Genomic DNA, 144,179 nt, shown 5'->3' with positions numbered 1-144,179 from the left:
AGTGTTCTCACAGGGCACTTACCATGAACGACTCACAAGACCTGTCATATCCAGGCCTTCTGGCCCATTTGCTGAAATGGGATTTCCAGGACATTTTACCAGATCAGCTCAAACTTAGTGAAACATCATGCCATGTCCTAACCTGGAGTTTCCTTCTAGTAGGAAGGATAGTGACTCCAAGCAGTAGAAAACTCAGGGCATTTTATGAAGCAGCCAATGGGAAGGTAGCTTCATAAGCTACATCCCCATTTTAATGGCATTTTAGAAACTACACAAGGAATTGGCTTGATGATTATGTCCCATACTAAAAGACTCCAAATACTGATGTTTGTGGACATCTGTGCTTGTTAAACATGTCATGGTATTCCAATGGTTTGCTGTAACCACTGGCTGTGATGTTGGCCATTCTACTGGCTCAAGAGCAGCCACCATGGAACCTTGGAATTGCATGGCAAAGCATCATGCCCAACAAGTTGTAAAACTTCAAATAAGAATAGCAACAACTCACAATGTCTACAGCATTAGTCACAACCTGGTGAGCAGAGATTTAAAGAACACCCGGCAGAGTCACACATATTCTTGATGTACAGGGTGTCAGTGCCCTCAATACAGGAACTACCCAGAGGTGTAGGTTCTATTATTATTACTCAACTTGAGGGACCTCATCCCAGTAAACCCTCTGCAGGTTGAAAATCTATGAATTGGTAAGATGCACTTTAATTCACCTAGCTTAGATTGCTAACACTAGCCTACAGGTGGGCGAAATCACCTAACACAGGACCTGTGTTATAATAAAGTATCTAGTAGCTCATGTGACTTCACTAAATACTGTCCCAAAAGGAAGAAACAGAATGTTCAGGTGGGTAAGCTTTTGAACCACTTTAAGTCTGAAAACTTCCAAGTCGATTTGCCACTGAAAGCCGTGATACCAGACATTTATTTGTAGGACTAGTGGAGTCAGGTTTGAGTGCTGGCTAACTAATCTTGCCACTGTGTAACTATTAGTCAGCTGAACCTAATGAGGTTATCTATTTTTTAAATTGCTTAAAATATGAAGCCTACTGGATTTTTTCTTTCTTTTTTTTATGGTCTACTTAGGTTATAAATGGTCATGAATGTCCTGGTTCTGACCTCTTCAAACTTTGATTGCCAGTTGGATAAATACATTAATAATCTTTTTCACCAGAGGGTTGAACTAGAAAAACTGGTTTAGCCTTTTCCCAAATAGTATTCGACAAACTGTGTTAATGTGTCACTTAGTTATGGTGCAACTTAGTGTAAAGCAACTCCTGCTTGGACAAACAGAATCTGGTTTTCACTGTGTGCAGCTGTGCTGCCTTCTGTAAATGGCTGGGAGCTTCGGGACGACTCCAAAGCTGTTGAGTTTCTCTTCTACTGGAGCAGGCTCTATGCCAATGTGGCTCTCCTGTGACAGCTGCTTAAGCATCATCTCCTAGAATTTTCTCCAGGTTTACTTCTTAAACCCAGGCTCTCAATATGCAAACAGGTGATTAGTGGGTTTTTCTTCTTAAAAGACATGCTCACTGCTGTCCGTTCGTAGGCAATTAGAACTCCTTTTCAGAGACCTTGCCTGCCCACACTCCCAACACATGTTAGAGGGCTCTAGTTAATCCGTCTTTGCAACCAAGATGCTCCCATTTGCTATACAAGCTGAGCTCAAGAGTTCTGAACCTAAGGACTTCACAAGGTTGTTTAGTTTTAGCAGACTGTGGCAGCTATCTTGAATATTCCAACCAGACTATTCCCAACTCTATTCTAATCTCAGTCTCTCAAGAGACAACTTTAGGGAGAAAGAATAAATCCAAGACCAGCTAGTTCAAGGCCACTTGGGGCCTAGGAGATAACAGCAGTTCTCACAGTTCACAGATCTGTCTCCCATCAGGGTTCACAGTTCACTCTGTCCAGCTGATAGTGCCAGTCTCAGCAGGGCTGGAAGACAGCAAGGGCACTTTCTACAGGGTCTGGGGAAGCTGGAGTCCAGGGTGCATAATTTACAACTAGCCTGTGTTTCCTCTATCTGTGTGGTTTGTAAAGTTCTAGTCACACACCAAGGGTCCTCTTTTTTTTTTTTTTTTTTCCTTGAAACGAAGTCTACAGTACTGAACACAGTGTTGCAAATAACTCAAAAAGGTTCCAGTCAAACAAGGAGGGGAACAATGCTAACCATATCCCTACTGCCACCACTGCTTAGGTAAAAGGAAGCACATTTGCTTATGAAGGACAGATACTTTAATAGTACATTTTAATGAGAAAATATGCTCAAAATAGCATAAATGTAACAGTGAAGGACAAGAAGCAGCTTTTGAAAGTAAAAATTTTTTATTTTGATTGATTTCTCAATGCATTGTTCAATATAATGCCAGTTTTAATGGCAGAAATTTGGTTCCACAGACACTTGGTAATGCTACAGAGAGCTACTACTTTTCCCAGGAAGTTAGGTCAACGGCTGGAAAGAGAAAGCACAACTTTCTAGCAGCATGGCAACTTAAGCCACAGGCCCAAAGCCCCGCAGCTTTTTATGTAAAATGGCACGGACATTTTTTTAGCTGGTGACAGAAGTGAGAAGTGGGAAACAAGACATGGGCACCAAATGGAGCAGTGCATGTGCTGTGACGAGAGCAGACAAACCAAATGTAAGGGCTGTAAGGGAGATTATAGAAAAGGGAACCAATGCTTTACTCAAATGCTTTTTAGAGCCTTTCTGTAGATACAAATATATATATATATATATTTATCCAAAAATATGTCTTATACAGATAAATGTTTCTCAATTAAAGATGGGTCCAAAGCTATAGGATAACATAAAGCATGTCTTCTGTTAAGACTAACCACCTGAATTTTCAATTTCTTTAAAGTTAGTGCATTAGTTTTCCAAATTACCTGACACCCTTTTATAGATATAAATCAAGTAGGCATTACGTTCTAAAAGGGTTTGCACGTTAAACGGCATTTCACTAAGATGCTATGCATATCATACTTACAACAAGCCCCATTAAGAATTATTAAACATACCAAAAAGGGCTATGTAAGTTGGAGATTCCTCTTCACAGTAAACATTTTCTGATTGCCAGTTGATAAATGTTGAAAATGCACAAAAGGACTTCACTTCCTAAGTACTCTTATGTTAATGAGACATCTGCTCCAATATACGGCAATAAATCTTGCAGTAACTATGGGATGTAACACCTATAATCACTACTTAAAAAATAAAGCACACAATTATTTTGGTGATTTTACAAATCTTTTTTCCAGGTGTAAAGGCTACAAAAAACTCCTAAAAATTAGAGAACACTGAAAACATTAAAAGTTCGACATCAGACTTTATAGTATTTCCATTTTACCCTGAAAGACAACTTAAAAAATATGACCTTCTTAGAAAAGGTCACCTTGCTAATATTATAAAAAATCGGTGAGAGCAAGAAATATTTTCACTGGTTATGCGGGGGTTTTTGTAAATGGTCTTTCCCCAAACCATTAGAAAAAATGTTAAAGACAAAAAACAAAATAAAATATGTGGTGGTCCCTAAACTATTCTGAAGGCCGGTAGCTAAGTCTAAGCTACAACATTTTCTCACCCATAGTAATCCTCCTCCCCTCAAATGCCCTTTCAAATGCAGGAACAGTACAACAGCAAAAATCAAAGAGCAGAAACTGTATTTTCAAGAACAGAAAAATTGCTAGTGCTGAAAGACAGAGTAGAAAGCAGATTCTTTGGGGGCCATTAATCCGTCAGTTTCCCATCCACTATGAAGACTTCTCCTTCCTGTTCCGGGGCGAGTCTGCTCCATTTGATGTGACCGCTCCATTCACGCCATTCTCTGAAATGACAGAAGCAAAGGTGAGTAATAACCGCTATGCAGGCGGTACCTGTGGTAAGAAGCTGACCACACAAGGAACCAAGGCAGGGAGCTAACAGAAAGTAACCAACACTAACAAGTGAAACAGGAGGTAGGGTCTGCAACAGTACCCTACGGCAGCCCTGATAGGTCACAGCTGTCCCCCACTGGGTGGCACATACCTTTAAGATACTTCTTGAAAGCAAGCAAGAGTTGTGATTAGGGACTGTCTCTATTATAGTTAAAGGTGGATTGCAGCCTCTTCCTTAAAACTATGATGGTGTGCCAGGTCCCACAGACTTGGGAGGCAGAGGCAGGTGGATTTCTGTGGCTCACACCCCATAAATGCAGATTATACGTCTTTTTTGGGGTGTAAAAGGAGCATGCACTGAACGTGGGGACAGGCTGAAATGTTATCAAAGTCTCCAAAAATTTCAAGGAATGGTCTTTAATTATGGTGAGATTTAGTCAGGCACCAGAAAAACAAGCAGGAAAAAACAAAACATCTAATAAATCAAATAATGGACCCAAATTACAAAACATTTGGAACCGAAAGGTGTTCAAGGCTTGAGGATTCCATCTAACCCAGGGATGAGGGAGAAAGTTCACAATGAATTTTGGGTGATTCCAAAGGAGATGTGAAGACCCCTGACCAGGAGCCATCTCAAGAAGGGGACCCCTACCAGCACAACAGCCAACCAAACCCAAGTCTGGAAGGATGACCAGTAATCGATGACACACAAAAATACAAAAATTTAAAAAAAAAATCAAGAAAGACTTAAGTTTGTGTTGTTGTTTTCAGTACTAGGAATTGTACCCTGGGTTTCATGCATTCAGGGTAGGTGCTCTTCCCCTGAACTCTTAAATGCTACTCTTAACTGACAAGGAAAACATGCACAAATTCCTTGAAAATCACAAGTTGCTGAAAGGGAGAGAGAGATTAAGTAGAGAGAGATTAATAATTTCATTATCTTGAATGTAAATCTACAAAGATGGAGTCACTGTGAAGTCCTCCAGTAACTTACACAACAAACAATATTGAGACTAAACAAAGGAAAAATCTATTTAATACTGTTTTTAAGGCTAGCAGACCTGACAAGGATACTGGAAAAAAAAAGTGCTAATTATAGGCCAATCTTTTATATGAACACAGATGGAAAAATCCTACCAAATAATTAAAACCCAACACAGCAGAGCTACATTATCATCTGTCCCTAACATGGGTGTGTGCCAGGAATGAAAGAGTAATTTTATATCAAGAGAAGGAGGGTTGGGAGATGGATCAGCGGGCAACAGCACGTGCTATACAACCTTGAGACCCTGAGTTCAAATCTCCAGAAGCCACAGGAAAGCTGCTGTGGCCACACATTCAGTGAGTGACTCCAGCACTCCAGAAGGTGGGGCCAGGGGGTTGTTGGACCTGCTGGCCAACATCCTCACTCCAGAGTCAGTAAGAGACCCTGTCTGAAGGGAGAGAGGCAGAGAGCAAGACACCTGACGTCCTTGTCAGACTCTACCCACACACCATGTCCATACCTGATCTCAAATCAGGATAATTTAGCAAGAAAATGCAACATAAAGCGTCTTGATTTGCCACGAAGGTGTACAAACTATTTTCAATTATAGATGACCCAAAAGAACTCATACCTACTAAAACATTTTTAAAGTCAGTTCAGTAAAGTCTCAGGATACAGATTAATTTGCTAACATCAACTGTACTTGTACATATTCACCATGAACAATCCAAATATGAATTAAGGAAAGAATTCTATTTTATAGCAACATTCAACAATATTTAGGAAAAAATTTAATCAAGTACTAGACATTTAGGTTGGTAACTATAAAATTTAATTGGAAAAAATTAAAGAGTAGAATAAGTGAAAAGATATCCATGTTAATGCTCCCTAAGGTAACTTGCAGATTAAAGGAAATTTGAATCAAAACTCCAGGTGCTTTTTGCAGACAAAGAAAGGCAGATCCTAAAATTCACACAGAAATGCTAGACATCTGAAATGACCAAACTGTGAAAAAGAAAACTGGAGAACCTCCATCTCCTTAATGCAAAACTTCCAAAGCCACAGCAAGACAGAAGGCAGTATCTACCCATATGCCACAGCAATGCAGCATCTACCCACATGACACAGCAAGATCGTGTCTACTTGCACAGTGACAGGCACCTAAACACATCTGGTAAAATCCAGATCTCAGATCTGACTAAGTTTTCAAAATTCATCACAAAGAGGTTAGTCTTCCCAGCAAACAGCATAAGAACAACTGTGTATAAACCTGAGACCCAGCTCACTAAAATGCCACTTTGCAATAACAGTCTGGGTGCTCTCCCTAATGACCCAGCAGTTCCATACTTCCATCCATACATACCCAAGAGACAGAAACAGCTTTGCAGACAAAGACATGTATAGGTGTGCTTACATCACCTTATTACTAAAACTACAAACAACCCAAATGTCCATCAACCAGATAAAGTATGGTCTATCCATATAAGACTGAGTAGTGACTATGCCATAACACAGATGAACCTCAAAAACATGATGCTAAAGGCCTGTGTGATGGCTCAGCAGGTGAAGGTGCCTGCTGCCAAGCCACAACCTGAGTTCCATCCCCAGTATCCAGAAGGTGGAAGGACAGGACTGCTAGAGTTGTCCTCTAACCTCCACAGGCATACCATGGCACACATGTACTCACACACCCCATAAATAAAAATATAATTAAAAACATTTTGCTAAGTCAACAAGATGACTCAGCAATTCGAAGTGCTGGCTGTGCAAGTCTGACTGCTGGAGCCCATGTAAGGCGGAAAGAGAACCGCCTCTATAGGGCTAGCCTCTGATCCCCACACATGCACACACACCTACAGTAATATGCAGAAAATTTAAAATATGCCAACTCAAGTGAGTCACAAATGAGCACATACTACATTGCTCTATGTACAGACGATAATTAACAAAGAGCAATCCACTGAGACACAGGACTGAATAGTGGCTGCCAGGGGCTGGGGAAGTGGAAGAAGTTGCTAACAGGCACAGGGGTTTTCTCTGGGATGACTTCCTGTCTGCCTCTGCTTACCAAGTGCTGTGATTAAAGGCATCCACAGCACCACACCTGGCTTTTTCTGGCAAGACTTTATAACATGTCTTGGAATTAGGCAGTAGTTGATATTACTTTGTAAATATTATTGTGCTCCCCCTGCCCCTCACCATGACAGGGTTTCTCGTTGTAGCCCTGGCTGTCTTGGAACTCACTCTGTAGACCGGGGCTGGCCTCGAACTCAAGAGATCCGTCTGCCTTTGCCTCCCCAGTGCTGAGGTTAAAGGCGTGCACCACCACACCTAGCTAGTAAATGTAGTTGAAACACATTTTTATCCCTCAATATGGCTCAGAGGGTGAGAGCACCCACAGTCAAGCATGATGACTCAAGTTTGATTCCTCGGACCCACATGGTGGAAGGAAATGGCCAATACCTACAGGTAGTCATGTGATCACCAAATTATGCCCTGACAAAAATGTGTCTGCACACACACTCTAAATACATAAATGTTCAATTTTGTTTTAAATGGTGATATGTATACTTCAGAGGCCAATCGGATGGTGTGGAAATTATTCCCCAATAAAATCACAGTGGAAAGGTATTACTGAGAATTGGTGAGATAGTTCCCTAGGTTGAAGCACCTGCTACCATCCTGATGACCTGACTCATATGGTAGGAGAGAAGCTGCTGTGACCTCCACGTGTGCTCTGGCACAAATGCACACACAAAGTAAGTGTAAAAAGAACTACAAAGTATCACTGTAATTCAAGATGACCCTGGTGGGTGTGCATGACACTCGTGGATTGAAATTTAATTACCCTTAAGTCAATCTACAGAGGTGATGTAATTTCAGCCAATGTCCAAGCTGTCTGAGGGGAGAGAGATGACTGGCATACACAGGTTCAAGAACTGCTCGGCGAAGCTGAAGAACAAAACCCATAGACCCAGTACTTAGCAGGAACAAGTTCATGTTGATTTTTTTTTTTATGGTGACTACCCCCCATCCGCTGCTTCTGTCCTGAGTACTACAAGCAATGAACATATCTGCAGTGTCAACAAGCTTCCATCAAAAGCCAATTGGAGAAAGCAGTAAGATGCAGGCTTTTCAAAGTTAAAGCACCAAGCATTCAGAAGATGAAAATATTCGTATGTATGTATGTATGTATGTATGTATGTATGTATGATCTTTTTAGAGATGGGAAGGGGCTGGAGAGGTTTTAAAACATGAACAAGATGCTGATAACACACACTGTCACACCCACTTAGCTAGTCACTAATACCGTTGCAACTCGAAGGAAGAAAGCAAGAGAGCCAAGTGTGAGGACAGCTTGCTGGACGGCTCCTGAGGCTGACTGACCCCTCATCAAGGAGCAAGGAATGGGAGAGGGTCACTTTGCCTCTGTTCTGTTAAACAGCTTGATAAAGGAAAGGCAAGCACTCTTGTTGTTGGCTAGGCCACTGTCCTTCAAGTGTACTCCAGAAACATGGTTTTCCTTCTTTTGAAACAAAAGGTAACAGAGTTGTCTTTGTAAGATTTGGAATTTAAACTTCCAGTTGCTATGTTTCTCTATGCTTTCACTTCCTGTGCTTCCACGGTTTAGTCAGTACCTACCTGTTCCTTTTCTGGAAGACCTGCCTTTGGTCATGGCCGGTTTCCTCTTCAGAGGTGGGGCCTGGAAGGCAGAATGCTCCCTCCACCGCCGAAGCTGGAAGTTAATGAACTTCCACATCATGAAGGCTTGCGTGATACAAATGGAGGCCAGAACAGCGATCCTGAAAAGCATGCAAAAAATTACAAAAATTTAAGAGTGTCTGAGGGTAACGCTACAGAGTAAAAGCATTCTGCTGTGATTTGATGGTAATGACTTAATTGACAAGATTATGCCGAGAGTAATCATTTTATTGAGAAATTAATCTTAGCAGTTAAACAAAGGCCCTGTTATTATTATTCAATGTAGAAAGAAAACCACAACAGGCATGAAACCAAATCAAGGGTTCCCCAGGCCTCAAGTGACCCCCTCACTTTTAGATGCTGTGGTAACACAGCCGAGCAGTGGCGTATTTAGTAATATTACAGTAACTGTACCTAACCGCCAGCACGTTGAAGTTTCCAGTACTTAAATCCAACTTCTGATTCTCTGCTCTCGCCAAGCCAAAACCAACAGTAAGGACTGAAAGAATTAAGGTCAGAAGTCTTCCCAAAACAAAAAGAACTGCCCAGAGAGAAAATCTGCAAGAAAAACATGCAAAGTCACAGTAATAAAATCACAAGGAGATGGTTCTACTACAGTTAGGTTCCCCCTGAGTGAATGCATATTTAAACAGTACCTCTTTTGTGTGTCATGAGTCTGCATATGTGTGGCTGAGCCTGTGGAGGCCAAAATCAGCAAGGGTGTTGTCCTCAGCTATTCTCCCCAGTTATTATTTGAGAGAAGACCTCTCACTGAAACTAGAACTGACCAACTGGCAAAAAATTGGCTTGCCCAGCCCCAGTACCTCTTGTTGCCACCCCATACCTGGCTTTTTACATAAGGCTGGGGAATCTGGGGGATCTGAACTCAGGTCCTCATGCTTGCACGGCAAGCACTTTCCCATTACGTCATCATTCTACCTCCTAAAACAGCACTTCTGATTCTGCAGAAAAGGATTTCTGCATCCAGATGCCTGGGAAATTCTAAACATTGTAGCATACTGTCAGAGGCCCGTGGCATTGCTTACCCTATTTAGGTTTTTCAGAACTCTTGTAGACAACTGCTTAATGTTTTTGTTCATTGTTAAGCACCTGCAACGTGTTTCAGAACTTACGCACTGACTGACTGAAGCATGCTGAGTAAAGGCCGAGACAGAGCTGCTGCAAACAATTCCCGTTTCAGAGTTTTACAGATGGCACTCTTTACAAGTTACACCTAATTCTTCTTTTTGATCTGATTTTCCCATTAAAATTTTTTCATATGCTTAAGGATATATCATCCATTCCTTTATTTTCTTTCTTTTTAAAACCCTTTTATTTGTTGTATGAATGCTGTGTGAGGTTTACGGGATTGGTGGGGGTGCATGTATGCCATGGCCCACATGTGGAGACCAGAGAAACTATGTGGATTTGGTTCTTTTTTTTCACACCTTTATGTGGGTTCTGGGACTTGAACTCAGGTCATCAGGACTGGTTGGGAGACACTTTTCTGCTGGGCCATCATACCAGCCCCACCCCTTATTTTCTCCTGAGTCTTTTCTACCACTCCTTTTCTCAAAGGAAAACCATGCCAATACAGGAAGGCCCCCCAAGCCTCACAAACGGTAAGTCCAATACAGTATCTCTCCAGCTAAGAAAGACTCCATTTTAAAAAATAAACTATAAAGCATAAACACTGCTAGGCAGTTCCATTTTCTTTTAGTGTACTAACAAAACTATAGAATTCAAGGACACAGGCTTTGACAATGGACTGATTTCAGACACCTGGGGAACGAGCAGAGGAAAAGATAGTACCTACCCTTTCTGATACTTCTCATCGCTAAAATAAAACAGACGAGAAATGTGGAAAAGAAACTCAACAAAGTAGTGCAGCACCAGGAGAACAAGGCCCAGGTGGTTCAAGCTGTGGAAAGAATACACGAAGGAAGGTTAACTTCCAACTCCGATTGGTTAGCATACTATCCACTTGTCCACTTATACCCAAGCCAAATCCCAACTCACTTCAAAAGGTAAGCCCCAGCGATGTGGAAGAGGTAAAGACCAATGTAGACAAGCTGACGAGGAATATCTTCCTGTAAGCACAAAGGCACCAGACATGAAAAACACAGCCAACACTTTCATTTTTCACAGCACCACCCATACTGCATCTTCCTTCTATCCAGCTGACTTTGTGTCTTAGAACCAACAGGGTCAATAACAACGGCAGGTAAAACACCCTCTCTGCAATCTACCCGCACGACCAAAACTCCCCAGCTAGCTGCTAAAGCAGCACCAACAGCATTCAAAAGGACAATTATCCAGGAACCTTTTCCTGAGTAAAAGTTCCCTTAATTGCATACAAACAAGTGCTTCCATAGCAGTGCCTGTTCACCCAAGGAGTGTGCTGCAGCAAAGGCGTAAAGATGAAGGAAACAAGTTCTGCGCTTCCCATGGCCATGGGCTTGGGCAAGGCAGCTCATCTCTGTACCAGAGGCCTAAAACCTACACCAAGGAAGAAAGCAGAAGCGAGGAGATGTGAGCACACAACCACGGGGAGACACTGGATAACACACAGCCCAGGGAAGAACATAGGACTAACTAAAAATGATAGTGGCTTCAGTGCAGTCCCGGGTCAAACTCCCCCATCATTCTCCGGTCCCCAAGGGAGGAAGACCACGTAACTTGGAGGTCACATGTCTGAATCTGATGATCAGACTGTAGCCTAGCACCCAGGTTCTGGTGCTTACACAGTCCCTGAGGTGTGTGGGAAGGGAGAGAACCAAGGGGGCAGAATACACCAAAATCAGTTTGCTGGGTAGTCGGGGAGCCAGCCAGCTGTCCCAGGATGGGCCCTCACAGAGGTGGAAAATATAGGCTAGATGAAGGCAAACCGGGCAAGACAGAAGATGTGCTGTTTAGTACATTTTCAGGCACAGTCTGTGATTTTGTTATGGGAAGTAACTTTCTCCACTGGAAGCTACATTCAGATTTTGCTTATGACTAACAGACTTGCAACAATGAGTCATTTAATAAAATGTTTCCAAGTCATTTTTACTTTCCAAATAGTTTTCAGAGAAAGTTTTGTGGTGTGATTCTAGGTTGTGCCATCATATCAGGTTACGTACACCCTCAATACTAATGTCCATACAGTTATGAAAGCAAGAAATCATGGAATGCCATAAAATTTGGATTATTTCATTTTTCACGGAAAATCTAATTAGCATGCCTAAATTATAACTTTAAGTAACACTTTTTACTTGTTATTCCAGGATTTAAAAAAAAAAAAGATTTATTTATTATGTATGCACTGTTCTGCCTGCATGCCAAAAGAGGGCACCATATTTCATTACAGATGGCTGTGAGCTGGACTTGAACTCAGGACCTCTTTAAGAGCAGCCAGTGTTCTTAACTGCTGAGCCATCTCTCAGCCCCTCTTCCAGGATCTTTTTATTAAAGAGTTATTCTCTTACAAATTTCTATTTTCATAAGAAAACACATTTCTTGACACTAAAAGTAAGCTTTACTACAAAGGATCACATATATGCCTATAAAAGGCAAAGGTTTCCCCTACAATCCATCTTAAACTGACCTTTTAAAAAAGCTCTCAAATTACAGGGGTCTGTAGCAATTGTTTTGAGTAATAATGTTTGTGAAAGGCACATACCGCTCAAAATACTTCCACCACTGCCACCTGGCAACCCCTTCTCCAGGTCTAAGGACAGACTCTGAAAAAAGCTTCAAGATGATTCAATGGGAAGCCCAGTGCTGAGCAACAGAGATCAGAAACACAGAACTGTGGCTGTCAGGAGGGAGGACTGGGGAACACATCACTTTTATTGTCTAACATCAAAACTAATTTTATTGCCAGCAACAAAACATCTTCCTATCAAGGACACAAAGCTCTCTGCCACCCAACACACCTCTTGGATCGTTAACAGTGTTCCATTCTTATTCATCTGCCTGTGAGACTGGCTCAAAACAATCACTGTACAAGTTTCTTCCAGTAAAGATTTCTTCCAAAAATAAATTTCATAGAGTAAATTTTAAGAAACCGTTTAACACATATGCAGCTGTTACTTTCAAATTATGCTAATTACTTGAAACAGTTACTTTCAACTGTCACGTGTAAGTGTTAAAAATAGATTCAGTTAAGTTCTAAGTTATGCAAATTATTCCATAAAAATTAGACTGCCTTTCTGGAGAAATGCCATCTGGCAGGGACTCATAAGAAAAAAGCTTTAGAAGCTAAAATGAACAACTGCTTTGGAAAGTTCCTTTTTACTTACTAGGGTCAGTGAGCAAGATGCAGACACAGATTAATAATAAAATCTAGAGTTTTCATGCCCATGGGTGTGCAAATTCCTAAAGAAAGCTTATAATAGTTGAGCTGTCCAATAGTAAAGCACCAAGAAACTATGATACTTTCAACAAAGCTTTCCACAATTACACAAATGTTCCCTAAATCAATGTCCAGGCCATAAATGGTGCCACACACCTATCACCTTCCCTCACTCAGGAGAGACTGAGGCAGGAGTTACAATCCAGACTGGGGCCACACAGAACCACCATCCTTAAAATAGTGTGTATGTGGTGGGGGAGGAGGTGTCTATCTAAAATGGCAGTTGTTAGCCACACATGGATAAAGGCACTGAGTAAGGATAGTATGACTAAGAAGCAGACTGTGTTTGCACTTAGTTTCCAGGTAGCTTACGACACCTAAGCCTCACAAGGACGGACAGGGAAGAGCTCCTGGAAACTGTGGGCCTGATAATTCTTAGAATGTACTATATTAAAGACTATCTTATGGAAGGGCATAGATAAATCAGTAAATGGCTGTCATAATTCCACTTAGGAAAACTTGAAGTAAGGGACTTAAAGACAAAACCTTCTGACTGTGGCAAATGTGAATATGCACACAACTGACAAGGAGTAAGATGAAGCCATGTGTAGATGTAACTTAGTCTCAGAGTGATTAACTACTGACGGACATTGTCTCAGTAGATCCCTACCCATTTATCCTTCCCTGACATTATTTCCAAGGAAATCCCACATAGAGGTTTTTCTTTTTTAAAATCTATCTACACAAAAATAAGTAAAGGCACTCGATTAATTTATCTCAGGGAAAAGGAAACCCTGAAAGAGCAACCATCATGTGACAATGATAAAATTGGAGAATATGAATGTAAAGTGTAGGGCATTTGCATAGCGGGAAAGGAGGGAGAAGGTGGAGGGGGCCTCCCAGAGACAGGTAGGCAGTTTCAGCTTAAAGCAGTGAGGAACAGAGTGACAAGAGCTCCATGAAGGAACGTGACTGCGAAGTGCCCTGGAGGCCAGCTTTCAGATAGGGGGCACCGAGAGCTCCAATAGCTTACTCCTTTCTCTAAGCAAATACCTTTCCCCATAGGCTAAAAGGGGACTGCATCACCTCACCCACCTCAGGAAGGGCTGCCCTGGTGAAAATGTAACTGTGGTTTACTTTTTTGTCAATACTGAATTCTTTTGGACTTACAGAACTGTTAACTGTACTGAAACTAGTTATTTGTGAAATAAATTGCTAAACAACAACAACAACAAACCCCCAAACCAGTAAGAGGAAGCTAACACATCCTAAAAACGTGCTTAAGTTTTAATTTAAATTACCACTAATTTAAAAGTGAGCAATCATATGTTAATATAAAAGTCAAGCAAAATTGGAAGTTTCTTAAAAAAAGTGTTTAAGAGTTTTAGCTTTTGAATGAAGGGCAAGGTGGAAGAATGGAAGAAAAATGCTGAGCAATGACAGAGGGGCGTTCAGTTTTACAGATGACAAACCATTTTGTAAGGGAAACCAAACCCAGCTTACTTTTTTGGTTTTCTGGAAGTAGAGTTCAGGGAGTGCATGGAGCCAGTATGCCAACTGGGATATGTAGAAAAACTTCATTTGAAAGCTGTGTGAGAAAGCAAAATTTTCTTTTAAAGTACAGTATTTAAAACAAACAAACAAAAAACGACCAGGTGCAAGAAACCATGACAGACAAGACCATTGATCATGTTGCATATGATGTCTGGCCCATCTTTAGGCGGCTCTCGAGCAGTCAGCTAGCTCAGATTCCCCGCCATTGGCCACTGCCAGCTGGACCTGAGCTTCCTGTCTGTCAGTTATCTAAGGCTGAGGAGTTGGCCATGCAAGCTATGGAAAAACATTAGGGGCATGACTGATCCACAGACCTATAAGGCTTCACCAACAGGGAAAAGGGGCAGAAAGACCATCCGATGTCACAACGAAACCCATTACTTTGTATTAAATACATGCTAGAAGAAGGAGGGGCTGATGTAAAGCAAGGGCTCACAGAGGAAAACGGACCATCTCCAGGTCAAACACCCTGCTGTTCTCCTTAGTGAAATATTATTTCCATCCAGCTACAACATGGAAGAATGCAAGCACATGGAGGTGAGGCAGAACTAAAGACAGGATGGAGGTTCGGTGTGGGAGGTGAGTTGCCAGGAGACGCATAGTCACTCAGCAGTCTCCTCTTTACATTATAAACCTCTGGCCCCTCCAACTGATCAACTTCTCCCTTCTCAACCTCTGTAAGTTAAATGGGAAACACAAAGCCCATCTGAAGATATTCCCAGAAGGTAATACAGCTGCATGTAAGTATGATGTTTACAGCTACAGCTTATAAAAGTTCAACATATTACTATACATTTATTTGGCTCAATCAGAGCATGACTCAGTAAGGGGGATATTACTGTTGGATTTAAGACACATAGTGTGTGGCCATGTGACTCCCTTCCTTCATGAATTTTTTATCTAGTTTTCAGGTTACCTAGTGAGTACTATGTAGGTGGGAAGCACCTACACTTGTTCAAGCAGAGAGAGTGAAGTATACAACATCAGAAAGAGACAGCTTCATTGTGGTAAAGGTGCAGACAGTCTTGGTAGGTATGGACACAAAGCAGGCTTCACATACATGACATGATTAGGGAACAATCTAAATTATATACAGATGCTATGTAAATATAAACTGAACAACATTAGATGCAAGGGACTCCTTGCTGTCAAAGCAGTGAGGAGAAATTCCATGCAGCAGTGAGTGGCACTAGGCAGAACGTTAAAGACAGAGGACAGCTCACTGTCATTAGGACCACTAAGCTCCCAGAAACAACATACAGACCCCAGGGTGCCAGCAAGACAAAAGAGAACCGCAGCCTCAGAAACAGTACAGAGCGGGGAAGAAATGAAGGAATGAAGAGATGGCATGGATAAGGGGAAAAAGAGAGAAATCAAGGAAAGATGCAGCCATGCAGATGGGAAGGACAAGGATGCAGGAAGGGAAAAGAGCACCAGATTAAAACTGTTAAAACCAGGGCCTGGGGAGATAGATGGCTTATCAGCTAAGAGCACTTGATGCTCTTCCAGAGGAGCCAGGCTCAATTCCTAGCACACCCACGTGCTTTACAACCAACCATCCAAAACTCCAGTTCCAGAGACCTGAAGCCTTCTTCTGACTTCCTCTCCATACATACATACAGGCAAAAAGTCATACATATAAAATAATCTTTTTAAAAAACGGTTAAAATAAGTTGTCTCAAGCTGGCAAAGGTAATGAGTACACATAAGCCAGCACACACAGCTTTTTCCTTCTGACAGTGGTGATGCCACTGTCCTTATGCTGCAGGCAACACACCTGCTTCATGTCTTAGCATCGAGCCCAGAAGAGATTAGCAGGAATGGCTTGTTTGTGATATGAGCAGTCTTTAGTAAAAAGGCCCAATAAAAAATAAAATCACTTACGTCATTAGGTTATGGGGATAAGCCCTCCACAGGATAGTTGGATCTGAGATATAGTTTTCCTAAGAGACAGAAAAATTGGTCTATGAATACCACACAGACATTCACAGTTCCCTACATAAGGTTCCAAAGAGCAAGCTAGAATCAAGCGTTTCAGCTCTTCTAGGTGATGGGAATGCTCGTGTTGGTCAAGTGAAATGAGTATGAGAGATAAAGTCAACACAGAAGTTTACTATTTGATGAAAATTACAAGAAACAAAGCAAAAACCCCTCCAAAACCTAACATGATAACTTTAAGACTTCGTGTCCCTGGTGTAACTTTTTTTTTCCCCGAGACAAGGTTTCTCTGTGTAGTCCTGGCTGTCCTGGAAATCACTCTATAGACCAGGCCTCCAACTCACAGAGATCCTCCTGCGTCTGCCTCCCAAGTGCTGGGATTAAGGGTTTGTGACACCACTGCCTGGCCCGGTGTAACTCTTACATTGAAAGCTTCGATAATACAGATTTAAGCTGACATGTCCTATATGTCTATTACATCAGTAAGGTGGGATGTGTACTGGACTGACATTAAGTGCTGGATCTTACTTTGGCTGTTATTAATCTCCACCATGATGACTGATGATTTAAAAGACTCATGTTTAATAATCTTGAAAGTGTGTAAAGCCACATAATGGGATATGAACAGTGTGTGTGTGCGCACACACACACACACACACACACACACACACACACACACACACACACTGTTATTTAACAGTAAAATTGACAATGTCTTCCCTCTCCTTATTAGAGAGAGCTAAAGGTTCTGATTGCTTTACTTGAACACTTATATGCGTAAGTTGTTTGGGAGCCACCCGGACTGTCTCAAGGAAGAACTGACTAACATTTCTGCTTATCTAACCTCAAGCAAGTTCAGGGTAGACACGAGATCCTCTTTGTGAATGGGGAGATCTGCAAGTGACATCAAGATAAAATAACGACATCCCACCACTGAAAACTGTGAGCCGTGCTGAAACAGTCGGCAGCTTAGACTTTCTGCTATCTGAAAACAGAATCTGCCTGGAAATCTTTTGTTTGTTTGTTTGTTTTTTGAAACAGGGTTTCTCTGCGTAGTTGTGTAGACCTGGCTGGTCTTGAACTCACAGAGATCTGCCTGCTGGGATTAGAGGCGTGTGCCGCCACCACCCTTTGCTGGAAACTCTTAATTATGCTCATTCATGAGTAGAGTTCTTACTGTTAAATGAGATTCAAGACCAATACTGAATGGCATACTTACAGAAATGAGAATGAATGTGCCCCAGACACAAGAAAAAAGGTAGAACACACTAAGCTGGCCAGACTCATTAAACTTGCTGTGTTTGGTTTTGGAGAAGTGCATTCTTCTGTTAATTTTCTAAAAACAAAAGCAGGTATTAGTCAGAAATAACAAATCACAAAATACATATAATATATGATGATCACAGTATGGAGAGCTAGTAGTGTTTTACAAAATAGGGATTTCTGAGATTGTATACTTACATCCAACACATACTCCTGAATTATGGCATGAATAATTATCGCCACTAGCATGTAGAAGAAAACTGTAGCCAAATCTTTGAAACCATAGTAATAAAGGGATGCTGATTCAGTAGCTTGTTCCTCTGAAGGCCAAAAAGGACACACACACAAAAATATACGTGAGATTATGAAAACAGCACCCAGTACAACATAGTTATGGAAACAAACAAAAGGAGATTAACCTTGAGTAAAAGTTCTACAGTGATATCATAGACAGTTACTCCTGAGTGTCTTCAGCCATGGATGAATGAAAACTAAAGAGGCTGTCTACCACCCAAAGCTATAGGGATTACTTAAAAAAGACTTGACACATGTTAGTCACGGCCACCAGAAACCAAAAAAACAGGGGAAGGGAGAAGACCTTTACCTTGCTACTCTTTCGTCTTCTTGAGAGCCTCTGCAGGCCCCTGGCTGGACCTGACTGGACCCTCCATTATGATTCTCTACTTCAACTTGTCTGCTTTATTGCTGGTTTCTAAGCACCAAAGAGATGCAGCTACTACTTAAAAGTTATGTTAATTTTTGAATTTGCTTTGATTTTTCAAAACAAATATTAGTATTTATGAGTTGCTGGCACATGTTCTTGGAGTTTTCAGGTTTGTTTAGGGGCATTTAGGTGGCAACATCATTCTGGCATCTCAAATGCCAATCAACGCTACAGTCATTCAACCAAGCATTTATAAAACTACACAGAATAGAATAAACTCATCCTGCCCCCTGGTCTTCCACCAAGGTGGGAAACGCCAGAGAGGGTCCCTGCCAGACACATTCCTATTTCCTGAAGTTGGCATCCATAGTTGACCACAGTCCTCTGCTCTCCAGTAGCCAATTTCCCACAGCAGCTTAATCTCTGCGTAGCATGACTTAGAAATAAAACTTGCTAAAATGAAAGTATAGTTTGGGTACAATTATCTGATAATTCCTAGAGTTCACTAGTATTTTCTCTAGTCAAAATACTTGCTAAAGGCAGAATACAAAAAGAGGAAAAAAGAAAAAGTCTGAAGGGCTTATCCCCAGTCTAAAACTGAACTGGAGGAACACTGCACCTATAGAAATCCTGAATGCACAACAACCTAAACAAGTACATCTTTTCTCAGGGTTTCCTATAGGAAATGATTAGTGGAAGCAATACAAAGAATTCTCTGATGGAATTTCAAGACCATGCACAAAATATATAATTAACAATAAACACATAAAATCAGGTTTCATACACTGTATAGGATAAAATAAAGCCTGGACACCAGAAATTAACATAGACTTTAGTGTCCATGGATACTTCCAAATTTGTTCAATTAATTATCTACATAAGTACCTACCTGTTGCAGGTCGGGTAACATTATACTGGAGAGCAACAAAGACAATGGCTGCTTTTGATGTTATCTAGGGGGAGAAAGAATGAAAAACATCAGTAGAGACTCGGTCCCAAATGAATACATCAAGGGCAAAAAGATTACAAATTCTGCCCCTGGTTCCAAGAAGGAAGGCCCCCTATTCTGTGGCACCTGTAGACACAGTGGGGACTTCTGACCACAAGTAACATCTGGAGTTAGGACAATTCCCCAAAGGATTTTTCTGTAATTCAGAACACATAACTCATGTGTACTGTTGACATTTCAAAAAAACAAAAAAAAAACAAAAAAAACAAAAAAAAAACAAAAAACGGTAGCTTTGGTTGACCCAATAAGCAATGATTTATGAACTATCGATTCCTTATTATACACAATCACCGTGAAGTTCCTATCAAGGAAAACGTGTAAGTTAATAAAAGGAAGCAAAGATGGATCACACGCAGGGTCTGTGAGCTCATCCCTCCCTCCCCCACACACCTGGCTAACCGGTCAGCAGGTATTTCATTAACTTGATTACTGGTCAAAGTAAAGTGGTCAGAACACAAAGATGGGATGTTTACTCAGTACTTAGAAGCACCAAAGCCAGTGCTCCACCAGAAAGGCTCAAATGTCGATGAATGAACTAACCCCATGACAAGAGGCTGGGTTGCATCAGGAGTGGTAAACAGACTGTTACGATACTGCTGGATCTGTGCCAACAGCCTACATTTCAGGTACACAGGTACGGGATAAAGGACCAAGCTCTTTGCTTTTCCTTGGGGTAGGAAATGCTTCTCAGAGGTGTGGTGCAAGAGCTTGTTTGGCATTCCCAAGGTGCACAAAGGGATGAAAACGGCAGCAGAGGGAGAAGTGAGGTAAATTTAAGGTCAGGGCACAGTGTACACACCAGAGGCAGAAAAGCACAGAAACAGTACTGAGTTGCTTCAATGTGGCTGCAAGATTTTAAGGAGTGGTGTTTTTTCCTTTTGTAACCTAAATGGGTCTCATTTCCACTTGATTCTCCACATCCCTGCCACAATCTCTTCTGACCATGTTCCCCACTCTACCTGCAGAGACCCTTTCTTGAACCTATCTTCCTAGCATAGTGTGGCCAGCATGCCTCCCTGTCTCCAAAGGTCTCTGTTTTCTGGCCCCCTTCCACAGTCTTCTCCTGTTAGAGCTTGGTTCCATCACATCTCTCAAGGGCTTCTTCTCTGCCTTCTCAGAGTGGGGCAGCTCCTTTGTCAGACACTCCAAGGGTGCCTTTCTCCCTCAACTCACACATGACAGGACCATGTTCACTTCTATTCTACCCATAGGAAATAAGCACCATCTGAGCTAGGGCATTGTTTACACCATCCTGTCACCGTATGCTCAGAACCTAGTGTGGAGAGGCTGGAGATGGGTTGGCCTGTAAGGGCCCTGTCACCAAGCCTGACAGCCTGAGTTCAATCCCAGCAGCCCACATGGTAGAGGGAGAGAACTGACTCCTGTTACATTGTCTTCTGACCTTCACACAGTGAGATGATGAATGCAATGATAATTTTAACCTAGCATGGGATCTAGAAAATACTAGGCAATTCATCAGTATTACAGAGTAAATAGAAGATGAAACACCACAGAGTAAACATGCAAGCCAAGTGCAAGGCTTTTGCGAGACATCCAATGAAGGATAATGAAGCTGGCACTGGAAAGGTGGCAGTGGGATAGAGGAGGCACTCAGGAGGCCGAGTAAGGCTTGATAAGCAAAAGAAAGGGTCCCATATTACTACTTCCCAGTGTTTACAGCTTGCACAACAAGATGGCAAATGAAAATAAAACTGTGCGGCACAGAACAAGTTTTGAACAGGAGGGAAGAAACTGATCAACTAGTTGAGATTTCTATGGGACACATGGTTGCAAAGAGCTGCAGGAAGCTTACTTACAAATCTAGAACCCGGCAGGCAGAAGTTAGCCTAAAGACTCGGGAATAACTATCCGGACAGAAGTTGACCTGTGGGAGTTTATCTATCATCTACGAAAGTGTATGTTTTCCGTGCACAGAAAAATGCCCAAACTCAAGATCCTGCTACACTTGGGTAAGTGTCTCCTAAAGGCCCATGTGCCAAAGGCTGGACCTCAGCCCACAGAACTCCTAGGACCTTTAATTCATGGAGCCTAGTGGGAGCTTTCCTGGTCACCAGGACTGTGAGACCCTACTGTCGCTCTCTCTCTTGTTTTTTTGTCATAATATGACCAGCTGCTGCTCCAGCCGGTGCGCTCTGCCATTAGGTTTCACTGAGCCACAGACCCAAAGCTGTTGGGTCAACTCAGGCTGGCCTGACTTCCGTTAACTGTAAAATTATGAGCCAGCGGTGTCCTGAACTGAAAAGAAATGTCAGTGACTAAGAGAATGAAGATTCTGACATCTCCAAAGCCAAGAGGAAAATGTTTGAAAAAAAAAAAAAAGAATGGATTTATAAAGTCACGTTTCCAAAAGGTGAGATAAAGAAACTGCAATGAAGTCATCACAGGTCACAGCTTGAGAGAAGTCAACAAAGGATTTAGAGAAGTCAAACTGCAGAGGAATGAAACCCTAAGAGTGACAAGATGGTTCCAGACTCTCTTAGCAGAAAGTCACGATGATGCTGTTTTCAGGAATTGAAAGATAATGAGTTTGTGCCAATGGATAGTTCCCAGGGGAAAAGGAGGAATTAAATACAAAGAGGAAAACATGGGAAAAATGTGTTAGGAAGAGAACTGTAAGCAGAGTTCTCTTGACTGCTTCCTTCTCAACTGTGATGGTAGCTCAGGCTAAGTCTCCCTTATCCACATGCCTGAGATCAATAGCAATTTGGCTTTTTAAAATCTGGAGTATCTGCATGTATACCATGGGATGTTTTGCAGAGAGGACTTGGCTCTAAGCATGAAATTCATTTATGTTTGTTATATGCCATATACACGGTGGACTCCTATGTTTGACTATAATTTGTCATTAGTAGGGATGGAATCAGATACGAGGGAGTGAAGGGAGAATGAATGAGAACAAGGATCTACCCACACCCACCCACCCAATCTGTGTGTATTTGTATTCTCTCTCTCTCTCTCTCTCTCTCTCTCTCTCTCTCTCTCTCTCTCTCTCTCTCCCTCCCTCCTCCCCTCCCTCCCTCCCTCCCTCTCCCTTTTATGGTAGGCTGGCTGGTCTGGTATTTGACATGTAGTTAAGGCTAACCCAGGACTAATATGTTCTTTCCTCAGCCTCCCCAGCCCTAGCATTACAGGGCTGTACTACCACAGCAACTGACATTTGTTAAAACTTGTTTTACCTGCAAGTTGGGGGAGGGGGCAGGAAATGCAGTGTTGCCTGGCCAGGACAAGGACAGCATGATCGCAGATCATGTCTGAAGCAAAACTCTGTGACATCAACATGTGCATGATTTCTTTCTAGAACCCCTCAACACTGAACTAAGATGCATATAAAAGGCAGAAACAGCTGCCTGCAACCCCAGAACTCCAGTGGGCATAGCGGAAGAATCAGGAAGTTGAGGCCAGCCAGCCTGTGTTACACACACACACAAGGAAAAGGGGGTGGAAGAAAACCTAGGAAAAGGCAAGGCAAAGCAAGGAACAGTAGTCTCCCCTTGAGTGTGGTTTTCAGATAATCTGAGGTCAACAGCAGCCTTGAAGACATGAAGACTGATAAGAAGGTGCTGTTTCACTCCACCTAACCCAGGACACCAATCACCTGTGTCTAGTGTATTCATCTTGTAGACACTACTGGCCTGTTAGTAGCCGTTCTGGCTACTGGATGAACTGTTAGGGGCAGTGCTTGTGCCTGGTAACTTTGACACTGTAGCCTCATTTCATCTCATCTCATATCATAAGGGTGAACTCAACATAAGAGGATAATGAGAGGCCGCCTTCACATAACTGCTATTAGAGTTTTATCTTATTACTGTTGCTAATCTTTCATCACACTTGGTTTATTAAACCAGCACAGATATTACGTATAGCAAACTCTTAGAACATACAGTGAAGTAAAATATGTGGCTGCAGGCATCCTTGGGGTTCTAAATACTGTCCCTGTGGATAAGGTGCAGATAGTGTCTTTTAGCTAAGTAAAGTTTATGGGAAGAAAAGTGAAGCAATGAGAGTTAATAGGCGGGAGGAAAGGAAGAGGCAAAGTTACGTCAACAATGTGGACTAGCTGGAGAGTTGGCAGAAGAACAGTGGAGTGGGGAGTGTGGGGGGAGTAAACACTGTGTAGGCTGTGTCTGAACTCTGCTATCCTGGAATTCGTGATCTAGAGATAAATCAGGCCTATGATTAAAACAAAAGGTCTAGAATATGGTCACTAAAGTGAGTTAGTTACTGAACAGGGAGGATGTGAAGACCAGCTGAACAAAAGGGCTAACAAAAATACTGCATTAAAACTTGGTGATGGGCCTGGGAGGTGGCTCAGGTAGGTTTAGCTGGTTGCCAAGCCTGACACTTTAATCTTTGGGATGCCTATGCTAGAAGGGGAAAATTGATTCTTGCAAGTCACCGTGATCCCCGCCCCCCCATATATACATTCTCTCTCTCTCTCTCTCTCTCTCTCTCTCTCTCTCTCTCTCTCTATACAACATTATTTGGTGGGGCCAGCAAGATGGCATGGCGGTTAAAGGCTGACACCTTTGATTCCTTGAACACATATGATCAAAGGAGAGAACAGATTCCTTAAAGTTGTCCTCTGACCCCCATGTGTGTGCTGTGGGTATCTGGGCATGTATGTGTGCATTTGAACACTCTGTCTCTTCTGCTGCCTCCATGTCTCCTGTTTTCAGTTTATAATATGAAGTCATCAATACCACAGCTAGAGAAAACTTTGTTTTCCTTTATACACAGCAAATGTAAATCTTCAAAGATAAATATAGTACCACATTCTAAACACAACAAAAATTAGATTATCCTTTTATGCAAGGCTTCCAAATAAAATTAAGATCCGGCTTCCAGCTGGCTTAGCATGTGACATTAGGCAGGAGGAGAGGAGAAAAAACACAGGTTATACCCACCAAAAAATGTACAGTGGAGATCATGCCTCCTGCCATTTCTCAGCTTCCCAAACTTCTCATCCCATCTAGCACTGTTTCAGCAAGTCAGCAGTGAGGTACAGCCATGTACAACATAAACATGCCACCCGGTGCTAACTGCATTACACAGTAAAAATGGTCATTCTGCACACTTCTACCACTGCCCACTCTCAAGAAAGAAGTTAATTTAATTTAGACCTATCTGACATAAGTTACCACAATCTAATGAGAGATCCAAGTCTAAGCATGCAAAATCATAGAATTTCAGTGGGATTTTTTGAGTGGCTATCATCTGGGGCTTGGTGTCTGTTCATATTATAAAGATGAGAAGTATGGCTGGGCTTTAATCCCAGCACTTGGGAGGCAGAAGCAGGCAGATCTCTGTGAGTTCGAGGCCAGCCTGCTCTACAGAGCAAGGGCCAGGATAGGCTCCAAAGCTACACAGAGAAACTCTGTCTTGAAAAACAAAAACAACAACAAAAAAAAACAACAACAAAAAAACCCAAAACAAAATAAAAAAAAGATGAGAAGTATTCTGTACTGTTAGAGGTAGGCATGATTACTGTATACACTGCATTCCCAAAAGGCATGTGAATTTCTGACTATCAAATTCTACTTCTCCCATCAGTTTATATAAAATTATTGTTTAAAAGACAGGGGGAAATATCATCATGAAAACAAGCTACATTTAAAAATAAAACTTGTCTGGGTGTGGTGGTGCATACATTTAACTCAGCACTAGGAGGCAGAAACAGGCAGATCTCTGAGTTTGAGGTCAGCTTGGTCTACAGAGAGAGTTCCAGGACAGCCAGGGCTACAAGAGAAAACACTGTCTCGGGGGAGGGGGAGTGACAAACAACTAAACTGAAATACATAATTAAATAAAACTTGTGGGATTGTATAGATGGCTTAGTGGTTGATAATATTTGCTGTATTTCCAGCACCCACACAACTCACAAATAACTCCAATTCCTGGGGATCTGACACCCTCTTCTGGTCTCCAAGAGCACCAGGTACACATGTGGTACACAAACATACATGAAGGCAAAACGTTCATAGACATAAAATATTTAAAATGAAAACTAAAACCAAATAGTAATAAATTGTGGGTCAGTGGATAAAGGGACCTGCTGCCATCCTTGATGACCTGAATTTAATCCCTAGAACCTGTATGGGAGACAGAAGGAGAGCCCTAATCCCCATAAAGTTGTCCTCTCATTTCTACACATGCTGTGCTACAAAGATTCAATATCCGAAAACCTATCAGATATAAACAGCCAAACTGCCTACATATCCTTGACCCCCCCCACCCGAACTGCAAGGTCACTCCTTTCAAACTGATTCTGTAAACCCCTTTAGTCTTCCATAGTATCCTTTCTAGGAAGTGTCCAAAGAATCCTTACAGCTTTTTTACTGTTCTATTTTTCCTACTCTAAATATAAAATCTCTAATAGAATTTGCATTCTGTAGATAGATACCGGCTGTAAAAACATAATTTACAAGATTTGTATAAAAGTTTCTATAATCAAACATTTCCCTCAGATTACTTCTTCCTTAATCGAGAGAGAGAGAGAGAGAGAGAGAGAGAGAGAGAGAGAGAGAGAGAACTGTTTTTACTGTCATATGTTTTCCCAACCTGGATGAATTTCCAAAGAATAACCATAGCTAGTTTCTTATAAGTCAAACATTGAGTGAGGCACTATACATATTAGTTAATTTAATTCTGCTTTTCCCCAACTTGAATTAGCTGCAGAATGCAGACTTGTAGAGTATTCCCATGAACTTTTCTGTCTGGCTAGTAACACACCATGTTAGTTCTTCTTGGTTTCACCATAAATCCCCTAATATTTCGTCACTATTCTTCCACAAAAGATGTAACAATTCTGCAAAACAACAGCATCTCTATGTTTCAGCATACACACTGTACTTCTAAGTCAAACAGCAAAAAACCAGCCAGTCAATTTCTCCTGTGCATAAATAAATGTGTCTTCAAAACTTACATCTTTAACATATGGTTAAAGAAAATGAATGACTTGTACAAACTGCTCTGTTCTGTTTACCATTTTAACATTCACTCCTTTTGGGAGTGACTTTAAAAGCTTCTATTTAGCATGAAAACAATCCACTTAGTGTTAAGACTTTTAATCCCAGCACTTGGGAGGCAGAGGCAGGTGTTTTTTTTTTGAGGTCAAGGCCAGCCTGGTCTACAGAGTGAGTTCCAGGACAGCCAGGACTTTTACACAGAAACCTTGTCTCAAAAAGAACAAAAAACAAACAAAAACTATTAACATAATAGTGAATTTCCTTAGAAAATGTGGCAAAAGAATACAAAGCAGAATACAAATGCATAAAAACAGAGGTTGTGGTATTTCTAAGTGTCCAAATTTCCGGTTTATATTTCACTTTACTTAAAGAACTGCAAATAAGCTGTAAGGATTATCATATCCCTAAATTATGCCTCTTAAGTCAGGAACTGTTACCATCAGAAGTTGGAGATGGCCAGTCATAAAAAAACTGTTGTGTATACTGTGCATATAAAATGATTGCATTTTATTTTTATTACTTTACTATTATTTTTAAGACAGGGAGGGAATTGGAATTCACTATGTAGTCCACACTGGATTTGAATTCACAATTCTCCTGCGTTGGACTCTTGATAAGCATCTACCAACTATTTTAATATTTTAGCAGGATAAAAGGTCATAAATTCAGAGATTACAAATATTTAATATTGTGTGTGTTGCTGATAATTGAGCCCAGGACCACGCTTCTGACACATCAGAAACAAGCATGCACTAGAGACCGGGGGTTCAGGCCAAGCACAGAGCTCTTGTCTAACCCTGCACCATTTTACCACAGGGCCACACACCAAACCCTACATTTTAAACACCGCCCAATCATATAATATTGTCAGACTTCTACAAGCCAAATTATCTGATTGACTCTTCAACAACAGCTATGTGGCCTGTGCAAGTGATTTCTATTTCGTTTGTTAAGGGGAGATAAATTAAGTCTCAGATTTGGGTTGCTGAGTAAGCTTTTTGACAAAGTTAGTTCTACTTTCCCTTCACTCTGCCACCTCCTTAGTAGTGGCTACAACTGCATGTGACACTATCAGGAATATGTAGTACCATATGGAGATTCAGAAAAGTCTATTAGAAGAGAGGTAAACATAACATAGAAAGTTATCTATAACATAGCACCCCCCCCCACCATGGGCTAACAAAAAACCAAAACCGTATTCACCTTTCATCACCGGCTGTCTCATTCCATTAGTTTCTTGCTTACACTCAAATCTTTAGAGCTCTATTCTCGACAACAGAAAAAAAAACTAGTAAAAATGTGTAATAAAATATCCTCACTAGGTTACACGCCAAGGGGAGAGGAGACAAAATGGTAATCATCAATACATTTAATGAGAGTCAGAGGCTTACAGATAAAAAAATTAGAAGGGGGGAGGGAGTGGGCGGATGTACTGAGGAGGGTGGAAAAAACCCGTAGGATGTTACAGGTTCACCTTGCAAACTTCATTACCCACATTCAACAGCTGTTAAATAAGTCATCAAAACACTCAGATCTGTGGGAAGAGAATTTACACATTCCTGACAGGCTCATCGCCTCTGCTTCAAGAAACGAAATCGCTCAACTCCTCAACACAGCTGTTGCGAGCCTCGGTCGGGATCAGACCCGATCCTCCGGGAACGGAGAGCCAAGGCACAAAGTTGGGTGACTGGCCATCGGCAGGGCGAGGGGCCACGGGTGAGGACACCCCGTCCCCGCCCTCCACGCAGGCGGCAGCCGCCGGGGTGGGTCGGGGGGTCCCCGCCAGTCACCCGGCCCTGCTGCCCTGGCCCCGGGTCCGCCCACCGCGCAGGGCCAGCGCCACGACCGCGCCCGCCGCCCCCGCCGGCCCCTCGCCGGCTGCCACGTAACCCTTCGCGGGAAGCAGGAACTGCGCGGCGCGGGAGGGGGCGGCGGGCCGAGCCGGGGCCGCAGGGCCGCGGGGGGCTGCGCAGCGCCGGCCGGCTCTTCTGGGGTCGCCTGCCTCGGCCGGGGATCGGGGGGGAGCCGAGAACCGGGACGGAGGAGGGCTCACCTCGAACATGAGCCCCAGCAGGAAGAGCATCGCCAGGCAGGAGACGATGTCCGCGTGATTCTGCAGCACGAATTCATGGCTCAGCAGCGGCGGGTTCTTGTTGCTCTTCTTGCGAATCGCCATGGTGGAGCCTCCGCCGCCTGTGCCTGCAGGTGCTCCCTCCGCCCGGTCCCGCGCTCTGGGCTGCTCACCGCCGCGCTGCCGCTGCCGCCGCCGCCTCCCGCTGGCTGCTCCGCACAGCCCCGCCGCAGCCGCTCGCTGGGGCTTCACTTCCCATCCCACAGCCAGTACGCAGCCGCCGGGCGGCCCCGAAAAAAAAAAAAAAAAAAAAAAAAAAAAAGAGAGAGAGGGGAAAAAAAAAAAAAAAAAAAGAGCCCGCAACCGAGGCGAGCATGCGCACAGGGGAGGGACCGCGCGCTCGCGCCCTGGCCGCGCCTGGCGTCTCACAGCGCCCCCTGTGGGCTGGAGGCCGCAGGACACGGCTGGCGCACCGAGGCTTCGCGCCGGGCCGGGAGTTGGGAGTCGTTTGGGGCGCGAGCTCCCTGGGAATGGTGCCTGTGGTCGCGTGCTTCAGAGTGTGCACGGCTGCCCGGTGCCTTCGCGCCTTCCTGGCCCGTCCTGGCCTTGGTGCTACCGCGTTCTTCCACACTGATGGGCAGTTGTGTAAGCGACAGTCACCGTCCAGAAAATCTGGAAAAAAGAAGTAGCCTGCCTATTTAAAGGGGTTTTCGATAGTTTGAGCATCTGACTTCAAACGTTGCAGCGGCCGAGCCAGGGATTGTGGCTGACTCCAGTAATCCCTTGGTTTGGGAGGCTGAGGCAGAAGTGCTGTGAATTTAATACCATCCAGGGCTACATAGCAACAGATTGTTTCGCAGTTAAAAAAAAAAAAAAAAAAAAAAAAAAAAAAAGGACTGGGTTTAAATTCTTGCTTGCCTCAGTTCTTTTGTAATTTTTCCTCCAGACTCCCCCTCTCCACTGGGATTACTTGTTACATCGTATTATCGCTATTTAGGAAATTGTGAAAGAAGATCCCTTGCCACACCTCTTTCCTACTTGTGCTGAGCCCGGGATCTTTATTTTTCCTGAAAGGTTGCACTACTTGCCCAATCTAGAAGCCCAAATCAGCGTATGTCACATCTTTTTATTATCTTTCGATATCCATTCCAGCACCAAACCAAAGCAATTCAGCCTCCCATCCCCATTGCCACTCTCCTAAATCCCAGAAGGGGACCTACCCGGGAATATTAAATCTCTGGAGTAATCATGGTGGTTTTAAAAGGTGGTTATTGAATAATGCTCAACTTATTATCTGCATTTTTAGACAAGTTACTTCTGTGAGACCCAATTTCCTTATTTATGCATCTCTTTACTCAAAAAGTATGGAATGGGAGTCCCCCCAGTACCAGGAACTCAAGGAAAATTTCAAATTAACCTATTCTTTTGGGTTTTCGTTCTTGTGCAGAGGGAGGATCTTTAAAAAAGAATTTGAAAGTGAAACATGTTAAATGGAGCTGAAGTTCCAGGAGAAAAACAAGGGGACTAGGACATGAGCAAGCTGCATCTCCTCAAGACAGTAGAGGAAGCAAACCAGGTGAGTTTAGTATGTTGGGAGGGTGGTAGTGCTCACATTAGCAATAAAGCAAGGTGCTTAGCAGAGAGGCCATTAGACTTAGTTATTATTATCTTCCTTTCTGGTTAAATCACGAGTTTCACTTCCCTCCAGCCATCCCCACCTTTCAATGTTCCCCTCTAGAATGTTCTCTGAAAAAGCATTATTCTTCACTGTTTTCCCCTTTCCTCATGGAAAGCCAGCCTGACTAAACACCCCTTCATGACTGATGCTGCCTACCCAAACAGGCTGGGTCTTGTCCTTCAGCACCCTCTCACCCCTGTCTCTTTTACCTGCATTGCTGAATACTCATGCTAAGAAGCAATGACACGCTTCCTTTCTGCCCTTGTGTCAGCCTCTGTCTTTGGAACATTTGCATGTCTTTTCTGCTTAGCAGAGTTTGTGGTTCCTTCAAGTCTAGCTGATGAGTGACACTTTTGAAACCTTCATGGATTTCGTGGCTGACCTAACCAACCTTATCTTACGAATCAGCTGTATTCTAAAGGAGCTTGGATATAAAAATTATAGAGGTCACTTATTTGGTGTGTATAATATGGTTGGTTTATAATATATTTACAGAATTGCACAACTGTCACTGCAACTTTATGCAGAAACCTTGTGCTGATTACTAATGTTCTGGTGTTGATGTTAAATGCTCCCCAAAACTATGTGCTAAAAGTTTCCCCCTGAGCTGGTGGGACTATTAGGATCAATACAAACTCTGGGAGGAGAGGCCCAGTTGGAGGAAGTATGTTCCTATTTTTGTGGCTTTTGATCTGTATTTTAGATTGGGTCTCACTCTTTAACTCAAGTTGGCCTCAAAGTCACTGCAGTCTCCCTGCCTCATCCTCCTGAATGCTGATTGTAGGCAGGAACCACCATGCCTGACTGGGAAAAGAGTATGGGGGCTGCCCTTCTTAAGTCCCTGGCTTCCTTTCCCTCCAGGTCTCGGTCACTCCCTGTCCTTTTCTCTCCTGAGACAAGCAGCTTTGCTCCACCCCATCCCCGATGTCCCACATCACCCTGAGGCAGACAAGATAGGGCCAAGCAACCATGGACCGCAACCTCTGAAAATGGAATGGAGATTAAGTTGTCTATGCCAGATATTTGTCACAATGACAGAAAGCTGATTAGGATACCCATTTTATGAAGTGGCATGCTATATTCTGATTAAAAAAATCTGCCCTCCCACCAGGCCGGTGTTGCAAAGGACTGTGGAATCATTTCATTGCATCTTTTAAGGCTTGGCACTATATTGTCACGTGAATTTGCTTTTAGACAGCAACTCAGTTATGCTGTTGTGGGTGCCCAGACATTTGCCTGCTTCTGCCTCCTGAGTGCTGGGATAAAAGGCATGCACACCACACGTGGCCTTCAAGATTTAATGGAAATTTACTGAAACTCAGTTTTTATTAAAAGCAGGCTTTACATGGACTAGAATGAAACTTGAAGACACTTTACCTAAGAGTCAAATATCAGAATGACTTGACGTATATAGTCTACTAACATACTAATCTTAGGCCCCGTGAAAGAAGCACCTTGTGATCATCAGTCAAGTCTTGAGTACCAGTCTGTGAGTAAGACAGACTTAGTCTTCCTTCTTAGAGTTCATACCTGGAATGGAGTTATAATATAAGCAAGTGTGCTGCTCTTCTTGTTATGTCACATAATGCGTGGCCAAGGCAACATGAGGGAAAAGGGCTTGTTCTTGTTCCTGGTGTAGAGGATGCAGTCCATCATGGTGAGGAAGTCATGGGTGGGAATGTGAGGCCACTGGTCACACTGCATTAGCAGCCAGGAGGCAGAGAGATGCTCTCAGTTGATTTGAATGAGAAATGGCCCCCAGAGGCTCAGACATTTGAACACTTAGTCCTCAATTGGAGGTGCTATTTGAATAGGTTTAGGAGATACAGCCTTCCTGGAGGACGGGTACCACTGGCAACAGGCTCTGAGGGTATAGAGAATCACCTACTTTTGGTTCTGTCTCTGTACTTAGGGTAAAGATGTGATCTCTCAACTTCCTGCTCCTGCCACCATGCCTGCTGCCTGCTGCCACATGTCCTGGCAGTGATGGACTCTTACCAATCTGGAACCATAAGCCCAAATAAACTCTTCCTTTATATGTTGCCTTGGTCATAGTGTTTTATGATAGCAACACAAAAGTAACTAAGACAGTTGCCCCCTTGCCTCCTTCATTCATTCTGAGATCCCCTGCCCACAGGACGAGTCTTCCCTTCTTAGTTAAAATCTCTGGAAACTCCCTCAAAAGCAAACTCAAAGATATGTCTCCTGGGTGATTTCAAATGCACTCAAGGCAATAATGAAGATTGACCCTTTGTCAATTAACTGCCCAAACACATTGCCTTTAATTAATAGCCTCCCATTGGTCTTCAAAGGCTCATGGCCATCTCACAGTGCAAAATACATTTAGTTCAACTATAGGGAATCCCCATATCCTTACCATTCCTAGCATTGTGTTAAAGCTCAAAATTCAAAGTCTTTTAAGACTCAAGGCAATTTCTTAAATGTGAGCCCCTATAAAAACATTAGGCACATACTTCAAAGTACAGTGGCATAGGACAAACCTTCCAGTTTCTAAAGGGAGAATAGGGGTGTAGTAAGGAAAGATCAGACCAAAGAAAGACCAAAACTCAGCCGAGTAAATGTGAAATCCTTCAGGTCTCTGTTTGGCATCTGGGGCTGGGTGAAGGCATCATCTATGCTCCAGGGGGCTTGGGTGGTATGCTGTGTAGTTTTGTATCAACTTGATACAAGCTATAGTCACACAAAGGAGCGAACTTCGATTAAGAACATGCTTCTACAAGATCAGGATGTATGTAAGCATATATGACATTTTCTTCATTAGTGATTGATGTGGGAGGATCCAGTCCATTGTGGGTGGTGCCATCCCTGGGCTGGTGGTCCTGGATCCTATAAGAAAGCAGGCCAAGCAAACCATGGGGAGCAAGCCAGTAAGCAGCACCCCTCCATGGCCACTGCACCAGCTCCTGCCTCCAGGATCTTTGGCTTCCTTCATTGATGGGCTATAATGTGAAAATGTAAGCCAAATAAACCCTTTCCTCACTAACTTGTTCTTGGGGTTTCATCTCAGCAATAGAAGCACTAATACATATAGCCACAAACTTCAGCTCTTCTGTCTTTCACACTTGTGACTTCCCTCATAGACCACCTTCCCTCCATGCCTGCAGCTTTCCTCAGGAATCTACAATCCAGATACCTCCTATACCCCAGTGTTTCCATTATACCTTAAGTTTTATCTTCATAGCTTCAGACAATGGCCTCTCAAGGAGTCCTGGCAGGAAATCCAAGCTGGCCACACATTGCCTGTCCTTGGCCACTTGTTGGAACCTTAATGCAAGCCCTTATGACCCTGTAATTCTTGAATTTTGCACAATTGCAAAAGTAGCACCCTGTGACTATGCTGCCAAAGTTCCTTTGCCAGTTAAGCCGTGCTCTACTATAGTATTACTGGACTCCTTACACCTTGGTGACTGAACTTAGAAAACATTTCTCTGTGTGCTTGTTTTCAAGCAGGGACTCCTTTAGCAGTTTTTTTCCCGGTCTCTTTCCTTTCAAATTAATGAGCATTTTTACAGTTTAGAGCTTCCAAGGGTGGTCCTGCTCCAGGGCACATGTCTCACTTGCTTTTTTTTTTTTTTTTTGAGTGTGTGTGTGTGTGTGTGTGTGTGCTGTTGTTGTTGTTGTTGTTGCTATGATAAACTACTCTGACAAAAGCACCTTAAGGAAGGAAGAGTTTTTGTCTTGCAGTTTGAGGTCGCAGTCTGTCTTGATGGGGAAATCACAGTAGCAGGAGCTTGAAGCTGCTTACAAACATCCAGTCACTGGGTGATGGTGGTACACACCTTTAGTCCAGCACTTGGGAGGCAGAAGCAGGTGGATCTCTGTGAGTTTGAGGGCAGCCTGGTTCACATAGTGAGTTCCAGACAGCCAGTACAGCCAGGACCATTACACAGAGAAACCCTGTCTCAAAAAAGCAAAATCAAGCCGGGCGTTGGTGCCTTTAATCCCAGCACTTGGATCTCTGTGAGTTCAAGGCCAACCTGGTCTCCAGAGTGAGTGCCAGGATAGGCTCCAAAGCTACACAGAGGAACCCTGTCTCGAAAAACAAAACAAAACAAAACAAAAGAGCAAAATCAAACACACACACACACACAAAAAAAAAAAAAAAAAAAAAAAAAAAAAAAAAAAAAAAAAAAAAAAAAAAAAATATCCATAGTCAAGAAGCAGAGAAAGTTTAATGCCTGTGTTCAACTCACTTTTCTTTTTTTTCACACAGTTCAGGATCCTGACCCAGGGAATGGTGCTACCCACAGTGGGTGGGTCTTCCCACAATTAACCTAATCAAGATAACTCCCACCAAGGCATGCTCAGTCTCTCAGGTGAGCCCAGATCTCATCAAATAGACAACTGAGATTATTAGTCCCAGCAGCATCCTAGCCATTATAGCTCCTTTCCTGGCACCTACCTGTGTGTAACTTGGAACTTGTTGCTTCTCCTTGTGGTGGATTAATACTTGGTCCCCATTTGTTGGAACTGTTTTGGAAGGGTTAGAGGTATGGCCTTGTTGGAGGAGATATGTCACAGTGGACAGGGTTGGGGTTTCAGAAGACATGTGCCATCATTCCCAGTGATTCATTCTCTGTCTCCTACTTCTGATCAAGATCTAAGATTTCAGCTGTCGCAGCCTCCAGGCCATGGTGGACTCTAACCCTTTGAAAGTATAAACTTAGATTAAACACATTCTTTTAAAAGTTGTCTTGGTCATGGTGTTTAATCAGGACAATAGAAAAGTAACCAAGATACTCCTCCTTTTCTTGCCAGATTGTACTCCACTATTCCCCCCCCCACCTGCCACTTCTGGGTCTACTTGCTGCTCTCTCTTATAGAAAATGCGAATAAAAGCAGTGAAATGGGCTGGAGAAATGGCTGAGACCACCTACCATCACCCACAGCAGGCAGCTTCTAGCCACCTCTAACTTTGCCTTTTGCCTTGTTAGGCACCTTTGTTCAAATGCATATACTGGCATATACACCCTACCGCAATACATATAATTAAAAATATTTTTTTAAAGCAGCAGGCCACAACCATATCATAGCCTGAGTTCTATGCTGTCTTGGAATTTCTTCTGCCAAACAAATTAGTTCATTACCTTTTTAATAATTTTTAAAAAAATTATATCACTTAATTTCCTCTATTCTCTTTCCTCCCTCCAAGATCTCCTATGTATTCTTTTGCTCTGTCTCTTAAATTCATGGCCTCTTTTTCCTTTGCTGTTACATGTATACATGTACATATTCCTAAATACATAAATGTAACTTGCTTGATCTGTATAATGTTAGCTGCGTGTATACAGTCTCAGAGCTGACCACTTGAATTCAGTCTCATTTGAGTCCTCAGGACACAGGCAGGATGCAGTCATATTCCTTGCCAGAATGCCAAGAATAGCCTCTAGTCCAGTTTCCAATAAAGTCCTTGTTACTTCCTGAAGCCTTATGAGCCAGAATTGCACTGCTTAAATTTTCTATTGGCATTCTGACCTACTCTCCCACACTCCCATCAACATACCCATTCAACTTTGCTTATAACACTCTAGCAGTGGTTCTCAACCTTCCTAGAGCTGTGATCCTTTAATGTATTCCTCATGCCGTGTGACCCCCAACCATAAAATTATTTTCATCGTTACTTCTTAACTGTAATTTTGCTACTGTTATGAATTGCTATGTAAGCATCTTATATGCAGGATATCTGATATGTGAGCCCCATGAAAGTGTCATTTGACCCCCAAGGGGTTTGAGAACCATAGGTCCATATTCTTATTTATAATTACTTCTCACAAACCAGTCAAAAATACTTACAAACCATATAGTCAAGCAGTCACAGACACAGCCTTACTTCTGGGCAGGTTTTCTGTAGCTTTTGAGTTTTATTATTGCTGTGGTAAAATACTTGAGAAAAGCAAGTGAAGGGAAGGAATTATTTTGGCACACAGTTTGAGAAGACAGAGTCCATCATAGCAAGGAAGGTATGGCTGTGGTGGTCATATCATATCTGCAAGCAATCAGCAGAGAGAGATGAATGCTGGTACTCCCCTGGCTTCCTTCTTACCCCTATTATTTCGTTTGGGATCCCAGCCCCATGGAATGGTGCCTCCCACATTCAAGGTAGGTCTTCCCTCAGTTAAACTTCTCTGAAAACTCCCTCAAAGATATACTTGGAGATGTGTCTCCTTGATGATCCCTAGTCTCTTAAAGATGACAGTGATTGTCTGTCTGTCTGTCTGTCTGTCTGTCTGTCTGCCTGTCTGTCTGTATTATCCTGTATGGTTTCCTTTCATCTTACACGCACACGCACACGCACACGCACACCACACACTGTACTGACTGATTTTGTGTGTCAACTTGACACAAGCTAGAGCCATCGGAGAGGAAGGAGCCTCAGTTTAGGAAATGCCTCCCTGACATCCAGCTGTAAGGCATTTTCTCAATTAGTGGCCAATGGGGCCTCCCCCAGCCCATGGTGGGTTGTGCCATCTCTGGGCTGGTGTTTCTGGGTTCTATAGGAAAGCAGACAGCAAGCCATGAGAAACAAGCCCTGTTTGAGTTCCTGACCTGACTTCCTTCAATAATAACAGCAATATGGAAGCAAAAGCCAAATAAACCCTTTCCTCCCCAACTTGCTTTTTGATCATGGTGTTTGGTCACAGCATTTGAAACTCTAACTAAGAAGTTGGTACCAGTGACTGGGGTATGCTGTGATAGGCCTGACCTTTTTTTTTTTTTTTTTTTTTCAGGAATCAGGACTTTGGTACTCTGGGTTAGGAAAGCAGTAAGATGCTTTAAGTGCTACTTAATAAGGCCATAGTAATAGGAGTATAGAAGACAGTGGCACTAAGCGTTATTTGAATGTTGGATGCTGACTCAAGAGGTTTCAGAGAAGGAGAATTTTAGAATGTGGCCGAGAGATTGTTTTTGTGATAATTTGGTGAAGAATGTGGCTGGTTTTTGCCCTTGTCCAAAGAGTCTGCCTGAGGCTAAAGTGAAGAGTTTTGGATTAATTCCATTGGCAGAGGAAGTCTCAAAATAGCCTAGTATAGTTATCAGTGGTATGGTTATCAGTGGTCACTGTAATGAAGATTTATAATGAAATGGAGCAAGCTGAGCAGGGTAAATTACAAACTGTAAAATTTGAGGAGGAAAGGAGCACTAGGAAGTGGAATGGAGCTAAAGCCTGTGTTCAAAGAGATAAACAGATTAAGAAATGGAATAAAAAATGGGCAGTGGTGGTGCATGCCTTTAATCCCAGCACTCCCAGGGCAGAGGCTGGTGGATCTCTGAGTTTTGAGGCCAGGCTGTTCTACAGAGCAAGTTCCAGGACAGTCAACCTTAGGCAATGAAGGAAACCATGAAAAACAGAAATCTGGTGAAGATGTAATTGAATAAGGTGGCCATGTTCCAGTCCTTGGCAGCTTTGTTCACGTGGTTCTGGCTTTAGAATTAAGTCTAGAAGAAAGGGGTTATACAATTTGCCTCTATGACTAAAGAAAGCCACCAAGGCCAGGCATGTGCCAGGGGTGTCCCTGAATGAAGAACTAGAGAGACCATTTTGTGAAGCTGTGAAGTTGAATTGCCTTGGAGACCCCAAGATATTGGAGAAGCTAAAGCCATGGGATACTGTCAAGGAAAGCTGCTAAAAGGGAGTGGAACTAACCCAAGAGAAAGAGTGTGTTGCAGTCAACAAAGCTGAAAGGAGTTGGCTATCTGAAGAGCATTTTTACATCAGCCATGGGGATGCAGAGTTTGGAGTTTGCCCTGCTGGTTTTCAGTTTTGCTTTGGTTCAGTGTTTCCTCACTATGTTCCCTTCCCTATGTTTTGGAATGGTAATGTGCATCTTATGCCATTATATGTTTGAAACATGTGGTCTGTGTTTTTCATTTTTGTTTTAGAGAGAATTACAGTTAAGAGACTAGACAAAGCTCAGAAGAGACTTTGAACTTTAGACATTTAAGTTTGAGACTGTTATAGAACGTGGGGACTTTTGAAATTCAACAGAGTGCATTTTGCATTATGATATGGCCTCTAGTCCTTGGGGGTCAGGGAGAAGGATGTGGTGGTTTGGAAGAAGATGGCCCCCAAGGGGATTGGTAATATTAGGGGGTGTGGTCTTGTTGGTGGAAGTGTGTCACTGTGGAGGTGGGCTTTGAGGTTTCATATATGCCAAAGCCATGCCCAGAAAGATAGTCCACTTCCTGTTGCTTGCTGATCAAGATGTAGGACTCTCAGCTCCAGCACCATGTCTGCCTGCACACTGCCGTGTCCACATGATGATAATGGATTAAAACCTCAGCAACTGTAAGCATTAAATGTTAACCCTATAACAGTTTCCATAGTCATAGTGTCTCTTCACAGCAATAGAAACCCAAACTAAAACGTACACACACACACACACACACACACACACACACACACACACAGAGAGAGAGAGAGAGAGAGAGAGAGAGAGAGAGAGAGAGAGTGAGTTTCCTGAATAAAACCTCTTATCTTCCTCTCTTCTATTGTTTGTAAAGAGCACCTATGCTCTCCTTACCTGTTCTGGTAATCCTCTCTCTGCCCTTTCTGTCTTGGCTGTGCTTGCTTTGGCTTCCCATTCACTAATATAGGAACTCACTATACTCAGTTATACAAACATGAAATGTCTTTATTTTTCACTCTTTTATTTTTGAGAAAATAATCCATGCTGCTTTGACTTCAGTTGCTTAAACATACCACATCTGGTTAGCCATAAGACTTTAAGCGGCTTTTGTGTTTGGTAAGATGGAGTGTCAGTTTAGGCCATCTGGGACACTGGTTATAGAGTTGGAGATCTAACTTATTGGTGGTAACATTTATGACATCAGTAGTGGGCAGAGTCAGCAGGGAAAGCTTTCTGACTATGATACAGGTCAGACAACTGGGAAAGGCAGGAGGCTAGGGCAAGAAGGTGATCAGGCTGAGATGTGGCTGAGGGATTTGTAACCATCCTTGGGAGAGTGGCTGGAGGAGTCCCACACTGCAAGAGATGGTCAGTCACTGGGCTTCTCTTGACCTCAGTTAAACACTGAAGATTCCAGCGATGTGGCCAGCCATCTGCCTCCAGGCTTGCTTCTGTCAGGAGATTCTCTGGCATTTCTTCCTCTGTCCCTTCTGCACATGTCTGTAGTCTCAGACCTTGCATTATCCCATATGGCTTCCTTTCTCCTTGCCCATACCTTTTATGAAAATTTGCCCAAATCATCAATTTGAATGTACAACTTGTTCCTGTTAGCAAGCTAACAGATAACAAGATAATGGTTTTCTCTGGAATAGTAGAACACGTGGCTGGCTAGAGTGGGGTCAGAGAGAATGGAAGTGACAGAAACACAAGTTTAAGAACTCAAGAGGTGTTTTTTTTGGGGGGAGGGAGGTGAACAAGAAGCTCAAGAGGGCCTAAGAAAGGTTTTGCTTTTCTTTTTGTTTATAATGTAGTATGACATTCTGGATCCAAATGGAATGGCCTACAAGATGGCATTCTTCTGAAGTGACTGCAAGGAAAAAAGGCCTTGAGTAGGTCAAAGGTAATGACATGCAGCCACTCACCTATGGCGATGAGGATGAGCTGGCCCCATACCTTAGAGGGTTACCATAATGTCAAGATGTAGTTATCTTCCCTTGGTTGTTTCTGTTTTCTCAGGGAAAGCATTAAGACCAGAGGCAATGTGATGATGGTATTTGGGAAGAGAACTGGAAAACTCATGGGAGAGTGAGTGGATTAGAGCAACATAATCAGACAGCTGGGCCCTCTCCAGATTTTTTTGATATGAAATTAAAGTGAACTCAAAGCAGATTTCCATAATTTTTCTGTAGCCACACTTTCCTGCCTGAATACAGGTGGAGAGGAAGTAGGAGTGTTTTTGTCAGGCTGGTATGAGAGTGGGCAAGGATACTAAATATGTATGCATATGCGGACAGGGATGATGAAGCAAGGGCCAAGGAGGAATGGCCATAATTTTAAACGCCAACTCCTATTTCCATGACATCATACTTCCTTCACTGTGGTGAAAGACAAATATCTGCAGACTACATTACTGGGACTCCCTGGCTCTTGGCCTCCAGCTGGATAACACTGGAAGTTAAATGGAAGACACTGGCTAAAAGTCAGAGAGTGGGGTATGTACTTTCCTTCCATGTGCGCTTCTCTTACCATGCTTCCAGTATGATTCTCTTGTCACATTCTCCTCTTATTCAGTTCAGTGACCTCTTTCTCTCCACTTCAGGCTGTTGGTAGCAATGGCTGACCACATGCCTTATTTCTGAACACTCCATTATCTCTTCTGAGTCTCTTGGTGTACTGGCTACTTTGGACAGAAGTTTCTGTCCTGCCTGGTCCCACAGCTGTTTAGTCCCAAATAAATACCCAGAAGCTTATATTAGTTATAAACTATTTGACCAATGACTCAGGCTTCTTATTGGCTAGCTCTCTCTCTCTCTCTTAATTATTAACCCATTTGTCTTTTAATCTGTGTTTCTCTACATGGTCTTAGCTTACCGGTGATGCCAAGGTCTCTTGCTTCCTTGGCAGCTACATGGCGTCTTCCTGATTCTGCCAACTACGTTTCTCTATTTTCTCTGTTTGTATTTCCCGCCTGGCTAAATCCTGTCTGTCCATTGGCTGAAACGGGCTTTACTCATCAACCAATAAGAGAAACATTCACAGCATAAAGAAGGACATCCCCCATCAGGCTACTGTGTGAATAAGCCCTCCATGAAACTCTCTCCACTCAAGTCATTTCATAGTGGGTTGCCTTTTCCATGTCATTTCTTTGACAAGAGTCAGGGGATAGAGAAACAGTGCTAGGGACTTTCAATTGGAGGCCCCTTTGAGGTTGAAGAGTTGTTGGGAGGGCGTGCCAGAGATAGGGATGATAGACATGATTGCAGACATTATTTCCTGACCCTGAGATTGACTGGGTAGAATTATAAGAGGTGGTTGCTGAGGTGGGTTGAGGAGGAGAAAGCAATGGAAGTGAGGAGAGTAGGCTATAGGAGACTAATGACTTGCCATGCATTTTAGGTGGCCACTAAGCCACAAAAAATGACTAAAAGTGCAAGATGGCAAGGGAGGCAGCTCGTGAGCCAGACACTAATGTCTGCTGTGAACCAGGAACAGGAGGATGGCAGATGACTGCCTCAGGGAGTGAGTGGGTGGTAGAATTTGAGGGTGTGGGTTTTCAGAAGAACTGGGGGTTTTCAGCTGGAGAAAGAAGAATTGCCTGCCAGCAGCTATGAGAGCCATGAAAGACACAGGCTCTGCCCCTGGGCTCTGTGGTATGTGGGCCGTGGGGTGGGGGTGGGGGAACAGGCACTTCTTGAGAGAGAATGCTCTAGGGAAAACAGGTTTCAGTCTCCAGTCAGGGCTGTAGCGTAACTTCTAAGAAAGGCAAAGAAGAAAACGTCCAGAAAGAGGCTGGGATTGTGGGTTCCAAAGGATTTTTCAGGTGGCACACCTAGGTTTGGAGACATGAAGGGACTTTCAGCTGAAGTCAAAGGGATGGACAGAACCATAGGAGAGAATGTGGTGCTATTGGGTGATACAAAAGGTTTGACCATGGCACGAGGAAGGTATATCAACCCTACATATGTGGGGGAGAGACTGACTTCCATTGCATAGCATTTATGTGGGAATAGCAGGGGACTGAAATCCTGGATACACAGCTCTGGTGGAGCAGACACATCTGAGGGGACAAAAGACAAAAAAAAAAAAAAAAAAAAAAAGTTCACCTAAGCTACTTTAAGGCAAATGCCATTGGTCCCAAGGGTCTGTGCAGGAGCTAGCATTAGCAGACAGTCAATGTTAGTCAATATTCCTGTGCTAGCCACCTGGACTAGTGTGGCTCTGAGGAGTTCTTTACATAGTTTCCACCATAGGCACATATGTAAGAGAGAGGGTCCTTTTCATGGTCTCTCAGTGCCATCTTGATAGGGGTCAACATGGCTGGCTTTATTTGATACTGAAAACTTTTACAGGTAGGAAGGGTTCTGAAGCATGGTGAGATTATCTGTGGCCTTGCTGGGAAGTGGTGAATGACTTCTAATTTCAACTTCCTTTTTAGGAGCATCTTCTTAAGAAATACATAGGGAAAGTTGGCTGTGTTAGTTAGCTTTCCATCACTGTAACAAAATACCTGGTACAGAGAAGGTAGGTCTACCTGGCTATATGTGATGCTGCTTTAGTTTACTGTCCTTGCCACTGTGATGGAATGCCCAAGAGAAACAGCTTAGGGGAGACTTGCTTTTAGCCTATGGTTTGAGAGGACAGTCCATCATGATGGAGAAGGCATGAAGGGATTCATGGTGGCTTCCTGTTTCAGCAGTGAGGAATGTGAGGTGTGGCTCACTCATATCTCTGTGGACCAAAGAGCAGGAGAGAGCTGGTGAAAAGCCAGCTTAAACTATACTCCTACAATTTAGCTACCAGCGAACCACTTCCTCCAGCTAGGTCCTACCCACTCAAAGCTCCACAGTCTCCTACGGTAGCACTAGAACCAATGCTGGGGATGAGGTATTCAAACACCTGAGCTTGTGGGCCAGCATTACGTATGCAAGCCGTTAAGAGACAAGCAGAAGAGCAGAAAAATAATTCCGAGATGATGTGAAAGTGAGTGCAAAAAAAAAAAAAAAGTGCTCATAAAAATAACTAAGAACAGGAGGTTGGAGAGATAGCTCAGTAAATGCTTGCCTGCTCTTCCAGGTGAGTGAGCTTAGTTTCCAGCCCCCACATGCAGGGCTCACAACCACCTGTAACTCCATCCAGCTCCAGGGGATCCTAGTCCTTCTCGCCTCTCTGGGCACATGCACACACTTGTGGCAAACACACACTCAGACACTCACACAGACAACATTTTCAAAAGTTTTTAAAATGGGGGAAACTGAGGCTCAGAAAGACACTTGCCCAAGATAATAGGGCTAGAAATATGTTTGTCTATCCAGCTTTTTCCCTCCTGAGATAGGATTTCTCTGTGTAGTCTTGGCTGTTCTGGAACTTGCTCTGCAGACCAGGCTAGTCTCCAGCTCACTCACAGTGATCCTCCTGCCTCTGCCTCCTCAGTGCTGGGGATAAAGGTGTGCACCTCCATTGCCTGGCTTCAAACTCATTTTTAATCGCTGCAAATAAATAGTCCTCCATGTTTCAGTTGCTAGGATGGCTGTGAACAGTTATTCCTAATCTTATTTCATGCCTAACCCATTCAGGAAATTGTTTTGGGTTTTTTGGAAGCAAGTTATGTATCTATTCACACGTTATCATTGTATACTTACTGAAAGTGTAAAATTAAACTCATAGAAATTGTTTCACCAAGGCAGCATACCCACTTGACTGCCCTTTGAAATTACACATTTTCCTTGATATACTATAATTTATGACATAGTATTGAGACTAGCAAATCAGACTGGCAGGGATGACACGTACTTGAAAGTGGACCTGACAATTGAATAAGCCCATTGGCTGGTTATGATCATGAAAATCATGTGACACCCTCACCTGACCACTCCTCTGAGGTTGTCTGAGACCCAGAAGCATCTTATGAACTCAAAGTGTATGAAGCGCATCAAAGCTCGAGTTAAGGTTTCTCTGATGAAAGATCATTTTTAGAAAGAGATGAATAATGGAAAGGAAAACAGGAAGTATAGACAGTACTTTTAAGAAGTTTATCTTTGGGCAGGCAAGATGGCTCAGTCTGTCAAGGAACTTGCCACACAAACCTGGAGTTCTAAAGTTCAATTCCCAGAGCCCACCTAAAGGTACATGGGGACAGCTGACTGTCTTCCTGCTCTGCTCATCCACACCGTGGCAGTGTACAGTCCCTAGCCTAAGGTTAGCTTAGGCTAACCTTTTTTTAAGTGGCTAAGCTTACATTGCATTTTACTGTTGACTAAGTTGAGTTCATGGTTTGTTTTCATAGGACCTTCAGGTACTGAAGCCATCCCTGCTTAATGCCTCCCAAGAGTTATTTTGGTAGAGTGAAAAAGAGAGTGGTAGTAAGAAGGGGGAAAGGAAGATGGCTGGAAGGGCAGGAATGGTTCAGTACTGAGATCAGAGAATGGTTTGGAGCCATACCCCAGATAGTAAGACCTCAAGATAAGGAGAAGTGTTCATTTAACCTGGATAAAGGAGTCTGATGGCTTGACTGGAGGTCCAGGACACAGAAGAAACAGCTTGTTGGAAGTGAGTTTTGGTGCACAGTTGGAGGATGTAGAGGAACCAGTTTTCTTCTTTTAATGGCCTAGATTATTTTCATTGTAATCCTTTTAGTTGTAAGTGACTACAAAGCTTCAGGAGCCAGGATGCGTTGTGGATCTTAAGAATTAGAACTCTGTATTTAAACCCACAGTGCTCTCTCTTCCTTGCCCTCTTCCCCTCTCTTCTTCTGTGTCTCTCTTTCCTACTTGGCTTCATTTTTCTCTGTTGTGAATAGATTTTATTTACATAACAGAATATCTGATCACTTTCAAGCACTATCAAACATTAAAAGATGGGACCTGTGCTTGGTTGGCCTGGGCTGTGGTTGACTGGAACAACCATCTAGTTGATTTACTCACTTTTTGCCTTGGCTTCACAGAAGCTAGTCTTAAAGCATGTTTTTTCTTAGGATTAAGTCCTTTAATATAATTATTTTCCTTTTATTCTTCCTATTTACTACTTGACTTACTCAATATGTTTTTAATACATTTCAGATTCACAGGATATAACTTTTGTTAACACTGTTGTTTGAACCAACACAATAGCATATGAGCCCAGAATAAATCAGCTGTTAGGATTCTAGCATGAAAGACTATTATGAGCTCTAAAAAATTTCATCATCCAGACTTTTGGAGATTTGTAAGACTCTTATTGTTTGAAAATAATTGTTATTAAAGTGCCATCCACATAATTAAGCACCTGATTCCCCCATCAGCCCCAATGACATGGATGCATAGACTTTGCTGCTCTTTTTTTTTTCTTTTACTCAACACTTCAGAGAGCTGCTGCTTTTCATTTTTAGTGGTATTGACTGTTACTGCTGGGCTGAGCCATTTCCACATGTGTGCTGATCTGGATTTCTCTGAGCCTGGGTTCTTGGTTGAGACATCAGTAACAGTCTATGGCTATACCAGCCTGAACAAATCCCACCTCGTCGGAAACACGGATAACATTAGGTTACTGGGTCAAGTACTGTGGTCCATCCTGGTCATGTGCTTTGCCCAACAAGTTAAACGTACAGGAAGGTGTTTTGACATGAACAAGAACCACTCCAGGTATCTCAGAGAACATGATGAAGGGTTCTAGAGATAAAGGGACAGTGAAACATGAGATAAAAAGTTGCTATAACATGAACATGAGTAAGCAAAACAAAGTATGGAGCAACTTAGATATGAGGAAAATGCACGAGTGTGGCAGGGTGGATCTAGCAGACAATGGGCCACCAGAGAGACCCTAGTTGGATTTGATTTGCTGGTTCTCCTGAATAGAGAGAACAGGAAATGGTGCAACTGCTTTCTGGGAAGGCTGGCACATGCTGGAGGCAGCAGCAGCTTCTGGGGATGCTTCACTTACTTCAGGGAGGCTACCTAGAGGGTCACTGTCTTCCTAATCAGCATGAAGTGCATCGTTCTCTGTGGTGCATCCCTAAACTGCCTCCACAGAGAGAAGGAACTATGCCTCTGGAATTTATGAGTGATGGAATAAAGCAGATATTTTGTAATCTTCAAAAATGGTATATGGCTCAGTGCCTAGTAGAACCAAGGTCTTGGCAGTATGGCCAAAGATTATTGGAACTTTTCCCTTGTTTGCATCAGCCTGTGGGCTCTAGGACAAAGCACATTCATTTCCTTGAAGCACATTTCGTACACATAATTAGTTTTAACCTTATTATCAATATAGAATGTGTTATGCCCATTCCAAGTGAGGAGACAGGCTAAGGAAAATCACTCGTTTAAGGTCTAAAATGTATTAAGTTTTCAAAGCCGGGCATTGGTGGCACACACTTTTAATCCAAGCACTCAGGAGGCAGAGGCAGGCGGATCTCTGTGAGTTCGAGGCCAGCCTGGTCTCCAGAGCAACTGCCAGGATAGGCTCCATAGCTACACAGAGAAACCCTGTCTCGAAAAAAAAAAAGTTTTCAATATGCCAAATGTAAATTGTATTTCATAAAATGTGGATAAAATTTCACTGGAGACTAAATCTGTCACATTTTGACACTTAGATCCAACTCAAATGGAAAGAATCATAAATGGCACATGTGATTATAAAACTACTAAGAATGACAACAAAATGCAAGCAGCTAAGAACTGTTAGGCACCAACCTCCTGTGCTGAACACAGTGAATCACTCCATATTGACAAGCTGTCGAAGGAGGCACTGCCATTGTTTTGTACAGGTGAGGAGTTGACTGGACAGAAGGATTGTCACTACCACAATGAGTAGAAACACAAAAAGGCTACAAAAGCAAATACTGATTAGTAGTTTATTTTAGTTGGGAATGGAGCATTAGTAGCCTAGGGAAGGAGAGCGAGAGGAAATACAATTTAAAAAAAAATGTATTTTGTTAGTGGCACCATTTCACAGACGGGGAGAGTGTCTTTGCTAGGGTTTCTATTGTGACAAAACACCATGACCGAAAGTCAAGCTGGGGAGGACAGGGTTTATTACTCTTTCGCATCATAGTCCATCATTGAAGGAAGCCAGGACAGGAACTCACACAGGCCAGGAAGTAGGAGCTCATTCAGAGGCTATGGAGGGGTGCTGCTTACCGGCTTGCTCAGTCTGCTTTCTTATAGAACCCAAGGCCACCTTCCTGGGGTGACCCGAGCCACAATAGGCTGGGCCCTCCTCAATCAATCACTAATTAAGAAAATGCCCTACAGGTTTGCTGACAGCCTGATCTTATAGAGGCATTTTCTCAATTGACATTGCTTCCTTGCTGATGGCTCACTCCAGCTTGTGTCAAGTTTGCACAAAACTGGCCAGTTCAGAGAGATACAAAGAAAAGATGTTTATTTGGCTCACAGTTCTAGAGGTACAGATCTAGGGGCTGCACATGGTGATGGCCTTTTTGCTAGCAGAGTTTAAAGCCAGGAGAGGACATTGCATGACAAGGTGCTATAAGTCTCTGCATCTCTTTCTTCTGGTCTCTCTCTTACTATAAATCCTTCATAATTTAATCATGCGGGTTCTACCCTAAGGAGCCATCTCTCCAGCTCTATACAGCTATTTCTTGGCTGCATTTGCCAGTTTCAGACTTTATACCATCATAGGAGATAATAAAGAACTCTGAAACCCCACTTCCTTAATCTTGTTATTTTATGATAAAAATTTAGTCATTATTTATACTTGCCCATAAAAATTCAGAGAGAAATTATTTTGTATTCATTTCCTTTCTTGCATAACTTGTTTCTTGGGATCAATAATTACTTCATTTTATGTATCAGTCTAGCTTTCTGTGAATTCACCAGTTTCAGATGCTTAGCACAGCTTCTGTTATGACTACCACTGCTTTCCCTTACATGTTCAAAAATGTAATGTATTACTCCACTCCCCTTCCCCTTGGAGCACCCTCTTTGAAATCCCCTTCTTCTTGCATTAATCTGGATCTGCCTTTGGGCATTGCTATGATGGCCTGAGTATGACATTTCCCCAAAGGCTCACCAGCCTATGGTAAGGTGGTGGAACCTTTATGAGTGGGGGTCTACTGGGATGAAGTTAGATCCCTGGAGGTATCCCACTGAAAACTGGGACCCAGTATTTGTCAGAACAGTGGAGATCTGACACACATCTTTGTTTGAGACCTGCCTTCTGTGTGTGTGTGTGTATGTGTGTGTGTGTGTGTGTGTGTGTGTGTGTGTGTGTGTGTGTGTTACTTTTTTCCTATTTCATCCAAGACCTAAAATGGTGGTGCATGGCTGGTAGATTTTTATTTTTTGATTCCTTACATTCACACATGATTAATTAGTTGACTACATATTTTTAGTATGCAAGTAATTCTCCCACTAAGAAAACTAATGTCAACTTTATTTATGGTGTCAATTTTATTCATGCTCCTTTGTGACTCCAAATCTACCACCCAGAATGATTTTCCAAAATCTTACTCATTTTGGTTAGTTTTTTTTTTTCCTAGTGCTAGGAATACAGTCTGTATCTAATTCAGACAATTTATTCATAAAAACATGGTTTAACAGAGATGAATAGAGGAGCTCACAGTTTGAAAATTAAATCACCTGACTGACATATATCCCTCCATAATAAGGAAGAAGGCTATACATACATATCATAGCTACAGGTACATGGTGTCCTGTGACTGGTGAAACATGACAATTAAATCATTTTGGTTAGTTTTACTTCCTTATGATTTTGAGTGGAGCCATTTTATACTATCCTATTCTTGTTTTATGAACACCCCCTTAATCCAAAGATACTAATTAAAATGCTCCTCTGCATTGCCATTGTCCCTTAAAGCTTGTTTTGTGTTTTCATATCTGTTAGTCTTTGGATTTACAATGCTGGCATCATTGTGGGAATGCCTGTCAGTCAGCAGGTGCCACTGTAGAGGGATGGACCCTTCTATCAGAGAAGGCTCACTTTCTCTATGGAGTCTTTTCTGTCTTCAGTCTGGCATTCTTATACTTGCAAGTCAGCACTCTGGGGCTTGATAAAGGAGAATGGAATCCTAGTCTTCATATGTCTTCACTCCCACCTTGCATCGTTAAGAATAAACCATAGGCTTCTGTCTGGGGTGTTGTTTAAAGTGGTATTTGTCTGCCTGCATAGCAGTGATTAGGTGATTTGGGATACACTGCACATATAAGCTTTCAACAAGCCTGCAGATCAGAATCTTCTGCAGGGCTAAGTACCTCCGAGTCCTGATCTCAAGGCATGGGTAGGGTGAACTGTTCTTTGCTATAACAGTATGTCTTGTATAGGTAAGCAGTTTCCTCTCCCATGTGCTCACATGATAATGTACTGCCTTGCCACAGCCACAAAGAAAGCCAAATGACCATGGACTGAAAACTCTAAAACTCAGGCCATTTTCTTCTTTTAATTTGATATACTGTAGGTGTTAGTTACAGTAAATGGAAAACAAACTAACATATAGGCCTAAATGTCTGCTTTTATATCCACCCCGATATACTTACTATTTTTGTTGTTGTTTTGTTCTGTGGTGTTTGGGACTGAACCCAGAGCCCCAGACATGCTTGAATGCTCTGCCCCTGAACTATAGCTAAAGCCCGTATTATTATTTTTTTAAAGGATCTCAGAAAGGAGTAATTATAAACACGTGGCCAATCTATCTTAAATAATCAGTAGCACAAAGTTGAAATTTCCAAGGAAAAATGCTTAGTATGTATTTTCCTTTTTCAGGCACCTGGTACCTTGGTATGGCCCTTCTGCCCCAGTGATGCCTGCTCCTAGTTAGATCACTCTAAATCTACACCAGCTTTTCCTGTCTACATGCACTTACCCATTCCTGTAATTGCAGCCTCAGCATGGACTTCCCACTCCATCTTTGATCCAGACCTCTTTCACGAGCTTCTCAATGACCTGAGGGTGGTAGCTTGTGTTCCATTTTCCCACAGGGGATGTGCTTCCCCACTGTCCTTGGATGGGGATTGTCTCGCTAGATTTACAGAACTGATGTGGACCAGCTTGTAGTAGCTCATACTAGTTTCACTGTGCACCTCCTTCCTCAGCCACTGGAGAACTGGTATTACGGGAAGTAGTCATTCTACCTGGATGGGCTTTTAATTTTGATTAAAATTCTGAAAAGCTCCCAGTGCTATCTCTTTTCTTGTAATCATCTATAAGTTCTTCTGAGATGTAACTAATACTGTTGTTTTCTTTACATTTTGTTTTTTTTTTTTTGTTTGTTTGTTTTGTTTTTCGAGACAGGGATTTCTGTATTGCTTTGGCGCCTGTCCTGGAACTCGCTCTGTAGACCAGTCTGGCTTCCAACTCACAGAGATCCGAGATCCGCCTGCCTCTGCTTCCTGAGTGTTGGGATTAAAGGCGTGTGCCACCAACGCTCAGCCATTTTTGGTATTTTTACCAAGATAGTATTCATATAGAAGTAAATGCATTTGTCATCCATGCATGAGGCCCTGGGTCCCACCCCCAGCACAGCATAAAACTGGTGTGGTACCCCAGACATCTTCTAATACCAGCCCTTGGGGGGTAAAGCAGGATGGTCAGAAGTTCAAAGCCATCCTCAGCTACACAGTGAGTTCCACACTACCTGGGTTACACAAGACCCCATCTTAAGGACAAAACAAAACAAAAAGCAAACACACATATGTACACATCCCTCACCGGGTTCTCATTGTCATTCTGAATCTGTCTACTCAGGAGGCAGGATTCCCCCTGTCTTTGCCTCTCCAATGCTGGGGTTACAGGTATACACTACCATGCCTGGCTTTTTACATGGGTGCTGGGAATCCAAACTCAAGTGGTTCCTTTTACCATAGGGCCATACCCCCAACTCCTCTGGGTGTTATTTCTGCCTTTAAGTAGCACTCATATTTGCTGTCCTCTATTCCTTTGAAATAACTATCTGCTTTTGTCTCTCCCAATCTGTTGTGCAAAAATCAAATCTCCAGTGTCTATGCTTATAAGGTTCTGGGCCAGATGGCTGTTTGGAACAATTATCAAAAGGCTGGTCAGTATTGTGTAAGAGAACATAGCAAAAACTAAAAAGTAATTATCCTCTTAGGTATTCCTGTGAGCTCGGTGTTAGACACAAAGAGTTACTCAGTTGCAAGCAATGCGAGGTTATATTAGAGAGAAGGCAGAGGTGCTGAAAGGGACTGGGTAAAGTCTTGAGTAAACAGAAAATGAGTAAGTAGCTCTGAGTAATGCAAAGCTACTGGGTAAACCGAACAGGGGAGTGAAGTACTAGAAACAGGGATGGCATTACTATAATGGCAGGAGACAAACATTCGCTACTGAGGCAAAATAATAATAGATAATTATATTAATCACGCTAGGCCCTGGAACCTGAACTGCATGCTGTGCTGAGTAACGAGGCGAGACCTCATATTGTTGTGTTCTGAACGACTCAGGACATGAGTCACCCTTTATCCCATTTATGTGCACTGTATGTGCTGTGACTGTTAGTCACTTAGTGGCCCCATGGATTACCAGATCGCTACAGGCTGGCAATCAGTGCTAGTATACAGGCAACCTTTATTTTACTTAACCATGTTCAAAGTGTAAAAGTAGTGATGCTGGCAAATCAGCTGAAGCCCGAGAGAGAAGTATACACAGTATACTTAAAGTGCTTCTTTAAGAGGAAATACGGTAAGATATTCGGAGGCGGGGGGGGGGGGGGGAGGGGGGGAGAACAGAGAGTACTTACCTCTTTCTTTTCTTCCTTTTTTGAATAGAGTCTCATTATGTAGCCCTGGCTGGCCTGGAACTCTGTGGGTGGCCTCAGATGCAGAGATCCATGTGCCTTTGCCTCCCAAGCGCTGGGATCAAAGGCATGTGGCAGCACACCTAGCTGTGCACCCACCCATCTTTAGTGCACTACAGTGCTACAGTTCTGCTGTACTGCTAGTCATTGTTACTAATCTCTTTATAAACCAAACTTTATTATAGGTGTGTGTGTGTGTGTGTGTGTGTAGGATTCAATGCCATATGTGGTATCACCTGATAACCACTAGAGGTATTGGAAGGTATTGCCTACATCTAAAGATTACTGTGGTCCATTGTACAAAGCATGAGTTATACACACACACACACACATACATACATGAACACACACACACACACACACACACACACACACACACACACACACACATGTTCATTCTCCCTTATTTTTGAAACAGGGAATCGCTATATGCCCAAGCTAAGCTTAAACTAAAACCCTCTAGCTTCATCCTGCTGAGTACCACTGGAATTACAGCTAGGCCCCATTATCTGTGACCCTAGTACACTGGTTCCTATGATTTCAGTGTTCTCATGAGATTCTCATTAGCTCTGTGACCTCAATCACAAACACCATATATTCTGGTTATATAAATTAGTTCAACCACAGGATGCCTTTCTCTGTTTATGTGCACTGGAACAACTTTTCTTATCTAAACAAATACTGCATTTTCATGTGGCTACCTCTTACTTTGTATAGACTGAACTCAGGCTTCCTTTAGAAGCCTTCTATAACCCAGCCAGGTTATATATTCTTCCTTTGTTCCAAACAAACATAACAGTCCTCATATTGTCTTGACAACAAGACGATGAGCTCACTCTGAGGTCCAGATGCTGTCCTGTTCACCTTAGTGTCCTCAGTATCTGGCACAGTACCCAGCACAAAGCATTTAATATATGTCACTGCTTTTGCTAGAGCTCTGTTGCCAGGCTCCTTAAATGATTAATAGATTCAGTGGCCTCCCATCCCTCCCCCTCTTTGAAAAGATCTACTTGCAATGTGCAGTATTGTGTGCTATGACAATGTAACAATTGTATGGATTTTTAGCCAGGCGGTGGTTGTGCACACCTTTAATCCCAGCACTCAGGAGGCAGAGGCAGAGGCAGGCGGATCTTTGTGTGTTCGAGTACAGCCTGGTTTACAGAGTGAGTTCAAGGACAGCCTCCAAAGCTACACAGAGAAACCCTGTCTTGAAAAAACAAAAAATAGAGATTTCCTCAACTTAGAATGCCCTTTTTTATCTTCCCCAACTTTCTGAAGAACGGAAGAGGGAGCTAAGAGTTAACAGGCATTTTACTGATACAGGAAGAAAGGATGGTGGCTAGGACTGAGCAGCACAGACTGGGTAAGAGTGATGAATTCTGGAGAATTCCAGACATCGAAGAGTTGGACATGGGCAATGGATACAGATTGAGAATGATTGTTTTGCTTTCTGATCTGACTAATTTTTACTCAACCTTCTGAGAAAGAAGAGAAGTAAGGTAAGAGGTAAGCTAATTACACATTCCAATAAAATTATATTCTCTTTGTCTAAAGTGTATTGATAGGGGTTCACATTTTTTATTTTTTGGTGGTAGTTATTATGGAGGACAATTATGATGATTACCGATTATTTTAGGGACACCACATGGCATCACCATTCATGCCCAGAACCTTTAACGTTGTTCCTTACTGACACTTGAGTAATTCACCATTTCTTTTCCTCCGAATCACTGCATTCACCATTCTACTTTTCATCTCTATGAATTTGACTACTGAAGGTGCTTCATGCAGGTGGAATCACGGTATTTGTCTTTTGGTGTCTTATTGCACTTAGTGTTATATCTTTGGAATTCATGCACGGTGCAGCATATGTCTGATTTTCCTTTGTTTTTAAGATGTGCCCCCCCCTGCCCCATTAAGTCAGCTTTCTGGAATGATTCTCAGAAGCTGAATGCTCAATCACACTGAAATTCTCTTTTATCTTTTGAGGAGGGCCACCTAATTTACCACCCTGTCAGCTGTAGTCTCCACACCTCCACAGCTGTTCTCTTCTTATTTTTGGAAAACAACAGCTATCCAAATGGGCAGGAAGCAGTATCCGGTGGTTTTGATTTGTATTGATTAGTGATGCTAAACATCGTTTCATGTAGGTATCTTCTTTGGAGAAAGTGTCCATTTGTGAATTGAGTCATTGGCTTTTAATTGTTCAGTTTATAGGATTTTTTTTTAATTTTTAATTTTTTTATTTTGGTTTTTCAAGACAGGGTTTCTATGTGGCTTTGGAGGCTGTACTAGAACTAGCTCTTGTAGACCAGGCTGGTCTTGAACTCACAGAGATGCACTTGCCTCTACCTCCCAAGTGCTGGGATAAAAGGTATGCACCACCAACGCCCAGCCAGTTTATGTAGTTATTTTGTAGTATGGAACACTTATTTCCATAGAACAAGAACACATGTGTTAAGGTAGCATAAAAATGCTAGGATCTTTGAGAAAAGGGACAGAAGGTCAAGATGCTAAAGATCATTTTCTTTATAAATTGAAATCTTGCTTTAAAGGAAGAATAAGAAAAATATACAATTAGAATTCTGAGTTTACTTTAATATTACTGCTTGGCACCAGTATGGGTCAATTAAGCATTGCTGAATTATATTGTACCATACAAGATTTTCTGTAGAGATGTGATCTCCAGAATGGAAGAGAAAGATAGACAAAAGATTTTACGGAAGCCTCGCTTAATGAACCATTGAGTTTACTGGGGTTACTTACAGTAAGGTAGGTGAAGGCTTCCTTATAGGCACATGGGTGCCTCAAAGGCAGCTGCATTATTGAAAAGCCCACTCCAGCCGTGAAGGCTGTGTTCTTGGAGCTCCCCTGTATCACTTGTAGGCAGCTCAAGAGGTGAGAAAGTTTCTTCTCCCCAGCAATCATTATTGCTTAGATAACCCTGGGAAGGGACTTAGTGAATTATTTGTTTCAGGGACTTTCTGAGACTTTCAAGTTATTTACTTCCTGAGTCTTAGAAACCTCCCTCCAGAACTGAATGTTTCAATTTTGAGGAAATCACTACATAGCACCATGAATCTAACCAGTACTTAAGAATGTTATTTGTATTTTTGAAAGTCCTACTTTACATTCTTCTAATTAAAAGGAAACACTTTCTGGTATATAATTCATATATGAACTGATGACTATTTCTGTACTAATACTAAACTCTCACCTTGTAAAGCATGTTAGTTGTACCAATCAATGGATTACAAAAATACTTACTTAGGGGTTGGAGAGAAGGTTCAGTAGTTTAGAATACTGATTATTGTTTCAGAGGAATAAAGTTTGATTCTAGCACCCACATGGTGACTAACAACTTCTATGACACCAGTTCCAGGGGATCCAATGCCCTCTTCTGGCCTCCCTAAACATTGCATGCATGTAGCACACAGACACCCATGCAGGCAAAATACCCACACACATAAAATAAAAATAAATAAATCTTTAGAAAATAATTATTATTAATCACATAGTATTTCAGGTTGGTATATTTAATATTTTTAATGATAAACTTATGATGGGATACCATTATAAGAAAACAAACATAACAGAGCTGTAGAATCAACACTTAAATGATAAAATTGATAGAAACATGAAATAAATTTGGTATGTAAAAGGTATACAAAGGATTGAAGAAAAGGAAGGAGTATGCAGACATCTGTGCTGTTGATTGAAGTAGCTAAAGAAAACAGTATTACTGGAAAATGATAATATGTAACCAAACTCTAATGTAGTAACTGGTTTGAATTGTGCAAATTTTATTATTCTTAAGTAACCATTTTACTTATTCCATAGGAAAATGACAAAGTACTAGGTTCTGAACTTTTGGTAAAATGTTCCAAGGCCAAGGTTAGATCAATAACCTACAGATGTACAATGTAATTTACATATTTTAGAAAGATATCAAGTTTATTTTCAAAATCCCACATTTGATAGTCTCTATAAATAATCTATAGCTAAAAGAACATACCATCCTCTAAAAGCAAAACAAGATAGAGCTTCACTCATCTGAAACTAAAGTACAGCTTTCCACTTCTTGTCAGGATTTGTGATGTAAACTGTAGAAAGAAAACCAGAAAGTAAAAACAAAAGCTAAGTATAGTCACTGAATTCAATTTTAAGTTATTTTATAATAAGAAAAAGTGCACATCCCATAAAGGAATTTTGCTGATGTGTACAATTGAGGCTTCTATACAAAATTCAAGCTTTGGAGAACTTCTTGATTTTAATGACTAAACATTTATAAAAATGCCTGATTTGACAAATTAATCTACCGTTAGGAAATAGTTATAGAGTATTTTACTATCTCTGACATCACTAATTCTACTAGCACTTAAGGACTGTGCCCGTTTTAAAAGTGTACCACACTTCCTGATCTTAACATCTAGAAAAGGCCATCCTCCTGATGCACACTTTGACTGTCACTATGGCAGGAGGATTAGGACCCTACTTCCTCGTGTTTATCTCTCTCTATTGAATGTGATATTTAAGAGAGAACTCAGCTGGGTGCTGTTTTAACTAAAAAGAAACCATGTGCTCTTAGTGATGGGTAGACTCAAGATCTGCCCAGTGGAGGATGGCGGACAGCGTCGACTTCTCCAGCCTTTTTCCCCAAGTCTCTGAATAAAGTGTATTGACCCACCTCCCCCAAAAAGAAACCGTGCCCCTGCAAAATGTTTAAATGCTAGTAGTAAATGCATTGAAATTCAGAAGTATACATACATATTTTTCCTTCTTTTTCTAGTTTTTTCAAATGAAGCAGGAGATTACGCTCTGCCATTGTATGTAAATTCTCTGGAACATTCTGAAAGGAAAATAGGGATAAAAGAGTGTCTCATTACTGAAGAATACTTAATTGTCTGGAATCAAGCAGAAAAGAACACACTAGTGCTAAGCCAGGTCAGGGATGTGGCTCAGCTGACAGGTTTCCTACCACACACAAAACCCGGGTCCCATCCCAGTACCGCATAAACAGGGTCAGTGGCACACATGTAATCTCAGCACTCAGAGGTGGAGGCAGGACAGTCAGAGATTCAAGGTCATACTTGGCTACATTGTAAACTTGAAGCCATACATGAGACCCTGTCTCAAAAAAGCAAAATCAAATATAGAAAAATATAATACAAACCTAAACAATTTTTACCCTGCAAATGATCTTGCTTTAGAATACCATCCTGTTATATTTCTATAGATAAAATAGATCAAATGCCATAAAAACAATAGGGTTGTCTTATTTTGCTCACTACTGAATTTCTAGTGTTTAGCATACTGACACACGGTAGAAACTCATTAATCTTTATAAATGAAGCAATGAATAAATATAAAAATTATTCTTAGTTTTCAAATAGTTTTGAATCTGCTTTATGCTTTTTTAGGTATTATGGTAATAATATCTTTGTTCCTTATGACTCACAGTTTTCCTTTACTCATGCTAAAATAATGGAATATTGACATGTCATCTGAATAAAGAGAAAATTTACTTTATTTTTAAATAAGGATTATAATTATGAGGTCAGTTTTCTTGACTAAATTTACTATCTCGGTGTCCTAGTTAGCTTTAGTTGTTATCTTGACACAGCCCACAGACATCTGATGTGGAGAGCCTCGGTTGAGGAACTGCCTAGATCAGATTGTCCCGTAGGCATGTCTGTGGGGGACTCTGTTGGTTATTAACTGACGTAGAAGGGTCCAGCCTACTGCGAGCAGTACCATCCCTAGGCAGGTGGGCCTGGGTTATATGAAATCAGAAAGTTAGCTGAAGCAGTTCCTCCATGGTTGCCACCTTGAGTTCTTGCCCTGAGGTGCCTGGATGATGTACTGTGACCTGCAAGGACACATCAAATAAATCCTCAACTCCACAAGCAGCTTCTGGTCAGTGTGATTTGTCACAGCAATGGAATGAAACCAGAATACTGTTTCTCAGCTTCCTGAAGAAAGTTTTGCCAAGATGATCAAATTATCTCAGCCAAAATTCAGTGGATGTGTTTGTCTCACCATGCATGAAGATAACTGGCTTGTTTCTCTTTTTTCAAGACAGCTTTTTCTGCATTCACCCCACTTCACTTAACTTTCATAGCATCTTGCATATTCTCCCCTAGACTTATCTTAAACATTGTATTTACAAAGAAACCCCAGTTTTTACAAAGGGTTGTATCATTGGTTCACTCTCTCTTTTGAGACAGCTCAATTTGGCTATTCACTGTCTGCAAGGCTGCCCTCAGACCTCACAGTGTCCTGAGTTCTGGGATTACACATGTGGGACCCCATACTCAGTTTCCCCTCTCTAACTCACTTTCACTCAGCTAACACACAGAAATAATAAGCACTGGTGATTACCAAATTTGAATTTTCAACTCCTACTCTCCTTTAAGCACTGGTACCACACACACCTCTCCACCAGTGTGATTTTCTAGATCTCATCATGTAAGTTACCCACTCTCAGATTATTGGGTAACATCTAACACTTTTAGCTGTCAGGGAAGTCTTCTTGTGACTTTTTCCTACCTCATCTTCTGGGACTCTCTTCCTTTCTGCTAACATCTGTAGTCAGTGCTCCTTCGACATGTTTTCTTGGTGGATTTCCCAACACAATGGTTTATCATTACTCCAGTGTCTGAACATGCCTTCACTATCTAGAATGAGATCTTTCCTTGTCTACTCTGGCCTAGAAAATGCTTACTCCTTCTTTAGACAAAACTCATTACTCTGCATCTTCACTAAGTAAAACTGATTTCAATTTTTGTGTCTTAACATATGATATCCAAAATGCTCCAACATATGAAGCCATTGAGGTATTAGAGTATTTTGGATTAAGAATGCTCAATCTATATAAAATTTAGCATAGTGTCTAACGTGTTTAGTGTGCTCAGTGGAGGCAACTGTTATGACCTGTTGAAACAGGTCTGTTTTCACTAATCTTTGGATCCCTTGAAGCAAGGGTCCATAGTTATCTATATACTTCTGCACCTACTTTAGCATGTGGCAAATAAAATATATAATAAATGCTGAATGAATACATCACTTTAGGCGATCTCATGCTTTTTACATGCATTAGGTGTTTCACACACTTGCATGGTGACTATGCTTCTGTGTATACATAAAATATACTCCCGAATGAAGAATCAATGTTTATTTGGGCATGAGCAATTACTTGCTGACTCATCTGTGACAGGGTATGAGAGTATTGCTGACTGCACTTAGGTTAGGGCCCAGGGAAAACCCTCAATGTAGCAATGTATAGTTTAGAGTGGCTACACACTAGTATCAGAGAGGTAATGAGCTCTTACACAATTTCAATGCTATTTCTCCCCACTGTATGCGTGAGCATGTGTGCATATAATTGAAGCTAAATGTTGACATTGGGTGTTTTCCTTGATTACTCTCCACCTTATGTTTTGAAGGGTCTCTCACTGGTTCTGGAACTCACTCATTCAGCTGGACTGACTGAGCGACAAGCTCCAGGAATCCTCCTGCCTCTGCCTCCCAGCACTGGGATTCCAGGCACACACTGTAACTTTAGCTGATGGGGAGTAACTTCCGTCCTCACACTTGCACAGTCAGCACTCTAGTACCTGATCTATCTCTCAGCCCTACAAGAAAATACTTGTACTCATTTTTCCAATGCCTTTTTTCCTGATGGTGCTGGCCAGGGCTGTGAGTGTGCTAAGCTAACACTCCCAGTCAAAGGTATTTTTTCATTTATTCATCATCCTCTTTTGAAATGAAGCACATTGTGTATGATTTAACAGTTTGACATAAATCTATGGTATGTTTAAGGTCCTTTATTCTAATTGCTACCATCTCCAGCACTTTATTCTAATTGCTACCAACTCAACACTCTATACCTCAGGCTAGCCTCATTACCCCTAGTGCTGCTTCCTGACTCCCGAGACTTTGTGTGTACCATTGTGTCCACATAACCGGACTTTTAAAACTTAGGCAATCTGCCAAATCCTGTACACTGAGTCACTAAGCTACTCTACCTGCACAGCAGATATTAAACCTGTCAAAGTAGCATTAAAGGATAACCACACAGTGCTACAGGGATGCATCTAGAGGCCACAAATTGAGGTGTGGTATTCTTTCCTATAGAAAGTACTTTCAGGTTTTTGATGCATATTTTTCCATTGTTAGGCTACAACTTCCCACTGCCATTATCTTCATTTTTTTTTTTTTTATTTTGTTTTTGCTTAGAAGATCACTCTGTGTCATTTACTGAAGGTTTGGACACCAGATAACCAAGATGGATAGAATAGTATATGTCATTACAAAACTATCCAGAGCAGTTTCTCCTGTTGAATGAGTAAGTAAGGTTTAATGATGGCTCAGGATGGCTATTTTCATTCTCTATGGACATTTTTCTTTCTTAAGCTACTGTCTCAAGTCAAGATAATTAGCATTACTTACGTAATCAAAAGACTTGTTTTCACCTGGGATATTTTAAGTTTACCATATAGCTTACTGAATGATACCCTAGTAGCCATGTACAGATAAGATGAAAGAAAGTTACCTTGTAAATCATTTTCACAAGTTCAGTCACCGTAAATGATTTTTCAAAGTTATCACGGATTAATGAAAGAATCTGTTCTTCTCGGCTATTTCTGTGAGAAATATATTCCAGGATTTTAGCTTCAGCATTATGGATTACTGGGCCATGTCCTGAATTAAAAGAATTATACAAGTTACTGCAACCAAATAAAAAACACTAGGTACAAAGCTAACTCACTCTATTTGAAAACAATTCATATTCAGTACTGAAAAGCACATAAGTCCATAAATATTCATTGCTTGGAAAGCTATACCACAGGTCTAAGATTTAAAGACTGTATGCACAGGACATTTTGTGATGGGAAGTCTCATGAGACTCTCCCATCTATTCAGTCACTGTTAAACTGCCAATGCCCCCTCCTGCAAAAATCTTTTACCCCAGCTCCTGTAAGCAACCTTAATTAAACTCATTGGATCACCAAAGAGAGACATGAACCAACAGGGGAGGAGCTCAGGAAGAGGAAGGGGTCAGTGGAATGGGAGGGGTCAAGAAATAAATTAGGAGTCGAATATAATCAAAATATACTGATAAAAGATGTATTCTATTATTTCTGTGTACATCTGTCTGGGTATGTGAATGAGTATATGGGTGCTTGTGGAGTCCTTGGCTCCCCTGGAGCTGGTGTTATAAGGACTTGTGAGCCACCCGACATGGGAACTGAACTTCCGTCATCTGAAAGAACAGCAAGCACTCTTATCCACTGAGCTCTCTCTTCAGCCCCTCTAAATACATTATATAAATCTATGAAAATGTCCCAATGAAACAGATTATTATATATAGTTAACATATGCTAATAAAAAGCACTACATTATAGATAGCCTGAAGAAAACTAAAGCTTTGATGGCAACAATAAAAGATTGTGCATAATGCCAAAAACATTTAGAGAATTATATCAAGTAAAAATATATAATGCTAGCATGCACCTTAAAATATAAGATCTATTTTAGCAATGATATATGCACTAAAACAGAAACCACAATGTTAGGTAGTATGTAATGTCCACTGTGTGCTCAGTATTATTCCATGTACTTGAAGTACTGTGTGCTTTCAAGGATCCCATGAGGTGGGTATTATTACTGTCCACAGGGAAGGTACATAACCTGCCTACAGCTGTATAGCTAAGAAGAGGTGCAGTTGAGATTCCTATTAAGCAGCTTTTAACCACAATGGGTGCTGTCTTAACCACTATAGTCAGCTTAACTAACAAAAGACCACAAAGGGAGAACACAAAAGCATCCTAAGATCCACAGAAGAGCTAAAATCTCCCAGCAAATGTAACAGTTCAGAACTTGTGACACCCAGATGCAGCTACACTGAAATCGGCCTGTGCTTTAAACAGTGCAGTATAATACACAAGTTCACAAAAGGGGTGTTTTAGATCTTCCAGATGTAGGCTAACCTGGAATCAAATGAAGAGCATTGGACTTTGGTTTGTAACAGGCTGTTTCTTGAGCCCTGGGAGGAAAAGTGGATCTCTTTGAGCCTGTTTTCTTAGCTGTGTAGTGCTACCAGCACCTCTTCCCAGGGCTCTTGTAAGGTCCCTGCATGATACCTGCAGGGAAGCAGTCCTTACTGTATGGTAGCTATGGTGACACAGCATAGTTTACATAAAAACAGCCTCCCTGCTAATACTATGTGAGGTTCACTGAATCCAAGCCTCTGAGAACCTTTGCAGGCAGCCTTTCATTGGCCTAGCTTAGGAGTACCTTAAGCAGCTACTCCTTTACCTTTCATGCGGCCATCATGTCATGATCCATACATGTCCAGCTATACAGTACATTTCCTATTCCCTAAGCACCAAGAACTCATGAGAGAATTCAAGTGTACTGACAGATCTGCCCATGGCTGTTTTGTTAGGTGTGAGTTAGAAAATGAGCCAATTCCCCTTTCCCTTCTGGGACTCTTTCTGGGTTCGTCTACGATATGGAGAGAACATTCATATTGCAAGCAGTGCAGTGATATCTGACATATAACAGGGTTTTTCTTCTGGAGATTGGAAATGTACCATTTTACAGTTGCTATGGAAACCTGACATGTCAACATTTCGAGTTAAAGTACAAAGGGCAACTCTACCCAAAGTTCCACAGCCAGAATGTGGTTTACAAGAGAAGTCAGTTAATAAAAACAACAGTGACTGAGACATTTTCCTATTCCCTTGTAAGCTTGTTTTCTTTCAACGGTTTAGTCAACAGCTGTGTGGACGCTGAAGAAAATTTACAGAAAATGTTATGGACATGGCTCTCTGCCAGGAAGGAACTAAGGGTGTAATTTAAAGACGTAGGGTAGGGCTTCTCAGGTGAGATGGCGGCTATTGGAAGCTCCCTCTGTTTAACTCCATGGATGAGAAGAGTCAGGGTAACAAAGAGCAAACTAAACTGAGGGAGGAGGAAGGGCAGAGCCCTGGGAATCAAGAATGAGATAAGGGGGCATCTAAGAGGCATGGAGAAACACAGGGGGGATACAGAAAAAGGTGTTGAAACCATCTTCAGTTCCAACGGAAGCTCCCGAAGGAGAAGCTGAACTGCAACCACAAGGGAAGGCAGGTGGTTCTGATGTCAACGAACTAGCTGTCCCAGCTGCTAGAGAAACCCACACTTCTAGAAGGCTCGAAATCTAGCATGGGGATTTAGTGTGATAGAGACTTCTGTGTAGCAGGCCAACTGTGAAGCAGCAAGCTATTACTGTGTTGCCATACCTTGCAGTGCTACGGCCCAGTGCAATCTTGAGAAGGGGCTTACTGTTTGAGACTGAGCTCTGTTGGGATCTGAGGGGACAGGCTGCCACTGTGTCTGCCTGTGTGGAGGAGGGCTGCAAGAAGCAGCGATAGAGATGGGGGGTGGTTCCATGTGGATTTGCCTAGTTCAGGAAGCAGGAACAGAGTGGGCTATGGGGTTGTGGTGACTGGTCACCCTGCTCTGTGTGGCCAGGAACTTACTGTATTGCTCATGGAGAGCTGTGGGCCCTTGGCCTTAGGAGCCGCCTTTCAGCATGTGTCAGTGTATCAGTGTAGGAGTGAGCTCCGAGCACAGGTATGGGAAAGCAGTAGACTCCCCGCTGCCTTCCTCCTGCATGGTGCCGCACTGCATGGCAGTGTCTGGAGGCTCTGAGGCCAGCAGTCACACTGCTGAGTTTCTTCAGTGGTTCATGTCCATTGAGGAACTCTGACACCTGTGTGGATACCCCTTGGCTTAGAAATTGGACATCACTGGGTGCAAAACGTGGTGGACGTCTGGAGCTTCCTAGCTTCACAGGCCATAAAAGTTGGGGCTGGCATAAGAAGGAAAGCTCTAATGTGAAGGAAGCCCCAGTGCTATCAAGAATCAATGACTGATGACATTAAGACATTATTACATTCAAATATCAGTAAGACTAAAAAACAAAAACAAGTAACCATGGCCACAACACTCAAGACCTCTGCGACAGATGGAGAGACCAAGCCTATGAATGTGTAGCGTTGTGAAAGAAACTAAATTACTGACAAAAGACACAGAAAATGCATTCAGTGATGTTACAACAGAACAATCCCCAAATGTAGGGAAAGAAATGGACATTCAGGTTCATTCAAATATGACCAGAAGCAGCCTTTCCATATCATATTATAGTGAAAATTCCCAGAGGACAGAACAATTAAAGAATACTGAGGCTGCACAGGGTATGTCAAGTCACAGAGGAAAATCTGTTAGAATAAGAGCAGACATGTCAGCAGAAACCTAAGGCCTGGAAAGCACAGACTGATGGATTTCAAGCCTGGAGACTAAGTTTATTATACACTTGGTCAACCAAGTTTATTATACACTCACAGAAGTTAATTTTTAAAGATTTCACAATGCAAGCATAAACTAAATTAATCTGCATCTCATGAGAAGTCACATAACAGCTATGAATGCTTTACATTAAAAAAAAATCGGAGGAGCTGGTAGGATGGCTCAGTGAGTAAAGGCCCCTGCTGCTAAGTCAACTGACCAGAGTTTGATCCCCAGGACCCACATGGTGGAAAGAGAGAACCAACACTGAAAGTTGTCCTCTGACCTCCACATGTGTGCCATGCATACACATATGTACACACACACACACACACACACACACACACACACACACACAGATGTAAACAAACATTAAAAAACCAGAGATATAGAATAAATAACCAAACTAAGCACATTGATATTTTGAAATAAGAAAAGTCAAGCCCAAGATTAATAAATAGAAATAACAACAGTTCAGGGAAGAAAGTAATGAATATGAAAACAGACTGAAAGAATACAAAGGACCAACAAGAGAGATGCTTTTTTTTTTAAGTATAAGACTCTCAAACCCTTAGCCAAACTAACCAAAAGCAGGAGGAAAGAGTTAAACAAAATTGAACATAAAAAAAGAAATACTGTAGGAGACTACTGAACTTCTGATCACCACACATTTTGTAAACCTATTCTAATAAATTGGAACATTAAAAAGAAATTGATCAATTTCTAGCCACATATGACATACCAAAATTCAAACAAGAGGCTAGAAACAACCAAATAGATGTGTAGTGGGAAATAATTTGAAGTTGTGCTGGAGGCCCTCAAGAAAAGCCCAGGACCAGAAGAATTCACTACTGAAAAGTAGTGGCCCTTTAGGGAAAACTAGCACCCATGATCCTTGTGGTAGTTTGCATGTAACTGGCCCCTATAATCTCATAGGAAGTGGCTCTATCAGGAGGTGTGGAGGAAGACTGTCACTGTGGGGCTGGCTTTGAGGCTTTCTACGCTCAGGATACCACCCAGTGTCTCAGTCAACTTTCTGCTGCCTGCAAGATCTCTGACTCTCAGCTACTATAGTACCATGTCTGCATGCTGCTGTGCTCCTGCCATGATGAAAATGTACTAAACCTCTGAAACTGTAATCGAGCCCCTGCAACAAAATGTTTTCTTTATAAGAGTTGACGTGGTCTTGTTGTCTCTTCACAGCCATAGAAACCCTAACTAAGACAATCCTGAAACTGTTCCACAAGACCGAAGAGGAAGTAACCCTTCCAGACCCAGGACACTAATCCAGGGTCACCTCACTACTGATGCTGCTAAACAATGATCCAACAACAAAGGAAAAAAGGCCAATGCCCTTAATGAACACAGATCCTAAAGCAAAACAAAACCTAGCAAACTGTATTCAATAACACCTTAAAATATATTATCATGATCAAACTGATCTAATTCTAAAGATGGTTCAAAATATACAAGCAAGCAAATCAAAAATCAAATGTCCATATCATCAGAAGCAGAAAAATGTGACAAATTCAGCATCCCTTTATGATAATGGCCCTGATGAATGTAGACTAGGATCACTAAACTTGAGCATAATAAAGACTATTTGTGACATGCTTAGTGGCTAATGTATAGACCAGAGAAAAACAAAGCATTTCCTCTAATTCTAAGACTGAGACAAGAATGCCCACTGTCTCCACTCTAGCTCAACACAGTGCTCGAGCTCTTAGCTGGGCCAATAGCAAAGAGAAAGAAATGCAGTGTGGTCTGAGTGTGAACTCCCTAGGTTTGTCTTCTGAGCTAGTGCTGCTTTCTTCTGGGTCTATTTGGGATCTCTTGGAGTTGGGCTACATAGCAGAAGTCAGTCACTAGGAGAGGGTCTTTCCAAGTCACACATGACTCCTGCATCTTTTTGCTTCTCAGGTGTGAACAGTGTCTGGTATGCATTCTGGCTGCCAGAAACTGAGTTGTCCCAGGCAGGCCTTCCCTGCCATGAAGGCCTAAAACCATCTACAACTACTGAGTTAAAATAAGTCTTTTATCCCTTGGAGTTCCTGTCAGGTACCACAGTCCAGTGGCATAAAAGGAACTGTCCCAAAGAAGATGCAAATATAAAGAGCCCAGTTTACCTTTCTCTACAGATAACATGGCCCAACACCCCAGAGATCTAAAGAGGGCACCGGACTGATAAAGGCTGTCAGCAAAGTAGCAGGGAGTCAATCAACATGAAATGATTTTTTATATATCAACAATGAATTCACTGTGAAATAATCAGGAAAACAATCTTACTCACAGCAGCCTCATCCCTGTTCCTGGTTACAAACAAAACAAACAAAAACAAATAACGCCCCCAAGCCCAACAAAAATAAATAAATAGAAGACGTGAAAGACCTCTATTATGGAAACTATAAGGCACCGTAAAAATAACCTGAAGGAGACACAAATACATGTTCATGGATTGGCAGAATTAATATGTGAAAACAGCCTTATTACCCCAAATGATAAACAGATTCAATGCAAATCCCCATCAAAATTTTGGTAACATCCTTCATACAACCAGAAAGAACAGTTATCAAATCTATTGACAAAAGTTCTCAAGCAGCCAAAGCAAACTTGAGCAATGCTGGGAGTATCATAGTATCTGATTTCAAATTATTTGACAGAGTTACTATAGCAAAAACAGTATGGTTCTGGCACCGACATTGATACACAGAAAGAGCCCAAAGTAAATCCCCACGGCTATGCTACCTAATGATTCCTAACGAAGGAGCCAAATCAGAATGATGAAAATATAGCCTTTTAGCAAACAGCCAGGGAAACTGATACACACATGTTGACAAGTGAAACAAAACCCATCTCTTGTAAAACAAGAATTCAAAATGGGCTGGGCAGTGGTGGTGCACACCTTTAATTCCAGCACTGGGGAGGCAGAGGCAAGTGGATCTCTGTGAATTTGAGGCCAGCCTGGTCTACAGAGGGAGTTCCAGGACAGGCTCCAAAGCTACAGAGAAACCCTGTCTTGAAAAATCAACCGACCCCTCAAAAACAAAAACCAAAACCAAAAAACCCAAAAACCAAAACCAAGATAAAACCCAAATGGATCAAGGGTCTCAACTTAAGACATGAACCTTTGAAATGACTAGAGCTAACCATGTAACAACACCTTATAAAAGGAAGGTGTGCAGGGGGGGAGCTTCTGAAAAGGACTCTTACAGCTCAAGTAAATGGGTGAGGACTGATGAAGAGGTGAGATTAAAAAGCTCTGTGCCAATAAAGAAACAAGTAGTACAGTGAAGAGACAGCCTACAGGCCAGGAGGAATCCCCCTCCTTCCCTCTCTCTCACTCTCTTACACACACACACACACACACACACACACACACACACACACACACACACACAGTATCTGTTCTGTTACTGAAGATAGTCTTGAATTTATTGTAATCCTCTTGTCTTAAGTACAAGTGTTGCAGCACATGCCATCATATCTAAAACTGCCTCAAAGAAGCAAACTTCAAAAGAAGTGCCAACAGATAATTAATACATGAAAGAATATTTACTATCATCAGCCACCAGCAAAATGCAAATCCAGACTACACTGAGATTCTAGTTCACTCCAGTCAGAATGGCTACTTTCCAGAAAAGAGAAAACGAGAAATGCTAGTGAGGATGGGGTGAAAGAGAACCATTAAACATTGCTGATAGAATTGTAAATTAGTATGGTCAGTATGGAAATAAGCTTGGTCATTCCTCCAAACCAACCAAACCAAACCAACCAACTTACAAAAAACACTATCATATGATGTACCACTGTTGTGCATACACCCAAAGAAATGAACAGTCACAAGCAATAGACACACCTAAATGACCATTAATTGGCACTAATTGCAATAGCAAGTTCAGGAATCAGCACAGTTGCTTGTTGATGGGTGAAGGAAATGAAGAAAAGTATTTATATATAATAGAATATTATTATTCCACAAAGAACGAAATCATGTTATTTGCTGGAAAATGGATGGATCATTATGTCAACATCAGAAAGTAAAGTATCACATGTTTCACACATATGCAGAATCTAGATTAAACCAAACATGACTGGCAAAAAAAAAAAAAGTCAATAAAACGATTCAATGATATTCTGCTATACTTTTAGACTGGTGCCTCGTCCAATTGTCACCAGAGAGACTTCATCTAGTAACTGATAGAAACAGATGCAGAGGATGCAGAGATCCATATCCAGAGCTTGGGGAATCCTGAGGAAGAGTGGGGAAGAAGGATTATAGGAGCCAAAGGGGTCAAGGGCATTACAAGAAAACACACAGAATCAACTAACCTGGGCTCAAAGGGGCTCACGGAGAAGTGACTACAAGGGGGCCTGCATGGGGACTGACCTAGGCTCTTTGCATATATGACAGTTATGTAGCGTGGTCTTCTTGTGGAATTCCTAACAGTGGGAACAGGGTCTGTCTACGACACTTTTGCCTGCTTTTGGGACCCTTTTCCTCACACTGGGTTGCCTCATTCAGCATTAATAAGAGGAGAGGTACCTAGTCTTACTTCAACTTGCTATGCCATGTTTGGCTGATATCCATGGGAGGCCTGCCCTCTTCTGGAGAGAAAGAAAGGAGGAGTGGATTGGGGGGGGGGCTAGAAGGAGAGGAAAGAGGGGATTAAAGTCTGGATTTAAAAAAAAAAAAGAAGCAATGAGGAGGCTGGAGAGGTGGCTTAGAGGTGAAGAACAGGCAATACCATTACAGAAGACCCGAGTTCAGTTTCCTGCCCCCCAATCTGGAAGCTCACAATCACCTGCACCCCCAGCTCCAGGTGACCCTCTCTGGCCTCCATGTGCACTGCACTAATATGCACAAATCCACACGTAGACACATACACATTATTAAAAATAAAATCTTAAAAAAATTAAGGTTGCAGCCTGGTCTACAGAGTGAGTGCAGACAGCCTCCAAAGCTACAGAGAAACCCTGTCTGGGAGTGGGGGTGAGGGAGAATGAACATTGCAGAAAGGGGACAGTTGGAAGGGGAGAGTAAAAGAAGGTACATTTTATAATATATGCGTGAGAATGCCAATATGAAACTAAGTATAGGCTAGAATAAAAACTTCAAATTGTCTACATCTATTTCAACTCAGAGAATCTTTTTGTTTGTTTGTTTGTTTGTTTTTTGTTTTTTTTTTGTGTGTGTGTGTTTTGTTTTCTCTGTGGCTTTGGAGGCTGTCCTGGAACTAGCTCTTGTAGACCAGGCTGGTCTCAACTCACAAAGGTCCACCTGCCTCTGCCTCCTGAGTGCTGGGATTAAAGGCGTGCGCCACCAACACCCAGCTAAAGGAACATTATCATGTTAAAACATGGCTTGCTAGATTAAAAAACATCACTCACCTGGATATATAATATTAGCTTTGATTTTTAATAAGTCTTTTAGTGAGTTCATATAATCATAGAGGTCTTCAAATACCGTTGTTCCTTCTCCTAGGATACAATCCCCAGAAAATATGGCGTTTTCCTCTTCCAGGAGTAAAGCCATATGGTCATCGGTGTGGCCAGGAGTATGTATAACTCTAGTCAAAAACAGAAGGTATGAATCATAAAATAACAAGTATGAATTCTTAGGCTTGGGGAAGATGTTGAGAAGTAAATAATTCTATTGTCTTTACACAAGGCATCAACATGCTGCCACGGAGTCAAAAATCTCATTATCTCATTTTTCCAGGGGTTGCTCATGGAAAACTGACCACAGACAAATATCCCCTATTATTAGATCACATTTTTTATTCAAAAGTACAAATTTAATAACAACTTTTCTCATTATTTTATAAATAAAAAGAGGATGATTGTAACAAATCTGAAATACATGAAAATATAAAAAGATAGAAATCAAGATTACTGAGAAGCAGTACTTTTAGTAGCTTTTCAATTTCCTATGCTAACAATTAAGAAACAAAGTTTTTAAAGTTTTTAAAACATTTTTAAAGATTTTTAAAGTTTTTAAAGATTTTTAAAGTTTTCATTTAGTTTATTGTATTTCTTTATATTATTCAATATTTTTCATAGGCAAATACATGTACTACATAATATTTGTCACAATGCTATATGTTTCAAAAATAAAATTTTACTCTTAAATGTACTTGTTTTCATGCATTTTTTAACTAAGTGTAGAGGCTGGAGAGATGGCTTAGCAGTTAGGTCTGCTGCTCTTGCAGAGGACCCAAGTTTGGTTCCCAGCACCCACACGGTGGCTCACAACCATCTGTCACTCTGGCTCCAGGAAATTTAACACCCTCTTTGACCTCTGCAGCACTACACATGTATGTAGTGCACATACATACATGATGGCAAAACACTCAAACAGATCTTAAAATCTAAATAAAGGTGAGGTACCTATTAATATCAAGAATGTTTGTAAACCATAAATATTTAAAACAATGTGATACAGAAACAAGGATAAACAAGTCTATAAAATCAGATAAAAACTCATAAACAATCCTAAATATGGGTATACAGAACTTGATGTGTGATTTGCTTTGGTAGCGCAGACTCTAAATAACCCCTCATCTATACTCCTGTAAGCAATCCTAATCAAATTCATTGGTAGAAATGCATTCGCACCCATGCACACCCATGCACACACACAGAAATGCTGTGGAAGTAGAATGGGGACTAGTTGGGGGGAAGAAAAGGATCAGCAGGGTGGGAAGGGAGTTAGGGAGAACAGAGGACAATAAAGGGGTGAATATGAAATGTACTTTATTCATGAATGAAAATGCCATAATGAAACCTATTATTGTCTATAATTGATATTTGCTAACAAAAATCCTTTAAACTTCAAAACACTGTGATATCTTTAAGTCATGAGAAATATCGAAAGAGCTTTTATTTATATTCACTTGAAGTTTTATATCTATACTAACAATAAACAAAAAGTCTAACTAGCTTGTTCTGCAAAACCTCTTGATTTCTCAGCCACATTTAGTCCTGAAGACTGGTACCCCCTCCCCCATTTTACTCATGTATCTTGAATCATACTTGCAATTATAGGTTGCACACTGTCTTACTTGTTTAGCACTCAGTGGGCTGACAGGCAGGACTCCTTCCTTTTTTCCACTGCCTATTTCCAGCACTCAGCTCTTAGTGGCATCTAATTTTGATCCATAGCCTTCCATGTCTCAGGCACTGACTTCAAGGGCTTGTGAGAACTGCACATTTAATCCGTACACTAACTTTTCCGTTTTAGATGAGTGAATCACAGAAGACAGCAATAAATGTCTGAAGAATACAGTTCAAACTTAATTTTCCTTAGCTTCAGAAACTAATTCAATTACCTTTTTGTCTGATTTAGACATTGATTTTTATGGGCTTGAAATACTTTAAATAAAACTCTCAATAAAGAACTACTTAGGTAGATAGGGCAAATATAACTGCACATTTATATGTAATACTTAGGAACTCAAAGTGAGTTTTTGGTTAAAGACAGTAGAGTGTACATCTGCATCTGTTTTCCTTCTAAACCCCCAATGAAATTATCAGATTTTTTTTTTTTTTTTGTAATGGCATAACCTTACAGGGATGGAAAGAATAGTGGGAAGACCACAACTCCAGAGGCACAGATACTGAATGGGAGGTGAATGATGAGGGAATTAACAGTCAAAGCCGAGACCTCAATAGTCAGAGGAAGTGGAGAACAACCTAGATCACCCAGAAGAATCCCTGAAAGCTAAGCATTTGGGGCATCAGGAATCTGGAAGAAAAGGGGCAGAAGGGGGAAAGGTGGCTAAAATAAAAAAGATTGAAGAATCTGTTGAACAAATATTCAGGGCTGTGGCTGTACTCAGTGGTACACATGTGAGGTCCTGGGTTCAATCCTCAACACTAAAAATCTCAAACAAACCCCAAATAAGAACTTTCTAAATATTTAAGTTCCATTCTCACTCTGAGCTGTTTGACAAGTGTTCTAAGTCTGTTAATAGGAAGTGACTGATCTTCCAATAGTGTAAAACAGGCTAGAATGGAAGTAGAGATAATATTTAAGAAAATGAGGATTAGTTGAACACAGGTAGATTCCTTTTTTTTACATCAGTTTACATAATGTTGTCTGTGAGGTCTTTACCCCTTCTGAAGACCTCAAAAAAAGCTTTTTCTTAAGTTATTTTACTACCCTGGGAACAGACTAAATTGTGAAAAAAAAAATGGGCAGTTCAGAGCAGTTCATCTAGATTATGGCACTATGAGGCTTATGCCTATAACTCTCAGGGCTTAGAAATAGCTCTGTAGTTTTCATCAGAAGAAAATCAGGAAATATGAGAGGGTAATTAAGATAATTAGAATACATTGCATGCAGTGGGTAAAAAAAAAGCAAATAAATCTAAAAGCAACAAACTACAAAGAAGAAACCTTCTAAAACAAACCCCACTGACTATAAAACCCTCAACAAGAAGGGTGTTGGTGGCGCACGCCTTTAATTCCAGCTCTCAGGAGGCAGAGACAGGTGGATCTCTGTGAGTTTGAGGCCAGCCTGGTCTACAGAGCCAGTGCCAGGATAGGCTCCAAAGCCACAGAGAAACCCTGTCTTGAAAAACCACCCCCCCCCAAAAAAAAAACCCTCAGCAAGATAAAAAGAGACTCTTAACCAAAGCACAAGACTAGGTTAGTGTATGAGGAGCACCAAGGGAACACACTGACAAATCAAAGATCCAAACCTCCCAAATGCAGAAAGAAGTAAAATGAGGGAAACCTGCAGGGAGAATGGAGCAGATGCGCATAGTTCTGACAAAACAACTGGAGTGCTAATAAATAAACTAAGAAAACAGGTGAGAGAATGTAATCAGAAGCAACTTCAAGAAAAATTTCTAGAACCGAAAGCTGTATTTCCAGACCGAAAAGTCCTATTTGGAGTTGGACAAAGATTTCTTCCTATGGTCAAAACTTTGGCCAGGCTCCCATGAATTCTTTCTTTTTCTTTTAAAAAGTGTATTTATTTTATGCATATGAGTGTTGTACTTTCATATCTGTATGTGCACCGTGTGTGTGCCTAGTGCCTACAGCGTTCATAAGAAAGTATGGGATCCTACAGCGTTCATAAGAAAGTATGGGATCCCCTAAACTTGAGTACCAGGTGGTTGAGCCATTATGCAGGTCTTGGGAACCTAACCTGGGTCCTCTGTAAGAGCAGTAGGTGCTCTTAACCACTGAGCCACTTCTGTAGCCTCCAGGGGCTTCTTCTAATGACTGGACCTACAACAGCCTACTCTGAAATATGGCTCCTGCGGCATCCCGAGTGGGCCAATCAGAGAGTATCAGAGAAAAGGAAAAGCAGAGGGTTTCTCTGACCTCCCAATGCTTTCCCCACTTTAACTAAGTTTTCAAACCTAGAAGGCATTCTTGACTTTCCTCTGAAGTCTTCATGCTCAGATACAGACAGCCTCTTCTGAAGACAAGGTCATCTCTTGTCCAGTCACACTTCTCTATGACTACTTACTCCATCAAACAGCATGAGAATAGGTAGTGTTCTTTGTGAATTTGGGTCTTTATTTGTGAACACTCCAGTGCCTCATAAAAGCATCAAAGCTATTGTTCCCCTGTCATTCTGTCTTTGTCAATTCTATCTTCCAACCTAGCCAAGGGCCCTAAGAAGATTGAGGGCACAGCTCTCCTAAGCTGAGTTGGTCTGACACTGAGTTTTCCTCTCTGTCCCAGAGGAAGCTAATTTGAATAAGTCTGAGAAGTGCTCAGCTGCTGATACCAGAACCAGTATGACCGGTTATTTCTTAGTTATTCCCCATGCACTCATCCTTAGCTCACTCCCTTACTAAGCTGTGGTGGAGCCTAACCCTTCTATTCCACAGCAAGACCCTACTGGAATGGTCCCATATCTACTCCCATGGACCCCTTGCAATTAAATTAAAGTCTGTCTACACTAACAACAGTCATGGGTAGTTTTCTCTTTCTCAGGACCCAGAACTACAAACTCACTAAAGCACTTAACCGGGAATCTCAGGAAAAGATGGGTAAGAAGGAATCCCACCCTCCACCCCCCATACACACACAATGCACAGAAAAGAACAGATGACAAGAAACCTCATGACTCAGAAGGGCCTGTATTTCTCAAATCAACAAAATGAAAGCTTACCTACAAAATGAAACAATTTCAACTTAGAATCTCATCTGTATCCATAAACAAACTCACTCACTCACTCTCATTCACTTTCACTCACACTCACTCACTCATGGATTCACTCACTCTCACTCACTCACGCATACTCACTCACCCATACACTCAGTCATGCACTCATTCACACATTCACTCACTCTCATTCACTCACACTCACTCTCTCAGTCACTCATGGACTCACTCACTCACTCACACACTCACTCACTCACGCATACTCAGTCATACGCTCAGTCATGCACTCATTCACACACTCACTAACTCACACTCACTCACTCAGTCATGCACTCATTCACACACTCACTCACTCATGCACTCATACTCACTCACTCATACAGTCACACACACACTCACTCATGCACTCACACACACACTCACTCATTTGCTCGCTCATTCACTCACATCGTTCTTTTCTGACAGGGTATTGCTCTGAGGCCTCAACTATCTCTAAGCCGTGGTCCTTGTGCTTCAGATTCTCAGGTGCTGGGGTTACAGTTGCCCATGTCACTATGACCAACCAAGAAACTAAACCAAATACAAAACTCTTTTCATTAACAAACTGAGCAACAACATTAAAAACAGCTCTGATAAAGTATGGTCACTACTATGTATCATAAAGCAGAATTTTATTAAACTAATTCAAGTGACATTCTTTCCCTTTCTTAATGCATCAGGAATTCCCTCAATTTCGTCTTCCAGGAGGACTCTCTCCTTGTCGTCTACCTTCTAACAAGTTCTATCCTGTCTGGACTGGCTTTCAATCCTGAGTTCTGTGACTTGGAGCTTATTTTAAATAATTTCTTTTCTACCAAGTTTTTATTCTGTATCTTTGGAGACACTTGACTAATAAATTACCCAACTCACTAGTACTGTTACAAAACAGTGACTTTATTAACAAATCGAATAAGAAACACATTGAGCCAATAACATGTAGAAGTGCAATTGTGCTTCAATACTATACAAGTGCAGATAGATACTGAAGCTATGGCAAAAACAAGCTCATCTCTCTAGAATTTGTAGGACATTTGACAATTAAGTAACAGTATTTAGGAAAATATTATAGTATTTAGGAAAATAAAATAACTAAAAGTTGGAGTCCCCTTTTGTCAAAAAATAAAATTTAACCAAATCTTCAATATTAACTACTGAAACTATAAAGGCTTTTAAAATTTTAAGCTAGGCAAGGTACCATATACCTTTAATCCCAGCACTTGGGAGGCAGAGGCAGAGGCAGAGGCAGAGGCAGAGGCAGAGGCAGAGGCAGAGGCAGAGGCAGAGGCAGAGGCAGATGGATCTCTAAGTTTGAGGCTAACCTAGTCTACAGAGCAGGTTCCAGGACATTTTGGTGATACACAGAGAAACCCTGTCTTGGAAACAAACAACAACAAAAAACATCTGCTCGGGGACATATGGTAGAGCCCTTTGTGTTCCTGTTTGAGGATCAGGATGTAGGTACTCAAGACACCTTTGCTTCTCCATATGGACTCTAGCCCTCTGAAACTGTAAGCCCAATTACATGTTTTCTTTTATAAACTTGGCTTGGTCATTGTGTATTGTCACAGCAATAGAAAATTTGTTATTATGAGAAAATTCAATCAAGTATCTGCCTATCTTTTCTGTATTTTGTTTTCCTGCAGCACCAGGAATTAAAGCCAGGGCCTTTTAGATGCCCAGCAAGTACAATGGTACTGAGTACTGAGTACATAGAGATGAGTCTCTTCCTCTCTCTCTCTCTCTTTCTCTCTGCGTGTGTGTGTGTGTGTGTGTGTGTGTGTGTGTGTGTGTGTGTGTGTGTGTGTGTACAAGAGTATTTTAAGAAGCCTATCCCAAACTAGCTGGTATATAAATTATACCAGAGATTTTAAAAAATCACCGGCACCTTGGTTAAAAGAGGATACTGGTCTGGAAGGGTACAATGGCTACTCATTGTTTCATTTCTCCTTTCATTCAACTGCAGAACCACTGCCTATTTAATGACACTATACATAGGATATTCAGTGCCTTCTATGTGCCAGGGACTAAGGCTACAAAGATCAACTTGGTATACGCCTGTGAGAGAAGACTAGCTAACTACCCACCCTACTTGTCCTTTCTCTTGAACATTCGAGGTTAATGTCCTCCAATCTGTATGATCCAGTGTGGAACATGACTGAATTTATAGCTAATGTAACAGAAGGCTTGGCCCATGAAACCTCCTACATGATATCTTCTCTATGCTCTTTTCTATTTGCTGTATTGAGATAAACGTGGGGACTTTGAAAACCAAGTGCAGAGAAGTGGTGAGTCACAAGAGCAAAGGAACCCAAATCACGGTCCTGCCGAACACCTTGAAGGCCACTCACAAAACAGGAATTTTTGGGGGGAGGACTTAATGTGACTGAGAAATTTTTTTAATGTTTGAACTATTATATTTCTAAGCTAGCTTGCTATGGCAACTGGTATAAACTACTACTGTGAATTGTCAGAAGACACCTACTCACATATACAAACTATAACACCATTATTAAGTACTTTAAAGAAATAACAAGAATTACAGGAGAGCTGGAGGAGGGAGCCATTGATTCTGGTCTGAAGGGATGCTCACAGTAACTTGTGACCTGGACAAACAATAAGGCACCCATATCCACAGAGTAAAGACCAGAACTGTGGAACTGTAGGGACAGGAAACATTGTCTTGTCGCTAGTGGGAACCATCAAAGATTCAAGTGAAATGGGTATGAGGGAGACTAGACAAAGGAAAACCTGGAGATGTAAGGATAGGGAGAAAATAGCAGCAGTAGACATGAAAAGGGACAGCAGTAACAAATGTTTCATTTTAATTTTTATTTAAATTAAAAACAATTTTATTTTACATACCACCCCAATTCTCCCTCCCCCCCCCATCTCCCCATCCCATCCCCATCTACTCCCCAGGGAGGGTGAGGCCTTCCATGGGGGATCATCAAAGTCTGTCACATCATTTGGGGCAGGACCTAGACTAGCCCCCTGTATCTAGGCTGAGAGAATATTCTTCCATAGGGATGGGCTCCCAAAGCACATTTGTGCACTAGGGATAAATACTGGTTCCACTGCCAGAGGCCCCATAGTCATTTTAATTTTTTAAAATTACACTTTTATTTATTTATTGTGGGGGTTGGGTGGGGACATGGTATGTGTACAGGTAGGACAACTTTTGAGGGTCATTTTTTTTTTCCTTCTATCATGGAGGTCCAAGTGACTGAACACTGATCATCAAACTTGACAGCAAGTGTTTTACCCACTGAGCATCTTGCTGCCCATGACAAACACTTCTGAGGCAAAATCTAGCCCAGTGTGGTTAGAAGTCAGGGAAATGGTAAAGGTGGACAGCCATGAAATGGTTAAAGGTTACCCTGAATAACATCCCACCTGCAGAGAACAGGGGACTTTCTGAGAGCTGAAGGTGAAAACAAGTGTAGGAGACAGCACCACCACTAGTTCAGGTTCAGAACATCAGAGTTGGAAATGCTTTATCCCAAACACAGGCTGTGAGGGGTCCTGGGTCTACCCCAAAGTATTTACAACAGGACTGGGTCTCTTTCTCAAAGTGAGAGCATTAGGAAAGCCTTACATTGGGGTTTAGGCAGATCCTGCAATCACCCAAATGGGAAAAATTAACTTAAAATAAATAAATTTGGTTTTTGAGACAAGGTCTCACACTGTAGTCCAAGCTGACCTGGAACTTACTAGGTAGCATAAACTGGCCTTAAATTTATGGCAAATCTCCTGCATTAGCCTCCCATGTCTATGAGCTATCATGCCTGGGCCTAGTTTTTTCAATTTGTATTTGTGTACAACAGTGGTATAAATTAAAAAAAAAAGAAAAACAATTAAAAAGAGTAGACAGAGTGAAATGTCTTCCTTTTCTGGTTTTGCAAGCAAGCCCCTTCTCTTTCCTGGGAGCGTTAAGTGTATCAGATTCATGATTCTTCACAGATACAGGCAAATACACCTAGCTCTGCCTTCGTCCCTCTTTATAACACATATGCACAGGCCCTCATGTTTCCTAAGGGATATTTACTTACCTGAGAGTGGCTCCCTCGGTCTTAATCAATTCTCCATTTTTTATATAAACATATTGCTGTTCTCCATTTCCTATAATTTCTTCTTGGTGAGGAATCCGTGGGAGTTTTTTAATGCAATAGGTAGTGTTTAATCCTAAAACATGTAAATATGTTAAGTTACACTCCGAACGATTCAACTTTTGAAGAGCTCAGCGTCCACATAGGCAACACCCACTAATGGCTACATAAAACACTAGCATCAAGACAACAGGGAGACCGGAAGAATTAAAGCCACGTGTCTCTGAGATGAAACTACTTCATCTATTTCCAGAGTGTTTTATTCTCCCATGCCCCTGTGGGTCACATAAAAGCCTCTGTGATTTTTCTAGTCATTTCTATTCTGTGTAAAAATTTCAAAGTAGTTCTCCACAATCTCAGCTGGCATTTGACACCAGGGAGGGGGTGAGGAGATGCTTGGATGGAACGTGAGCACTTTTCTTTATCTAGGACCCACTTAACAGTAAAGGAGTCATGGCAGTAGCTAATAAGACCGCCTGTGCTGTCAGTGCTAAAATGGGTCCCAGAATCTAAGACAGTAAACCTTTAAGATCAGTTTAACACACAGGACTCCTCACTGATAGAAACAAAAATCAATAGTTTACCAATCCACAGTGTCAATCATTTAACCAGGACAGTGAGTACAGTGAACGAAAGCACTTAACATCTGATAGAGTTGGGGGAATGAAGCTTTCATATGGAATGACGACCTATAGTGAATACTCCCGGAATCCTGAAGAGACAGCTCAGCTAAGAACAGCAACATGAGCGCAGACAATGAACATGCTATTAAGGAAGAATTTAGGACCAAGACAGAAGTTGAGATATGATTTAACAGGAGAAGTAGGATGGGTAAAGGTACAGGGAAAACTTGTAGGCAGGAGCACAGCCTAAGGAGAGGAAGCGAAGTGAGAGTGGGTGTGGTGTAGGTGTGACAATGTTACCATCTTGTCTAACTCCAACCACTGCTGGGAAGAGTAGAGAAAAGCTGTACAGGCCACATGAGCTCAGCGGGACAGGAGAGGGGAATGTAAACTTTGCCACAGTGGCCACTGTACAGTTTTTAATAAGGTAATGTGACAGTATTAACAGGCCAATATGGCAGCTGTAAACGGTGACAATGGAGGGCAGGTTAACTGGAGCCTGGAGGGATGACTGCAACAGTGCAGCTGGAAGACACAAAGGTCAGGGCAGTGGTGCTGGAAATAGAAAGAGCCATGACATCTGTAAGTTATACTGTCCAGTTTTTGGTTTGTTGTGTTTTGGACAGGGTTGCTCTATGTAGCCCTGGCTGTCCTGGAACTTGCTCCATAGACCAGGCTGGCTTCAAACTCAAAGATCTGCCTGCCTCTGTCTCCAGGGTGCTGCAATTAAAGGCATGGTCCATACTTATTGTTTTGAATTTAAAGATTTATTTTGTTCTTATATGTGTGTATGTGTGTGTCTGTGTGCAGTGCCCATGTGAGCCAGAGATAGCCAGCCTCTGAGCCTCTGGAGTTGGACTTACAGGTGGTTATGAGCTGCCTGACATGTGTGCTGGGAACCGAACTTAGGTCCTCTGGAAGAGCAGGACACACTTTTAACCACTGAGCCAAATCTCCTGCCCTAAACTGATTTTTTTTTGGGGGGGGGGGGGGAGTCTGTCATCGGTTGCTTCAAATTTACTCTGATTTGCCAAAGAAATTATATAAATGGCATTTATATATTTTAGTATGGCCTATAAAATACATGTAGCTAAAAAAAAAAAAAAATACAGGTAGCCAGTACTGAAAACAACTTGACTATATCTGTTGTACCAGTAACTAAACAGTATAAAGCAATATGGAGCAGGGCAAACTACAGTACAACTGAAGGGAATAAGAATGTAGTGACTGGGGATTTAGAGAAGAAATAAGGAAATGATAATGCAAACTTTCTTGGTACCATTTCAATGCCAACCAACCTACATCGGCACACAGCCTGTGTAGCTTCAGTAAGGCCGAGTAGGGCAGACAAGACCTTTCTCAAGAAAACATTATACTGTTGGTAGCTATAAAAAGTTGTGTCAAATTTCCCTTCTACTTTTCTTTTTATCAACCTAATGGTAATTATTCAAATATTTGTTACTTTGTATAATTATGTAACAATATGTAACAACATGTAAAACTATTGTTCTCTTAGAGCAATCCCAAAGGTAATGTTCTACAATACTCTCAGGGTGTTTGTATTTTGACTGGGGTCCAGCATGGGATTTTTCAACTGTGGCATCAGGCTGGTGTATTTTGGATTAGGGATGTTCATTCTGTAGAATAAAAGCTCCCTGATAGCATACTTGGCTTTGTTCATATTACCTGACACATAGCAGGTACCCAAATGTTTGTTTAATGAATGTCTCAATCTAGGAATATGATGGTAGGATAAAGGAATTAATAGGTAAAATGTCAGTCAGAAAAAGTAGGTTTCAGGGAGAGAAAATGATCCATACACTGATATGTTGCCCAGATCTCCATATATCTTCGCAACTGTCTTATAGTTCTGTAAGGTCCAGATAATCTGCTGGGAATAGACAGTAAAAGCAACAACCTTACAGTGCCCATGGGAAGTGTTTGGTGCAGTATCTGCCACACAGTAAATGCATAATGGTTGTTAGTAAGTCTAAAACTGCAGTTGTCAACAGAGACTAAATTAAAGCTTAGCTTTATCACTGGGGGGCTGAAGAAGAGAGAAAGGATTTGAAAGAAAACCAAGCTTTCCATGACACCTACACTAAAATTGACAGTATTCAAGTCATATCAATTAAAAAACATAAACATCAACATAGTTAAAAGCTTAAATTATAAATTATCTTGAAAGCATAGCCTTTCTCAGCAAGCTTCATGTCTTCTGCTTACCATTACTGATGTTTTCACAAATATCTACTATGCCTCCAGCATGATCGCAGTGCCAATGAGTCACTAGGATTTCTTGGATTGCTGTGTCAAATTCAGCCAAGGCTTGCTTTAAGCAGCTGATATATTCTGGAACTGATGGCTCTCCAGTGTCAATGAGGATTCTCCTACAAATGCCAAGGAAGATAATCACAATCACAATTGGAACCTGGAGTTCATAGTAGCATAGTTTTTAAAAGATAACTTGCATTAAATTCAAGAAAATATACATTTTTTTTTGCTTTTAACATATTACTTCAGTTTAAAGTGACCTTACTGTACGGGAGTTCTTAGAAAGGAATTATAGCTAAATATAAATGTGAACCAGGGCTGTTAGAAGTGATCTCAAGTGCTTGTGTAGCAATTAAAGTAAACACAGGCCATTCCAACTGTATTCCTAAGGCAGGTCTTTCATCATTACATTCAGAAGTTAAATAACTTGCCTGCTGTTACTCTGCAATAAAATGGTAGACTCAGCATTCAAACTCAGGTTTTCTGATTCCAGAATATGTGTTCTTATCTACTCTGCCTTCCAGAAGGTTTATAAATTCTTCAAGTATCTCACAGAATTTGACTTAAACAGCACCCTTAGAGAAATGTGGTCTTCTCTGTGTATGAAAGGCTGCCGTTAGGATCATCCTGGCTTACTAAATTAGAGGCTGTAGATTCTCCTACAATGACGGCTCAATAGCACTGAGTAGTTAGCTAGGTTTCCAGTACCAGGCATGGTTTCCCTCTTGTTGAGCAGGTTTATATCCACAGATAAACACACCTCAACCCCCATTAAGGAAACATCTCTTTGCAACAGATGAAGACCACTACAAAAGTAACAAGCAATCAACATAGAGTTGTGGAGCCCAGTCCTTATGGATACATCTACAAAGCACTTCCACACCTAAAGCTCAGGGAATATTGTGGAAGAGGGGGCAGAAAGATTGTAAAAGCCAGAGGACCTGGGAGTTTGCTGTGAGATTACACCTCCTAGCAACATCAGAAGCTACACCCATACAGTCTCACCTGAATAACTCCCAAACATGGGTGAACAAGGGTGACACCAATAGACATGGCAAACTGGGTAGAGAGAAGCCCACCAGGCCTCAACCCTATATATGGGGAGTGAAGAAAGCTGGGAATGGGAGAGGTGGTCTTCCCCAGGGAAGAGAACATCAATCGGCTGTCCAGTGCCAAGCAGCCTGAAATCACAAGTATGTTTTACAAACTGAACAGGCTATATTAGGAATATGTGTGTGTATACATATATATTTGCTATAACACTTAGTGGGAAAAAAAGGTCATGAATTTGAAGGAGAGTGAGGAGGGGTACATGGAAAGGTTTAGGGGAGGGAAGGAAAGGGTGAAATGTAATAATAATGATAATAATAAGCAGAAGGAACAGAAACATAGTCTTTTGATAGAAAGAAGATGGCAAAACAGACAAATTGCACTCTCCTGTATCCCCACAAAAGAAAACACTGATCCATGATTGAAAAGTGAGATGCAAACTGTGGAAAGGTAAGAGGGTTACAGTAAACAGAAAGAAAAAAAAAACCAGACATCCAGAAATAACTGAATGTTAGCTTTACAAAGGAAACAATAGGCTCCAACTTAAGAGAACTGAATGAAGAACCTATCACTGGCTCTAAGGCTGCAAACAAGAGGAAACTAGACTGAAAATCTACAGGTGACCAGCAGACACTCCAAGGGACTTCTCATCTCTGGTGCCTCCTTTGCTCCTACTTTGAGATGAAGGATGGTACCTGTAAGTAGTTGGGCTTTTCTTTGGCCCACCAGCTCACAAAAAATGACACAGAAACTTATTATTAATTATGAAAGTTCTGCCTCAGCTTATGCTTGTTTCTAGCCAGCTCTTATAACTTAAATTAGCCCATATTTCAAAATCTACGTTCTTCCACATGCTCATTAACTCATCTCTATTATGCCCATCCTGGTTATCCCACATCTGGCTGTCAACTCTATCTTCTTCCTAGCATCCCCTCTGCCCAGAAATCCTGCCTAGCTATTGGCTGTTCAGCTTCTTATTAAACCATCACAGTAATATATCTTCACAGAGTGTAAAAAGATAATAGAGTATTTTCTCTAAATTTGCCAAATACAAATGGACTGGACATTGTAAATCTAATTCTTACCTGATAATTGTTCTTATTGTATATAGTTTTACTGTGTTAAAGTTAAAATCTTTTTTATTTAGACAAAAAGGGAGAAATGTTGTGGAATATTCCTTTACACTGTGTGAAGATGTGTCACTGTGATTTAATAAAAAGCTAAACGACCAATAGTTAGCAGGAGATATAGCAGGGACTTCTGGGCAGGGAGAGCTCTGGGAAGAAGAAAGATGGAGTTGCCAGCCAGACACAGAGGTAACAGACAGGCAGGAGGAGAGGTAAAAGCCACAAGTCACATGGCAACAAGTATATGAACAGAAATGGGTTAATTTCAGTTAAGTTCAGCTTTCATAATAAGTCTCCATATCGTTATTTGTGAACTGGCAGCCCAAAAGAAAATCCATTTACAGATACCTTTCATTGCTCTTCCAGGAGAAGCAGAAAATTTGGCACCACTGCATATCCCAAGCTCTAGAGGTACCACCAACCTCCATAAACTAAGATCAACCTCCATAAACCAAAGAAGATCAGGACCACCAAGCCAGCTCTGCAGAAAATACAAAAAGGAATCCTAAACATAGTGGAGCAAGTGGAGTTTCAGTGATGAAAGCACAGAAAAGAGATTTCATTAGTAGAACAGAATCCAATAAAATCCAACAAACAACAACAAAAAATTCAAAAAACCAAAACAACCCATCCATTATCTAGAAGAAATAGACACATTGTTACATATATCCCCAACAAAGAAATTTCAGCCTAGCAATGGACACATTAACTAACTAAATTCTACTAAGCCTTTAAAGTACAATTAAAGAAACAGCCAAATGAAAGAGAATAGCCAAGCTCACTCCAGAGATGGAAACACCCACAGTGGGCTGGGCCCTCACCTATCAATAACAGAAAATTTCTCAACCATGGTTCCCTCCTTTCAGATAACTCTAGTTTGTGCATCAAGTTGACATAAGACTAGCCAGCACAAACATTGTAATACACTTCCTTCGTGTTAATATTCTGTTGTTTTTAATAGACACTTTCATAGAGATTTCACTAAATCCTCAGAATATTCCTAAGAGGTAGGTACTATAAAATCTACTGTATGGATAAAGAACATACTAGTTAGCTAGCTATCTCCTTCCAATCTCACAGCTAACAAACAGCCAGGACACTAAAGTAGGTAAAGGTTAGTTGACCATGGAGTGTCCAACCCTAGCTGATAAATCTACAATACAAACCCTACACAGAGACTCAGGGAACACTGTGTGGGGGGGGGGGGAGGTTGTAAAAGCAAGAGAAATAGGATGTCTGCTGCAAGATAGTGTTTTCTATATATGACAGGGAAGCTGCACTCATGAAATTTCAACAATATGATCATCCAAACAAGACCTGAAAAATGACACCAGTTGATATGCTAACGTGGATGGGGGAAATCCCACAATGCCTCACTCCTAGAAAGAGAGCTATAGGCAATTAATGGTTGAGAGGGAGAATCATTCTTTTCCAGGGAAAGGCTCTCTGGTATGTGATGCAGTTCTAAGTGGTCAGCCCTAAACACATACACATATGAACAATGCTAAAAGTTCCCGGTAAGTTATAGTTATATATGTATATATGTAACAATAATAATTAAATAAGAGGCCACGAATCTGAGAAAGGAGGGGCACAGGAGAAGTGGGAAGGAGGGAGGAGGGAGAAATTTATGTAAATATAGTACATATATATGAGATACTCAAAATATAATATCCACTCCGAAATTATTCTAAACTCCATGGCCTTTTTCTATTATAATATACAAAGTCTGTCCTCAAAGTATGTACAATTATGATAGGAAAGATTAGAATTTCAGCTATAAGAGGTTCTTGAACAGAAGAAGAATGTTTATTGAGTACCTGCATATTAAATATCAAAGTAGGTCTACTAGGAATGCAGTGAACTGTGATATCTAAATTGATCAAAACAAGGGAGGATGAAGAGCTAAAGTTGTCAGTATTTCAAGAATAAAAAAAAGAGGCAAAATTAAGAGAGAAATGTTAGCAATACTCAGCAAGTATTCATTATACTCCCTCTGCTGTACAAGACTTTGTGCTGGAGGTACAGAAATAAATCCTGGCTGAGCTTATGTTACAATGGAATGACTACATAGAAAAGAAAGAAAGTTAACCACAGCCTGCAGGGAGCAATGTGGCTCATCTGGGAAGGCCAGAATGGCTGGACCAGAGCCATGTAAGATGGACAAGATAGCTACATTTGGGAGAATGGACTGAGGGACAAAAGTTGAGGCAGAGCATCCAGTCAGAGGCTAATAGAGATGCCTACAGAATTGAATTGGTTGATAGTAGTCACAGATTTCCAAGATGGCTTGGATGTGCTCCAGGAGGAGGGAAATGTTAGTGAGAGTGTTTAGGCATTTTGTTTGATCAGATACATGGATAGTTCTGTTTACCACAACAGGGACCACCAATTCAGGAGGGTCTGGGCTTAACTTTAACAGGAAAGTAGAGTTCAGTTTGAAAAACTGATAATGCAGGAGACTGACGAATGCATCCAGCTATGAGCCTGATGAAGCTGGGTTTCTGTTTAAATGTGTTATTAGTAAGCAGATAATAGGTAACAAAAGGAAGCAGGTAAGGTCACCTGAACAATAGTGTACAAATATGAGTGGTGTACAAGTTACTTTTTTCATTGCTGTGACACAATGTCCAACAAAAGTGATTGAAGGAAGGGTTTATTTTGATTCAGTTTGAGGACACAGGCCATTATGGAAGAGAAAGTGTGAAGGCAAGAGCCATTCTAGCTCTGGCAGCAGAAGTGACAGCTGGTCATATTTTGTGCCTAGTCAGAGACACAGAGAGAGAGAGATTTAGTGGAATACTTGGTGATCTACTTGTTTTCTCTTTTTAAATTGAGTACTTGGTATGTTTCCTATTCAGGGTAGGGCTTGCTACCTTAGTTAAACCTTTCCTGAAATTCCTTCCCAAAAGTTTGTATTCTAGGTGATTCTAAATTCAATAAAGTTGACAGTCACAATTAGTCATCAGAAGACCTTAGGATTAGGCAATCGAGATAGCTCAGTGTATTAATTTATAAACTGTTGGCCAATAGCTAGGACTTCTTAGTGGCTAGTTCTCTCTTAATCATTAACATACAACTACTAATCTATGTATTTCTAAATGGCCTTATCTTAACAGAGAACGCCTGGCGCAACCTGTCTCTTCATGGCCTCTCCCTTGAGGCCCAGCCTATACTTCCTGCCTAGCTATTGGCCAATCAGTGTTTTATTCATCAACCAATAAGAAAAGCATATATACAGAAGGACATCCCCCTTCATCAGTGGGTAAGGGTGCTTGCTGCCCAACTTTAACCAGAGTTTGATCCTCAGGATGAGAGGGTAAGGGGAAAGAATCACCGCCTAAAAATTTTCTGATTTTAATATTCCAGCTATGGTGTGTGAACTCCCCCACCCCCATATACAAATAAATGCAACTTTAAAAAATGATGTTAAGATTGCATTTAGAGGAATGCAAAGATCTGATAAAAATGGAGAATGTGAGAAAAGCAGTCAGAGGATGCAGTGTTAGCCAATCAAGGTAGGAATGGCCAAGGGGGTCCCAAAGTTGGCAGAAACAGAGATATAAAAATGCCATTGAGTTTAATGATACAGAAACCACCTATAGTCTTAGACCTTTTTTGTGAAGTGGAATAGTGGACACAAATTTTAGAACATCTAATTTGGACCTAGTTAATATTTGTTTCTAGTCACCCTTTAGATTATGTTGAGGAATATCACCTACACATTATTTTAGCTTTACTTATCACGTAAATATCCTATAAAAATAAAATTATAATTTAAGTAGCTCGAGTGATTCCATTCATTTTTAGTAACTGTTAAGTTGCTTAAGATGGGAGACTGTGAACCTGTTCTGCCCCAATTAGTTCAGTTTTTTTTTTTTTTTAAGTCTCTTTCAGCACAAGCAATTGGTGACGCTGAGTGTGATTCAAGTGTTTAAGGATGTACTTTTTCACATAGTTTAGCCTCTAAATTCAACGGAACTTCTTCATCTGGTTTGCATATAAAACCAGCCTTCTATTTTAGCCCTCGAAGAAAAGCAGGTTTTATAGAATTTACTGGGACCATCCACTGATCTCCACCAGGGCACTCTCCTAGGGAACTCTCAGGTTTTTCGGACTATCTGCAATTTCCATCTTAGATACTGACTTCAGAGTGAATTTTAAATGACAAGCCAAAGAGAGGATATGTGTGCCCACTGGGCTGAGGGCAGCCCAGCTCACATTATACCCTATAGGTTAGGCACTCTGATGCTTAATTTTCTATCCCCCTTAAATGTGCAGGAAGTCTAAAGGTCCTGTACTTGACCCTGGCCTTGTTCACTCTAGCCTTAACCTTTTGCCTACTTGACTTGGAATACTTCAATTTCCTTATAGTCAGCAGCTTGTAAAGTTCTTTTACTCAAGAAGGGTAAATATAGTAGAGACTTTAGATGCAGACAAGCTATGTTTGTCATATGCAATTAGAAGAAAAAGCAAAATGAGTTAGTTTCTCCTACCCACGGGCTGGGTTGCTCTTTCGTTTTTACAGACTCAGGTTGAATTTTGGAAGCAAAATTCTGCCCTCTACTGTAAGGAAATGGCTTCAGCATTGTCAATGGCTTCCACAACGGGAGGCTCTGGGCAAAACAAAATCAGAGAAGCAAATACTGTAAACTTTTGGGGTACGGGGGTAAGGGCCTTTCTATACGTCCCTACCAAGCCTGAAATTGGCTATGCGGACCACGATGGCCTCGAACTTGTGGCGATCCTCCTGCCTCTGCATTCCAGGCACTGGATTCCAGTCGTGTACCAACATACACGACTGGAATCGTTATAGTTATAGTTAGCTCCCGCAAGCTAACTCCTGAAGATCCCAATTCAATGCGGTCACCATCTGCCGGCAGCCAGACCGCAAGCAAACTGTGATTCAGAAGAGAGTCTGTGCTTTCCTTAGGCTCGGGGAACGCGCTGGCTGAGGGGAGGGGACGTTTACCTGCTGCCGGTCCCCACCAGGTACGTGTTAGTGCCTTGCAGGGTCATGGGACCCGGGTTACAGCCCAACACGCGCACTACCCGACTGGACAGCCGCTCAATGCGTTGCAGAACTGTCGCCATCTTCCAGCCGGCCTGCCTCTGGCGACCAGATTTCAGGTCACCGCGCTCGGCGCGCCCTGAGCCCGGAGGGCAGGGCGGCGGTGGTCACGTGAGACGGCGGGAGGCGGCCCTTCGTGGATTGGCAGGGGGCGGGGCCTCCGTCACGTGACGGGCCCCGCCGCTCTGCCAGCAGCCGGAGGGCGTTTGCTGTGGTTGTGGCCTGAGGTGGCTTCATGAGGCGTGGAAGGCCATGACCAGCCCTAAGAGCCTCTGTCGTGGAGCCTGGTGTCTCTCCGGACTTTGTGCCCAAGTAGTCGAGCATATGCATGACGACGAGTGATATTAGTTCGTTGGGAAGTTAATCTGTGGGGGAAATAAGGGTAGGCAGCTATGGGGGTAGTTAGTGAGCACCCAACCCAGGAAGGAAGGGCAGGCCCGTTTTTAGGCAGTGCCAGGGTATGCGCTTGAAGAATTACTTACCTTTCATAATAACTGGCGGAACTTATGCTAACCTAGCATTCCTACCCGAGTGCTTCTTGCCAAGCCCCACCCCACCCCTCCTCATCCCCTTTTAATCCTCAACAGTATAAAAAAGTTGTGTGCATGCCTGTGGTGGCCAGAAGACAACCCAGGTGTCATCCTTAGGACATCCATCTACCCCGCACCAGCCCAGAGCAGCCACAAGGCAAGCTCTTAACCAACTGAGCTATCTCCCCAGCCCCCATTAATCCTCAACTCTTAAAATCCCATGTGGTTCCCTACCACTTTATCAGACACAATTTATCCCCATTTCATAAGTGTAAGACGGAATTTGGGAGAACCCAGCTCTGTGTTGGGCCTCTGTTTCTACTTGTTTTGCATCAACGAATGACCTCATTTGTGGAGACTGGAGGGACCTACCTATCTACCTCTCTATCCTACCCACTTGTCCAGAGAAATAGGTCGGTCTTGTATCCCAGGTAAAAGTGACTTATTTTCTCTGTAATGAAGTATTTTTCAATTGGCAAGTATTAACTATTGCTTCCCACTTTAAAAATTTGACTTATAAGTTACCTACAAGAAAATGCCCAGATTCTGTACTCTCCATGGAGTTATAACAAATGTGTACAACCAAAGACATATAGATCATATTCACTACCTTAGCCTACTCCTTTTAGAAAGAATTGAGTGACTGATACTTCTGATACTTTAGTCTGACTTTTAGGATAGTCAATTAATAGTTCAATATTTCAGAGTAGCTGAAATATATGTTTGGTATGTGGAATAAGTTTCTGTTTTGTGTCTCAAGAATGAGCTTAATTGGAGAAGTGTTATTGAAATTATCACATGTCATTTTTGTGATGCACAATATGTCCTTTAAAAAGTACTGAGGTAACCATCAAAATCATTTATATCAGATGTTTTCATCCTGCCAATATTTATCTATAGCAAATATGGATGATGACTACTGAATACTGTAACATAGCTTGATGGTAGCTCTGCAATCCAAACTTCTTTTTCTTTTTTGACAGGTTAGAGTCATCATCCATGCTGGGGGGGGGGCGCTTTTTGGTGATGCAGCTGCTTTTGAATCATCCCTGATTCTTGTAAGTAACCCCTCACCCATACTCCTGCTGGTAACCCCCCCCCCCGGGGGGTGGGAAAAACAATGGCTCATCAAGTTGGACATTGATGCAATTGTTACTTTGGTTGTTGTGTTGTGTCTCCACAGGAAAAGTCTGTGACAACACTTTTTACTGGGACAGTAACCTAACAGAACCAAAGATGAGTTGGGGAGGCATGATGCTATGGTCTTGGCTACAGGGTAGCAAGGCATGCAACTGAGGCTGAGCAGCCTGAGGGGAAAACCTCCATAGAGGAAATTCCAGTATAGCTGTCCTTTTCCATATGACATTTGTTAATGTGCCTTTTTGCTATGCTATTGAGAGACTAGTAGTTAGAGTCTGTTAAGTAGACAGATAGGGAGAAGGGCCATGGCTAGGTAATAAAGGCAGTGAATTTTCAAGACAGCCAGCTTTGCCCTCGCTTTCCTGACTTGAGACAAAAGCTTGGCAGCTTCAAATAAAGGTTTTGTAGACTTTTGTCTCCTATCAGTAGGCCCCGCTAATGAACCTGCTCAACAAGGTCAAGGCGTGCTCAGGACATGTTGCACAACAGTTCTGGGCCAACCAACCAGCCCTGAATTAGGAGAGGAAATCTCTTGAGAAACTTTAAAACACCCAGCTCTCTAGAAGAGACAGGATTTTTTGTGTGTGTGTGCGCTGAGTCCCCCCATCTGCCTCTCTGAGTGTCTGCTGCACATGTCTCCTCACCCCCAATAAACACCTTCCTTCAACTGCTGTTTCTGTCTGCAGTGCTTGAGATTTCTCTGCCATCACCTGTTGAGCTTCAGATTTTCTTGCCTCTCTGTTCGTTAACTGGTAGAGAAAACAAACCCCATCAGCACCCCTAGACTGCATCTCAAGTGATTAGATGGCTTTTTTCTGTGGGTAATGAGATGTGCAAGCAAGGCTGAGCCATCAGGATCTGGAACGTCTGCAGGGGGACTCTTAGCATGGTGACCTTTTTAAGCCCTGTATGTGATAGTGTGTCTTCTTGCTACATCAGTGATTACACAGCCCTTCCAGCAAGTGCTGAGACACACAACCAAGGATGAATTCTCTATGGAGAAGAAAAACCTGGGTGGGCAGTCTGTGGGAGAAATACCAGTGAGGCTGCCTTTCTCTGTGGAGTATGCGATGGCACTCCTATTTGTGGCAGTCCTTCCCTTTGCTGTGCAGAAGCCCTTTACTTTCATGTAATTAATAAATAATTAACTGGATTAATTTCATGTAATTCAATTTGTAAATTCTTGGGTTGATTTCTTGTGTAGTCCAGTTCAGAAAATCCTTACCTTTGCATACATCAACGAAGTGTTTTACCTCTGATTTCCTCTAGCAATGTAAAGATTTCAAGTCTTACATTAAGAGCTTTGATCTACTTTGAATTGGTTTTTATGCAGAGTGAGAAATATGGACCTAGTTTCATCTGTTTACTTGTGGAAATCCAGTTTTCTCAGCACCGTTTTTGTTTGTTTGTTTTGTTGTTTTTTTCTAGATAATGTTTCTTTGTGTAACACTGGCTGTCCTGGAACTTGCTCTGTAGACCAGACTGGCCTTGAACTCAGAGATCTGCCTGCCTCTGCCTCGAAAGTGCTGGGCTTAAAGGTGTGTGCCACCACCACCCAGCTCAGCACCATTTGTGGAAGAGACTATCTTTGCTTCAAGTTATGCTGTAACTGTGGGTTTCTTCCTAGGTTATCTGTTCTCGTCATTGGTCTGCATGTCTGCCTTTGTGCTCACACCACACTGTGTTTACTATTGTGGCTCTGTACTGTAATTTGAGATTAGATATTGTGATACCTCCAGCATTGCTCTTTTTACTTTAAAGTGTTGCTTTCTGTGTTTCTTTGTGAATTTTAGGACTTTTACCTAATTCTGTGGAGTAGTCATTGGGCACTGGATAGGAGTACAATGAATTCGTTGATCATTTTTGGTGACATGGCCATTTTCACAAGGAGATCTGCCTATCCATGAGCACGAGCAGTCTTTCTGTCTTCCAGTGTCTTGAGATTTTTATCCTAGAGTTCCTTCAGTTTTAGTTCCTTGGTTAGGTTTTCTCCTAGGCATTTTATTTTACTTTATTTGAAGCTGTTGCAAATAGGGATATTTCCCCCATCAAATGATATTTTCCTAACTATTAAATGATAAATATGTCAAAGCTTGGAGTCTAAACATAAAGAAGGAACCATGGTATTTCTCATCAATGAGGGACTTTTATCAACAGATCGGAGAGTGCTACATGTGACTAACAGGTGGTTTTGGTTTCATTTTAGTATTCGATCCAAAAGGATCATTCACTCATTATCCTTGTGTTCAGTGAAGAAATAAAATCCTACGGTGAAGATTTCGAAGAAGGGACATTGACAAGTAAGTCTAGTGTTACATGAATTAAGTATGGGCGATTTAAGTGAAACTTCCCTGGTTTTAATTCTTTTAAATATATGCTTTATTGCAGAGTGATCCTGTCCTAGGGCAAAGGTTATGTATTTTGGCTGGCAGCCAGCTAGTCATACAACTGGGTGATAAGCTCGTAAGTAGAAGCCACATTTCGTAGGTAATATTGTTTTTACTCAGGTGGTATTGGAACAGTGATCAACTATGGAGGTAAAGATGGGCTATCTGTAATATAAGTTAGAAAAGTATCATTATTCAGAAACTTGTGGGATGTGTTTATGATGTCTGCATTGTCTATCAGCTTGCTATGTGATTTGCTTCCTGTTGGAATCCTGTTCTATCTGACTGAATCAATAATATAGACATTGTTAACAAATCTATTAAGTAACATTCTAGCAGTAATACAGTTTTTGTTTCATAGAAATGACTGTACCTTGTAAAATTAACGAAACCTGTTAGGGTGTTACTTATGTCAGGTAAAGGGAGTTCTCTTTAGGGATGGGCTGAGAAATACATACATACAGACTGCTTAGTGTAATAATCTATAACTGAGTAAGTTACGTTAAAAAATTCTGTGTGACATTTCAGCTCAACCATTGAATTTTGGTCAACCTTTAATATTCTGAAATCATCTGATTATAGTTTTGCTAGAAGAGTCTGGAAAATGAATTTAAGATTTTTATTCTTGTTTCATAAGTAGAGTATAATTTCTTCTAGGATTATTTGGTAGACTTTTAAACAAAATTTATATAATTAGGAAATGATATGAAACAGTAGGTACTCGTTTGTGTGTGTGTGTGTTCATTTTTGTAATTCTTTCATTTCCTTCCTTATAGAGTGCTAAGTGTTTATAAAGTGTAGTATACTACTTCCTCAGGTTCATATGTAGAACACCACAGACTCATTGGATTACAATTCGTTTAATCACACCTTTAGAGACCAAAGTCCAAGATGAGGGAGCTGGCAGGGGTGGTTTCTGCAAATGGCTGTCTCCTTGCTTTATCCTCCATCCTTACATGGCCTTTCCTCTGCTGTCTTTTCCCTCCCCTGCCCCCCTCTCCCTTTCTCCCCAACTCCTTTTGGAGGCACTGAGGATCAAAGTTTTCTCCACATTGAGCTGCATCGCCTGCCAGCCCGCCAGTCATATTCATCAGTCTCCTTAAAGTTCCCATCTCCCAATAGGCCATATTTGGGGATTGGGGATTCAATATGTAAATTTTGAGGGGGAAAAGTTTAATTTATAGCATATGGTAAAGATTGACGAAGAAAAACAATCTTCTGAAATGTCATTCATTCCTCGGATAAAACCAGAGTTGACATTTAATTTTTTTTTCTCATCATATTTCCTTTGTGTTCCAAAGCTCTGAGATCACACCATGAAAAAGAACCTTTCAGTTCTCGTTAAAGAAAACTAAGTCAGAGTTTGGGAAGCACAGATGCTTCCACAGACAATCAGGCACACAGTAAATAATAACCACCATTTCTTGAATCCTGTGTGCTAAGTACTTTTCTAGGAGGTTCTATGACTGTGTGCGTTTTCTTTTTTAACCTGCAGGATAAGTCAATAAAGTAACACTTAACTCTTTTCATTTGTGATCCATGAAATTTTTTATGCAGCTTTATACAACTAGGCAAACAAAAATCAATATCAGATCAAACATTACTTACTGTAAATGATAGAGAAAATTTATTTTACTATATTTTTAGTAGACATATAATTTTACCCTTTATTAAAGATGAAAGAACATTTCCATAGTGATGAGATGGGTGTGCGTGTTTCTTTTTTATGTGGAACTCAATCTTGGCTGAATATTTGGCACTGCAGGATAAAGATCCTCTTCAAGTTTTTGGAATTATAGATATTTTATAATTATCAGTGCTGAGAATCCCACTTTGCATAGATACACAGTAAAAAGTGGTAGAAATATGTTCAGTGACATGTTAGTACTTTTGTCCTAGCCCCAAGCCAAAAGTCACTTATCTATTTTTTTAAACAAAACTCTAAGAGTAATTTTTAGAATCAAACATTGGAACACAACAAAATCCAAAGAGACACAAACTTGGTGGTTTCATATTAGGGAATGAAGGTAGGAAAATGTTCAAAATCTTTGTTTTCTATTACTAAGCCATTGCTACTGTAGAAGGAGCAAACTTTATCTATATTGTAAGAATGTTACAGTTCATAGAATAAAGTATTCTCAAATCTGAGCCAAAGTATAACAGACAGAAATCTGGATTTGCCTGTTTGTTTGGTGAACTACTAGCAATTAGGAAAAACAAAACAAAACAAAAATGCTTGTGTGGAGCTGGGCGTTGGTAGCTCACGCCTTTAATCCCAGCACTCAGGAGGCAGAGGCAGGCGGATCTCTGTGAGTTCCAGGCTAGCTTGGTCTACAACAGCTAGTTCCAGGACAGCCTCCAAAGCCACAGAGAAACCCTGTCTTGAAAAACCAAAAATGCTTGTGTCAGATAAGTCTTGCTATCAGACTGCACTCAGAACATTTACAAAGTAGGGATCATAGTAGTACTACATTTGTTGAAAGAACTAAATTTGGTCATTTTACTATATTTAGCTCAGTGTCAGGCACCTTGTCCTAAGTGAGTGTTAGCAGAAGTAGGATAAACATTTTCTCTGGTGAGTCAAATTACTCATGTTATTAACTTTTTTTGTTTTTTGTTTTTTGCTTTTTCGAGACAGGGTTTCTCTGTGTAGCTTTGGAACCCATCCAGGCAATCGCTCTGGAGACCAGGCTGGCCTCGAACTCACAGAGATCTGCCTGCCTCTGCCTCCCAAGTGCTGGGATTAAAGGCGTGTGCCACCAACGCCCGGCCTATTATTTTACTCTTAAAATAGCATACAAGTACATGCATATACGGTAAAAACTCAAGCAACAAAGAAGCCTAAAAGTCAATGACTGAAGTTGTATTTTCTTCCTATGCTCACTTCCTTTCTCTCTTCATATACAGTTAAAAACCATAATACCATTTATCTTTCATTTTGTTCACGAAATATATCTTAGAGATCTTCTGAGATCATCTCAAATGAACTTACTTAATATTCTTAAAGGCTGCATCCTTTGGCTATCAATATGTATAACAATTTATTGAAGCAGGCTTCTCATTTAGGTAGTTTTCAGTTTTTATTATTATAAAAGAGTACATCTCTCTGTGTCTATTTATAGACTAACCTAGGCTTGAATCCTGCATGGAATTTATGGTTCAAATGCATATTAAAAAATTTCACAGCTATTGTACTGTTGTTAAATGTATTTTGATACCCTTTAAATAGTCTTATTTTTATTATATTATAAAATATTATAAAGAAATGAGCTTTTTTTGGTATTTCAAGACAGGGTTTCTCTGTGTAACAGCCCTGGTTGTCCTGTAATGAACCCTGTAGACCAGACTAGCCTTGAACTCACAGAGATCCACCTGCCTCTGCTTCCCAAGTGTTGGGATTAAAGGCATGTACCACCACCACCCTACCCTTATGATATTCTTATGCATGTATGTACTTAGAGTTTCTTTCCAGCCTGGTCTCATAGCTGATTAGCCACAAATAAACACATGGACACTATACTAATTATAAAACTGTTGGCCAATGGCTTAGGCTTCTTATTAGCTAGTTCTATCTTAATCATTAATCCATTTCTACTAATCTATATATTGCCATGAGGCTGTGGCCTACCTGCAATTCAGCATGTTACTCCTTGGGCAACATGGCATCTCCTCAAGGCCTCTCTCTGCCTTGCTCCCTCCAGCCTTCTCCTAGTCTGGTAGCCCCACCTATCTTCCTGCCTGGCTATTGGACAATCAGTTTTTTATTAATCAACCAATAAGAGAAAATTATTTACAGAAGGACATCCCCCATCACATGTATATCATGGGCATCAATCTAATTCACTTCCCAATAACTACTACCATTCCCCTCTTCACCTTGCCTACTGTCCTTTTCTCTTTCCAAATAGTACTCCTTTTGCTTTTGAGTACTTTCTAAAAGTCTTGATTCTGAATATGAGAGAAAACATGTTTGCCTTTCTGAGGCTTCTTTTATTTAACATGATAATCTTTAATTCCAATCATTTTCTTGCACGTGACTGAATAATGCTTTATTGTATAGTTATTCCACATTTTCTTTATCCATTCACTTGTTGACAGATATCTATGCTGATACCTTCACAAGGAACTGCCATACTGATATCCATAGTGACTACATAAATTTATATCCACACTAATAGTCTATAAGGGTTCCTTTCATGACACATCCTCACCAGTATTATTTGTTGCTTGAATATTTGATGATTTGTCATTCTGATTGAGTTGCGTAGAATCTCAATGCAGTTGTTTATTAAGTTTTTAAAAATTATTTTAAGTGTATGTGTAATTGAGGTTTGCATATAACTGAGTTAGTGACCCTGAAGAGAGAAGAAGATATCAGATCCCCTGGAACTAAGGTTAACAAATGGTAGTCAGTGGCCTGATATGGGTGTTTGGAACTGCTGTTGCTATTTCAAAACAGTGGTGTCTGAGAGAAAGACACCATGTGACAGAGTTCAAGTGGAGGTTTTTTTTTATTAGGGGATAAATATCATAAAAGGGGGAAAAGGGAGGGTGGGAGACCAGTCTCTAGGGACAGGAGCAGCAGGAGAGGGGAAAAAAAGGTGTGTGTGTGTGGGGGGGGACAGACAGAGAAAGGGCGATGGAGGGGGGGAAGAGAGAGAAAGAGGAAGAGGGAGGGAGAGAGAGATGGGAGGTGAGCAGGGCCCTTTTAAAAGGCAACATAGTGAATAGGCACAGGTGATGCTCTTAGTGGCAGCAGCTGAGGATGTATCCTGTCAGAACTCCAAAGGCAGACCAGTACAGATGCCTAAATACTAATAAATGGTAGGTGTTGGGAATCAAACTCAGGTCCTCTGCTGGAGCAGTAATGCATGCTTTTGCTGGCTGAGTTATCTCTCTAGCTTGTCAATGTAGTATTGATGAATGTTTCCATAATGGCTATGGATGTTGAACATTTTAAACACGTTTATGGACTTATTTTATTCATTCTTTAAAGAACTATCAGGTAAATTTATTCACCCATTGGTTAGATAATTTGTTTTAATGTTTACTTTTTTTAGTTTATAAAAGAGTCTAGGTACTAATCCCTAATAAGTGACAAAGATTTTTCTGCTATTCTTCAGGCTGTATCTTCACTCCTGTGATGTGTCCTTTTCTGTGAAGTTTTTTTTTTTTTTTTAGTTTCCTCTGTCCTATTAGTCAATTCTTGCTATTATTTCCTGAGTCTTTGGAGTCCTTTTCAGAAAGTCCTTGCCTATGCCTCTGTTTTGATTTTTCCTCCTAAGTTCTATTAATTTCAAAGTTTCAAGTCTTATATTAAGGCCTTTGATCTATTTTGAATTGATTTTTGTACAAGGTGAGAGATAGGAATCTAATTTCATTGTTCTATGTGTGGATGTCCAGACCTCCCAGCACCATTTCTTGATTAGGCTGTCTTTTCCCTGATGTATGGTTTTAACACTCATGAAAGATCTAACTGCTGTGGCTGGGTGGCTTATTTCTGGCTCCTCTAGTCTGATCTATTGGTATTCATGTATGTTTTTGTGCCAACGGTGTAGTGCCCTTGCTACTATGGCTTTGTAGTGTGATTTAGAATCAGGTAACATTTAAGTAGTTTGCATTTTTGCCAATATAAATGGTCCTATAATAATATGTTTGTGAGAAGACATAGCTTTAAATGATAAATACTTGAGTTTGAGATGATGTTATCTACTAGTAACTGTATTTCTGAGACTTGACTTTTCCAAATATAAAAAGTATATTTCATGCAAATATTCTACATTTAGAAACATAGGATCATAAAATCACAGGTCACTCTTTATCATTAAGAGTTAGAAATGTGTTTTTGTTTTGTTTTAGACATTGTTATCTGTAATGAAGAACATGGTAGAAGAGAAGATATGGCAAGGCCTTCTTGTATCACTGGATCTGGATTAGAGATTTTTTTTAAAAGAAAGTTAAAATTATTTACTTTTGTTTTAGTGTTCCAATTTCATAAATGTATTTATTTATTTTTGTCATTAAGGACTGAATATAGGACTTCATGAATGTTAGATAAACACTATGTCCCTGAACTGTATACCCATATTCTTTTATCTAAGTAGACTCAGAGAGTAGCAATTAAAATTCAGTGCTAAGCCACAGGATAAACTAATATTCATTGTGGCATTTCCCTTATTTTTTGTATCTGAAAAATAGTAGCTAACTAAGTAGCTAACTTAGTCATTCATAATGAAATATACCAAATGCAATTTTGCCATGTCCGTTTTGGGCATTATAATCTACGTAACTGATTTAGTTGCAGACATCTTCCTATCTGTTAGGTATTTCCACAATGGACAATATGTTTTTGGTGTTTTAACATTAAGCTTTGTGCTTTGTGGAACACTCATAGTCCAGTGTTTTAGCTATTCATGGTTGAAGGATGATTTAAAGAAAACAGGACAAGAAAATGAGCATTATTTTCTTCTACTTCATTGCTTCCAAGGAGGAGTCTTTACAAGGTGAGTGCATATGTTTAATCCTCAACATTGTTATTTTACCCAAGCAGAAGGTCCCCTTTTTTGAAAATATACACAGTCAAATGTGAGAAGTTTCCCATATGCAAGTAGGGCACATATTGCTTGCTTTCAACCATGGGTTTTTATGTACATCATTTCTAGATTCACTAATAGAGCCTTCCCTTTCCATCACTCCTGACCCATTACCCTCTGCAGTGATTTGAATGAGAGGGTTAAATATCTCTGCGGTAGGATGAAACTTCCTTTGGGTATGTGCCCAAGAATGGTGTAGATGGATCTTTACTTAGATCTATGCCCAACTTCCTGAGGAACTGACACACTGTTTTCCATAGTGGGTGTACAAGCTTGCACTCCCTTTCCCTGCGCCCTTGCCAGCACATGCTATCATTTGTTTTATTGATATTGGCCATTCTGACTGGTGAAAACTGAAATCTCAAAGTACTTTTAATTTATATTTACTTGATAGCTAACGAACACTGAACATGTCTTTAAGTGTTTCTCAGTCATTCATGTTTCATCTTTTGAGAACTCTCTGTTTAGTGCTATACCTCATTTTGTAATTTGTTTTTTTGTTGGCTAGTTTTTTAGTTATTTATATAGTTTAGATACTAACCCTCTATCAGGTGTATAATTTGTAAAGATCCTTTCCCCTTCTGTAGCCTTTGGCTTTGCCCAAATGATGTGTCCAGTATTTGCCATGCAGAGATTTTACCTTCACGAGGTCCCATTTATTAGTTGTTGATCACTATCCTGTTCAGAAAGACCTTCCCTGTGCAAATGACTTCCAGCCTATTTCACACTTTCCTTTTTGTCAGATTCAGTGTATCTGGTCTTATGTTTGGGTCCTCGATCCATTTGGAGTTAAGTTTTGTGCAGGGCAATGAATACGGATTTATTTGCATTCTTCTACATGCAGCCATCCAGTTTGACCAGTATCATTTGTTGAAGATGCTGTTTTTCCTTCAGTGTGTCTTTTCGGCTTCTTTGTAAAAAATCAGGTGTCAATATTTATTAAGATTGTCTTTGTTATCTTTGTGTGTGTGTGTGTGTGTGTGTGTGTGTGTGTGTGTGTGTGTGTGTGTGTGTATGTGTTTCTATATAAAGATGAAAATGGTTTAATTTCAGTGAAGAACTGTACTGTAATTGTGGTGGAGGTTGTATTGAATCTGTAGAATCCTTTTGGTAGAATGGTCATTTTCACAATATTAATCTTACCAATCCATGAACATGAGAGATCTTTCTATATTGTGACATCTTCAATTTCTTTCTTCAATGTGCTAAAGTTTTTATTATACAAGTCTGCTACTTGTTTCACTAATGTTAGCCCAAGATGTATTTATTTTTGAGGCTATGAAGTATGCTGTTTGTCTGATCTCTTTTTCAGTTTGTCATTTGTATAAAGAAAGCTACTGAGTTTTCTGTGTTAACTCTGTAGCCTGCTACTTTGCTGAAAGTATTTAACAGATGTAGAAATTTCCTGGTGGAGTTTTTAGTTTTTTAAATATATAAAATCATATAATCTGAAGATAAAGATACTTTTACATCTTCCTTTCCAATTTGTATTCCCTTTATCTCCTCCAATTGTCTTATTGCACTAGCTAAGACTTCAAGTACTATATTGAGTAGATAAAGAGAAAGTGACAACCTTGTCTTGTTCATGCTTTAGTGGAAATGTTTTGTGTTTCTGTTTAGATGATGTTGCCTGTGGGTTTGCTGTAAATAGTCTTCATTATCTTCCTTGTATATCCTTTGTATCTCTAGTTTCTCTAGGACTTTTATTATAGAGGGATGTTGGATTTTTGTCAAAGGCCTTTTCTGCATCTACTGAGATAATGTTATATTTTTTTATCCTTCTGTCTTTTTATACAGTGGATTGCATTTATTGATTTAGGTATGCTAAATTATCCCTGCATCTCTGGAATGAAGCTTTAACCTTGTTAGGCTATATATATAGGACCAGATACACTGAATCTGACAAAAAGGAAAGTGTGAAATAGGCTGGAAGTCATTTGCACAGGGAAGGTCTTTCTGAACAGGATAGTGATCAACAACTAATAAATGGGACCTCGTGAAGGTAAAAATCTCTGTATGGCAAATACTGGACACATCATTTGGGCAAAGCCAAAGGCTACAGAAAGGGAAAGGGTCTTTTAACCTGATAGAGGGTTAGTATCTAAACTATATAAATAACTAAAAAACTAGCCATCAAGAAAACAAGAAAACAAATTACAAAATGAGGTATAGAACTAAACAGAGAGTTCTCAAAAGATGAAACATGAATGACTGATAGGGTCAGCCTGGGTCAGTACCAAGAGGTGGAGTCCCCACTGAATGGAGATGAGGTGGGAGGTGGGCTCCTACAACCTGACTGCTATAGGACTGAATGTGAGCCTGGAGACGTAGCCAACATTGCTATTCTTTAATCCAAACAGACACGACCTGTTTTGTAGCTGAGTAGTCAGATGAGCAAAGGTACAAAGGTTCTTTATTTGAAAATAGCACAAAGGTTACTTGCTCTTTGCTATTGCTGTTTGTGTGAGTCCTTGCTGTAATGACAGAATTTTCCAGATTCATGAATATAGTATTTTCATCTAAAAAGTATTTTACTGTGTTTAAGAGAGAAAATTTGTGAAATGGGAAACTTTTTTGCCTTAGGGAAGCTGAGAAAGACAGTATTTTAGTCAGTTCTGGAAGTGCACATTCTCAATTAGATGAAAAGAATGGTGTAAAGGTTAGTGTTGATATGCAAATATATCTATAGTAGATAAGACTTAATGTGTAGCACATATAACCACTGAGAGTTATATAGTTATACTAGGTCAAAGGACGTAAGGATTATACTTTGGGAGGTGTATTTTTGTGTTATTTTTTCATTAGCATGCAATACAGTGTGTTTCATTAAGTGATTTCATACATGTATATCACCGTACTTCACTCGCATTCATTCAGCCTTCTGTTACCCCTCTTCCTCATCTCCTTCTCCCACCAGAGTAGTCTTATTTCTGTTTTCATGACTTTTATATGTTTTGACTTTCCATATCTGAGAGAACACTTGTGATATTTGTGTTTCCTCCCACTTTTTACATCTTTTGCCTTTCTTTCCTTTTATTGTTTACCCCCTTCTCCCCTTAAGTAGTACCCCTTCTATCTTCACGTCATTTGTATTTAGGATGTGGTATATTAGATAAAATATGACACTTATTTCTTGAGTTTGGTTTCTTTTGATTACATTATGGTCTCCAATTCCATCTATTTTTCTTTCAAGTGGTAAAATTTCGTTATTTATAACTGAGTAAAATAACAAAGGTCATGAAAGGTGTCTGTGTTCATGTCTGCTTTACACATACAAAGAGACTTGAGAATGTCCACATGAAACAATAATGAATTGTAGTTGTGGAGGAGGGTGACAGCCAAGAGGTAGGATTATAGGAATGGGATGGAGATTAGTCACATTATGGCTTTAAAAAATTATGTCAATGTTTTGTCTGTGTAAACAACTAAATGAAGCAGAGAAAGAAAAACCACCAAATTATGTTGGCTGTTAGTGAGGGATAGGTGACAAAAGTTCATTTTTAATCTTTATTTTATAATTCCTCAGTCCAGGAAATGGAAGACTCCTGAGACAACTAGTAAGAAGTAAGCAAAAGTAGAGCAGTTTGTTAAATTCACAGGGTTGTCTAGGCTAAGTATTGAAAACTTGGGATTTCCTGAATTGTAGGATCATTTTCTTAAAGAATAAGAATAAAGTGTTTGTGTTGGTGGATGGATGATGATGAGAGTCTCCATGAATTATTTACTAGATATATGTGTCTATAGCTTCTAAGTATGGTATATCTAATGTAGCATGACATACAGATTTAGGAGTGTTATGCTATTGTGCCAACTCTTTTTTTTTTTTTTGAGATAGGGTTTCTTTGTGTAACAGTCCTATCTGTGCTGGAACTTACTCTGTAGACCTGGCTGGCCTTGAACTAACAAAGATCCACCTGCCCCTGCCTCCCAAGTGCTGGGATTAAAGGTGTGTTATGCTATCATGATGAGATGATGAGTTGATTCTTATGTCATTATAACATTCCCTCCTCATCCTTATTAATCCTGTCCCAGTCTATTTTTGCCTGGGATATCAGTACAACCATGTCAACTTATTCTTTTTGTGATTTCCTTTGAAACTTTGTGTTTTATGTGCAAGTATTTTGCTAGCCACATACGTTTGCACCTTTTTAAAAAGATTTATTTTTATTTTATGTGTATGAATGTTTTGCCTATTATGTCTATGTTCTGTATGCACACTATGCCTGCAGAGGTCAGCCAAAGGTGTTGGATCCCCTGGAACTGGAGTTATAGATGATTGTGAATTGTCATGGAGGTGCTGAGAATTGAATTTGGGTCCTTTGGATGAGCTGCCAGTGCTTTTAACTTTGAGTGATTTTTTCCTTCCCTGCTCTCTCTCTCTCTCTCTCTCTCTCTCTCTCTCTCTCTCTCTCTCTGTGTGTGTGTGTGTGTGTGTGTCTGTCTGTCTGTCTCTCTCTCTGTCTGTGTCTCTCTCTTTCTCTCTCTAAATCAGCCTCTTTAAAATGGGTGTCTAACCTATTTCTATTTCAATATCAGTATAGATACAGATATTATGTACTTCTGGCTTTCCTTATTTCTGTTGAGAAATCAGCTAACATTCTCATTGTTTTCTATTTAGAAGATTCTTTTCTCTATATACTGAACTCTGAGTAATTAAGAATGATATGGCCCTGTGTAGCTTTGTTTATTATTTCTGTCTGAGTTCACTAAACTTCATGAATCTGTAAATTGCTGTTTTGATGATGATGAAATATATACTCATCAATATTTTGTCAAACCAACTTTCCTGTTTTAGTTTCCTTTTCTTCTGGGATTTAAATTCTACAAGTTCATTTCATAGGTCCCCCCCCCTTTTGTTTCTTCATGGTTTCACCCTGTTTCTATTGAGATATTACCTTTGTCAGGTGAGGTTCCTATAACATTTAAAATGGTCTGTGGCAACAGACTAGATGGCTTGTAAGTGAAAGCAATTAATAACTTACAGTTCTAGAGGCTGTGGATTCTAAGATTAAGGTCCTGGCAGGGTAAGGTCTAGGGAGGTTGTCTTGTTCTAATGCTATAAAGAGACACCATGACCACAGCAAGTCTTATAATGGAAAACATTTATCTGGCGCTGGCTTACAGTTCAGAGGTTTGGTCCATTATCAGTATGGCAGGAAGCATAGCAGCACACAGGCAGACATATTGTTAGAGTTGGAGCTGAGAGTTCTACATCTGGATCCACAAGCAGCAGGATGAGAGCTATTGGGCCTGGCTTGGTTTCTTCTTCTTCTTCTTCTTCTTCTTCTTCTTCTTCTTCTTCTTCTTCTTCTTCTTCTTCTTCTTCTTCTTCTTCTTCTTCTTCTTTTTTCAAGACAGGGTTCTCTGTGGCTTTGGAAGCTGTCCTGGAACTAGCTCTTTTGACCAGGCTGGTCTCAAACTCACAAGGGATTCACCTGCCTCTGCTTCCCGAGTGCTGGGATTAAAGGCGAGCACCACCACTGCCTGGCTTGGCTCAGGTTTTTAAACTTCAAAGCCCATCCCCAGTGACATACTTCTTCCTTCAAATAGTGCCACTCCCTAAACATTTAAAGATATGAACCTATGGGGACCATTCTTACTCAAGCTACCATGGAGGTCCTGCTTCCTCATTCTTAGCGGCTGCCTTCTTGTCTAGCTAGTTGGTGAGAGGGTAAGACACTCTTTGGGGTCTTATTTATAGGGCACTAATTCCATCGTTTATTTATCTCTGAAACCCCCCCCCCATACATCACATGGAAATTAGCTTTCAATATATGGATTTGGGGAAACATAAATATTCAAGCTATAGCACCCATCTTTACTTCAATGATCTGTTTGGTTTTGGCTAAATTTGCTGTTAATTCCATGCAGTTAATTTTGATTTTGTGTATTTTACTTATATAAGAGTTCAATTAAATACTTTATTCTATATACATGTTTTTTCTTTCCATTTCCACCATTTCACCCATGGTACCTTCATAGACTCCTTAACATAGTTCTTATGCTTACTTTAGTTTTCGTTTGTGTCCCTGCATTTGTTTTAGCTGATGTGTTTTTTAACTGCTTTCCCTCTTTGTTTTGAGTCACATTTCCTTTTTTGTTTGAATGTCAAGTAATTTTTTCATTGTGCTGTGAATATTACAAGGTGACTGATACCTTGAAAAGACATTGGTTTCTTTCAAAGCAACAGCCAAATTACAGGCAAATTCCCTTGATATTTTACAGGAGCTTGGTTGAGGAGTAGATTGAGCAGGTCTCTTTTGTTTTTTCCCCATGGTAAAATCTCTTAGTTTTGAGACATACTTTATACTTCTACATTGTGACATTTTCTGGGAGTTGAGGAATTTCTGAGATATTTGCCTGTCATTTCTAATTTGGTGAGAGTCAGATTCTAAGCTCTTCCCTGATGTAGCTAGCTGGTGAAATCTCTAGGGGTTCCCTTCACTTGTTTTCTCCTGTTTCTCAAAGTCTTACTCCATGTTTACAGGGTAGAGGAACAGGCAAAAGCTTGAGGAAAGTAAGCATAGATTTAGGTTCTTTACCCATGGCTTTCTCTTTTCTGAAATGCCCCAAATTTCTATTATTCTGTAGATTCTCACCCAGACTTCTCATAAGGATGTTTTGACTAGTCTTGAGCTGTTTCTAGTTTGTATCATTTGGACTGTGGGTACCTTCAGAGGAAAAGCCAACTATCCATGCACTGGAATTCACACAAGGCCCTTGGTTTTGCTTGTTTTTCTTTTTTTTTTCTTCTTTCCCTCCTGTCCTGACCTGCAGGACATCAACCTGGGGCAAGAGAGTCAGGGATAGGGAATGGGGACAAGAGACGAAGAAAGAACAACCACAAGACAGGATTCTGATCAAGTGGCAGACTTTATTTTTCTCAGGCTAGCTTATATAGTCATCAGAGCAGGATATGGGGGAGGGCAGAATGGGTTGTTTGTTCACCAGGTGTTAGTATAGGCGGGACATTAGGAAGCCACAAAGAGGATGTTTGGCAGGGTAAAGAGTTCATGAGTAAGAGGTCCAGTAAGGGTTGCCTAGGTGACTGAGCCTATGGGCGGAGGACTGGGTTAAATTGCTCCTTTTCTTGAGCTGAGGTTTTAAAGAGCTGCTATGTAAAGGTTAATATACAACTCTGTGGCCGGCCAAGAATGGCCTAGGATCTCATGTCAAACCCTGAAATTTGGCTTCCAACACTCTCTGGTATGTGTGTGTTTCTCAGAATTAATCCATTGTCACTATGAAAGTTTTCCTGCTAACAGCAATTCATTACTGAAAAAGAAGACCTGAAACTTATTTTTTTCTTAAGTGAAAGGATATATGGGGACAAATTATGCAAAGGAAACACTCTCTGTTTCTTTTTCTTGGGCCTATTGACTATTTGTTCCATAAACTGAAACAATGTTTTACCAGTCAGGAAATTATACTCAAATCTTCCTTTCTATGAAATTAGCCTCAAATCAACAGAGTTATATAAAATTTTCATGAACCATTATGTTATTGAGCAAAACTCCTCCTTCATGTCCCTGTAAGTGTAGACAACTTGTCCACTTTGTTTCCCAGGGACTTACACAGCACTGTACATGGTCCAGGTGGGTATCTTACATATGATAGTTCATGTGGAGTGAAGCAGACTGATCAGAAGGTTGATGAAGATTTCTAGTTTTCAGTTTTGGAAACTGAGCAGAGAGAGATTAGAAACTGACAGAATCTGGATTTGAACCAATACATTTTGATGTTGTTAGAATTTTTGCCTCTCTCAGTTTTTCCACCTATTGATGGGATTAAAACAACTTCAACAAAATCAATTTAAGAGAGAAAGGGTTTATTTTGGATCACAATTCAAGGTGCAATCCATCCTTGTGGGAAAGTCAAGGAAGTAGGAACCTTAAACAGCTGGTCACCTTGCATCCACAGTGAGGAACAGGAAGTGATAAATGTACACTAGCTTTAAGCTCTTCATTTTATAGAGTCCAGCATCCCCTGCCCAGGGAATAGCCCTTCCCACAGGTAAAATGGATCATTCTATACCAATTAACTAAATCAAGATAATCCCCCACAGACATGCCCAGACAACCCTCTCCCAGATGAGTCTAGATTCTGTCAAACAGACAATTAACACTAACCATTGAAACATCTGTCTGTCTGTCTAACGTCTATCTACCTAACTACCTATTGATACTAATGTGGCCTCACTGTCACCTGGGCTCAAGAGATCCTCCTATATATGTATGCACATACCATGCCTCTATGTGTTTGATACCACATTTGGCTGAGTTTCTACTTTTTTTTTTCTTTCTTGAGACAGGGTTTCTCTGCGCAACAACTCCAGCTGTCCTGGAACTCACATTGTATATCATGCTGGCCTTGAACTCACAAAAGATCTTCCTGCCTCTGCCTTCCAAGTGCTGGGATTAATGGCACGTGCCACCACTGCCTGGCTGAGTTTCTACTCTTAACACTGACATATTTTCCTCTAACAGTCTTTGCTGCCTGTTACATGTCATTGATAATATTTATGTAATTTCATGTTTTTGAATAGTATTCAACCCACTGATTTATAAACCACTTCATAAATAGGAATCAGATATTTCTTGTTGTGCTAGATACCCAGAACAGACCCAAGTTAAGCTTTCTATTATAAATTAGGCCCAGGCAATGTTAATTTTTCTTCCATGCTATAGTTTCACAGTGTGGTATTTATATCCTAAGACTTGCTTATTTCTTCTGCCTTATATTGCAGTTAGCAGTAGATATACTTGATATGCCTATTGAATTGTAAGATCATTGAGGATAGAGATCATGCAGTTGTCACTGTTATTGGTATTTTCTTTACTGGGGCATCTAGCCCAAATGGAATATAATTCATAGACATGAAAACCAAGGAGAAACTTAAGTAAAGCTAAGGAGCCAACTATCAAAATATATTGGGTTTAGAAAATGTCTAGGTAGATTTAGTAGTGAAGACAGCGGCCTTTAAGTTGTGAAAAGCAGCAAGGCGGCACACTGGAGTTTTGGGAGAAAATGGAAAGACAGTGATGGTAGTATGTGTGGAGGCAGGCCATGGAGAACCTTAGGAGATATAGTAAGAATTTAGGGTTTTAAGTCTGATGGAAATCATTGGAACATTTTAGCTAGAAGAATGACATATAAATTATATTCAAAGTGTTTAATCTAGATGTTGGGAAGAGAGTAGGTTAGATGAGGAACAAGAGTAGACTCTGGGGTGTACAAGATGGATCAGAAGGTAAACGTGCTTGCTGCCAAGCTGAACAACTTGAGATTGATCCTTGGAACACATATGGTGGAAGGAGAGAACCCATTCCCCAAAGCTGTTCTCTGAACTCCACTTATATACTGTGATAGACCCCTCACCTCAAGAATAGAATCAGAAAGAACAATTATGGAGCTAGTGAGATAATCTGGGTCAGGGGTTACCTGATTAGCTTGGGGATGGAGGTCATATAATAAGTGGTGTGAAGTGTTTAGAGTTTGGATATATTTGATGTTAGAATCCAGGATATTTGGGAAGAACTTTACAGGGTTTGAGAATTTCCCACGGTTTTAGTTTAAGCAGCATGATAAATACATACATACATAATACATACATACATATCTATCTATATAAAATCATCTGTATCCATATCTATCTGTCCATTATTATATACATGAAGGAACTGATAGTAGGTAAGGGATTCTGATAAGTTTTGAAATAGTGTCTTAGTTGCCTTTCTCCCAGCTTCAGATTGCTTCTAAATAAGTGTCAACTTTTTTTTATTAAGAATTTTATCTGTAGGCAGGTAGCTAGTATTTATTTAAAAGTTCTTTCAGAAGAAGGGCCTGAGCAGGAGTACTTTAAGAGCCTTGGAGGGTTTTTGTTGTTGTTTTCTTTTGTATTTCTACTATGAGAATGCTCAGAGAATGCCTTGCTGGCATTAATGATTTACTAAATTCAATGGAAAAGATTCAATTTTCTTTTCAGCTTTCACATTCTGTAAGGAAATGTTTTGTGTTATAGTTAAGATAATTGGATACACTTGTCTTAGTTAGGGTTTCTAATGCTGTGAATACCATGACCATGGCAACTCTTCTAAAGGAAACATTTAATTGGGGTGACTTGCTTACAGTTTCAGAGGTTCAGTCCATTATCTTCATGGTGGGGACCATGATAGCATGCAGGTATTCATGGTACTGGAAAGGTAACTGAGAGTCCTATATCTTGCAGGCAGCAGGATGTGACTGAGACACAGGGTTGTATCCTGAGCATAGGAAACCTCAAAGCCTACCTCCTCAATGACACATTTCCTCGAACAAGGCCATGCCCACTCCAACAAAGCCACACCTTCTAGTAATGCCACTCCCTATGAAATTATGGGGTCCAATTACATTCAAACTACCATAACTGTAAATAATTGCTTGCCTTTTGAAATGCAGTAGTTAAGGATCACCACTGGCTCACTATTCTTTGAAGTATCAATAATCATTTTACCCTTTGCAGCCTTAGCTTCTCAATTGAGAAATGAGAAGAGCTCCTAACTAATCTCATGACTCTTGTAAAAATAATGTATGATCATCTGTGCTTAATACACACATCACTCAGGCATTAAAATTTTATGAGGTCTGAATCTCAGTGAAGCCTGTGGAGTGAGTATAAAGGACCTGCACTGAAGAATTTGTGGAAAATTCTTACATTGCTTCAATATGTAGATAAATATACATATCATAAAAATGCGTAAGTGTAGGTGCTAAATAATAGTAAGAGAAAAAGTAATAAGATCTGTTGCATGATAGGTGCCTATAGATAATGGCATTGTATGTATATTTCAAAAAGCTAGAAGGTGTAACACGAAAAATAAATGACCCAGAGGCTAATATTGGGGTTCAAGCTTCAATCTGAGTATCAAAAAAGCAAAGCAGCTGGCCACTGGCTTCTTATCTCTACCTCAGGCTGAATGGGCTGATCCTGTCTCTACGAACTCTCACCAAGCCTCAGACTGAACCTCTCTTCAGTGTGGTTGGAGACTGAATGTCCCTACTGAATTTACTCCGGTCTTATATACCCCTCTAGTGCTAGAATTAAAGGCATGAGCTCTGTTATTCTTTTAGACTGATTCAATCTTGTGTATCCCTGGGTGGCCTTGAACTCAGAGAGATCCATCTATGTCTTAATCCTGAGTCCTAGAGTTAAAGATAAGTGTCTGGCTTCTATGGCTTGTGGCTGACTTTGCTTTCTGAATCCTTAGGCAAGCTTTAATAAATCATAAATAATATCACTACAAGAAGGATTTTTGTATATTTTCACTAGAAAGAAGTGTTAGATATTTGAAGTAACAGATATGTTTAACTTGATTTAAACATTGGAAAGTATTTGTTGTAAAAATCCATATCTCATAAATATGCATAATTTTATCTTTCATATGTTAATTAAAATAAATTTAATGTCTAACAGTATGTGACTGAAGAGAATTGCTGATGTTTATTTTATAGGTATTGGTTTGCCTTGAGAAAGGGTTACGATGTGGTTTTCAAACACAGCAAAAGAACGAGTAATTTCATGGAGGAAAAACCGGATCCTCACAGAGAAGCCATAGACATAGCCACCGACTTGAGCATGCTCAGGCTGTTTGAGACCTACCTGGAAGGCTGCCCACAACTCATCCTTCAGCTCTATGCCTTTCTGGAACGTGGCCAGGCAAATTTAAGTCAGTGTAAGTCTTTCTCAATACCCCTGGCTTGATGTATGCCACTGAGAGCTTATCATAACTTTATAAATCTCAGGACTTTTAGAATTTTTTAATTCCTAAAAATTGTTTTTTGAAATGAAATTCAGCAGCATGTTTCAAATACTAAGAAGTGTGTAAAGATATAATCTCTATTTCTGTTCTTTATGTTCCTTCTCCTGTCTGCCTAGAAGGGAAACTACTGCTGTTGGTTACTAGAGGGTCCTTCAGAGAACCTGGAAAAAGTGTACGCTGTGTTTTGTTTTATTTTTTTCCCTTAAGACAAAAAAAGATAGTAGTTGGCTTTTTGTTTTGTTTTCAACTGCACATCCTGCAGCACTATCCAAATCTGTACAGGAAGGGTTCCCTCATTCTTATCCCATGCATCATGCTATATATAGATAAGCCATAATTTTATTTTTGGTTGTGAGCCTAGCCTTTAACAGCTGAGCCATCTCTCCAGCCCGATAAGCCATAATTTACCAGTCACTCTGTTAGTTATGTTAATTTAGGTTGTTTGAAAATATCTGACTATTAAATGATGTGACTTTTGCATCATTATGGTATGATTCTGTCCTTATCTTTATTATTTTCCTTTTGATCTTTTAAAAAATTTAAAATAGAGTTTTTCATGCAATACATCCTGAATACAGTTTCCCCTCCCTCTATTACTTCCAGTTTACTCCTCCCATTTAGATCAACTCCCTTTCTGTCACCCCCTAGAAAACTTACAGGCATCTAAGGAATAATAATAAAATAAAATAAATTATAATAAGATACAAAAACCAAACAAATCAGAATAGGACAAAATAAGCAAACAGAAAGGAAAGAGCCCAAGAAAGGGTACAAGAGGAAGATATAGACACAGAAGCCCACTAGTTTGCATGCCGTAAAAACACAAAACCAGAAGCCATAATATATGTGCAAAAGACCTGTAGGGTAATACATAGATAGACAGACAGACAGATGGATAGAAAGTTAAAAATTACAAAAAGAAAGAAAAAGTCTTGTTCCAACATTATGAGACAAAGAACCTCCAAAGATGCCACTGAGTTCATTTTCTGTTGGCCATCCACTTGAGAGTAGTTTGTTTCCCCAGTGAGACTCCCTTGGAGAAAATTAAATTCTCATTTGCAAGGGGTTATCAGTTGGAGAGAGCTTCTGGGTAGGGATGGATGCATGTGTCCACTTCTTCCTTATTGCTTTTTTAAAAAGGGAATAATTTGAAGAGTTACTTAAAAATAGTAGCCGGGCAGTGGTCATGCACACCTTTAGTCCCAGCACTTGGGAGGCAGAGGCAGGTGGATCTCTGTGAGTTTGAGGTAAGCCTGGTCTCCAGAGCTAGTTCCAGGATGGTCAGGGCTACACAGAGAAACCCTGTTTCAAAAAACTAAAAACCAAAACCAACCAAACAAACAAGAAAAAAAAGGGAAGAGAGAGTGCAATTATCTAGTAATAGAGAACTTGGCTAAATTTTTGTAGACATTTAAAATAAAACATAGTTCTTAGAAGAATCTTTTTAAAGAAATTTTAATGACATAGGAAAGCATTTATGTGATCAGATTTAATCAAAAGTGTTCATAAGCTTTCCCATCAGCATATTCTTTTTTTTTCTTTTTTCCATCAGCATATTCTTAAGGATACAAATAAATGACTAAAAAGAAACATTTAGATGGAAGTGTGCCAAAATGTTAAGTACAGCTGCTGTTGGTAGAACAATTATGAATGATTTTTTCATGTTTTTACGTTTTTTGGATGTTTTTTGATAATCATAAAAATTATTCAAAATGTAAAAGTTATCATGTTACCATGAAGAATATCTTAGATGATAACCAAATGAGTGTCATTCCAGATATACTGGGTTAGTGTAACACATTCAATTCAACAAATGTAATACATTATATAAGTAGACTTAAGGAGGAGGTGTGGGAGAGATTCTAAAATGTTCAACCTGCATTCATGATAAAAATCCTGGAGAGATTATGAATGGGTGGATCATACCTCAAAATGTAAAGCCATATACAAGAAACTGGCAGATAATATTATACTAAAGAAAGCATTTCTTCTAAAACTGGGAATGAGACAAAGATTCCTACTTTCATCTCTCTTACTCAATAAGAGTTCAAAGTCCTGTTAGATAAACAAGACAAAAGAAAGACATAAAAGGGATAGACACATGAAAGGAGGAAGTCAAACTGTCCCTAATGCAGATTCAAAACTCTATACTTCCAGACTCCCTAGATCATAAGGATTGCAGACCTAATTAAGTGCTTTTAGTAGAGTTGTAGGATGCAAAATCATCATACAAACATCAGTACCCTTCATATATACCAAGAACTCACAGAGAAAGAAATTGGGGAAGATATCCCATTTATAATAGCTCACAAAAATAAAGTACCTAGGAATAAACCAAATCAAAGAGGGGAAAGCCTCCACAGTGAAAACTTCAAGACATTGGAAAAAAGAAAGAAAGAAAGAAAGAAAGAAAGAAAGAAAGAAAGAAAGAAAGAAAGCAAGCAAGCAAAGAGGATACTAGGTAATGGAAAGATATTCCATGTTCCTGGCTTAGCAGATGCAATGTTGTAAAGATGGCTGTGTTACTAAATGTAATCGACAGATTCCATGTGGTTTCCATCTAAATTCCAGTGTCATCCTTCCCATAACTAGTAAAAATAGTCTAAGAATTCACATGGACCCACCAAAGTCCACAAAACAAATATTCAGTGAAATAATGAGGAAGAACACAGCTGGAGATATCACAATACTTGATCTCAAATTATACTATAAAGCTGTAGTAATAAAGGCAGTCTTGGACTGGCAAAATAGAGAGTCTGGAAATACACGAACAAGCCCTGGCTGCCTGATTGTCAACAGAGTTGTCTAAAACATGCAGTGGAAAAAGACAGTCTATTCAAGAAATGGTGTTGGCTTGGCCTAGCAGTCTCCCCCAAGAGCCACAGAAATCTAAAAACAACCCCAATACCAGGCATGAGAAACCCGGTTTCCAGTTGTTGGTCAGGGGAGTTCAAGAGAACCCCCCCCCCCACAAACAATATAGGCTATTGCTGTTGTCCTTGTTTGCCTCCCTGAGGTAGAAGTTAATGTATTATTTCTGAAGACACCATGCACTTTAGACAAAAGACCAGGGACCCAGGCTGGATCTGACTTGAAAGCCACCCCCACACCTGAGAACTAGCTTCCATAGTACTGAAACTTGCTATGCAAGTTTCCAAGGGAGGGAAGCAGCCAATGATCCTACCCACCTGTAACACCTATGAACCACAACTACTAGAATGGCATGGTGACCCTAAGGGTGCAATAACGATTATCTCAGCAGTGACCAACAGCTCTCTAACTGGACTTAAGTCCAGCTCAGCAGGAGGAAAGCCATGTGGTCTCACCTAGCCAGCTACCCAGGACTAGTGAGGTCAAGGGCCTTAGAGGAGTTACCGCTTCCACTTTACTAAGCCATTATAATTCCTAACAGTACTTTAAATATTTGTTCTTGTACCTAGAGATAAATGTAGCTGTCACCCCTCATCACAGAAACTTCTCTTTATAATAGATAGACACTGTTACAGAAAGTCCTAACCTTGTTATGAAACAAGTGATTGTGAGATTCCCAGCCCCAGCTGGTGCATCTACAACACAACTCCCACACCTAAGACTTAGGGAACATTGCGGAAAAGCGGGCAGATTCTTGTAAGAGCCAGAGATCCAGGATATCTGCTGTGAGATGTGTTCTCTAGAAGTGACAGGGAGGTTTCACCCACAATACCTCACCAATATGGCTGCCTAAACAAAACCTGAAAAAGTATAACACCAATAGACATGCTAACATGGAAGTGAGAATCTCACAGGGCCCCATCCATAACAAGGAACTTCAGGAAACTAAGGAATTCTGGGACTGGGGGAAATAGTCTTTCACAAGGATTAAACCCCCTAATTGGTTATTGAATACCAAGTGGTCAGTCCTGAATTCTTATACATACAAGCAACACTAAATGAACTAAGCAGGTTGACTTTATATATTGAGGTGTGTGTGTATGTGTATATATGTGCATGTATAACAGTAACAACTTTCTAAAAAGGCCGTTATTTCAAGAGGGAACAAGGCACAGGGTATATGGGAGAGTTGGAGGGAGGAAGGTGCAGGGGACAATGATGAATTTTTTATTTTAAAAAATATAAAATTTTTAATAATAAGAAATGGTGCTGACAAAATTACATATTCACCTACAGAAGAATGAAATGAAAACCATATCTTTTGTGCAAAAATCAATTCAACATGTATCAAAGACCATAATTTTTCTTTTCAATGCTATTAGCGTGATTTTATTTTATTTTTTTTTCTTTTCAGATTTTTTTATTTGAATTAGAAACAAGATTGTTTTACATGACAATCCCAGTTCCCTTCTCCCTTCTCCCTCCATCCTCCCCTACCACCTCAACTAAAACCCTTCCGATCACATATCCTTTCTTCTATTCTTCCCCCGACTCAACCTTTCTGCTCCCTCATGACCTCTGCATCCTTCCTCTTCTTCCCTTCTCATTCTTGTAGCTCCCTACCCCTTCTTCCCATGCTCTCAATTTGCTCAGGGGATCTTGACCCTTTCCTCTTCTCCAGGGGACCATGTATGTCTCTCTTAGGGTCCTCCTTGTTTACTAGCTCAAAGACCATAATGTAAAGCCTGAAATGTTGAAACTGCTAGAGAAAAACTGGGAATAGGCAAGGACTTTCTGAACAGAATCCTGGCAACACAGGGACTAGCCTCCAGAACCAACAAATGGAACTCCACTAAGTTATTACACAACAAATGCTACATCAGAGCAAACAGCCCACAGATTGGGAGAAAAATCTATACCTGCTGTACTTCAGATAGGGGCCTAATATGCAGAATTTGCAAAAATTAAACACCAAAATTTCAAATTACCTTTCAGCAAATGGGCTAACGGATTTGACATTCACCAATAGAGCAAACACAGATTTCCAATAAGTATCTTTTTGTTATTGTTGCTCTTTGTTTATTTTGAGACAGGGTTTCTCTGTGTAGCTTTGGACCCTATCCTGGCACTCGCTCTGGAGACCAGGCTGGCCTCAAACTCACAGAGATTGCCTGCCTCTGCCTCTTGAGTGCTGGGATTAAAGGGTGCGCCACCAACGCCCGGTCACAATGGAATTTTACTTATTTATAAACAAAAATGAAATTATGAAATTTGCAGGAAATGATGAACCTGGAAAGTATAATATTAAATCAGATGACCCAAACTCAGACAAAAACCACATGGTCTCTCTCATACTCAGACTTTACCTTGTAAGGTATGCATGTACACATATAAATGGATGTAAATTTAGCTAAAGCATAAAACACTAGAAAAGATACCAACATGGTTATTACAAAAAGTGGCTGAGGAATGGGTGGGGCACATGTGACAAGAAAACAGAAAAGAGGCTACAGGGGGACAGGGCTGATGGGAAGGTAAGGGGGAGGGACTTACTAAAACACTGAAAATGCCATAATGATAACTAAATCCTTTGTTGCTAATTAAAAAAAATGAAAATTAAAGTCATGTTATAGAAATGGTTTATAAATTGAGCATATTCTTTGAAGAATAAAGCAACAATGTCAACACTTAAGGACAAAGATACTGCTTGGGAGAATAGCAAAAATACCAATACAAAGGTATCAATAAGATTCCAGTAGAATGCAGTTGGACAAGAGGCATGGACTCTGTGATGTCTTGAGGTCTACTGAGAGCATGATAAATATGGTTGATAACAATATGCTATATTTTAAAAGTTGTGAGATAGTATACTTTAAGTGTTCTCAAAACAAAAATGATGAATATGTGTGATATAACATGTTAATTGGTTTAATTTAGCCATGCCATTGTGAACATACTGTATTGTGTATCATAATTTTGCATGACTTTATTTATGAGCTAAATAAATAAATGGAAAAAAATAAAGCAACATCAAGCTTTTAAAGTAAAAAAAAAATAAAATTGAAAAAAAAGATTCCAGTAGAAGATGCAAAGTAGATGGAAAGCAGCTTATTCAAATCAGCCATTTCACTTGAAAACTAAATTATTTTAGGCAATCCTTCCATTGAAAATATGACATTAAATAAGATACTTAAAAAAAACTTCCATAAATGCAAAATATTTGATACAACATATCAGAATTTTCATGGAAGTGGGAATGGCCTGTGGTTGATTAGAATTCTGAAGATGTTTGGATCCTCAGTGTTTAACTAGAATTCTGAAGGTGTTTAGATACCCAGGGTATTTCTTAGTCTCACAATTACTCAGTTTTGATTATTTCCTGGAGTGTAGAAGACAGAAAACAAATAAGAAGCAAGGCAATGGTTACTTAAAGGAAATACAAAATACTCTAAAAGTAGGAAACATTGTTTCTGAGAGATTAAAAAAAAAGCCTTAAACTAACCCAAACTGAAACACAACTCCTACTTACATAGTATAATAAAGTGAACATTGAGTATTTTTACCAAATATAATTTTGTTTCTCTTTTGGATAGTTGGAGGGAGAGGAAATGGAAGAAGGTGTGTCTATATGTGCTACATTTCCCTTTTCCGAATAGAAAAGAGTGAGCAGTGTCTTCTGAGGATAAACTAAGACTGTGTTTGTGTAAGAATATGACAGTGCATGTCAGGGCCACAACTAGCAGAGCTGGGGTTTGCAGCTCAGTGGGGAGGGGACCTAGAGAAAGTGACTGCTGGTTTTCTTTAGGGTTTGCAGAACTTTTAAAACCATGTGTATGTATTAATTTGGTGGCGATTAAAGCCAGGCACGGTGGTGCACACTTGTAATCCCAGCACTCTGAAGCCTGAGGCAGGCAGACTAATTTGAATTCAAACTACCCTGGGCTACACAGTTTCATGAAACAAACAAACAAAAAAATCAAAGAGATCACCCAGATACAAAAACACATCGCATGGGCTGAAAAGAGGGGTCAGCAGTTAGGAGCACTTACTGCTCTTGCACAGGGCCAGGTTCCGGTTCCAGAAGCCAAATGATGACTCTGGGTTTTCTCTAACTCTAGTTTCAGGAGATCCAACGCCCTCTTCTGGCCTCCGTGGGTATCAGGCACATGCCCGAAAAACACCTTTAGACATAAGATTTAAAAATTTGTTTTTAAAAGTCACTGGGCAATTTAGGGGAAAGTGATATTTTAATTAAAATGAGTCCAGATCCATTGTGTTTTATGCCAAAATCAAGAGAGGAGAAAAGGTGCTCATAAAGCCCTGCCCACTCTCAGCAAGAAACACATCATTGGAAAGATGACTAGGCACCGATAGACCTCGGGTGTGACTCAAAGCGACTCCTACTCTGTGGCCACCTTTATTTTGGTGTTCTCATATATTTGCTTTACCTTTTAAAACATCCTCTGTTTGGACAGTGGGGTTAGAAATGGCTTGCATTTCTTGAACAGCAATGAACTTTGGCTGTTTGCTGGGAGAAAACAGGTGAAGATGTCAAAACTATAGAAGTTTGTGAATTTCACATGACTAAGGGTCTGTAGGTTATGAAAAATGATTTTGTTAATGATGTATACTTATGTTAATTTTCTGTTTAACTGTCTCATACCTCATTAAGCTATCTCTCAGTGAATTAGGTATGTGTACAAGGTCAAAGCCAAATAGTGTAGAGAATTTAGACATAATTGTGTTTAGCCAAGGTATTTTTTTTTTACTGAATCTATTCAAGATTATTCTAAAGCAGTATGCTATAGTTCATTAACACACCAACTTTCAGACAGCTTTTGTTTCAAATCTCAGTTCTATTCCTTTCTAGTTGCATAAGAATCAAGTAACAAATTTCTTCAAACTTTGGCTCCTCTAATGCAATGTGGAGATATCAAAATCTACCTTCAGTGAGTTAGATAAGTGCTGTGTTGGTGTGTTTCTACCCTCCTCAAGCAGGCATGGCACATGCTAATTTGCTATTGTAATTATTATTCTTACTAGTTTTACTGTTACCATTCCTAAACCAGCATGTCTTTTGTGTTTTGTTTTGTAGATGCAGTCATCTTGATTTCCTGCTGTGCTATTTCTTGGTCAACAGTGGACTATCAAGTAGCTTTAAGAAAGTCATTGCCTGATAAAAATCTCCTCAGGGGAGTCTGTCCCAAACTCACCTATCTCTTTTACAAGTTGTTCACCTTGTTATCGTGGACACTGAGTATTGTGCTTCTGCTGTTTGTGGATGTGAAGGTTGCTTTGTTCCTGTTGTTATTTCTTTGGATCATAGGTTTCATATGGGCATTTATAAAGCAAACTAAGTTTTGTAACTCTCTAAGTATGGAATTCTTATATAGGGCTGTTGTTGGAGTCATCCTTGTGTTTACATTTTTTAATATCAAGGGACAGGATACTAAATGTCCAATGTCTTGCTATTATACTGTAAGGGTGCTAGGCACCCTGGGAATCTTGACTGTGTTCTGGGCTTACCCTCTCTCTATTTTTAATTCAGAGTATTTTATCCCCATCAGCGCCATTGTAATTCTTGCTCTTCTCCTTGGGATTGTTTTTCTTACTGTTTATTATGGCGTTTTTCACCCAAACAGAAATATAGAAGCACAGCACGATGAAACTGATGGAAAATCAGTACAGAGAGATTGTAGAATGAGATATTTTCTAATGGACTGAGTTGTGAATTTATGAGAAATGTTTTAGTTTTTGTTTTCTCACCAAGTAAAGAAAATGTCTCTTATATACATGCATTGTTTCTTATTTTTGTCACCTTTGACTTGAAGTGAGTTATGGTTTGTAGTATTTTATTATTTAAAATAACTTCTTCTGTATGCTACTGAGGATTAAGCCCAGAGCCTTGCGCATGCTATTCCATCACTGAGTTGTACCTCTAGATGTCTCGATGGTTTCAGAAGTCTTGAGTACTGAGGTATTTGCTTTCTGTCTGATAGAGCTGCCATCTCACTCCTCAAGTGGAATAGACAATGTGGTTCCCATGAGGCCCACAATGAGCTTCTCTCCAGCTTTCCCCCCATGGTTCCTAGAACCGCAGTGCCTCCTGTGGACTACTGCCAGAGGAAGGGGAAGAGGAGAGTGGCTCACTCTTTTTTTTTCTACTTTCTTCAGTCAGCACATGGCTCCTGAGTTTGGGACAGGGTGAGTGGAAGGAAAGGGGATGGAGAAAAGACGAGAGCAATTCTTAGAGTGAACGACTGTGCTCTTTGCATGAACTTCCCACTTGGGAAACAAAGAGCAGAATTGGAGAGGACAGAAAAATACATTGTTTACTGATTATTTAGCTTTATAGACACATTTTATTAGTAGATAATAGTTATATATGACAATGAGTGTTATTATGGAGTTCATAAATGACATAATGTCATGTTCCTACCTGATCTGTCTCTGTCCTGCTTACCTACCTCTTCCCAACTTGCTTCCCTGCTTTCAAATCTTGTTTTTATTTGTTATGACCCAACTAGTTTTCACTATGGTTGTTTACAGGAACATTGGCCCTTTATGCCTCTCTCTTCTCATCAGACTTTAAGTTACTATAAATCTTTACTGAGGCGTGGGCTTCTCATTTCCCTCCTCCCTCCATGACAGATGTTGATGGGCTCAGTTTCTTGTAGGTATTGTAGCTCTGTGAGTTTGAGACCATAATAGCCATGTCAGACCAGAGAAATTGTTCTACACCACTACCTCCTCTCTCTAGCTCTTACATTCTTTTTGACCCTTCTTTTATGCTAGTCCCTGAGCCTTGGGAGGGGGGTGACATAGATATCCCATTTACAGCTGGGCACTCAACAGTGGCTCATTCTCAGTACTTGGACTGGAATGTGCAGTCACCAGTGAACACTCAGAAAGAAGCTTCACTGAGTAGAGCCATCAGCAGTGCCAAACTATCAATGCAGGTGTTCAGAAGACAATTTGATGGGCACATCATGCCTCTTACAGCAAATCTTGATATCATTTTTATTAGTTACATTTATGCTGAGTAGTTTTAAAGTCAGATTTGATTCATATTATTTAAAAAATCTGGTAAAATATACAGCAAAATGTCTTGATCATTTTAAGTATAGTTCACTAGTGTTAACTATACTCACTTTTTGCAATAGATACCTTTTCACTTTGCAAAGCTCCGACTATATACGAATTGACGAGAAACTCTTCCCTCTGATCCTGGCAATAAGTTTATTTCATGTGTCATGATGTCTCCAAGGCTCATTCATGTTGTAGTATGTGGTATATTTTTGTGTGTTTTTCATGACCAGATGATATTCCATTGTATGTAAAAGCCACATTTTCTCTATTTGTCTATCAATAAATATTTGAGCTGCTGTCACCCTTGACTGTTGTGAACAATACAGTAATGAGTATAGATTTGTGACTATTTCTTTGGGATGCAGCTTTCAGTTTTTGGGTCTATGTACTCAGAAGTGGGGTTGCTGGCTTGTGTAGTAACTGTATTTTTATCTCTTGAGGCATCTTCATACTGTCTCTCATAATGGAAGTGTCATTTTATGATCCTACCAACAGGTACCAAGGCTAGTATTAGTTGTCTTTGTGACGCTGTGATGTGCACCTGATACACACCATTAAAGGGAGGAAAGTGCATAGCTTCTGAGAGATTATCAGAGCCCCACAGTGGGGAGGGAAGGCATGGTGAAGTAGCTGTGTCTGTGCTAACAGCAGCACACTGATGTGGGAGGTCCTTCTGTATGCTGTTAATATATGTATCTCTTATTGGTTGATGAATAAAGCTGTTTCAGCTAATGGACAGTTGGGATGTAGCCAGGCAGGAAGTATAGGTGGGGCTATCAGACAAGGAGAAATCTGGGAAGAGGAAAGGCAGAGAGTCAGTCGCGAGAGAGATGCCATGTAGCTGCAGAGGAAGAAAGAGGTCAGGACATTCTCTGGTAAGCCAAGACCATGTGGAGATACATGGATTAATAGAAATGGGTTAATGATTAAGAGAGAGCTAGCCAGTAAGAAGCCTGACAGTTTATAGTTAATATAAGCCTCTGTATGTTTATTTGGGACTAAAGGACTGCAGACTGGGAGGGATAGAAACTTGCTTCTCACACTGTGGATCAGGAAGGGAAGTGAGGTTCTTCTTTCTCTTCCTTTTCCTTCTTCATCCTCTTCCTCTTCTTCATGTGTACAGTTTTATGTCTGCACTCCAGAAGAGGACACCAGATCTCATTGTAAACAGTTGTGAGTCTCCATGTGGTTGCTGGAAATTGAACTCAGAAGCTCTGGTAGAGCAGCCAGTGCTCTTAACCTCTGAGCCATCTCTCCAGCCCCCAGGCTTTACCTTAGACTCTACAGCCTTCAATATAGTGCCCAAAGCTGCCACACCAGCACTCACAACATTTCACTTCAAACCACAAAAGGTTCAAATGTGTCTTTACAGAACTTGTTATTTTTCTGACTTTTTTTTTTGTTTTTCATGTGTGTGAATGTGTACATACATGTGTGTGTTGTGCATTCTTGTGTGTACAAGCACATGAAGTTTAGAGGTTGCCACCAAGTTTCTTCCTTATCACTATTTATTTATGGAGACAGGATCTCTCTGAACCCACAGCTCAGCTGATCAGCTGACTCAGCTAGTCTGGTTAGTCAGCTTGCTTGGAAGATCCTGTTTTTGCTTCCTGAGGACTAAGATTGCAAAAGGCCTAAATGTCTTCTAGGGCTCTAGAGGGGTGCTGGGAATGTGAACTCTAGTGTGTGGTTTTTTTTTTTTTTTTTTTTTTTTTTTTTTTTTTGTGCACTGGGCCATCTGTCTGTCTATCACAGACATCCCAGTGGATATGGAGTGATAGCTCTATAGTTTTATTTCCAATTTCTATGTGTGGGGATTCTGTATATCTTTTTATGTGTTTATTTATCGTTGGCCCATCTTCTATAGAGACTTATTTGTATCTGATGAAGAGCCAATATTCAGGATAAAGAACTATAATCCAATAACATCCACCAACCCTACAAGCTGATTTAAAATGGGTAAGGGATTGGAAAGTAGCCCAATCCTATTCTGCAAGTTTTGAGCAGTATTCTTAGTGAGAAGTAAATTTTGGTTCTAGGAGTAACTAAAAAGATGCTTGGATGACGCTGAGCTCCTGGAAATAACAAAGCTTTTCCCCATTAGGTTCTTTGTTCTTTTCTTCCCCATGTGTCTTAGTGGATGAAACCTTAAAAATGCATTTTCTGTTACCAGTAGAAAAACTGGACATACCATAATTCATCTTATAACTTAATAATAATAATAAAAACCTCTTAAGTAACTCTTGAGAACCTAAAAGAAAGAACAGATGGCAAAAATCAAAGCTGTTTGAGAACATTCAGCACTAACTGTGCCGGGTGTGTTGCTAGGCCCCGATGAGGGTCCACAACAGACATGTAACCGTCTGCTGCTTGAAAAGGTCACATGCTGTATGTAACCCTGATGAAGTCAATAGGCCGTCTTTTAGAATGCTTACTGAAATGTTGGCATCTTTTATTTTCTAGCAATTGGAATAAGTAATAAGAGGTGGCTATATTTGTATAAGTATGCAGACTTTGTAAAATGTAGTGAGATACTCTGGGTGCTTTTAAAAGTAAATAGCAGTGTGGAAGAACTACTTACTTTTTAAAATCTGTGTGTGTGTGTGAGAGAGAGAGAGAGAGAGAGAGAGAGAGAGAGAGAGAGAGAAAGAGAGAGAGGAGAGAGAGGAGAGAGAGATGAGAGAGAGAGAGAGAGAGAGAGATCAGATGTGTGAACCACAGTGCAGATGTAAAAGTCAGAGCACAACTCCAGGTGCTGGACCTTGCCTTCCACCTTGTTTGGAGATGGGGTCTCTTGTTGTTCGTTGCTGTGTATGCTAGGAGAGCTGGTCTGAGAGCTCCTGGAGATTCTCCTGTTGTCCCCACCTTCTATCTCATGATGGGGTATGAAAATCACATATGCATGCCACTGAACATGGAGTCTAGGGATCTGAACTCAAGTCTCCATGAGTAGTCTGACTTTTCTTATTGTACTTTCTTGTATCACCAGCTCCTCAACAGAGACTTATTAATTATGAAAGCTTGGCCTTTAGCCTAGGCCTGTCCCCAGCTAGCTCTTATAACTTAAGTTAACCTGCTTCTATTAATCTATGTTCTGCCAAGTGGCTTTTTTTTTTTTTAAACTTACCTCTCCACTGTACTGTATGCTTGACTTGGTCCAAGCCTAGCAGGTGTCTCTCCATTTCTCTTTTTCCCAGAGTTCTTTCGCTTCCGGGAAATCCCACCTATTCTCTTCTGCCTAGCTATTGGCCATTCAGCTTTTTATTAAACCAATCACAATGATACATCTTCATAGTGTACACAAAGATTATCTCACAGCATTCATGCTTGTCAGACACAGGTGCTCCAGTGAGCAATCTCCCCTTCTCAGGACCATTTACTTTTGGAGAAGCTGGGGGATCTGTAGTTCACCTTGGACACACTATTCTAACCTCCATGTGTATCTATGCCTCTCCACGTTCGGTTTGTGTCCTGGTTTTCTTTCCATTACTGTTATGTGAGACTCTCAGTAGAAGCAGCTTAGGGGACAAAGGGACTTTTTATTAGAAAGGTCACAATCCACCTTTGAGGGAAGTCAGGCTATACACTCAAACAGGAACTTGAAGCAGAAACCATTAAAACACTCTGCTTGCTGGTTCCCTCAGGCTCATACTTAGTTTTCTTATACAGCTTAGGACCACCTGCCTAGGAATACTGCCATTCACAGTGGTCTGGGCTCTCCTATGGCAATTAACCGTCAAGACAGTCCCCTGCAGACATTCCTGCAGGTTAATCTGATCTAGTCAATCCCTTAATTGAGACTCCCCTTTTAGGTGACTTCATACTTTGTCAACTAGGACAGTGTATATGTATATGTTAAAGTTAAAAACAGTTACATGTGTTCAGAACCACCTGAGTGGGAATCTGAGCCATAAAAGACCAAAAGACTTTTTAAAATATAAAGTAAAAATTTTCTTGAGTGGCTGGAGAGGTAGCTCAGTGGCTAAGAGCACTTGCTGCTCTTCCAGAGGATCTGAGTTCCGAGCACCACGTGGTGTCTCACAACTGTTTGTAACTTCAGGGAATCCAAGTGCATTCATGCACATGGTGTGTGTACATATGTTCAAACAAATATCCATACACACAGAGAAAGAAATCTTTAAAAAATGTTTTCCTCAATCATTCCTGGAGATGTAATGTTCATGTATAGACTATTAGTGATTTTTTTATTTCCAAGATTTTCACCTCCCTTTTGAGCATCTGGGGTCACAGCACATTCTGTCACTTGGGTCTTAAAGCCACCAAGACTGTAGATGTTCTGGCAGCTTTTTTTTTTTTTTTTTTTTTTTAGATTTCTGTTTGTGCTTGTAATTTTTACTTGTGTGTGTGGTATGTTTTGTGTGTACATATTGTATTGTGTGTGCATATATTTGCTAGTGTCAAGTGTGTGCACATATGTGTGAAGGCCAGAGGTGTGTTTTGGGAATCTTTCCGTGACCACTTTCCAGGGTGTCTCATTGACCTTGGAGCTCATTGATTTGACCATTCTGGGGGGCCAATGATCTTCATGGATCTGCCTATCGCACCCCCACCAGCTTGACTTACAAGCCTGTGCAACTTTTACATAGACTCCAGGAGTCCACACTCAGTTTCTCAGGCCTCAAAATCAGGCGCTTTTCCAACTTTCCCCCAGTTCTATCTGAAGCCTCTATGCTGATTCTGATCTTAGAAGTCAATCTTTTTCTGCTGTTTGTTTTGTTTAATCTTTCAAGCACCCTGAGAATTTTGCTACAGTTCATAGTGGTTATTTGTGAGAGTGGTACATTGTTGGGGCCCATAGAGATGGCTATGCTCATCTTGGCTCAAGGTCAGAGAGTTCTAAACTGTTCTTAGTAAGTTATAAGACTGAAAGGTCTAAGGCGTGGCTATAGTAGGATCTTTGATCTTGGTCTTGGGTGTCTTATCTAAATAACAACAGATTTGGTATGAGGTGTGGTTACTTTTACCTACAAGGCCAGATAATGAGAAATTGAATCTAAGGTGTGGTTACCAAATCCTTGGAGAATTAAGGAAGAAAGTCTGTTTGTTCCATATTCAAGATAGCATGCTCTCCTTTTTGGTTAAGGTATTTAAGAATGGTGAAGAATAATAAACTTGGTCCGTTCAGTAGTCACTGAATAGAGTCCTTACTCTATCTTGAGTCTCTGTCTTTCTCTTAGTGCCCTTTCTCAATCCACAATCCCCCTCTCAGGTACGAACCAGGGAGCTGGCTGGTTCTGACTGTAGCCACATAAAGACAGCTTCCCACAGTACATTAGCTATAATTGCATTTTAATTCGTTTTTACCATTTTCAATGTTTTTCTGTAATATTTGCCAATCTCATTACAATATTACCTTAATTAAACATCTTATTTAAATTGTTCGTAGTTAACAATGAATACTCTTATGCCCACTTATTTAACCCTCATAAAGATGTGACAACATTGAAAACTGGAAAACCTGTTAGGCTGTTAGTCAGATACTAGCAGACTTAGGGGCACTTAGGATAGAGTCTGCCTCACTGCCAGGATCTGGAGAGCCAGGACCTGAGACTGCAGAACGATGATGACTGGTCAGAGAATGGGATCTGAGTCAGATCCCTGGCCCTGGATGAGACACAGCATTCTAGGCTGTTTAAAAGGTCAGTGGACCTGACCTACTGATAGCATAGAGACCCTTGTCATAAAGCTGGGGAAACAGCATTGGACCAAACCAAGCCCTCTGAATGTGGGTGCCAGCTAGGAGGCCAAGACAGTTTATTGCTCCTTTAACAGCAGAGCCAGTCTTTATCCCTAGAGCACAATGGACTTTGGGAGCCCATTCCCTATGGAGGGATACTATTGCAGCCCAGATACAGCAAGGAGGGCCTAGGCCCTCCACCAAATGATATGACAGACTTTGAAGGTCCCTGGTGGGAGGCCTCACTATCCCTGGGGAGGAGTTGGGGGTGGGTTGGGGGGGCCTGGTGGGAGGATGAGAGGGCAAGGGAAGGGGGAGATGGATATGTAAAAATGAGTAGTAATTTAAATAAAAAGTCATAAGAGTACCATCTGTCTGGAGGCTTTCAATAAAGAACAGAGACATATTGTCCTTCGTCCTTCAAGAAGCAATCCAAAATGGGACTTTAAATCACCTGAGCAGGGACCCCCCCTCCCCGCCCTTGGCAGTTATCTGTTGTAGAAACTCCAAGAAATAGCATAAAGCTTACCTAAGATGCAGGCTGGCACAATGATCTGTTTGACCATTGGCCATTCTCACCTCTTGGGAGTGTTACCCATGCACTGGTTTCCATGCTGTTTGCCAACTCTCACTTTTGAGGGTGCCTCACTTTATTCTGCAATAAACTCTGCCTGTCTTCTCCACTCTTCTGTTTGCTCCAAATTCTTTCTGTGGAGATCACAAAAAGATGAGGAGAGGGTGGGGTGAGGTCCTGGTAACAACACTTTCATAGAGTATAGGTAACTTGTTGGGAATCTCAGATTTTTCACATCAAGTGCAGTTCATCCTATGGTATCATGCAGTCATTAACTGATGAATTAGTTAAGGCTACTGTGAGAAGTCTAGCACCGACACTGTTATGCATGTTTTTAAAATTATTAATTTTTTTATTTGCCCATAATATAATTGAACACATTTCTGCCCTGATGATGTTCAGTGTTGGCGTAAGATAGAACTGGGATGGTGTCCGGGTGTATGAACAAAACAATAAGCCATATATTTAAACAAGTGGCTAGACCCTAGTTAGATGTTTTGCTTAGTTTGCTCACTTTAAAGATAAAGTTTTAATATCTAGTGAATGTTAATAGCTAATATATTTCTTATTATTTATTTAGCCTTTGTTTTCTATATCATTCACGTGGCTTATAGCATTTTAAATCTCCTTAAGTATTTTAAAGTATTAACTTTTAAGCCTTTTCTTGGTAACTCTGCATATATAAAATGTTTTTTTTTTTTTCAAGACAGGGTTTCGCTGTGTAGCTTTGGGGCTTATCCTGGCACTCACTCTGTAGACGAGGCTGGCCTCGAATTCACAGAGGCGTGCACCACCAACACCCGGCTATAAAAGTTTTTTTTTTTTTTTTTTTTTTTTTGAAATTTTGAAAAGTAGGGGATAGTGAGATGGCTTATTCTGTTGGAAAAGCCTGCCACTAAGCCTGGTGACTGAGTTCCACCTCAGGACCCACATGGTGGAAGGAGAGAGCCAAACCTGCAAGTTATCTTACCGCTACACACACTGCAGGTCACACAAATGTATGCACACTTATACACACACGAACACACACACACACACACACACACACACACACACACACACACACACACATACACACATGCACACACACACAATGCAATACAATTTTACAAAACAGAAAAAGAGAATTACAAACAATGGTCTTACTAAAGTTCATCCAAATATGCATAAATCTTTCATGCCAACTCCTAAGTCTTTTACGTGGACTTCAAATATGGATGCATTCCTTTAAGAATTGTGCCTTTCGACCTTTAGCTTGTGTAGAATTACCTGGGCAGCCACTAAAACAGACTGATTGTGTCTCTATCAGAAGTTCCTAGGCACTGCTGATGTCACTCTCCCATCTGACCTTAAGAACTTTGCTTGGGTTCTGGAGGTGCCCCTGTTATGAACTACTTTCCAAGTAACCACTAGAGGGCGATGGAAGCACAGACAAATAGGATGCACTGTGTTTCCTTCAGTTATTCTGCCAAGTCATGAGAATATTAAAATCACAAGTCATGAGAATATTGAAATCACGCATCAATTTCTTACATCATTGCTCACTCCCAACTGTACCGTAGGGCAAAGTTTGTTTTGTGACTGTGGGAGTCAATGGTTACACTGCATCTCGAAATCTGATTGATGCCTATTTAATACTCACAATGCAGTCAAACATAGGTTTTTCTGGATAGAAATTTGCACATATACCAGGAAGTCTTGAAGAGTTAACAGGAACTATTTGTGGTTTCCAAAGATACTCCATTCAGATATCTATTTTATCAAGGGGAAAATTCCATACATACTGAATTTTATGTTCAAGAAACCCAAATGGACAGAGGATAAATGCCATAGAGTATTGTGAGTTTGCAATTCTTTTCTCCTGTATATGGTACTTGGATAGTAGAAAGGATGAGAAGGCAACCAAAAGATGTCAGCCAGAACATTAAATGTTCTTTTTGTCTGGTCTGGTATAGAAATTGAAAGCTAATTTTTCTGATGCTGCTACTCTTTTACAGTTCTCTTTTGGTGGATAATGTTAAACACCTGTGCTGGGTTATGTTGATTGTGAACTCAACTGGATCTAGCATCATCAGGGATACAAGTGTCTGGGCATATGTGGGAGACTTTCTACATTGGGTTGATTGAGATGGGAGGACCCACTCTAATTGCTGGGCAGAACTAAAAGGAGAAAGTAAACTGAGCATGAGCAGTCGCTGATTCCTGCCTCCTGAACATGGGTGCAGAATTACCAGCTGCCTCCTTTTCTTGAGATCGAACCTTCCATGTCAGGCATTCTTGGGAGTTATAAGTCAAGATAAATCCTTCCCTTTTTGTCATGTGTTTTGTTGCAGTAATGAAACAAGTAACTAATACAGCACCCTTCCTAATTAGTGACTTGACCAACAATTATCATTGTATCGTTGAACTTAAATTTTACTTAGCATATGTTGGTTGTACATAACAATGGATTTCATTGTGATAATTTATGCATGTACACAGTGTTTTCAACCATATTTCCTTCCCCCATTACTCTGTCTTGTTCTTCTTCTCCTTTTAGCTGTATTCCTTCTCCATCACTCCCTCCTACTTTCCTTCTTTTTTTATTATATACACAATGACCTTTATTCCCTAGTGAGTAATATGCTGAGAACAGAATATTGTGTGCCAATACTAGAAAATATCATTACCGTTACTATTATGATTATTGTTAGCTGTGTTGATTGGATGGACATTTTATCAAAGCTGTACACAGGTTTCTACAGGTAGCCTTGAGATATGAAGGATTCAGAAGGCAGCAATGACACCTGAATTCTGTAAAAGATGGGAATGCTTCACTTAGGATGGCTTGGGTACTGACTGGACCTATGCCACCTGTCTCTCCTCACACCACAACACCACAGTTTTTGGATTCCCAGCTTTGTTCCAGTTCATACCCACCACTTGTTCACACTAGCTTTCAAACTGTATCTGGGGTTCTTCTGTGTGACTGCGGATTCTGATTCATGATATGCTCTCTCTCCTTTGGGGAGGGGAGCTCTCTCATCTCTTCTCTGCTTGCTGCACAACTTCCTACTTTGCACCTCTTCCATGATACGTGTTTCAGACAGAGATTCCTGTGGTTAACATGCAGCTGGGGTGCTGCTCTTTGCTGCCTGGTTGGACACCATCCATTGTTGGCTGTCAAACAGTAAGCTTCCAGGGCCAGACAACTTCACCCAGTGAGAAGACACAGTCTGTTGGTGTGGAAATAGGTGTCTTCTTAATAATGTCACAATGTCAGCAAACATCTAATCTTAGTAGGGCAAAGGTGATAACTACAGCAACTAAGGAGTGCTGAGAGGGAAGAGCACACCACCTGTTTACTGGATTTGAGTGGTCAGTCCACATAAAGTGACAAAGACTGACACACAACAACTGACCAGGTTGTTGGTCAACCCAGCATTTGGAGCAGTCTGGTAACTGCAAAGCTGCATTGCCCGGGAATCGGAGTGGCACTACGGTCTAACTGATCACACTGAGATATAAAGGTATTGCTTCGTATAGGCCTCTTCCAAGACCCAGGGCAGAGTAGAGCAGCAGTGTACTGACACGTATGTCTTTCTGTAACATGTCCTAACCTAGGGCATTTTAACACGAAGGTTTGGTGAATGCCGACTGTCCACTCGGTTCACTTCTGTGTTCAGTGGGCAAACCAGGGGTTTTGAGAAGCATTGCTTAAAGGGGGCTGCTGTGGGGATACACTTAGCTGGGACATACTGGAAAACATTCATGGAATTTTCAGACTTAATGTCTGTATGGCGTTAAGTCCATGCAAGCTCCCTTCATTGAAGGAGAAGAGACTAGGTGCTCTCTGATACCCACAGAGCCCGCAGACCTGACTGTGTCAGGAGATAGCAGCAGAGGGAACAGCCCGGCAGTAGAATGACCTCAGCCTCCGAACTACTATATCCCCTTTCTCCCCCTCTCTGTAGATGTACAGATTAAGATACACGGGTCTAGGTTAAATATAGGTTAATTTTATTCGGGGAGAAGTCACTTACATAATAAAACTGAGGGCCGACAAGTTCCATCTCAAGGATCCACACCCAGCTGCTCTCCGAGACCCGATGGGAACCAATAGAGAGCAAGCCTGTCCAGGACCCAGACCAAATCACACAAGCTAGTGTAGGCACCTGTGACCACGCCCATAGCGCCACAGGTGCAGTTGGTTGGATCTCTCACTACACCTCCCCTTCCTCATGTCCTTCTCATCTTCTCCCTCCCTCAGTGCCCCCCCCCTGTTCCCGCCGTCCCTCCCTCTTTCCTTTTTGACCCAGTTTTATTAGGACTGTTTACAGTAGCATGGGTGAGAATTTGTGTACAGGAGCATGGTCACCTTACCAACGGTTACCCTATTGAAGACAATGTTGCTCCTTTCCCATCAACCATAACTGCATATAAATCCTCAGGGAGAGGAAAGGCTCCCTGAGGCCCCTCCCACTACGTGATAGGATGTTGGCAGGTCCAGTCTAGTGCAGTTAATTATAGCTACTGTGAGTTCAAGAGTGCAACAGCTTTGTCATGCCTGGAAGTCAACTTGAACACTAATTTCCACCCTTCCTCTGGCTCTAGAATTTTTTTGCTCTTTCTTTCTTGATGTTGCCTAAACCTTGGAGGGGATAATATAGATCTCCCATTTATGGCTGAGCATTCAACAGTCATGTATTATCTACTTTGACCAGGTTGAAATCCAACACAGTGGCAATTGCTGTATTGTTTGGGAGCCCCTGGGACCTTCCTCACCAACAACTTATATGGAAGTAGTCCACAAATGACATTGATATTTTCACTTAATAGTCTATGACTTCTGGAAACAGCTTTATCTAGCCATGCAGGGTAATTCCATTCCATTTAGATTTTGTATGAATCTAAAAACACAAATTTGATTCTTGGAATTGGAGTAGTCATAGTAGCAGCAATAATAATGATAATTGTTATTACTGTTGTGAAAAGCTTGTGAGATATTATATGCAATAATATTTGAGAATTGTTAACAGTCCTCTAAATTTTCTATTTTTTAAACTTCTCCAGTGTACAGTATTTTTGAGCATGATTTTGATGCCATTATTATATACTTCTAAAACTATATAAGTATTAAATAATAATAATAGTATGAAAATAGTATTGGAGATAAAAATGACAAGTTTAATCCTTTTGCATAAACATTTTAGTTTTTCATTAGAAGGTTGTGTGTTGCATATTATTCCTGACACATGGAAAACGTTGTATACAGGTACTTTTCTTGTTTTATTAGAAGGGTCTCTCTATGTAGACCAGCCTGCTTCTACCTTCTAAATGCTAAGATTAAAAGCATGTGCCACCATGCCTGGCCTACAGATACAATGAGAATTAATACAGTTCATAATGAATGAGATAATGAAGAAAGAATAGTTGGCAAGTTAACTTCTGGCGTTTGAAGTATTTAAAAATGCTTGTGGTGTAGGTATGCATGCATACACTTAGATGACTAGTAGATTTCATTCAATGTATATTGATACAAACTATTTTTTCTTGACCATAGGTTTCCAGAGTTTTGTTGCTCTCAGATTAACCACTGGGAAATGTTCACCTAGAAAAGTCCAACTCACATTTTATTTTGTCTCTGGTTGTTTGTTCGAAACCTTGAGTATAGACCACTTGAATAAGGGATTATAATTCCATTTCCCTCAGATGACTTTGCAGAGTGTCTACAGGGTTTTCTATTAGTACAACACCGTTACTGTTTTTGAATCCCTAGAAAAGCAAATATGGGCTTAGCTGGTAAAGGGCTTGTGTAGCATATACAAAGCCCCGACATCAACAGATGTGCTGATATTTGCCTGGGAGCCAGAACTCAAAAGTGGAGAAATGGGGATCAGAAGTCACTATCATCCTCCAATACCTGGTGAATTCAGAGCAAGCCTAGACTCCAAGAAAGTCTCAAAAAATTTAATATGGTGTATTTCATTTCACAGGAAAATCATCTACTTCCTCGTGGTATACTAGTTTGGTTTGGGGGTTGCTGTGATAAAACACTGACCAAAAACAATTTTGGGGAAGAAAGGGATTATTAATTTTCAGTTTGTAGTCCTTTATTGAGGGAAGCCAAGCAGGGACTCAAAGCAGGGGCCTGAAGTTTCCTGACTTTCTTCCCTGGATTGTGCTTAGCCAGTATTCATATGCAACAAAGATTACTGGTCTAGGGATCCTCCATCAATGCTCCATAGAATGTACCCACAGGTGAATCTGACAGAGATAATTCCTTATTTGAGATGTGCCTCTTCACAGGTAAGTCTAGGTTTGTGTTAGGTTGACAACAATTATGATGGGGGCAATGACTGAGGGCTGGCTAGTAGTATTCAATACAGTGCTAGGATGCCTTAGTAAATGCTGTTTGTGCCAGGCTGTGGTGATGGTGCCTTTAATCCCAGCACTCAGGAGGCAGAAATAAGAGGATCTCTGTGAGTTCAAGGCCAGAGCTACAAAGCTGGTCTACAAAACTACACAGAGAAACCCTGTCTCAAGAAATCAATCAATCAATCAATCAATCAATCAATCAATCAATCAATCAATAAAAATGCTGGTTTCTTCAGCCTACAATCCACACTGCCAGAGAAACTAGTAAACAAGGAGGATCCTAAAAGAGACAAACATTGTCCCCTGGAGAAGGGGAAAGGGTCATGATCCCATGAGCAAATTGAGAGCATGGGAAGAGGGGGGAGGAAGCTAGGAGAATGAGAAGGGAAGAAGAGGAAGGATGCAGAGGTCATGAGGGAGCAGAAAGGTTGAGTCAGGGGAAGAATAGAAGAAAGGGTGTATGATAGGTAGGGTTTTAGTTGGGGAGGTGGTAGGGGAGGAAGGGAGGGAGAAGGGAACTGGGATTGTCATGTAATTCAATCTTGTTTCTAATTCAAATAAAAAAATGATTAAAAAAAAAGCATTCAACTGCTTTCCTAATCCAAAATCCCAAAGTCTACAAAAAAAAAAAGAATTAAAGTTATGTTTTCTTAACACTGTAAATCCCCAGAAAATGACATTAGTATGCAGTTTGATGAATTATGATGTGTTTTGTTCAATAAGATATCATTCTATGTCTTTTAAAAATAAAAAAAAATGCTGGTTTCTTAATTAACAGATCACTACTCCAGAGAATGATTTGTGTTTCCTGACAGTCGGTAGATGAAAACGAGTTTTTTAAGAACTGTAGGTGACATAACATTTTGGCATTCTTCACTCATATGAAAATGGCTGTTGTAGCCTGCTCTTTTCCAAAAATAGCTCTATCAGTATTAAGTCATGTGCCATACAGTTCATCTATTTAGAGTCTTTTCCTTGACCTTTTCAGAACTTCAGCCATCTCTGCAGTTAATCTTGGAAGAATTTTGTCACCTCAGAAAGAGACCTTTACCATTAAGTATCACTTCAGTGATAATTAGGTTAATTTTACACACTGGCATAGCCTAGACCATCAGGTACAGATATGTGGTAAAACATTATTATTGTTTTCATGAATATTTTTGGATGATATTAGCTCTTAAGTAATGAACTTGAAAGACATCCTCTCCCTTCTGTTAATGTGGAGGGGCCATATCTAATCATCTGAGGGTTTGGATAGATAGAATATTGATCTCTGCTAAATAGATCAAACTCTGGCATTTGGATTTGAGCTGCAGTCTTGGCTCATTCTGTGTCTCCAGTCTAGTGGCCCACATTGGGGACTTGCCAGCATTCAAAATAGATGTAATGGTTAATTCTAGGTGCCAGCATGTGTGGACTAAGGGTTTCTCAGATAGATGGTGCTATAGTTTGGATGTGAAATGATCCCCACAGGCTCATGTCTGAATACTTGGGTTCCCAGCTGGTGGCACTATTTTGGATGGTTGTGGAACCTTTGGGACTTGTGGCTCAGCTAGCAGAAGTGAGTTGCTAAGAGCAGACCTTGCAAGTTAAATCTACTTCCGGTGTTGGCTTGAGCTCTGTTTCCTAATTTGCCAGTATTTAAATGGGTTGCACCACACATTTCTGTCACAGTGAACCAAGCCACTCTAACGACGATGCCTTTCTGCCATGATGGACTACACTAACTGAAACCAAGTGCCAATATAAATTTTTTTTTCAAGTTACTTCTGATGGCAGTTTGTCACAGTGATGGAAAAAGATAACTGGTAAAGCATTGTTGTAGGTGTGTTTGTGAGGCAGAAGGGGGAGGCATTTGAATCTGTGGACTGAATGAGGAAAATTTGCTCTTTCTCAGTGTGGGCAGGTTTGGTGACATCTATGGGGGCTCATCAAGATGGGTCCTCTTCACCTTGCCTCAAGATCAGAGTTCAAAACTGTCCTTAGTAAGTCTAATGACCTAAATAATGGTCTAAGGCTTGGCTATTGCAGGATGTTTTGGTCTTGGTAGCAGATGTCTTACCTAAATAACAACAGACTTGGGCTCAAGTGTGTTTACTCTTGACCCTGAAGGCTGGATAACAAGTGTGACTATCAAATGCCTGGAGGATTAAGGGAAGTAAGTCTGTTTGTTCCTTATACATGATAATAGAAGTCTTCTGCCATGTTCCTCCTTTTGGTTGGGTACTTAAGAATGTTGAAGAATAAACTAGTGGCATTCAGAATTCACTGGATTGCCCTCCTGACTCTATTCCATGTCTCTGTCTTTCTCTTAACGTCTTTACCTACCCGTTCTCAATCCACATTCCCACTCTCAGGTATGAACATGGCAAGTCGGCTGGATCTGACTGTAGCCCCACAAAGACTGCTTCCCACAGACATCAACCAGTTGGTACCATAGACAGAACAAAGCAGTAGTGGAAAGTTGAATTTGCTTTCTTCTGGAACAGACATTCATCTCTTTCTGCCCCTAGACATAAGAACTCCAGGTTTCTATGGGGCTGTACTATGGTTATTGGGTACTGTTTTCATTCAGATCTACAGTGTGTGTGTGTGTGTGTGTGTGTGTGTGTGTGTGTGTGTGTGTACAAGTAGAACAAAAGAAATAAATGTGACCCATTATGTGGATTCTTAGAATTAAACTCGAGCTATTAGGCTTGGTGACAAGAGCCACTGGCCCTTCTGTGCTGTGGTGGTTTGAACGAAAATGGCCTCCAAAGGGAGTGGCACTATTAGGAGGTGTGGCCTTGTTGAAATAGGTGTAATCTTGTTGGAGGAAGTGTGTCACTGTAGAGGCAGGCTTTGAGGTCTCATATATGCTCAAGATACTGTTCAGTGTTCTAGTTCACTCCCTGTTGCCTGAAAGATGAAGAACGTTCAGCTACCTCTCCAGCACCATGTATGCCTGCAAACTGCCTTGATGATAATGGACTGAACCCTTGAAACTTCAAGATGCTACCTCAATCAAATGTTTTCTTTATAAGAGTTGCTGTGGTCATGGTGTCTATTTGAAGCTGTAGAAACCCTAATTAAGACATGTACATATGGATACACTTAATACTTTGACACATTTCTGTTCATTTTTCCATGTTTTGTGACTTTTGTAGTCCCTACCAGCTTATCTTCAACTCACCAATTGTTTCTTCTGCCAGTTCAGTTGTACTGTGCAGACTATCTAGCAGCTTAAAAATTTTAGTCATTGCATTGTTTGACTCTAGGATTCCAATAGTTTCTTTTTGTATAATTTCTATCTCTTTATTGGTAGACTTTGTATGGCACACTACTGTAAGTATACCTTGATTTCCTTATATATATTATGATGGTTGTGAAAGACCCCTGAAGGCTCAGGCCCCCAGGATCTCTGCTCAGGACCCTGTCGACCCCAATCACCAGGCGGAGTCGAAAGCTTGATGCAAACAGCAAATAGAGCTTGGGGGATCCTTCAGAAGAGGGTGAGGAAGGATTATAGGAGTCAGAGTGATCAAGACACAAGAAAGCAGGCCAGAAAGTCAACTAACCAGTTCCCACAGGGACTCACAGAGACTGAACTGACAACCAGGAAGCTTGTATGGGTCTGACCTATGTCCTTTGCATATATACTATGGTTGTATGGCTTGGTACTACTAACAGTGGGGATAAGGACTGTCTCTGACTCTTTTGCCTGCCTTTGGCACCCTTTTCTTCCTACTGGGTTGACTCATCCAACCTTAATATGAGGGGGTACGCCTAGTCTTTTTTTTATTTTTTTATTTGAATTAGAAACAAGATTGTTTTACATGTCAATCCCAGTTCCCTCTCCCTCTCCTCCTCCCATATCACCCCCTCAACTAAAACCCGACCTATCCCATACCCTTTCTGCTCCCCAGGGAGGGTGAGGCCTTCCATAAGGGGGGTCTTCAGAGTCTGTCATATCCTTTGGGATAGGGCCTAGGCCCACCCCTATGTGTCTAGGCTCAGGGAGTATTCCTCTATGTGTAATGGACTCCCAAAGTCCACACCTATTCTAGGGATAAGTACTGATCTACTACAGGAGGCCCCATGGATTTCTAAGGTCTCCTTACTGGAACCCATGTTCCTGGGGTCTGGATCAGTCCCATGCTGGTTTCCCAGCTATCAGTCTGGGGACCAAGATCTCCCCGTTGTTCAGGTCAGCTGTTTCTGTGGGTTTCATCAGCCTGGTCTAAACCCCTTTGGTACACTTAGTCTTATTGCAACATGATATGCCATGTTTGGTTGATATCCATGGGAGACCTGCCCTTTTATGAAGAGAAAGGAGGAGTAAATTGGGGGAGAAGGGACATGGAGGGACTGGGAGGAGATAAGGGAGGAAACTATGATCAGGATATGAGAGAAAAATTTTTTAAAAGGGAAAATATTGAATTAAAGCATAGCACCTTTTAGAAATATTTTCCCCCAACATAATATCCCTCTTGATTATTTGGGAATTTCATACAATGTACCCTGAACACACTCACTTCCCACCTCTGAGGCCCACCCTCTCATCCTTGTGCCCAGCCCCCCCCCAAAAAAAAAGAAAGAAAAAAGAAAATATACCAGGTCCAATTTGTGTTACTCATATACTCACTGGAGCATGGGAAAACTCCCAGTGGTCAGCCCCTTAAAGATGACTGAGTCTTGGAACTCACTAAGATCTGCCTGTCTCTGCCTCCGGAGTGCTGGGATTAAAGGTGTGTGCCACCATCTCCCAGCTCCTTAATCACAATTTTTAAGGACTCTCTTCGAAAGCTTCCTGTCTGTACTGTTCCTTTCTTTTATTGGGGGTGGGGGTGGGGTGGGGGGGGGTGGGGGGGTTGTCACAGAAGTCTTCAATGTCTCTCATTCTCAATTATGAGTCTGTAGTCAATGATAACACTCCAAAAGAGTTTCTTTGCCCATAGCAGTTGGCAGCAGCCGGATCATGGAGTCCCACACGGTTTCCAGCAGCCACATGGACCACAGATAGCAACGTGGTTTCCAACAGCAGCATGGACCACAGATAGCAATGTGGTTTCCAGCAGCCACATGGACCACAGATAGCAACGTGGTCTCCAACAGCAGTGTGACCCTGGCAGCAGCACAGACCATGATGTCAGCATAGCCTCAGGGGGCAGCCCAGACCACAGATGTGACCTCCAGAAGCAGCCTAGATCACTGACATCCACATGGCCTCTGGTGGCAACACAGACCACAGGCATGAACACAGCCTGTGGCTACATCATGGATCACAGCCACCTCTACTTCCTACAATGCCGTGTGGAGCGCCGTTGGCCTGCTTGTTAGACTGTGGGATTGACACTTTAAAACACTGCTCACTGGGCCCCTGGAGGTGGCAGTATGTGGTGACATCTTGTCAGTACAAATAAAGCAAGATCTGGCTGTAGCACAGATCATGGACTCCAACATGGTACCCAGCAGCAGCAGGGACCATGGAGGTCTTTTAAGGAGGCTTAATCCAGAAAATGAACCATTCTTTATCTCGGATATCGTGTTGCTCAGAGCCAGGGTGAGCATGAGGCTAAGCAGCAAGTTGTAGGCAGAACATGGATGAGCTCCAGGCTGCTGCACACCCCATTCTGGCTCTACTCAGCAATAACATGCTCCTTTGCCCATACCTGTAGCTCCCATACCTGTGGTCCCCCACCCCCACTGTCTCTCTTCCACCATCTTTCCCACCTCTCTATTGCATATTCATTTACTAAAGTGGCATTGAAAACTGCTGTTTGTCACACAGTATATATATATATATATATATATATATATATATATTTTCTTTGCTCAAACAGCTTTGCGTGCAAATGCTTATTGCAAAGAGTCATTGGTAGGGTTTAAGGTTTCCAATTTCTGAAACACCATAAATACTAGACTGTTGCTGAGACTCATTTTGGATATGCTGTTGTTGCCCAGATCCAGGGTGATCTTGTGGCTGGGCTGCATGTCTAGGGACAGGATGTGCGTGGGTTCCTGGCCCCTGCACACCTCCCTGCCCTCAGTGCTGGCCTCTAGACATGAGCATCATGCTAGCAGCTTGCTGGCAGCACTGCAGCCCCACACACTCCTCCCCTCAGTATGGTGAGTAGCACTCATGATCACTTCTTAGTTCTGTCTCAGAGAGAGAGGGGGAGGGGTAAGAAGAAGGAAAGGGAGAAGGAAGGAGGGAGGGAGAGTGCATGAGAGAGAGAGATAGAGAGAGATAGAGAGAGACAGAGAGAGAGAGAGAGAGAGAGAGAGAGAGAGAGAGAGAGAGAGAGAGAGAGAGAGAGAGAGAACGAGCTGCAGGGAGGCCTGGCCTGATTTCTTCAGGATATGGATCTGGTACAGTCTCACAGTGACCAGTATATCCACTGCTGTAAATAGAGTTCTTAATTGGTCTGGATAAGAAAAAGCCAGAGTTGAATATAGAAGAAAATGCTAAGAGATCAGAGATAAGGAGCAAGCCACACACCTTACCTCCTTATCTTCTCAGCAGACAAGAAAGCGATTTCCTGTTTCTCCCTGCTTGTATCCTGTTTCTGTCCAGCTACCTCACTTCCTGTCTATCTGTATAGACCTTGAGATCTCTATGGTTAGCTAGTGGCAAACTCCATTCTCTGACCCTCAGCCAGGCTTTGTTTGTACAAGCTGATATCACCACACCGCCACCCCAAGAGGCCCAGTGACCAGTGTTTTAAAGTGTCCATCCCACAGCCTAACAAGCAGGCCAAAGGAGCTCCTCATGGCATTGTGATAGTTAGATTTTTGTCAGCTTGACACAGCTAGCATCATGTGGGAAGAGGGAACATCATTTGAAAAACAATGCTTCCATCAGATTGACCTGTAAGCAAGTCTGTGGGGGGCATTTTCTTGATTAGTGATGGATGTGGGCATCACTATATCTGGGAAGGGTACCTGGAATGTGTCAAAAAAACCAAGCTGAGAGACCCATGGGAAACAAGCTGGTAAGTAGCATTTCTCTATGGTCTCTGCTTCAGTTCCTGCCTGCCTTTTCCAGCTTGAGTTCCTGTTTTGACTATCCTCAATGACGGACTGTGGTTGCTAAGGGTAAGCCAAATAAACCCTTTCCTTTCCAAGTTTCTTTTGGTTATGGCATTTATCACATCAACAAAAAGTAAGCCAGGCCAGCTGTCATGACACTATTCACAGATGTGCTTGACAACTGTCTAATGACCTGGTATTATGAAGGTTCCTATGACACATGCCAGTCAGAGGCTTTTGTTTGCAAGAATTCAGGACCTTTCAGACCCTTATTTAATCAGATCTTTTTTTTTTTTTTTTACTTAAGTCTTCCCGGATGATATGTAATCAACGATGCCCTGGGAGACCCTGTTCACAGTTCAGATTTTCTATATACTGTTGTAGAATACAATGTCTGCAATCTTTCCATTTCCCTTTCACAACAACTGTTTAAAGCTTTAAAAAAAGGTTCAAGATTAGTGTATCTTTGGCTGCCTTTTTAAGTAGACACATCTGTGTCTGGATCAATCAAGCAAGCGTCACATGTGCAGAGCTCTGCTACCCCTCTATAACTATACTGCCTATTTGCAACATTGAGTTGTGATAATAACACAAGAGGGTGAGTGGCAACTTAACACTCTGGCCACTAAGATACTTCTGCATTGGCCTATATTAGTTCTGGTTGTTTGGATTGAGTTATACAGAGGTCTATCCAGCAATCTGTTACAGTTTAGGCTCCTTCAGTTCCACTAAGCATTAATGTACAAACAAAAAACGCAGAAGCCCTTTAAAATTTTACCATATGGGAAAGACGAAATTTCTATTTTTTTTTTTTTTTTTGAGACAGCGTTTCTTTATGAAGCCTTGGCTGTCCTGGAACTTACTTTGTAGACCAGGCTGGCCTTGAACTCACAGGGATCGGCCTGACACTGCCTCCGAATGCTGGGATTAAAGGCATGTGCCATCATCAAATGGCTGAAATTACTATTTTCAATGCAGAATTTAAAGGCATTTTAAAGAAGTCGTATTTATTATCCTCCAAATAAATCCATACATTGCCCTAATAGGAAGCAAAATGAACTGAGTTAAGGAATTATGACAGGAAAAGGTCTACAATAGAGATTAGTTGAATGATTCTGGCAATACCAGGGGAATTTGTAGATTGTATTTTATTTGTGCTTGTCATTCAGATGTGTTTTTTTTTCCCTTATGCTTTTTACTAGGATAAGATAATCAATATCCAAGAGTTTCCCTCTCTCAGCTATAATATGCAAATGTTTGTTTTCATTAAGGTCCTTGTTCCTCACTTTGTTTGCTTAACTTCCTGGAGACTTTTTAAAAGCCTTTTGTTTTGTTATTTGGTTTAGAGACTGAATCTCCTAGCCCAGGCTTGCTTCAGACTTGCTGTGTAGAAGAGGCTAACTTTGAACTCCCAATTCTCCTTCCCAAATGCTGGCTGCCAGGCATGTGCCAAGAGTCTCTAGAGCTTTCTTTATTCCATTGTATAGTTTTAGCTTTTTTTTTTTTTTTTTTGTAAAAAATCAGGTGTTTGTAGGTTTGTGGATTCTCAACTCAGGGTTTTCAGTATCAGGGTTTTCGACTTGATTCCATTGGTCTACCTGTGTATTTTTTTGTGCCAATACCAAGCTGTTTTCAGGACCATAGCTCTATAATAGAGCTTGAAGTCAGGGATGGTGATGCCTCTGGAAGTTCCTTTATTGTACAAGGCTGTTTTGACTAACCTGAACAAGGGAGAGCTCTTGGTCCCTAGACTGATAGCTGGGAAACCAGCATGGGACTGATCCAGACCCCAGGAACATGGGTGTCAGTGAGGTGACCTTGGAAATCTATGGGACCCCTTGTAGATCAGTACTTATCCATAGTATAGGAATGGATTTTGGGAGCCCATCTCACATAGAGGGAAACTCCCTGAGCCTAGACACATGGGATGGGCCTAGGCCTATCCCAAAGGATATGACAGACTCTGAAGACCCCCTATGGAAGGCCTCACCCTCCCTGGGGAGCAGAAAGGGTATGGGATAGGTAGGGTGTTAGTTGGAGAGGCAGGGGAGGAGGAGAGGAGGGGAGGAGGGGAGGAAGGAGGGGAGGGAGAGGGAACTGGGATTGACATGTAAAACAATCTTGTTTCTAATTCATAAAAAATTCATAAAATAACCAAAAATCCAATTAGAATTTGCACTACAGAGATCATCAAAATAAAACTCTTTTTTTTGTTTTAATTTTTTAAGTGGTAAAAAATAAACAGTTTTGATACTTGGAAAAAAAAAGTCTCTAGAGCGGGATACTTTCCCAGTTCTGAGTCGAAATGCATTTTTTGCTTCGCAGGAATTGTCTTGCCATCAGGCCGACTTAGCTATTGAAGAATATATGTTTTCATTATAGAAATGTCCAAATAGCTCAAGATTTTTGCAGCTGAGTGTATCTTTTGTTGGGTGTATTGGGCATTGTGAAGAGTGTTTTCTTCAGGCACAGACAGGATTTTTAAAAGCAATGGAGGGGCTGTGGAATGACAGGAACTTAAAAGGGGGCAAGATAGAGAAAGGAAAGTTGAAAAGGGATCAAAAAGAAAAAGTAATAATTCTACGAATACAGTTCAGTCATAGGTATCTGCAGATGAGTCATTTTTCACTGTGAGAAATTCCTGAATATCGTGTGCTTGACCTTGCCATTTGAATCTAACAATAAACAGAAAACAAATGCTTTTTTTCCCTTTGAAGTTATGGCTATGACATCTTGCAGAATTACTTCCAGTAAATTGAATAAAAGGTAATAAGCCATTTCTTCCTGTTTTGACTACTGTCATTGTATAGGAAAGGGACAGCTGTGCAGGGACTTGTTTCAATTACCTTGTTGGTATACACTGTAACATCTGGTGGCATCGGTAAGCTCACCTGATGGACCACAGAGAACTTGGATTTATGAACCCATAATTGGGTTTCCAATAAACATTTGTCAAAGTAATGTATTAGTTCAAACCAAAGCCTTCTTTATTTATTCATATAAAAGAGCACTTAACTTTCAATGAAGAATTGCCTATCATCAAAAACACTCCATAAATGAATCAAATTCATGAAGCCATGTTTCGAGGAGAGTGAGCACTCAAAGACTGGGGCTCATTTTAACTCTATAGTGGACATAACGATCTAATTTATGTATTTCCACCATATCCTATCATACTTTTATTTTGAGACAATATGCATTTAATTTAGGCATGTATTTATTTGTGACTGAATGAATACAATGAGCTTTAAAATATCCAGTCAGTTCTTGATTTCAGGCACCAATCTGGAACTATTTCAAATTCTGTTTTTTATATAATTTTATTTTTATTTCATGCACATTCAGTTTTTTTTTTTTTTTGCCTACTTGTATGTCTGTATGAAGGTGTCACATCCCCTGAAATGAGAGCTACAGGCAATTGCAAGCTGCCATGTGGGTGCTAGGAATTGAACCTGGGTCCTCAGGAAGAACAATCAGTGCTCTTGACTGCTGAGCCATCTCTCCAGCCCCTATTTCAAATTCTTTAGGAAAACACTCACTTACCTGTTCTGTTTACTTTTAAGACAAACAACATACCTTGGTTTGCAACCACTTTGTAGGATGGGAAGATCACTGGTAAGATAATTATCATTGATTTTTATGAATATTCATTACTTTAAATGTTTGCTGACCAATTGACTAATCTTTGTTCCTCATGTAGCAAATGAGATATGTCACATATTTATTTTGTGAACTCTGGAATCTTAGCGTGAGTCTACTGAGTGGGTACAAAGTATTTTATGAGATATTATTTCAATGCTTAGTAGTCACTACCACTTCTTGTTCTGGAAATAATATCTAACTTACCATTTTAACAATTTTAAATGTAAATTTTAATACCATTAATTATACTAA

At 40.8% G+C, this 144,179-nt stretch overlaps 3 protein-coding genes and 1 long non-coding RNA gene across 7 annotated transcripts; 2 read left to right on the top strand and 2 right to left on the bottom strand.

Moving 5' to 3' along the window:
* Positions 1-2,321: 2,321 nt before the first annotated feature.
* Positions 2,322-28,668, bottom strand: Tram1 (translocation associated membrane protein 1). Its single transcript, XM_027398836.2, has 11 exons — positions 28,379-28,668; positions 19,220-19,283; positions 17,865-17,986; positions 17,623-17,739; positions 16,350-16,408; positions 14,415-14,499; positions 10,595-10,665; positions 10,392-10,496; positions 8,990-9,133; positions 8,516-8,676; positions 2,322-3,839 (listed from the first exon to the last, which is right to left on the bottom strand). Exons 1-11 carry the CDS (start codon positions 28,499-28,501, stop codon positions 3,766-3,768), a joined length of 1,125 nt encoding a protein of 374 aa, XP_027254637.1. The 5' UTR covers positions 28,502-28,668; the 3' UTR covers positions 2,322-3,765.
* Positions 28,393-40,448, top strand: LOC103163400. Of its 2 annotated transcripts, XR_004768301.1 has the most exons (5): positions 28,393-28,530; positions 29,844-29,972; positions 34,309-34,411; positions 39,535-39,623; positions 39,740-40,448. It is a non-coding gene; the product is annotated as an uncharacterized LOC103163400 (long non-coding RNA). The 2 variants fall into 2 exon arrangements; XR_004768302.1 differs by lacking the exons at positions 28,393-28,530; positions 39,535-39,623; positions 39,740-40,448 and adding exons at positions 28,760-29,041; positions 36,824-37,284.
* A 14,557-nt stretch (positions 40,449-55,005) lies between these two features.
* Positions 55,006-88,353, bottom strand: Lactb2 (lactamase beta 2). 2 transcript variants are annotated; one of them, XM_027398835.2, is made up of 8 exons: positions 88,139-88,277; positions 83,515-83,647; positions 80,942-81,105; positions 78,036-78,168; positions 69,210-69,388; positions 60,040-60,188; positions 56,253-56,334; positions 55,006-55,588 (listed from the first exon to the last, which is right to left on the bottom strand). In XM_027398835.2, exons 2-8 carry the CDS (start codon positions 83,592-83,594, stop codon positions 55,545-55,547), a joined length of 831 nt encoding a protein of 276 aa, XP_027254636.1. In that variant the 5' UTR covers positions 83,595-83,647; positions 88,139-88,277; the 3' UTR covers positions 55,006-55,544. The 2 variants fall into 2 exon arrangements, with proteins under 2 accessions (XP_027254636.1, XP_027254635.1); XM_027398834.2 differs by lacking the exon at positions 83,515-83,647 and having other exon boundaries at positions 88,139-88,353.
* Positions 88,354-88,413: 60 nt separating this feature from the next.
* Positions 88,414-120,946, top strand: Xkr9 (XK related 9). Of its 2 annotated transcripts, XM_027398830.2 has the most exons (7): positions 88,416-89,198; positions 89,751-89,825; positions 92,114-92,207; positions 92,296-92,370; positions 98,154-98,797; positions 110,378-110,598; positions 118,652-120,946. In XM_027398830.2, the coding sequence occupies exons 5-7, from the start codon at positions 98,526-98,528 to the stop codon at positions 119,278-119,280; spliced, it is 1,122 nt and encodes a 373-aa protein (XP_027254631.1). In that variant the 5' UTR covers positions 88,416-89,198; positions 89,751-89,825; positions 92,114-92,207; positions 92,296-92,370; positions 98,154-98,525; the 3' UTR covers positions 119,281-120,946. The 2 variants fall into 2 exon arrangements, with proteins under 2 accessions (XP_027254633.1, XP_027254631.1); XM_027398832.2 differs by lacking the exon at positions 98,154-98,797 and having other exon boundaries at positions 88,414-89,198.
* The last annotated feature ends 23,233 nt before the right edge of the window (positions 120,947-144,179 follow it).

This window comes from Cricetulus griseus, chromosome 2 (assembly GCF_003668045.3).
Source record: "Cricetulus griseus strain 17A/GY chromosome 2, alternate assembly CriGri-PICRH-1.0, whole genome shotgun sequence".
NCBI lineage: Eukaryota > Metazoa > Chordata > Mammalia > Rodentia > Cricetidae > Cricetulus > Cricetulus griseus.
This window is presented reverse-complemented; position numbering and strand designations above follow the sequence as displayed.

Bases quoted from the DNA above. Each gene is read 5' to 3' on its own strand.
- Tram1 (XM_027398836.2), bottom strand. From the start codon at position 28,501: ATGGCGATTCGCAAGAAGAGCAACAAGAACCCGCCGCTGCTGAGCCAT. The intron at 17,987-19,219 runs GTAGGTACTTAT...TTTGGCCTTCAG, and splicing joins TGTTACCCGACCTGCAACAG to AGGAACAAGCTACTGAATCA. The intron at 3,840-8,515 runs GTAGGTACTGAC...CTGTCATTTCAG, and splicing joins GTCTTCCAGAAAAGGAACAG to AGAATGGCGTGAATGGAGCG.
- Xkr9 (XM_027398830.2), top strand. From the start codon at position 98,526: ATGAAATATACCAAATGCAATTTTGCCATGTCCGTTTTGGGCATTATA. The intron at 98,798-110,377 runs GTGAGTGCATAT...TTTATTTTATAG, and splicing joins CAAGGAGGAGTCTTTACAAG to GTATTGGTTTGCCTTGAGAA. The intron at 110,599-118,651 runs GTAAGTCTTTCT...TTTGTTTTGTAG, and splicing joins CCAGGCAAATTTAAGTCAGT to ATGCAGTCATCTTGATTTCC.
- Lactb2 (XM_027398834.2), bottom strand. From the start codon at position 88,260: ATGGCGACAGTTCTGCAACGCATTGAGCGGCTGTCCAGTCGGGTAGTG. The intron at 69,389-78,035 runs GTAAGTAAATAT...GTTTTTGACTAG, and splicing joins ACCGAGGGAGCCACTCTCAG to AGTTATACATACTCCTGGCC. The intron at 60,189-69,209 runs GTGAGTGATGTT...CTTTTAATTCAG, and splicing joins AGCTAATATTATATATCCAG to GACATGGCCCAGTAATCCAT.